Source organism: Bombina bombina, chromosome 4 (assembly GCF_027579735.1).
Source record: "Bombina bombina isolate aBomBom1 chromosome 4, aBomBom1.pri, whole genome shotgun sequence".
In the NCBI taxonomy this organism is placed as follows: Eukaryota; Metazoa; Chordata; class Amphibia; order Anura; family Bombinatoridae; genus Bombina; species Bombina bombina.
The window spans coordinates 79,440,382-79,567,382 of record NC_069502.1 but is presented as its reverse complement, the minus strand read 5'-3'; the positions used below and the strand labels follow the sequence as shown (position 1 = coordinate 79,567,382).

The 127,001-nt window shown below is 40.2% G+C and overlaps 1 protein-coding gene across 1 annotated transcript; it reads right to left on the bottom strand.

Annotated features, from left to right (window-relative positions):
• Positions 1–5,579: 5,579 nt before the first annotated feature.
• ZNF395 (zinc finger protein 395) lies at positions 5,580–69,091 on the bottom strand. The gene is given in 13 exon segments (XM_053709527.1): positions 5,580–7,689; positions 16,204–16,307; positions 23,111–23,203; positions 23,645–23,903; positions 24,447–24,547; positions 24,949–25,074; positions 25,076–25,185; positions 25,465–25,506; positions 25,509–25,570; positions 27,027–27,037; positions 27,039–27,278; positions 68,851–69,036; positions 69,038–69,091. Coding segments are annotated over 13 exon segments (1,500 nt in total). The 3' UTR covers positions 5,580–7,577.
• Between the last annotated feature and the right edge of the window lie 57,910 nt (positions 69,092–127,001).

Below are 127,001 nucleotides of genomic sequence, written 5' to 3'. Positions count from 1 at the left end.
ATCATTGCTAGGGAGCTTCTTGTCCCTCCCTGATGGTTGATGTAAGCTACAGTCGTGATGTTGTCCGACTGAAACCTGATGAACCCCCGAGTTATTAACTGGGGCCAAGCCAGAAGGGCATTGAGAACTGCTCTCAATTCCAGAATGTTTATTGGAAGGAGACTCTCCTCCTGATTCCATAGTCCCTGAGCCTTCAGAGAATTCCAGACAGCGCCCCAACCTAGTAGGCTGGCGTCTGTTGTTACAATTGTCCAGTCTGGCCTGCTGAATGGCATCCCCCTGGACAGGTGTGGCCGATAAAGCCACCATAGAAGAGAATTTCTGGTCTCTTGATTCAGATTCAGAGTAGGGGACAAATCTGAGTAATCCCCATTCCACTGACTTAGCATGCATAATTGCAGCGGTCTGAGGTGTAGGCGTGCAAAAGGTACTATGTCCATTGCCGCTACCATTAAGCCGATCACCTCCATGCATTGAGCTACTGACGGGTGTTGAATGGAATGAAGGACGCGGCATGCATTTTGAAGTTTTGTTAACCTGTCTTCTGTCAGGTAAATCTTCATTTCTACAGAATCTATAAGAGTCCCCAAGAATGGAACTCTTGTGAGAGGAAAGAGAGAACTCTTCTTTTCGTTCACTTTCCATCCATGCGACCTTAGAAATGCCAGAACTAACTCTGTATGAGACTTGGCAGTTTGAAAGCTTGAAGCTTGTATTAGAATGTCGTCTAGGTACGGAGCTACCGAAATCCCTCGCGGTCTTAGTACCGCTAGAAGGGCACCCAGAACCTTTGTGAAGATTCTTGGAGCCGTAGCCAATCCGAATGGAAGAGCTACAAACTGGTAGTGCCTGTCTAAGAAGGCAAACCTTAGATACCGGTGATGATCTTTGTGGATCGGTATGTGAAGGTAAGCATCCTTTAAATCCACTGTGGTCATGTACTGACCCTCTTGGATCATGGGTAAGATTGTCCGAATAGTTTCCATTTTGAACGATGGAACTCTTAGGAATTTGTTTAGAGTCTTTAAATCTAAGATTGGCCTGAAAGTTCCCTCTTTTTTGGGAACCACAAACAGGTTTGAGTAGAACCCTTGTCCTTGTTCCGACCACGGAACCGGATGGATCACTCCCATTGTTAACAGATCTTGTACGCAGCGTAGAAACGCTTCTTTCTTTATCTGGTTTGTTGACAACCTTGACAGATGAAATCTCCCTCTTGGGGGAGATAATTTGAAGTCTAGAAGGTATCCCTGAGATATGATCTCTAGTGCCCAGGGATCCTGAACATCTCTTGCCCAGGCCTGGGCGAAGAGAGAGAGTCTGCCCCCTACTAGATCCGGTCCCGGATCGGGGGCTCTCGGTTCATGCTGTCTTTGGGGCAGCAGCAGGTTTCCTGGCCTGCTTGCTTTTGTTCCAGGACTGGTTAGGCTTCCAGCCTTGCCTGTAACGAGCAACAGCTCCTTCCTGTTTTGGTGCAGTGGAGGTTGATGCTGCTCCTGTTTTGAAATTCCGAAAGGGACGAAAATTAGACTGTCTGGCCTTAGCTTTGGCCTTGTCTTGAGGTAGGGCGTGGCCCTTACCTCCCGTAATGTCAGCGATAATTTCTTTCAAACCGGGCCCGAATAAGGACTGCCCCTTGAAAGGTATATTAAGTAATTTGGACTTAGAAGTAACATCAGCTGACCAGGATTTTAGCCACAGTGCCCTGCGTGCCTGTATGGCGAATCCTGAGTTCTTAGCCGTAAGTTTGGTTAAATGTACTACGGCCTCCGAAATGAAAGAATTAGCTAGTTTAAGGACTCTAAGCCTGTCCGTAATGTCGTCTAGCGTAGAGGAACTAAGGTTCTCTTCAAGCGACTCAATCCAAAATGCTGCCGCAGCCGTAATCGGCGCGATACATGCAAGGGGTTGTAATATAAAACCTTGTTGAACAAACATTTTCTTAAGGTAACCCTCTAATTTTTTATCCATTGGATCTGAGAAAGCACAGCTATCCTCCACCGGGATAGTGGTACGCTTAGCTAAAGTAGAAACTGCTCCCTCCACCTTGGGGACCGTTTGCCATAAGTCCCGAGTGGTGGCGTCTATTGGAAACATCTTTCTAAATATTGGAGGGGGTGAGAACGGCACACCGGGTCTATCCCACTCCTTAGTAACAATTTCAGTTAGTCTCTTAGGTATAGGAAAAACGTCAGTACTCGCCGGTACCGCAAAGTATTTATCCAACCTACACAGTTTCTCTGGTATTGCAACAGTGTTACAATCGTTGAGAGCTGCTAAGACCTCCCCTAGTAGTACACGGAGGTTCTCCAATTTAAATTTAAAATTTGAAATATCTGAGTCCAATCTGTTTGGATCAGAACCGTCACCCACAGAATGAAGCTCTCCGTCCTCATGCTCTGCGAGCTGTGACGCAGTATCAGACATGGCCCTAGCATTGTCAGCGCACTCTGTTCTCACCCCAGAGTGATCACGCTTGCCTCTTAGTTCAGGTAATTTAGACAAAACTTCAGTCATAACAGTAGCCATATCTTGTAATGTTATCTGTAATGGCCGCCCAGATGTACTAGGCGCCAAAATATCACGCACCTCCCGGGCGGGAGATGCAGGTACTGTCGCGTGAGGCGAGTTAGTCGGCATAACTCTCCCCTCGCTGTTTGGTGAAATTTGTTCACATTGTACAGATTGACTTTTATTTAAAGTAGCATCAATACAGTTAGTACATAAATTTCTATTGGGCTCCACCTTGGCATTGGAACAAATGACACAGATATCTTCCTCTGAGTCAGACATGTTTAACACACTAGCAAAAAAACTTACAACTTGGTTATAATCTTTTTTAGCAAAAAAAGGCACTGTGCCTCAAAGAGGTACTAACGATTAAATGACAGTTGAAATAATGAACTGAAAAACAGTTATTGCATCAAATTTTAAAACAACACAACTTTTAGCAAAGGTTTGTTCCCATTAGTAAAAAACAACACTAATTAAATTTGTACATAAGAAAACAAAACAACGTTTTTTATACACAGTCACTATAAGAATTCTCACAGCTCTGCTGAGAGAATTTACCTTCCTTCAAAGAAGTTTGAAGACCCCTGAGATCTGTCAGAGATGAACCGGATCATGCAGGAAATATAAAAGTAGCTGACTGGAATTTTTTGATGCGTAGCAAAGAGCGCCAAAAACGGCCCCTCCCTCTCCCACACAGCAGTGAAGAGAAACGAAACTGTCACAATTAAAGCAAAAAACTGCCAAGTGGAAAATAATGCCCAAACATTTATTCACACAGTACCTCAGCAATGTAAACGATTCTACATTCCAGCAAAAACGTTTAACATGAGAATAGTTATTAAAAGGATTAGTGACCTTTAACACAGTAGTTCCGGTGAAATACCATCCCCAGAATACTGAAGTGTATACATACATGTCATTTTAACGGTATGGCAGGCTTTTCTCATCAATTCCATTCAGAAAATAAAAACTGCCACATACCTCAATGCAGATTCATCTGCCCGCTGTCCCCTGATCTGAAGCCTTTACCTCCCTCAGATGGTCGAGAACAGCAATATGATCTTAACGACTCCGGTTAAAATCATAGTAAAAAATCTCTGTCAGATTCTTCCTCAAACTCTGCCAGAGAAGTAATAACACGCTCCGGTGCTATTTTAAAATAACAAACTTTTGATTGAAGTCATAAAAATTAAGTATAATCACCATAGTCCTCTCACACATCCTATCTAGTCGTTGGGTGCAAGAGAATGACTGGGACTGACGTAGAGGGGAGGAGCTATATGCAGCTCTGCTGGGTGAATCCTCTTGCATTTCCTGTTGGGGAGGAGTTATATCCCAGAAGTAATGATGACCCGTGGACTGATCACACATAACAGAAGAAAGGTATTTTGTATCGCATATGTTTATTTCTTAAACGTTTTATAGTTTGTTTATGCAGTAACAGTATAGTGTGCAAAAGATATTTACTGAGACTGCTGGAATCAATACTTTATATATTAATATTTGTGGCACTCACTTTGCTAAATAAACGTAACTATGCAATTAAGACAAAACTCTTTATTTCAATAAAGTTACTCAGCAAAACCTTTTTTTTTTATGAAAAAAATTAAGTGCAAGGTTTCTAGTTTGAATTTTTTTTTGCATGTTTTTAAGTGGAACAACACCTTTAAAAATAGCAAGCCTCAATTTATACTTCTATTTCAATACAATTTCATATTTAGGGATGCAGCTTGGAAAATATATTAAAGTAACAGGAGTATTGCAAATTAAATATCAAATTGATGCAGATTAAACTTAAAATGTGATAAAAACAGGCTGATATAATTTTAGCCAAGTTAAAAGGACAGTTTAGACCCAAAACATGAGAAGCGTCCTGCAACTGGTCCCACATCTGTAAGCTTGTAAGAAGTACACAAAACATTTCAATATTTATCGGTTAGGAGACTAAAATGGCTGCAAAGCTCCACCCACCTATTGTGTATATTTTGGTATGTTAAGTTTCTCCAATCACAATAGACTCTTTAATAAGCTTTTCTACTTGCACCTGCTGATTTGTAACTGAAAAACAAACGTGCACTGCAAACTACAAGAAAACAGCTAAGTGGACAACAAGAAAGCTGTGGGCAGAGCCTGGTGGCCATTTTCAGATGCGAACAAACAATGATTATTTAAACGTTTCATCTGCTTCTTACAAGCTTATAGATGTGGAACCCATTGCAAGATACTTGTCTGCTATGTAACAATAAGTAATAAAGAAAAAGTATTGGCTCTAGACGGTCCCCGTAAGAGTTTAATGACCGCCATGTTTAACATGCATTTAAAAAAATAAAATTAGCGTTCAATGAGATTTCACAGGGCAGAAAACAAAGAATTAAGGTTTCTGTGAAGCATCCCAACAGTTATTTTTGCTATATGCCAAAGTGAACATTGTATGCATAAAACAATAAGATTACAGATGACCGGAAGGATGGTACAAAATGTCTCCATGCCAGCATCAGTTCAAAATGACTGTTTACAAGACACCATATTAAAATCCTAGAGCTCCTAAATATATATATATATATATTTTTTTTTAAAGAAATGTACATTTTACAAGCTGTAAAAAAACATTTAATATAGGTTTTGTGAGCGGTTTATTTGAAGTGAAAAAAATGAGCAAATTTGAACTATATTTGTCCGAAATGTGTTATTAATGAAACATCCATCGTCCCTTTAATAGTTGAGGAAACTAAATGAACAAATGTTGGATTCGTTCATCAGTTTGTTTCGCTAAATTAATTTTAAATTAATTTAAATTTAATTAATAATTTTGTACAATTGATTCATAATGCTTTCGCTTATTGTTGTAGGAGTCTTGCTAATAGCGCCTACGGATTATTAGAAAATTTGGAAATACTGTATTTCCCTTCTCACCAGGCGGCACAAAATATGAACTACAGATAAAAGTTCAGGTCGGATTGGATATCAGAAACTAATCAGTATGTGAAACTAGAAGAGATTTTTATTTTCATGCTTAGATTGAAGTCTATAACTGAAAATGAATCAAATTAAAACAAAAATCCATATAAAATGAAACGAACATTCGCTTTTATTAACAGGTAGTAAAAACTTACAATTGCAAATATTTTTTTTTTTATTATTATTTATTTTTAAAAACACCTTTAGGAGTTTTTTTGTACACCACTGAAATCAGCAGATGACAGTAATACTTTTGTAGAGAACGGAAATTTGGATTATTTAAAAGGACATGGATTTCAAAATAAAAAATATCATGATTTAGATACAACTTGCAATTCATTAAAAACAAAGAAAAAAAACAAAAACAAACTTATTTATCAAAATTTACTTACAACTCAATATCCTTTGTGGAAACGCATTTCCATTAGAGAATACTTAAGTAGGCTTTTGGCTGGATTTATCAAGCGACAGCAGCGTACATATGCGCTCGTGTCTGCCGCAGCTCGCCTCTGGCGGGCAGAATTCCATTGGTGGAATTCATCATTGCACAAGAGTGCTATTTTGCCCTCTTGTGCAACACCGCCCCTGCCTGCGCACAGCCAATCACACACGGGCAGGAACTGTCAATCTCCCCGGTCGGACGAGACCGGGGAGATTGAAATTCTCCACCTAAGGAGGTGGAAAATAGGAGAAGAAGCAGCTGCTTGATAAATACTTACTGCAGGTTCTCTTGTAAAAACCTGCAGTTGTAGACAGGCGAAGGGCTTAATAAATCAGCGGCGTTCATGTATCTTGAGCACAATGTGGCAGTAATGTTTGTAATGTTTCATGCACCGCTGTCCTATAGAGCTCAAAACAAATGCACACTAATGAACCTACTAAAGGAGCTACGTTTCAACAAGAGATAACAAGAAATAAGTCAATTTGATATTATAAGCTATTTTTTTTTTATCTGTATGCACCATCTAAATCATTAAAAGTTACGATTTTTACTTCCATATCTCTTTAAAAATATTGTGTAACCTCTGGTCTAACATTGTGATGCAAGAATCAAAACTGTATTTAGCAGATAATTTATGATGCATAAGGTCCAGAAACGCAGAATAATCTGATGAAAAAGAAAAAAAAAAAAAGAACGTTTGTTCTGCCATGTTCTGTGAAATCTCATAAAAGCAGCAACGGCTAACGGGTAAACCCAAAGAGGGAGATACAGTGTACATTTAATAAAATGGGTCCATAATACATTTTGTCATGACCCAGTTTTTCAAAAAGTTGCTAAGTGACAAGAAACAGAAATCCCAAATTACGTACACAGTTTAATTGTGCAATGCAGACCATCTATTAGATGCCTAATAAGTGCAGACTAGGTTTATGATGGAATCCATCACCAAAATAAGCTTCCTACAGGGAAGTTTATTTACCATCGTTAAAAAATCCACTGCATCATGCAATGAACATATTGATTTATGCACAACTCCACCAATCTGTACAACTGTCCCATTGTAATGTGCGGTGTAAGAAATTAACTGGTGTTTTAAAAAGGAAAATGGTAGCAGAATATTGAAAGTCTTATTTTGAGCAAGCAAACAAACTGCTTATATTTACTCTGTACAATTCACTGCTTTTAAATTCCATGTATATAAAAAAATATTATAGCATGTAAGTATTTTCCATTTTAATCCAAATAAATGGAAGGCATGCAAAATGCTATATCACATTAGGACAGGTCTATCTCAGAACTCCTTAATATTTTCAGGAAATGGTTTTAATAAAAGGATTGGAAAAGGAGGTTCAAACACTTTGGTCCCTGCACTTCCATATAGCTAAGAGGTTGTAAAATAACCCCCCCCCCCAAAAAAAAAAACAAACAAAAAAAAAAAAAAAAAACACAACAACTGTCTTATAAACAAAAGGAGAGCTTAAAAAAAAACTGCCAAACATCAGACGTTGTACATGTTTTGGAATTTACATTGGTACAGTCTTTAAAATCACCACCATTTTTTTTGGAAATGCCTCCAATATGACTCTGGGAGTCTTAAAAAAGGTATTGAAGCAAGGGGTTTGTCCACTTTTCACCAGACAGTGGAGGCTGGGCATATTTTGGCTCAGTCCAGGAACCGCTGGCAGGCCTTTTTCCACCGGCATGCAGTGCACCACTGGTCCCGATGTTCAATGCCGTAGACTTTACGGCATTTCTTGGCTTCGCCGCGGACTTTTCTAAAGGATGAAAAGAAAAAGGGAGTTAGAAATATAAGGAGCGTTTTCTTATTGCACTATTGGCAATTAAAGACACTAAAGTCAAAATAAACTTTTATGATTCATATAGAGCATGCAGTTTTAAGACACTTTCCAAATTACTGCCATTCTAAAATTTTGCACAATCTTTTTATATACACACTTTCTGGGGAACAAGATCCAACTGAGCATGTGCACAAGCTCACAGGGTATACATATACTAGTCTGTGATTGGCTTAATTATTAACCCCTAATCTGCTGCCCCCAAAATCGCCACTACTATACTAAAGTTATTAACCCCTAAACCTAACCCTAACCCCCACTAACTTTAACATAATTAAAATAAATCTAAAAAAAATAAAAAATACCTAAATAATTCCTATTTATAACTAAATACTTACCTATAAAATAAAACCTAAGCTAGCTACAATATAACTAATAGTTACATTGTATCTAGCTTAGGTTTTATTTATTTTTTTATATTTTTTTATTGAGGTTTTAAGATAAGACAAAAAAGTTATTACACAAAATGTCAAGCCAAAAACAAAATTGACAGTTACATAGTCACCAAAAAACACCATCCATTAATACAAATGTTACTTGAAAATATTAATAAATATTGAGCATTGAACCTCAGTTTTCTAATAGGAAGTGTCCTCTTGAATAATGGTAATATATGAAATGAAATTAATTCCCCCAGAGAACTAAAGAGACCTCTCTTGGACCTCCTGGACTACATTATGGACATAATGGGGGACTTTAAAGAGGAGATAAAATAACAAAATAGGCCACTCTTGGACCTAAGGATTGAAATTATATGATATTTTGTCATCAATATGTATGATGAGTTAAGCATACAGAGAAGAGATCCTCATGTTCCAAAAACAAAAGTATACGCTAGATCTGTTATGGTAAGCTTCCAGACAAGCTGAGTTTAAGTGGTGGTCTAAATTAAGCGTGTCGCCGTTCTCAGAAACAGACATCCAGATTTAGAAGAGCTGTAGAACTACTTGGTTTGGCTGTATACTGAGGCCACCTATTACTAATCATGTCAATTGTAGGCTAGGGTAGAAGATAGGGTGTATATAAGGTAGACAATAGGGTATATGTATAGGTAGTCAAATATCGAATAAATATTGTAATAGGTTCCATGCTATTTATACTTGGGGGGGGGGGGGGTCTTGAAATCTAGTATATTTACTAAAGAAATATCCTCATGACCTATCAAGGCAAAGGCCTAAATATGATTGGCCCCCCTACCTCGGCCGCTTGCAGCAGGGCCCACCATGGATCACTCCATGAGAAGTAAGCGTTGGATATAATTAGTACCTATAGGTGCTGTCACTATAAATAAGTAAGCTCACTTATGTGAAGGCAATTCAAATATGTCAAGCTAATATAGACCCGCAAAAATTATTTGTAACAGGGATATACTCTAAATTAACCACAAGGTAACCACTACAAACAGGTCTTAAAACATAGGTAGTATACATACGGATTATCGCACCTCAAACCATCCTATCTAGAAGAGTTTATATTCCTAATCTAATAGCCCTATCAAAATAAAAAAGTCCCCCAAAATAATAAAACCCCTAGCCTAAACTAAACTGCCAATAGCCCTTAAAAGGGCCTTTTGCGGGGCATTGCCCCAAAGAAATCAGCTCTTTTACCTGTAAAAAACCCCCCATAATTTATGTAAGAACTTACCTGATAAATTCATTTCTTTCATATTAGCAAGAGTCCATGAGCTAGTGACGTATGGGATATACATTCCTACCAGGAGGGGCAAAGTTTCCCAAACCTCAAAATGCCTATAAATACACCCCTCACCACACCCACAAATCAGTTTAACGAATAGCCAAGAAGTGGGGTGATAAGAAAAAAAGTGTGAAAGCATATAAATAAGGAATTGGAATAATTGTGCTTTATACAAAAAAAATCATAACCACCACAAAAAGGGTGGGCCTCATGGACTCTTGCTGATATGAAAGAAATGATTTTATCAGGTAAGTTCTTACATAAATTATGTTTTCTTTCATGTAATTAGCAAGAGTCCATGAGCTAGTGACATATGGGATAATGACTACCCAAGATGTGGATCTTTCCACACAAGAGTCACTAGAGAGGGAGGGATAAAATAAAGACAGCCAATTCCTGCTGAAAATAATCCACACCCAAAATAAAGTTTAATGAAAACATAAGCAGAAGATTCAAATAGAAACCGCTGCCTGAAGTACTTTTCTACCGAAAACTGCTTCAGAAGAAGAAAACACATCAAAATGGTAGAATTTAGTAAAAGTATGCAAAGAGGACCAAGTTGCTGCTTTGCAAATTTGATCAACCGAAGCCTCATTCCTAAACGCCCAGGAAGTAGAAACTGACCTAGTAGAATGAGCTGTAATCCTTTGAGGCAGAGTTTTACCCGACTCGACATAGGCATGATGAATTAAAGATTTCAACCAAGATGCCAAAGAAATGGCAGAAGCTTTCTGGCCTTTTCTGGAACCGGAAAAGATGACAAATTGACTAGAAGTCTTTGGAAAGATTTAGTAGCTTCAACATAATATTTCAAAGCTCTAACAACATCCAAAGAATGCAACGATTTCTCCTTAGAATTCTTAGGATTAGGACATAATGAAGGAACCACAATTTCTCTACTAATGTTGTTGGAATTCACAACCTTAGGTAAAAATTCAAAATAAGTTCGCAACACCGCCTTATCCTGGTGAAAAATCAGAAAAGGAGATTCACAAGAAAGAGCAGATAATTCAGAGACTCTTCTGGCAGAAGAGATGGCCAAAAGGAACAAAACTTTCCAAGAAAGTAATTTAATGTCCAATGAATGCATGGGTTCAAAAGGAGGAGCTTGAAGAGCCCCCAGAACCAAATTCAAACTCCAAGGAGGAGAAATTGACTTAATGACAGGTTTTATACGAACCAAAGCTTGTACAAAACAATGAATATCAGGAAGATTAGCAATCTTTCTGTGAAAAAGAACAGAAAGAGCAGAGATTTGTCCTTTCAAGGAACTTGCGGACAAACCTTTATCTAAACCATCCTGAAGAAACTGTAAAATTCTCGGAATTGTAAAAGAATGCCAGGAAAAATGATGAGAAAGACACCAAGAAATATAAGTCTTCCAGACTCTATAATATATCTCTCTAGATACAGATTTACGAGCCTGTAACATAGTATTAATCACAGAGTCAGAGAAACCTCTTTGACCAAGAATCAAGCGTTCAATCACCATACCTTTAAATTTAAGGATTTGAGATCCTGATGGAAAAAAGGACCTTGCGACAGAAGGTCTGGTCTTAACGGAAGAGTCCACGGTTGGCAAGAGGCCATCCGGACAAGATCCGCATACCAAAACCTGTGAGGCCATGCTGGAGCTACCAGCAGAACAAACGAGCATTCCTTCAGAATCTTGGAGATTACTTTTGGAAGAAGAACTAGAGGCAGAAAGATATAGGCAGGATGATACTTCCAAGGAAGTGATAATGCATCCACTGCCTCCGCCTGAGGATCCCGGGATCTGGACAGATACCTGGGAAGTTTCTTGTTTAGATGAGAAGCCATCAGATCTATTTCTGGAAGTTCCCACATTTGAACAATCTGAAGAAATACCTCTGGGTGAAGAGACCATTCGCCCGGATGCAACGTTTGGCGACTGAGATAATCCGCTTCCCAATTGTCTATACCTGGGATATGAACCGCAGAGATTAGACAGGAGCTGGATTCCGCCCAAACCAGAATTCGAGATACTTCTTTCATAGCCAAAGGACTGTGAGTCCCCCCCTGATGATCGATGTATGCCACAGTTGTGACATTGTCTGTCTGAAAACAAATGAACGATTCTCTCTTCAGAAGAGGCCAAGACTGAAGAGCTCTGAAAATTGCACGGAGTTCCAAAATATTGATCGGTAATCTCACCTCCTGAGATTCCCAAACCTCTTGTGCCGTCAGAGACCCCCACACAGCTCCCCAACCTGTAAGACTTGCATCTGTTGAAATTACAGTCCAGGTCGGAAGAACAAAAGAAGCCCCCTGAACTAAACGATGGTGATCTGTCCACCACGTCAGAGAGTGTCGTACAATCTGTTTTAAAGATATTAATTGAGATATTTGTGTAATCCCTGCACCATTGGTTCAGCATACAGAGCTGAAGAGGTCGCATGTGAAAACGAGCAAAGGGGATGGCGTCCGATGCAGCAGTCATAAGACCTAGAATTTCCATGCATAAGGCTACCGAAGGGAATGATTGTGACTGAAGGTTTCGACAAGTTGAAATCAATTTTAGACGTCTCTTGTCTGTCAAAGACAGAGTCATGGACACTGAATCTATCTGGAAACCAAAAAGGTTACCCTTGACTGAGGAATCAATGAACTTTTTAGTGAATTGATCCTCCAACCATGATCTTGAAGAAACAACACAAGTCGATTCGTATGAGATTCTGCTAAATGTGAAGACTGAGCAAGTACCAAGATATCGTCCAAATAAGGAAATACCACAATACCCTGTTCTCTGATTACAGACAGAAGGGCACCGAGAACCTTTGTAAAAATTCTTGGAGCTGTAGCTAGGCCAAACGGCAGAGCCACAAACTGGTAATGCTTGTCCAGGAAAGAGAATCTCAGAAACTGATAGTGATCTGGATGAATCGGAATATGCAGATATGCATCCTGTAAATCTATTGTAGACATATAATGCCCTTGCTGAACAAAAGGCAGGATAGTCCTTATAGTTACCATTTTGAATGTTGGTATCCTTACATAACGATTCAATATTTTTAGATCCAGAACTGGTCTGAAGGAATTCTCCTTCTTTGGTACAATGAAGAGATTCGAATAAAACCCCAGCCCCTGTTCCAGAACTGGAACTGGCATAATTACCCCAGCCAACTCTAGATCTGAAACACATTTCAGAAATGCTTGAGCTTTCACTGGGTTTACTGGGACACGGGAAAGAAAAAATCTCTTTGCAGGAGGTCTTATCTTGAAACCAATTCTGTACCCTTCTGAAACAATGTTCTGAATCCAAAGATTGTGAACAGAATTGATCCAAATTTCTTTGAAAAAACGTAATCTGCCCCCTACCAGCTGGGCTGGAATGAGGGCCGCACCTTCATGTGGACTTAGAAGCTGGCTTTGCTTTTCTAGAAGGCTTGGATTTATTCCAGACTGGAGATGGTTTCCAAACTGAAACTGCTCCTGAGGATGAAGGATCAGGCTTTTGTTCTTTGTTGAAACGAAAGGAACGAAAACTATTATTAGCCCTGTTTTTACCCTTAGATTTTTTATCCTGTGGTAAAAAAGTTCCTTTCCCTCCAGTAACAGTTGAGATAATAGAATCCAACTGAGAACCAAATAATTTATTACCCTGGAAATAAAGGGAAAGTAGAGTCGATTTAGAAGACATATCAGCATTCCAAGTTTTAAGCCATAAAGCTCTTCTAGCTAAAATAGCTAGATACATAAACCTGACATCAACTCTGATAATTTTATCTGTGATGCCATTTTTGATATTATTAGCATGTTGAAGAAGAATAATAATATTATGAGAATCATGATCTGTTACTTGTTGCGCTAAAGTTTCCAACCAAAAAGTTGAACTGCAGCAACATCAGCCAATGATATAGCAGGTCTAAGAAGATTACCTGAACACAGATAAGCTTTTCTTAGAAAGGATTCAATTTTCCTGTCTAAAGGATCCTTAAAGGAAGTACCATCTGCCGTAGGAATAGTAGTACGTTTAGCAAGGGTAGAAATAGCCCCATCAACTTTAGGGATTTTGTCCCAAAACTCTAATCTGTCGGACGGTACAGATATAATTGCTTAAAACGTTTAGAAGGAGTAAATGAATTACCCAAATTATTCCATTCTCTGGAAATTACTTCAGAAATAGCACCAGGAAAAACTTCTGGAATAACCACAGGAGATTTAAAGACCTTGTCTAAACGTTTAGATTTAGTATCAAGAGGACCAGAATCCTCAATTTCTAATGCAATTAGGACTTCTTTAAGTAAAGAACGGATAAATTCCATTTTAAATAAATATGACGATTTATCAGCATCAACCTCTGAGACAGAATCCTCTGTATCAGAAGAATCATTTAAAAATTCATCTGTATAAAGAGAAGTTTTAAAAGACTTTTTATGTTTACCAGAAGGAGGAATAACAGACATAGCCTTCTTAATGGATTCAGAAACAAAATCTCTTATGTTATCAGGAACACTCTGAACATTAGATGTTGATGGAACTGCAACAGGTAATGGTACTTTACTAAAGGAAATATTTTCTGCATTAACAAGTTTGTCATGACATTTAATACAAACAACAGCTGGAGGAACAACTACCAAAGTTTACAGCAGATACACTTAGCTTTGGTAGTTCCAGCACCAGGCAGCGATTTTCCAGTAGTATCTTCTGACTCGGTTGCAACGTGTGACATCTTGCAATATGTAATAGAAAAAACAACATATAAAGCAAAATTGATCAAATTCCTTAAATGACAGTTTCAGGAATGGGAAAAAAAGCCAGTGAACAAGCTTCTAGCAACCAGAAGCAAAAAATAACGAGACTTAAATAAAGTGGAGACAAAATTGACGCCCACATTATTTGGCGCCTAAATGCTATTAGCGCCAAAAATGACGCCACATCCGGAACGCCGACATTTTTGGCGCGAAAAACGTCAAAAATGACGCAACTTCCGGCGACACGTATGACGCTGGAAACAGAAAAAAAAATTTCGCGCCAAGAATGACGCAATAAAATGAAGCATTTTCAGCCCCCGCGAGCCTAACAGCCCACAGGGAAGTCAATTTTTAAGGTAAGATAAAAATTATATATTCAAATGCATTATCCCAAATATGAAACTGACTGTCTGAAATAAGGAAATGTTGAACATCCTGAGTCAAGGCAAATAAATGTTTGAATACATATATTTAGAACTTTATAAAACAGTGCCCAACCATAGCTTTAGAGTGTCACAGAAAATAAGACTTACTTACCCCAGGACACTCATCTACATGTTGTAGAAAGCCAAACCAGTACTGAAACGAAAATCAGCAGAGGTAATGGTATATATATATATATATATATATATATATATATATATATATATATATATATATATATATATATATATATATATATATATATATATATATATATATAAATATATAAGAGTATATCGTCGATCTGAAAAGGGAGGTAAGAGATGAATCTCTACGACCGATAACAGAGAACCTATGAAATAGACCCCGTAGAAGGAGATCATTGAATTCAAACAGGCAATACTCTCCTCACATCCCTCTGACATTCACTGCACGCCGAGAGGAAAACCGGGGCTCCAACCTGCTGCGGAGCGCATATCAACGTAGAATCTAGCACAAACTTACTTCACCACCTCCATAGGAGGCAAAGTTTGTAAAACTGATTTGTGGGTGTGGTGAGGGGTGTATTTATAGGCATTTTGAGGTTTGGGAAACTTTGCCCCTCCTGGTAGGAATGTATATCCCATACGTCACTAGCTCATGGACTCTTGCTAATTACATGAAAGAAAATACAAACAACCCCCCCAACAGTAAAACCCACCACCCACACAACCAAACCCCCCAAATAAAATCCTATCTAAAAAACCTAAGCTGCTCAGGGTTATTTCTAACAGTTGGTGGCACAATGTAAAAGTTATGAAGTCTCACTGTATCCCACAGATTTTTAAGCAATGTTAAGGCATTTGGAAGTAGCTTCACGTACAGTTTATGCACTAAAGCTTTTTAAAGGGATACTAAACCCAAATTTGCTCTTTAATGATTCAGATACTTTCTATTTTACTCCTATTATAAATTTTACTTCATTCTCTTGCTATCGTTATTTAAAAAGCAGGAATGTAAATCTTAGGAGCCGGACCATTTTAGGTTCAGCATCCTGGATAGCGCTCGCTTATTGGTTCCTACATTTACCGTAGCCCAGGTTCTGAACCAAAAATGGCCCGTCTCCTAAGCTTTACAGTCCTGCTTTTTAAAATAAAGATAGCAAGAGAACAAATCATGATATCTATATGGCACAAATGAACTAGCACTGTCTAGCTGTGAAAACTGTCAAAATGCACTGAGATAAAAGATGGCCTTCAAGGGCTTAGAAATTAGCAGGTGAACCTACGTGGATTAGCTATCAATAAAGAATATAAAGAGAACAAAGCAAATTTGATAATAAAAGTAGATTGAAAAGTTGAATGCCCTATCTGATCCATGAAAGTTTAATTTTGACTAGACTGTCTCTTTAAACTTTCAGTATAGTTGGAGGTTTAAAACCAGGTAAAAGCAACAGTATCAAATGACAAAATAAAAAGGTAAAGGAGCTATGTGTAAACTAATTAATACACTCTAGCAGGTAAAATGAACTATCGAGAACAAACTAGGGAAGACAATGACAGTACAACGTCCCTTAAACCCTATAATATCACTGTTTTCTTAAAATAGCAACCTGCCATACCTGTTGCCGTTGTTTGCCCTAGGAGGGGAAGCCACAATCAAATGGGACTTTATGGAGGGTGTTGGCTGTGGTTGTTCGCTGAAACTCAATGACCGGCTTCTGATCTGATGAAGACAAACACAGATAAATAAATAGACTAAGTTTGGGTTTCTTTATTCTTATCTGTTTGTCCCTGGTGGCACAATGATATAGTTCCTATTTTTGCTTTAACACCATAATTCACAACCAGAGTATCCCCAGATTCCCATAGACTAACAGTGCTTAGCCGAGAGTGTCAGAGATATGAAAGAAAAGCACTGAAAAACAGAATTTATGTTTACCTGATAAATTACTTTCTCCAACGGTGTGTCCGGTCCACGGCGTCATCCTTACTTGTGGGATATTCTCTTCCCCAACAGGAAATGGCAAAGAGCCCAGCAAAGCTGGTCACATGATCCCTCCTAGGCTCCGCCTACCCCAGTCATTCGACCGACGTTAAGGAGGAATATTTGCATAGGAGAAACCATATGTTACCGTGGTGACTGTAGTTAAAGAAAATAAATTATCAGACCTGATTAAAAAAACCAGGGCGGGCCGTGGACCGGACACACCGTTGGAGAAAGTAATTTATCAGGTAAACATAAATTCTGTTTTCTCCAACATAGGTGTGTCCGGTCCACGGCGTCATCCTTACTTGTGGGAACCAATACCAAAGCTTTAGGACACGGATGAAGGGAGGGAGCAAATCAGGTCACCTAAATGGAAGGCACCACGGCTTGCAAAACCTTTCTCCCAAAAATAGCCTCAGAAGAAGCAAAAGTATCAAATTTGTAAAATTTAGAAAAAATGTGCAGTGAAGACCAAGTCGCTGCCTTACATATCTGATCAACAGAAGCCTCGTTCTTGAAGGCCCATGTGGAAGCCACAGCCCTAGTGGAGTGAGCTGTGATTCTTTCAGGAGGCTGCCGTCCGGCAGTCTCATAAGCCAATCGGATAATGCTTTTAATCCAGAAGGAGAGAGAGGTAGAAGTTGCTTTTTGACCTCTCCTTTTACCAGAATAAACAACAAACAGAGACAAAGTTTGTCTGAAATCCTTAGTAGCTGCTAAGTAAAATTTGAGAGCACGAACTACATCCAAGTTGTGCAACAAACGTTCCTTCTTTGAAACTGGATTAGGACACAAAGAAGGCACAACTATCTCCTGGTTAATGTTTTTGTTAGAAACAACTTTTGGAAGAAAACCAGGTTTAGTACGCAAAACCACCTTATCTGCATGGAACTCCAGATAAGGAGAAGAACACTGCAGAGCAGATAATTCTGAAACTCTTCTAGCAGAAGAAATTGCAACCAAAAACAAAACTTTCCAAGATAATAACTTAATATCAACGGAATGTAAGGGTTCAAACGGAACCCCCTGAAGAACTGAAAGAACTAGGTTGAGACTCCAAGGAGGAGTCAAAATTTTGTAAACAGGCTTGATTCTAACCAGAGCCTGAACAAAGGCTAGAACATCTGGCACAGCTGCCAGCTATTTTGTGAAGTAACACAGACAAGGCAGAAATCTGTCCCATCAAGGAACTTGCAGATAATCCTTTTTCCAATCCTTCTCGAAGGAAGGATAGACTCTTAGGAATCTTAACCTTGTCCCAAGGGAATCCTGCAGATTCACACCAACAGATATACCAAATTATGTGGTAATTTTTCTGGTTACAGGCTTTCAGGCCTGAACAAGAGTATTAATAACAGAATCTGAGAACCCTCGCTTTGATAAGATCAAGCGTTCAATCTCCAAGCAGTTAGCTGGAGTGGGGTCGAACGGACCTAGAACAAGAAGGTCTCGTCTCAAAGGTAGCTTCCATGGTGGAGCCGATGACATATTCACCAGATCTGCATACCAAGTCCTGCGTGGCCACGCAGGAGCTATCAAAATCACCGACGCCCTCTCCTGATTGATCCTGGCTACCAGCCTGGGGATGAGAGGAAACGGCGGGAACACATAAGCTAGTTTGAAGGTCCAAGGTGCTACTAGTGCATCCACTAGAGCCGCCTTGGGATCCCTGGATCTGTACCCGTAGTAAGGAACTCTGAAGTTCTGACGAGAGGCCATCAGATCCATGTCTGGAATGCCCCACGGTTGAGTGACTTGGGCAAAGATTTCCGGATGGAGTTCCACTCCCCCGGATGCAATGTCTGACGACTCAGAAAATCCGCTTCCCAATTTTCCACTCCTGGGATGTGGATAGCAGACAGGTGGCAAGAGTGAAACTCCGCCCATAGAATGATTTTGGTCACTTCTTCCATCGCTAGGGAACTCCTTGTTCCCCCCTGATGGTTGATGTATGAACTTGGCCCTCGCTAGCTGAGGCCAAGCTTTGAGAGCATTGAATATCGCTCTCAGTTCCAGAATATTTATCGGTAGAAGAGATTCTACCCGAGACCAAAAACCCTGAGCTTTCAGGGATCCCCAGACCGCGCCCCAGCCCATCAGACTGGCGTCGGTCGTGACAATGACCCACTCTGGACTGCGGAAGGTCATCCCTTGTGACAGGTTGTCCAGGGACAGTCACCGACGGAATGAGTCTCTGGTCCTCTGATTTACTTGTATCTTTGAATAGACCCCATTCCACTGACTGAGCATGAACAGTTGTAATGGTCTTAGATGAATGCGCACAAAAGGAACTATGTCCATTGCCGCTACCATCAAACCTATCACTTCCATGCACTGCGCTATGGAAGGAAGAGGAACGGAATGAAGTATCCGACAAGAGTCTAGAAGTTTTGTTTTTCTGGCTTCTGTCAGAAAAATCCTCATTTCTAAGGAGTCTATTATAGTTCCCAAGAAGGGAACCCTCGTTGACGGAGATAGAGAACTCTTTTCCACGTTCACTTTCCATCCGTGAGATCTGAGAAAGGCCAGGACAATGTCGTGTGAGCCTTTACTTGAGGAAGGGACGACGCTCGAATCAGAATGTCGTCCAAGTAAGGTACTACAGCAATGCCCCTTGGTCTTAGCACCGCCAGAAGGGACCCTAGTACCTATGAGAAAATCCTAGGAGCAGTGGCTAATCCGAAAGAAAACGCCACGAACTAGAAAATGCTTGTCCAGGAATGCAAACCTTAGGAACCGATGATGTTCCTTGTGGATAGGAATATGTAGATACGCATCCTTGAAATCCACCTTGGTCATGAATTGACCTTCCTGGATGGAAGGAAGAAGTGTTCGAATGGTTTCCATCTTGAACGATGGAACCTTGAGAAACTTGTTCAAGATCTTGAGATCTAAGATTGGTCTGAACGTTCCCTCTTTTTTGGGAACTATGAACAGATTGGAGTAGAACCCCATCCCTTGTTCTCCTAATGGAACAGGATGAATCACTCCCATTTTTAGCAGGTCTTCTACCCAATGTAAGAATGCCTGTCTTCTTTTGTGGTCTGAAGACAACTGAGACCTGTGGAACCTCCCCCTTGGAGGAAGCCCCTTGAACTCCAGAGAATAACCTTGGGAGACTATTTCTAGCGCCCAAGGATCCAGAACATCTCTTGCCCCAGCCTGAGCGAAGAGAGAGAGTCTGCCCCCCACCAGATCCGGTCCCGGATCGGGGGCCCGCATTTCATGCTGTCTTGGTAGCAGTGGCAGGTTTCCTGGCCTGCTTTCCTTTGTTCCAGCCTTGCATAGGTCTCCAGGCTGGATTGGCTTGAGAAGTATTACCTTCCTGCTTAGAGGACGTAGCCCTTGGGGCTGATCCGTTCTGCGAAAGGGACGAAACTTAGGTTTATTTTTGGTCTTGAAAAGACCTATCCTGAGGAAGGGCGTGGCCCTTGCCCCCAGTGATATCAGAGATAATCTCTTTCAAGTCAGGGCCAAAGAGTGTTTTCCCCTTGAAAGGAATGTCAAGCAATTTGTTCTTGGAAGACGCATCCGCTGCCCAAGATTTTAACCAAAGCGCTCTGCGCCACAATAGCAAACCCAGAATTTTTTCGCCGCTAACCTAGCCAATTGCAAGGTGGCGTCTAGGGTGAAAGAATTAGCCAATTTAAGAGCACGAATTCTGTCCATAATCTCCTCATAAGAAGAAGAATTACTAATAATCGCCTTTCCTAGCTCATCAAACTAGAAACACGCGGCTGCAGTGACAGGGACAATGCATGCAATTGGTTGTAGAAGGGAACCTTGCTGAACAAACATCTTTAGCAGACCTTCTAATTTTTTATCCATAGGATCTTGGAAAGCACAACTATCCTCTATGGGTATAGTGGCGCGCTTGTGTAGAGTAGAAACCGCCCCCTCGACCTTGGGGACTGTCTGCCATCAGTCCTTTCTGGGGTCGACTATAGGAAAACAATTTTATAATATGGGGGGAGGTACTAAAGGTATACCGGGCCTGTCCCATTCTTTACTAACAATGTACGCCACCCGCTTGGATATAGGAAAAGCTTCGGGGGGGCCCCGGGGCCTCTAAGAACTTTTCCATTTTACATAGTGGTTCTGGAATGACCAGATAATCACAATCATCCAAATTGGATAACACCTCCTTAAGCAGAGCGCGGAGATGTTCCAACTTAAATTTAAAATTAATCACATCAGGTTCAGCTTGTTGAGAAATGTTTCCTGAATCTGAAATTTCTCCCTCAGACAAAACCTCCCTGGCCCCCTCAGACTGGTGTAGGGGCCCTTCAGAAACCATATCATCAGCGTTCTCATGCTCTACAGAATTTTCTAAAACAGAGCAGTCGCGCTTTCGCTGATAAGTGGGCATATTGGCTAAAATGTTTTTGATAGAATTATCCATTACAGCCGTTAAATGTTGCATAGTAAGGAGTATTGGCGCACTAGATGTACTAGGGGCCTCCTGTATGGGCAAGACTGGTGTAGACGAAGTAGGGGATGATGCAGTACCATGCTTACTCCCCTCACTTGAGGAATCATCTTGGGCATCATTTTTACTAAAAAAATTTTATGACATAAAATACATATAGATAAATGAGAAGGAACCTTGGTTTCCCCACAGTCAGAACACAATCTATCTGGTAGTTCAGACATGTTAAACAGGCATAAACTTGATAACAAAGCACAAAAAACGTTTTAAAATAAAACCGTTACTGTCACTTTAAATTTTAAACTAAACACACTTTATTACTGCAATTGCGAAAAAGTATGAAGGAATTGTTCAAAATTCACCAAAATTTCACCACAGTGTCTTAAAGCCTTAAAAGTATTGCACACCAAATTTGGAAGCTTTAAACCCTTAAAATAACGGAACCGGAGCCGTTTTTATATTTAACCCCTTTACAGTCCCTGGAATCTGCTTTGCTGAGACCCAAACCAAGCCCAAAGGGGAATACGATACCAAATGATGCCTTCAGAAAGACTTTTCTATGTATCAGAGCTCCACACACATGCAGCTGCATGCCATGCTGTCCTCAAAAACAAGTGCGCCATACCGGCGCGAAAATGAGGCTCTGACTATGATTAGGGAAAGCCCCTAAAGAATAAGGTGTCAAAAACAGTGCCTGCCGATATAATCATATCAAAATACCCAGAATAAATGATTCCTCAAGGCTAAATATGTGTTAATAATGAATCGATTTAGCCCAGCAAAAGTCTACAGTCTTAATAAGCCCTTGTGAAGCCCTTATTTACTATCTTAATAAAAATGGCTTACCGGATCCCATAGGGAAAATGACAGCTTCCAGCATTACATCGTCTTGTTAGAATGTGTCATACCTCAAGCAGTAAGAGACTGCACACTGTTCCCCCAACTGAAGTTAGTTGCTCTCAACAGTCCTGTGTGGAACAGCCATGGATTTTAGTTACGGTGCTAAAATCATTTTCCTCATACAAACAGAAATCTTCATCTCTTTTCTGTTTCTGAGTAAATAGTACATACCAGCACTATTTTAAAATAACAAACTCTTGATTGAATAATAAAAACTACAGTTAAACACTAAAAAACTCTAAGCCATCTCCGTGGAGATGTTGCCTGTACAACGGCAAAGAGAATGACTGGGGTAGGCGGAGCCTAGGAGGGATCATGTGACCAGCTTTGCTGGGCTCTTTGCCATTTCCTGTTGGGGAAGAGAATATCCCACAAGTAAGGATGACGCCGTGGACCGGACACACCTATGTTGGAGAAAACTGCTTATGACCTCACATTAAGCATAAACCATCACTGTAAACTGTGTTTTCGTTAAAACCTTACAAAATTGTCTGAACCTAAGCTACAGTATTTGCTTTTTGGCCTTTCTAGATAGCGTGGTACAAGCAGTATTGTTACGAAAAAGGGTGTTTAATATCATTTTATACCACTGCACATTAATGTCTATAAATAGTTAGCTCACAACCTTAGACTGGATTACACGGAGCAGCTGCAATAGGCATAAAAATATATAAAATAAGCGGTCATGTGAAATATGCCAAGGGTATGTCGTGTTCTGATCTCTTCTATAGGGGGTTAAATGTCCCTGAACTAAGCCATTTAGCACATATAGATGGAAAAATATCACTATGGCTTACTAGTCAGGGGTTAAAAGCTACTTGCCCAGAGGGAAAAGTTACTAGTCCACTCAATGTTAAAGATAGGAAAAAGTTACATTTCTAAGTCGTCTGCTGCAATTTCTAATTTATTACAATAAAGTATATATACTATATATAAATAAGTACCCAGTTAAAAGGGCAATAAAACAACTTGTAATTGCAATAAATTCACATACTAGACGATTGTAAATAAATTAAATTGTATTACTACGTTGCTTGCTGCAAAATTTTTTCAACAGAATCTCCACCTAGCACTTTGGATGAGCACTTGTTACTGGGAGTAGACAACTAGCCAGTGACGTTTTGATAGCTAGATCCACTGTTTTGCAGTTTCCTTATAATCTATACAGAAGCCAATTAGGTAGAGCTATGTGACAAGTTATTAAACTCACCGGCGAAAGGGTGGGGATGGTGGGGGGAGCAGCTGCCCAGCTTATGCTGGTGAAGATATGAGGAGAGACTGGAATCTGGATGGAAGGTAGCGCCTAATGGAATATGAATAAAATACTAGTTAGTTTTGCCCTAAAACAGGTCACTGTAAATCTTAAAATATTCATCATACATTTAATTGTTGTTGCATTTGTAGAATTCCATGAGGTTCTATTTACACATTTTATGCATTTTATATACACAGATTTATTGCTTTAAATGTGCATTACCATTAATGGCCAAGAAGACACTTTCAGAAAATTATAAAATACATATACTATAGGTGGTACATTTTGACTACTCCACTTGTCTTATACTAGTAAGAAATTAGGTTTCCCGCAATATATCTCAATCAATGAATAATAAATACATAAATAAAATACACTCTGCATTACATTTTGAATGACCACACTTCGATGAAACGGCAAATTCCTTGTTATCATCAGAGAGGAAGTAATTAAATTATACAAGGGAGAGATGGTGTTAGCAAACACTACCTGGTAAGCATGATCAGCCTGAATGTGCCAGAAAGACCCTGGAGCAGATTGGCTAAGTGCGCTGGGCAATGGAGACTCAACAGATGGCACCTCCAAAGCCTGAGTCTCGGGTTTGGGCGGAACTGGCTGGATGAGAAGTGGTGCAGTGGTAGTGCTTGGGCTTCTTGGTGTGGACTCAGTCTCAGTCTCCTCCTTCATTTGAACCTCAGTGTAGTAGAAGTCCTCCTCTCTTTTACGCTGGTCTGAATCAGCACCGTCTCTGCCGATCACAAACACAAGATATAAGCACCTCTCATGTGCACCACAACATACATTTGCTCATTTTTCAGTTTTGTCCCACTTACAGAAAAACAGGAGCCGGAAAACTCAATGTTTGGTAGTTATATATTGTATTTGTTAAACCAATTAAAGCAGGAAAGCAATATTGTATTGTTGTTTAAACTACATCCTGGTGTACTTTAAGGAAAACAAATCAAATAATTTATCAAAGGATATTACACTCAAGCAGTATCCCTTCATTAGGGATAGTGTCATTTAATTGTGTTAAAAACACAAGTACCAGCAAAACACTTATATACAGATGTGTCCAAATGCACATTCTTAATGCTTTTACAAAAGTATAGGCAGCAGCCCCAGAAAGGATCAAGTGCTAAATCACCTATCATTCGCATGATGTAAATGATCCTAATTTGGAAGTATTTAATGATTTGCATGACATGTAGAATTTTATACACAGGTGCATCACTTTAAAGTAATAAAGCTTTTAAATACAACATCCTTAAAATGTGGCCAACTCACATACCCAAGGTGTTGTGTCTTCACATGACGCTTAATTCCAACAATAGAACGTAGAAGTTTCCCACAATTCGGCCACAAACATTTGTACATAACTTTCACAGAGTTCTGCAAAAAAATGCATAGATTATGAATTAAGATGTGTGTAAAAATCAGAAATTATTTAAAGAAAACACATTTAAGAAGGTAGTCCTGTTTAGGTTTTAGATCATTTTTTTTAATTTTACTAAACACAAACCCTCATAAAAGAACAGAAAGACATATCTTAGTTTTATTTTCTGGGAGGAGGAGATGCTAGGTCAGAATATTAAATATTTTCTGCTTGTTTTCATAAATGTAGCCTTTTAATCTATGTGTACATATCTGGTACTAGTGATGATCACAAAACAAAACAAGAATTACTTTTAAACTTTTTCTGTTGAATAATAGGGATTTTTTGTGAAGGGTTAAAGTTGTTTCCTATTCACAATAAATCATGAACTATTCATGTCCGAATATCTTTGCCATACCTTTCTTTTCCGAGGTGCTGGCTCATCAAGTAAAAAAGGATCTGGGTCAGTCTCAAATCCCTCATCCACATGGGAGGTGGTGAAGACTTCACTTGTATACTTGGGGCTCGCTTCAGTATGAGGTGGGCGATGGCGTAGAGACGCCACTGCTGGCGCTCCAGTGGCCGCTGGTGGTGCTGCTGCCACTGTCTGACACGTCGCCACTTTCCTTCCACAAATCACAAGTCACTTGAGGAGCTGTGGATACAAACAGGTAAAGATCAATGATTGCAGAAGCAGACTTACCCAAACATTAAGACTGGAAGCTTTAGCAATCCTCCCCACCCATCACTTGCAACAAATATATGTTTACAGAGATAATTATTCCCAATCTGTGTATTTTACTTCATACTTGTTCTTCAGAATAAGAATGCATCATCTTAACAGTAATTAAAAGAAATGTACTTAATTTTGCATTAAATGTTTTGACCAAATTTTGTTACAGTAGACAAGAATGCTTATACTAATCACCTTTACCTGGAATACTGTCACAGCAGGGAGGGCTCTGGACGATGGGCTGCAGGACAAGCTGGTAAGTACCATTGCTGCCATCATTTCATCCATCTCTACAGCATCAGATCGCCTGCATTACAGGATGTGTGACTGAGCAATTGTTGTAGTCAGCATAGTCATAATACAATAAGCCTGACTTCTAAAATTTAAAGGCCCGGTATAAGTCTCTAAACAGGAGTAACATTTTAGGCCACTGGCAGTTGTAGGGCCATGTCTGGGTGCAATCTTCAGCCAGACGCAGTAACATAACCCCCCTCACCTTAAAAGGTGCATATTACCTATAATTATATTTAGGGTTGCACCGATACTAGTATCGGTACCGATACCAAGTATTTGCATGAGTACTTGTACTCGTGCAAATGCACCGATACTTAAACCGATACCTCCACTTTCCTACCCATATGCTATCTTGTGGTGTTTTTTCAAACTGCATGTTCCCATTTCCTTTTAAACTGAAGTGGAGACTAAACTACAAATTGTTTTACTACTGTTCTGCCAATACAAATTGCTGTTATTTGTATTATTGTAGGAGAGATCACTGTACCTCGTTCAGACAAACCCCTGAAGTACTGGGCAGTTAATAAACAGATTTCCAGCTCTGTCTAAAATGGGCCAAAAATATCTCTGCCCCATGCAGTATGGTGGAAAGTGGAAAGACTGTTCAACTTAGAGTCGAACCTCCATACAAATGTCAGATTGATGCCTATATAACAGCCCTACAACCCAATTGAATCACCCCTTTAAATTAATATTTTATTGTAATATTTTTTTATTTATAAACTTGTTCAGTGAACTTTGTGACAAATAAAACTGTTTTATTATTTCATAATGTCTTTTGAATTACAATCCTTTATAATTATAAAGAAGGAATCTTAAATAATTAGTCTGTATTATGCTTGAAGTTGCATCCTGTGTGCATTATAATGCTTTGTTAAAGAACAAGAGAATTATTTTGCTATCTTTTCTCTTTAAGAGAGCTGATGCAGTAAGTAGCCAGAACCAAATACACAACCCTCTTTTAAAAATAACTATATATACGTACTGAAATTTCAATATAAACAGTCTTTTGAATTACAGTCCTTTATAATTATAAAGAAGGAATCTTAAATAATTAGTCTGTATTGTGCTTGGTAAACTGTCACATGACATTAAAAAAAAAAAAAAAATAGTATCAGTAAATTGGTAATCGGCGAGTATTTGAAAACAAGTATCGGTACTTGTACTCGGTCATAAAAAAATGGTATCGGTGCAACCCTAATTATATTACTATTGCAGGGGTTGACAAATCCAGGGAGACCACTGGGTCCTTGACTTTTGCCCCTGGCTCCTAACTTTTCGGGTTATTCTCCATATATCTAAAAACACATTCCACTGTATGGCTCCTAAATATTATTACAGGCTCCTAAATTTTAACCAGATTTATCAACCCCTGTACTGTTATTTACTCAACAACTTTGTCATTGAGAAATTTTCAAAATCAATGTGTGTGCATTTTATGTGAATACCTGTGGACATTATACACCTACCTCTTGGGCACGGTCTATGCTGCTAGAGACAGATCTTGGTGCAGTGTTGGAAGCTGTCACAGGGCTTGTCGGAAGTGCTTGCTCCACATAGCCCAAGGTTTTCTGTGTCTCAGCAAGACGAACATCCTCCATTTTTTCTGCATAAATGGAGGTCCAAGCTCGAAAACAAACAGCCTTCACTTCAGCGTCAATGTGGTTGTGCTGTTCCACCACAAACCAATGTATTCTTTACTATTGTGACGTGATGTAAACCTAACCAAAAACAAACAAGTGCAACATAAGCCTATTATATAAATTCCTTAAATTAAATGACAAATATATTACAATCATATTGGTGTCTGTTTAATAAAGAAAGCAATAATAAGGAAATAATAATAAAAATGTTTATATTTACAGAAAACACTTAAAATTATATAGAATTGCATATAATAAATAGTTTAATAATCCATTAGCATACAGAAATCCTTCCAACATTCAAATATTCCTAAATACAACCAAATGTTGATTCCTGTAGACTTAAAAGGACACAATCAAAATTAAACTTTCATTATTCAGATAGAGCATGCCATTTTAAAACAACTTTCCAATTTACTTCCATTAAAAAAACAGAATTTATGCTTACCTGATAAAATTACTTTCTCCAACGGTGTGTCCGGTCCACGGCGTCATCCTTACTTGTGGGAATATCTCTTCCCCAACAGGAAATGGCAAAGAGTCCCAGCAATGCTGGCCATATAGTCCCTCCTAGGCTCCGCCCACCCCAGTCATTCGACCGACGGACAGGAGGAAAAAAATAGGAGAAACCATAGGGTGTCGTGGTGACTGTAGTTAGAGAAAATAATTCATCAGACCTGATTAAAAAACCAGGGCGGGGCCGTGGACCGGACACGACACACCGTTGGAGAAAGTAAACGGCTTGCAAAAACCTTTCTCCCAAAAATAGCCTCCGAAGAAGCAAAAGTATCAAATTTGTAGAATTTGGCAAAAGTGTTGCAGTGAAGACCAAGTCGCTGCCTTACATATCTGATCAACAGAAGCCTCGTTCTTGAAGGCCCATGTGGAAGCTACAGCCCTAGTGGAGTGAGCTGTGATTCTTTCAGGAGGCTGCCGGTCCGGCAGTCCTCATAAGCCAATCGGATGATGCTTTTAAGCAAAAAAGAAAGAGAGGTAGAAGTTGCTTTTTGACCTCTCCTTTTACCAGAATAGACGACAAACAGAGAAGAAGTTTGTCTGAACTCTTTTGTAGCTTCTAAGTAGAATTTTAGAGCACGGACTACATCTAAATTGTGTAGCAAACGTTCCTTCTTTGAAACTGGATTTGGACACAAAGAAGGTACAACTATCTCCTGATTAATATTTTTGTTGGAAACAACCTTTGGTAGAAAACCCAGGCTTAGTACGCAAAACAACCTTATCTGAATGGAACACCAGATAGGGCGGAGTACCACTGTAGAGCAGATAACTCAGAAACTCTTCTAGCAGAAGAAATAGCAACCAAAAACAAAACTTTCCAAGATAACAACTTAATATCTATGGAATGTAAAGATTCAAACGGAACCCCTTGAAGAACTGAAATAACTAGATTTAAACTCCAGGGAGGAGTCAAAGGTCTGTAAACAGGCTTGATTCTAACCAAAGCCTGAACAAATGCTTGAAACATCTGGCACAACTGCCAGTCGTTTGTGTAGTAAGACAGATAAAGCAGAAATCTGTCCCTTTAGAGAACTCGCAGATAATCCCTTATCCAAACCTTCTTGCAGAAAAGAAAGAATCCTAGGAATTTTTAACCTATTCCATGGAAATCCCTTGGATTCACACCAGCAGATATATCTTTTCCATATTTTATGGTAAATCTTTCTAGTTACCGGTTTTCTGGCTTGAACCAGAGTATCTATCACGGAATCTGAAAACCCACGCTTTGATAGGATCAAGCGTTCAATCTCCAAGCCGTCAGCTGGAGGGAGACCAGATTTGGATGTTCGAATGGACCCTGAACAAGAAGGGTCCCGTCTCAAAGGTAGCTTCCATGGTGGAACCGATGACATATTCACCAGGTCTGCATACCAAGTCCTGCGTGGCCACGCAGGAGCTATCAAGATCACCGAGGCCCTCTCCTGTTTGATCCTGGCTACCAGCCTGGGAATGAGAGGAAACGGTGGAAACACATAAGCTAGGTTGAAGGTCCAAGGCGCTACTAGTGCATCCAACTAGAGGTCGCCTTGGGATCCTGGATCTGGGACCCGTAGCAAGGAACCTTGAAGTTCTGACGAGACGCCATCAGATCCATATCTGGAATGCCCCCATAGTTGCGTCAACTGGGCAAAAATCTCCGGGTGGAGTTCCCACTCCCCCGGATGGAATGTCTGATGACTCAAATAATCCGCTTTCCAGTTCTCCACACCTGGAATGTGGATCGCAGATAGGTGGCAGGAGTGATTCTCCGCCCATTGTATTATTTTGGTCACTTCTTTCATCGCCAGGGAACTCCTTGTTCCCCCCTGATGACTGATATACGCAACAGTCGTCATGTTGTCTGATTGGAATCTTATGAATCTGGGAATTTGCTAGCTGAGGCCAAGCCCTGAGAGCATTGAATATCGCTCTTAGTTCCAGAATGTTTATCGGGGAAGAGACTCTTCCCGAGACCATAGTCCCTGAGCTTTCAGGGATTCCCAGATCCGCGCCCCAGCCCACTAGGCTGGCGTCGGTCGTGACGATGACCCACTCTGGACTGCGGAAGCTCATTCCCTGGGGACAGGTGATCCTGGGTTAGCCACCCAACGAAGTGAGTCTCTGGTCTTCTGATCTACTTGAATCACTGGAGACAAGTCTGTATAGTCCCCATTCCACTGTTTCAGCATGCACAGTTGTAATGGTCTTAGATGAATTTGCGCAAAAGGAACTATGTCCATTGCTGCAACCATCAATCCTACTACTTCCATGCACTGAGCTACGGAAGGACGAGGAATAGAATTGAAGAACTTGACAAGCGTTTAGAAGTTTTGACTTTCCTGACTTCTGTCAAGAAAATCCTCATTTCTTAAGGAATCTATTATTGTTCCCAAGAAGGGAACTCTTGTCGACTGAGACAGGGAACTTTTTTCTATGTTCACCTTCCATCCGTGAGATCTGAGAAAGGTCAGAACGATGTCTGAGTGAGCCTTTGCCTTTGAAAGAGACGACGCTTGTATTAGAATGTCGTCCAAGTACGGTACTACTGCAATGCCCCTTGCTCTTAGAATCGCTAGAAGGGATCCGAGTACCTTTGTGAAAATCCTTGGAGCAGTGGCTAACCCGAATGGGAGGGCCACAAAACTGGTAATGTTTGTCCAGAAAGGCGAACCTTAGGAACTGATGATGTTCTTTGTGGATAGGGATATGTAGATACGCATCCTTTAGATCCACGGTAGTCATAAATTGACCTTCCTGGATTGTGGGTAGAATCGTTCGAATGGTTTCTATCTTGAACGATGGTACTCTGAGAAATTTGTTTAGGATCTTTAAATCCAGGATTGGTCTGAAAGTTCTCTCTTTTTTTGGGAACTACAAACAGATATGAGTAAAATCCCATTCCTTGTTCCGCCGTTGGAACTGGGTGTATCACTCCCATCTTTAACAGGTCTTCTACACAATGTAAGAAAGCCTGTCTCTTTATTTGGTTTGAGGATAAGTGAGGACATGTGGAACCTTCCCTTGGGGGTAGTTCCTTGAACTTCCAGAAGATAACCCTGAGAAAACTATTTCTAGCGTCCAGGGATCCTGAACATCTCTTGCCCAAGCCTGAGCAAAGAGAGAGAGTCTGCCCCCCACTAGATCCGGTCCCGGATCGGGGGCTACTCCTTCATGCTGTTTTGTTAGCAGCGGCAGGCTTCTTGGCCCTGCTTACCCTTGTTCCAGCCTTGCATCGGTTTTCCAGGCTGGTTTGGTCTGTGAGGTATTACCCTCTTGCTTAGAGGATGCAAAATTAGAGCCCGGTCCGTTCCTGAAATTACGAAAGGAACGAAAATTAGACTTATTCTTGGCTTTGAAAGGGCCTATCTTGTGGGAGGGCGTGGCCCTTTTCCCCCAGTGATGTCTGAGATAATCTCTTTTCAATTCTGGCCCAAGAACGAGAGTTTTACCCTTGAAGGGGATATTAAGCAAGTTTTGTCTTGGATGATACATCCGCTGACCAAGACTTTTAGCCAAAGCGCTCTGCGCGCCACAATTGCAAACCCTGAATTTTTCGCCGGTAATCTAGGCTATTTGCAAAGCGGCATCTAAAATAAAAGAGTTAGCCAACTTAAGTGCGTTGAACTCTGTCCATAACCTCCTCATATGGAGTCTCTCTACTGAGCGACTTTTCTAGTTCCTCGCTGCTGTAGTGACAGGAACAATGCACAAAATGGGTTGAAGAAGGTAACCTTGCTGTACAAAAATCTTTTTAAGCAAACCCTCCAATTTTTTATCCATAGGATCTTTGAAGGCACAATTATCCTCGATAGGAATAGTAGTGCGCTTGTTTAGAGTAGAAACTGCCACCCTCGACCTTAGGGACTGTCTGCCATAAGTCCTTTCTGGGGTCGACCATAGGAAATAATTTCTTAAATATAGGAGGGGGGAACAAAAGGTATGCCGGGCTTCTCCCATTCCTTATTCACTATGTCCGCCACCCCGCTTGGGTATAGGAAAAGCGTCCTCTAGGAACTTGTCCATCTTGCATAATTTTTCTGGAATGACCAGGTGTCACAATCATCCAGAGTAGATAACACCTCCTTAAGCAGTGCGCGGAGATGTTCTAATTTAAATGTCACAACATCAGGTTCAGCCTGTTGGGAAATTTTTCCTGAATCTGAAATTTCCCCCATCTGACAAAAACCTCCCTCATGGCCCCTTCAGATTGGTGTGTGAGGGTATGACGGAACAATTATCATCAGCGCCCTCCTGCTCTTCAGTGTTTAAAACAGAGCAATCGCGCTTTCTCTGATATGCAGGCATTTTGGATAAAATATTTGCTATGGAGTTATCCATTACAGCCGTCAATTGTTGCATGGTAATAAGCATTGGCGCGCTAGAAGTACTAGGGGCCTCCTGCGTGGGCAAAACTGGCGTAGACACAGAAGGAGATGATGTAGAACCATGTCTACTCCCTTCATCTGATGAATCATCTTGGGCAACTTCATTATCTGTGACAGTACTGTCCTTACTTTGTTTGGACGCTTTTGCACAATTATCACATAATTTAGAAGGGGGAGACACATTGACTTTCATACATATAGAACATAGCTTATCTGAAGGCACAGACATGTTAAACAGGCTTAAACTTGTCAGTAAAACACAAAAAAACGTTTTAAAACAAAACCGTTACTGTCTCTTTAAATTTTAAACTGAGCACACTTTATTACTGAATATGTGAAAAAATATGAAGGAATTATTCACAAAATTACCAAAATTTCCACCACAGTGTCTTAAAGCATTAAAAAGTATTGCACACCAATTTTCAGAGCTTTAACCCTTAAATAATGAAACCGGAGCCGGTTACAGTATTAACCCCTCTACAGTCCCAGCTACAGCCTTTGCTGCAACTCTACCAAGCCCAGAGGGGAATACGATACCAATGACGCCTTCTAGGAACTTCCTCCAACTATCCTCAGGTCCTCACACATGCATCTGCATGTCTTGCTCTCAAAAACAAGCTGCGCAGTAATGGCGCGAAAATGAGGCTCAGCCTACAACTGGGAAGGCCCTTCCTGACTGGAAAAGGTGTCTAACATAGTGCCTGACGTTAAAAAACGTTCCCCAAGTTTATAAGTGTGAAATACCAGAATAAACACGTATAAAATGCCCAAATAAAGCAATCGATTTTGCCCATAAAGTGTCTACCAGTTTTATAGCCCATATAAAGCCCTTTATTCTGCTTGAGACTAAGAAAATGGCTTACCGGTCCCCATGAGGGGAAATGACAGCCTTCCAGCATTACACAGTCTTGTTAGAAATATGGCTAGTCATACCTTAAGCAGAAAAGTCTGCTAAACTGTTTCCCCCCAACTGAAGTTACTTCATCTCAACAGTCCTATGTGGTAACAGCAAAGGATTTTAGTTACTGTCTGCTAAAATCATCTTCCCTCTCACAAACAGAATTCTTCATCCTTTTCTGTTTCAGAGTAAATAGTACATACCAGCACTATTTTAAAATAACAAACTCTTGATAGTAGAATAAAAAACTACAACTAAACACCACATACTCTTAACCATCTCCGTGGAGATGTTGCCTGTGCAACGGCAAAGAGAATGACTGGGGTGGGCGGAGCCTAGGAGGGACTATATGGCCAGCTTTGCTGGGACTCTTTGCCATTTCCTGTTGGGGAAGAGATATTCCCACAAGTAAGGATGACGCCGTGGACCGGACACACCAATGTTGGAGAAAATGTGCACAGTATTTTTATATTAAAACTTTGAGTCACCAGGTCCTACTGAGCATGTGCAAGAATAAGTGTGTATGCATTTGGGGATGGCTGATGACTGTCACATGTATGTGTATGCATTTGTGATTGGCTGGTGGCTGTCACATGGTACAGGGGGACGTGGAAAAAGACATAACTTAAAATTGTCAGAAAAAAAAAATGTACTACTCATTTGAAGTTCAGACTAAGGGCTATTGCATTGTCTTGTTATCTTGCATTTGTTGATTATGCAAATTTACTGTGTTGACTGGTCCTTTAAATAGGACAGTAAGCACCTTCAAAACGGTAATATAAAATGGCTTAATTATACATAGTAAAATAAATTGCAAGAAAAGGAGACAAAATAAACAACGAAAATATAATGTAAAGCCTGTGCATTATATGTAGCAGGGTTAGTCTTTGAAGCCTGCTATGTGCCCTTCCAGTTGTCAAAACTGGAAACTCTTAAAGGAATATGGGGAACACAATTATAAAAAGTTTACTGCAAAGCTGTTTCACCTACACAAAATTAAACATTTTATATGGAATTCTGTTTATATATCTAAAGTAAGCATTAGATCATTCTATAGAAACATTCCATGGCAGAATGTAAAGGAAAAAACATTCCCTGAACCTTTGAATGTTAAGAACCGATTTTCACATTCCTAATTATTCACCTCAGACGCCAGTAAGCAGCATTGGCAGAAGCAGGGTTTCATTACACAACTAGATGGGAAGGTTTACAGCATGTAGAAACAAAATGCATTGCTTACCACATCAAATAATTTCTTTCTGGATAATGAGAGTCCATAAAAATACATTTCCCGCCGCTAGGAGGCCAAAGAACACACACAAGAGCTTTAATCCCTCCCACCTCTCTTCAGTTTATGTATAGCTGAGTAGAGAAAAGGATAGGAAAGACAAAAATCCGGATGAAACAAGGTGCAAATTAGAACTGTTGTCCCAATAAGGGTGGGTCCTATGGACTCTTTATCATCCCGAAAGAATTTATCATCGGGTAGGCAAATATGCGGCTAGATTTAGAGTTTTGTCGGTAACGACCCGCGTAGCTAACGCTGGCTTTTTTCTGGCCGCACCTTTAAAATAACTCTGAGTATTTAGAGTCCACAGAATGGCTGCGTTTAAGTTCCAAAAAAGGAACGTAGAGCATATTTAACGCAACTTCAACTCTCGATACCAGAGTTGCTTACGGACTGCGGCCAGCCTCAAAAACGTGCTCGTGCAGGATTCCCCCATAGGAAACAATGGGGCTGTTTGAGCTGAAAAAAAACCTAACACCTGCAAAAAAGCCCGCGTTCAGCTCCTAACGCAGCCCCATTGTTGACTATGGGGAAAACACTTCCTACGTCTGCACCTAAACACCCCAAACATGTACCCCGAGTCTAAACACCCCTAATCTTACACTTATTAACCCCTATTCTGCCGTCCCCGCTATCGCTGACCCCTGCATATTATTTTTAACCCATAATGTGCCGCTCCGTAAACCGCCGCTTACATTATCCCTATGTACCCCTAATCTGCTGCCCCCTAACACCGCCAATCCCTATATTATATTTATTAAACCCCTAATCTGCCCCCCACAACGTCGCCTCCACCTGCCTACACTTATTAACCCCTAATCTGCCGACCGGACCGCGCCCGCTATTATAATAAAGTTATTAACCCCTAATCCGCCTCACCTAACCCTAATAATAAATAGTATTAACCCCTAATCTGCCCTCCCCTAACATCGCCAACACCTAAACTTCAAGCATTAAACCCCTAATCTGCCGACTGGAGCTCACCGCTATTCTAATAAATGTATTAACCATACCAGGTATCACCGATCCGTCCTGGCTCCCGATATCTTCATCTAAGCCCAAGCGGGGGCTAGACATCCATCATCCAATGGCTGAAGAAGTCCAGAAGAGGCTCCAAAGTCTTCATCCTATCCGGGAAGAAGAGTAGATCCGGACCAGCAACCATCTTCTTCCAAGCGGCATCTATCTTCATCCGATGAGGACCGGCTCCATCTTGAAGACCTCCACCGCGGACCCATCTCTTCCGACGAACGACTTCCCGACGACTTCTATCAGCCAATCGGAATTGAGGTAGGATAATTCTAATTGGCTGATGGAATCAGCCAATCAGAATCAGGTTCAATCGATTGGCTGATCGGAACAGCCAATCAGATTGAGCTTGCATTCTATTGGCTGATCGGAAACAGCCAATAGAATGCGAGCTCAATCTGATTGGCTGATTGAATCAGCCAATCGGATTGAACTTGATTCTGATTGGCTGGTGTCCATCAGCCAATCAGAATTTTCCTACCTTAATTCCGATTGGCTGATAGAATCCTATCAGCCAATCGGAATTCGAGGGACGCCATCTTGGATGACGTCCCTTAAAGGAACCATCATTCGTCGGGAAGTCGTCGTCGGAAGAAGATGGGTCCGCGGTGGAGGTCTTCAAGATGGAGCCGGTCCTCATCGGATGAAGATAGAAGATGCCGCTTGGAAGAAGATGGTTGCTGGTCCGGATCTACACTTCTTCCCGGATAGGATGAAGACTTTGGAGCCTCTTCTGGACTTCTTCAGCCGTCGGATGATGGATGTCCTACCCCCGCTTGGGCTTAGATGAAGATATCGGAGCCAGGACGGATCGGTGATACCTGGGTATGGTGAAGATAAGGTAGGAAGATCTTCAGGGGCTTAGTGTTAGGTTTATTTAAGGGGGGTTTGGGTTAGATTAGGGGTATGTGGGTGGTGGGTTGTAATGTTGGGGGGCTTGGGTATTGTATGTTTTTTTTTACAGGAAAAAGAGCTGAATTTCTTGGGGCATGCCCCGCAAAAGGGCCCTGTTCAGGGCTGGTAAGGTAAAGAGCTTTGAACTTTAGTAATTTAGAATAGGGTAGGGCATTTTATTTATTTTGGGGGTCTTTGTTTTTTTTTATTAGGGGGCTTAGAGTAGGTGTAATTAGTGTAAAATTGTTGTAATATTTTTTCTGATGTTTGTAAATATTTTTTTATTTTTTTTGTACTTTAGTTAGTTTATTTCATTGTAGTTATTTGTAGGTATTGTATTTATTAATTATTGATAGTGTAGTGTTAGGTTTTAATTGTAACTTAGGTTAGGATTTATTTTACAGGTAATTTTGTAATTATTTTAACTATTTTAGCTATTAAATAGTTCTTAACTATTTAATAGCTATTGTACCTGGTTAAAATAAATACAAAGTTACCTGTAAAATAAATATTAATCCTAAAATAGCTATAATATAATTATAATTTATATTGTAGCTATATTAGGATTTATTTTACAGGTAAGTATTTAGCTTTAAATAGGAATAATTTATTTAAAGGGACATTCAATCAAAATTAAACTTCATTATTCAGATAGAGCATGCCCATTTTAAACAACTTTCCAATTTACTTCCCATTAACTAAATGTTCACAGTCTTTTTATATTTAAACTTTGAGTCACTAGCTCCTACTGAGCATGTGCAAGAATAAGTGTGTATGCAATTGTGAATGGCTGATGGATGTCAAATGGTACGTGTATGCATTTGTTATTGGCTGATGGCTGTCACATGGTATAGGGGGAGTGGAAAAGACATAACTTTTAAAATTGTCAGAAATAAAATCTACTACTCATTTGAAGTTCAGACTAAGTGCTATTTCATTTTCTTGTTATCTTGCATTTGTTGATTATGCAAATCTACTGTGTTGACTGGTCCTTTAAGAAGGAGTTAATTAATTTCGTTAGATTAAAATGATATTTAAGTTAGGGGGGGTGTTAGTGTAAGACTTAGCTTTAGGGGTTAATACATTTATTAGAATAGCGGCGAGATTCGGTCGGCAGAATTAGGGGTTAATGTTTGAAGCTAGGTGTCGGCGATGTTAGAGGAGGGCAGATTAGGGGTTAATAAATATAAAAAAAGTAAATAATTTTAATAAAATCAAATAGTGTAAATCCACGTAATAATATTAAAAAAAGTGTTTTGTGGAAAAAATGTGCCATACAAGAATATTAGAAGAGTGGATAAATAAAATATTTTATTGAAAATAAATATATTAAAACACAATAATGATGGTATATAATGTATTCAATATAATAAAGAATGTATTGAAACCCAACAATTACTGGATACGTGACTTAGTGGCTGGATTCTATAATATGAATGTATATTTACTAGATGCTGGTTGAGAATCCAATGAGCGCAATATACTTCAAAAACAGAATTTATGCTTACCTGATAAATTACTTTCTCCAACGGTTGTGTCCGGTCCACGGCGTCATCCTTACTTGTGGGATATTCTCTTCCCCAACAGGAAAATGGCAAAGAGTCCAAGACAAGATGGTCACATGGTCCCTCCTAGGCTCCGCCCACCCCAGTCATTCGACCGACGGACAGGAGGAATATATATAGGAGAAACCATATGGTACCGTGGTGACTGTAGTTAGAGAAAATAAAACATCAGACCTGATTAAAAAACCAGGGGCGGGCCGTGGGACCGGACACACGTTGGAGAAAGTAATTTATCAGGTAGCATAAATTCTGTTTTCTCCAACATTGGTAGTGTCCGGTCCACGGCGTCATCCTTACTTGTGGGAACCAATACCAAAGCTTTAGGACACGGATGAAGGGAGGGAGCAAATCAGGTTACCCTAAACGGAAGGCACCACAGCTTGCAAAACCTTTCTCCCAAAAATAGCCTTCCGAAGAAGCAACAGTATCAAATTTGTTAAAATTTGGCAAAAGTGTGCAGTGAAGACCAAGTCGCTGCCTTACATATCTGGTCAACAGAAAGCCTCGTTCTTGAAGGCCCATGTGAAGCCCACAGCCCTAGTGGAGTGAGCTGTGATTCTTTCAGGAGGCTGCCGTCCGGCACAGTCTCATAAGCCAATCGGATAATGCTTTTAAGCCAAAGGAAAGAGAGGTAGAAGTCGCTTTTTGACCTCTCCTTTTACCAGAATAAACAACAAAACAAGGAAGATGTTTTGTCTGAAATCTTTAGTAGCCTCTAAATAGAACTTTAGAGCACGGACAACGTCCCAAATTGTGTAACAACGTTCCTTCTTTGAAACTGGATTCGGACACAAAGAAGGTACAACTATCTCCTGGTTAATATTTTTGTTAGACACAACTTTAGAAAGAAAACCAGGCTTAGTACGTTAAAACCACCTTATCTGCATGGAACACCAGATAAGGTGGAGAACACTGCAGAGCAGATAACTCTGAAACTCTTCTAGCAGAAGAAATTGCAACCAAAAAACAAAACTTTCCAAGATAGTAACTTAATATCTATGGAATGTAAAGGTTCCAAACGGAACCCCTTGAAGAACTGAAGAACTAGATTTAGACTCCAGGAGGAGTCAAAGGTCTGTAAACAGGCTTGATCCTAACCAGAGCCTGAACAAATGCTTTGAACATCTGGCACAGCTGCCAGTCTTTTGTGTAGTAAGACAGATAAAGCAGAGATCTGTCCCTTTAGAGAACTTGCAGATAATACTTTCTCCAAACCTTCTTGTAGAAAGGAGAGAATCTTAGGAATTTTTATCTTATTCCATGGGAATCCTTTGGATTCACACCAACAGATATATTTTTTCCATATTTTATGGTAAATCTTTCTAGTTACAGGTTTTCTGGGCCTGAACCAGAGTATCTATCACAGAATCTGAAAACCCACGCTTTGATAGAATCAAGCGTTCAATCTCCAAGCCGTCAGTTGGAGGGAAACCAGATTTGGATGTTCGAATGGACCCCTGAACAAGAAGGTCCTGTCTCAAAGGTAAGGCTTCCATGGTGGAGCCGATGACATATTCACCAGGTCTGCATACCAAGTCCTGCATGGCCACGCAGGAGCTATCAAGATCACCGAGGCCCCTCTCCTGATTGATCCTGGCTACCAGCCTGGGAATGAGAGGAAACGGTGGGAATACGTAAGCTAGGTGGGAATACGTAAGCTAGGTTGCTACTAGTGCATCTACTAGAGTCGCCTTGGGATCCCTGGATCTGGACCCGTAGCAAGGAACCTTGAAGTTCTGACGAGACGCCATCAGATCCATGTCTGGAATGCCCCATAATTGAGTTATTTGGGCAAAGATTTCCGGATGGAGTTCCCACTCCCCCGGATGAAATGTCTGACGAGTGATCCTCCGCACATTGAATTATTTTGGTCACTTCTTTCATCGCCAGGGAACTCTTTGTTCCCCCCTGATGATTGATATATGCAACAGTCGTCATGTTGTCCGATTGGAACCTTATGAATTTGGCCTTTGCTAGTTGAGGCCAAGCTCTGAGGCATTGAATATCGCTCTCAGTTCCAGAATGTTTATCGGGAGAAGAGGACTCTTCCCAAGGACCATAGACCCTGAGCTTTCAGGGATTCCCAGACCGTTACCCCAGCCCACTAGACTTGCGTCGGTCGTGACAATAGGCCCACTCTGGCCTGCGGAAGCTCATTCCCTGGGACAGATGGTCCAGGGTCAGCCCACCCAACGGAAGTGAATCTCTGGTCTTTTGATCTACTTGAATCATTGGAGACAAGTCTGTATAATCCCCATTCCCCTGTTTGAGCATGCACAGTTGTAATGGTCTTAGATGAATTCGTGCAAAAGGAACTATGTCCATTGTTGCAAACCATCAATCCTACTACTTCCATGCACTGCGCTATGGAAGGAAGAGGAACAGAATGAAGCACTTGACAAGAGCTTAGAAGTTTTGATTTTCTGACCTCTGTCAGAAAAATCCTCATTTCTAAGGAATCTATTATTGTTCCCAAGAAGGGAACTCTTGTTGACGGGGACAGAGAACTCTTTTTCTTTGTTCACCTTCCATCCGTGAGATGTGAGAAAGGCTAGAACGATGTCCGTATGAGCCTTTGCTTTTGACAGGGACGACGCTTGTATTAGAATGTCGTCCAAGTAAGGTACTACTGCAATGCCCCTTGGTCTTAGAACCGCTAGAAGGGACCCTAGCACCTTTGTGAAAATCCTAGGAGCAGTGGCTAATCCGAATGGGAGAGCCACAAACTGGTAATGTTTGTCCAGAAAAGCGAACCTTAGGAACTGATGATGTTCTTTGTGGATAGGAATATGTAGGTACGCATCCTTTAGGTCCACGGTAGTCATAAATTGACTTTCCTGGATGGTAGGTAGAATCGTTCGAATAGTTTCCATTTTGAACGATGGTACCCTGAGAAATTTGTTTAGGATCTTCAAATCCAAAATTGGTCTGAACGTTCCCTCTTTTTTGGGAAACTACGAACAGATTGGAATAAATCCCATTCCTTGTTCCTTTATTGGAACTGGGTGTATCACTCCCATCTTTAACAGGTCTTCTACACAATGTAAGAATGCCTGTCTCTTTATTTGGTTTGAGGATAAGTGAGACTTGTGGAACTTCCCCCCTTGGGGGTAGTTCCTTGAATTCAGGAGAAACCTTGAGAAACTATTTCTAGCGCCCAAGGATCCTGAACATCTCTTGCCAAGCCTGAGCAAAGAGAGAGAGTCTGCCCCCCACCAGATCCCGGTCCCGGATCGGGGGCTACTCCTTCATGCTGTTTTGTTAGCAGTGGCAGGCTTCTTGGCCTGCTTACCCCCTTGTGTTCCAGCCTTGCATTGGTTTCCAGGCTGGTTTGGGTTGTGAGGCATTACCCTCTTGCTTAGAGGATGCAGAATTAGAGACTGGTCCATTTCTGCGAAAGGGAACGAAAATTAGGCTTATTTTTAGCCTTAAAAGACCTATCCTGTGGAAGGGCGTGGCCCTTCCCCCAGTGAGGTCTGAAATAATCTCTTTTCAAATCAGGTCCCAAATAAAGTTTTACCTTTGAAAGGGATGATAAGTAATTTTGTCTTGGATGACACATCCGCTGACCAAGACTTTAGCCAAAGCGCTCTGCGCGCCACGATAGCAAACCCTGAATTTTTTGCCGCTAATCTTGCTAATTGCAAAGCGGCATCTAAAATAAAAGAGTTAGCCAATTTAGTGAGTGAACTCTGTCCATAACCTCCTCATATGGAGTTCTCTACTGAGCGACTTTTCTAGTTCCTCGAACCAGAACCACGCTGCTGTAGTGACAGGAACAATGCATGAAATTGGTTGTAGAAGGTAGTCTTGCTGTACAAAAATCTTTTTAAGCAAACCTTCCAATTTTTTATCCATAGGATCTTTGAAAGCACAACTATCTTCAATAGGAATAGTAGTGCGTTTGTTTAGAGTAGAAACTGCCCCCTCGACCTTGGGGACTGTCTGCCATAAGTCCTTTCTGGGGTCGACCATAGGAAATAATTTCTTAAATATAGGGGGAGGAACAAAGGTATGCCGGGTTTTTCCCACTCCTTATTTACTATGTCCGCCACCCCGCTTGGGTATAGGAAAAGCGTCGGGGGGCACTGGAACCTCTAGGAACCTGTCCATCTTGCATAATTTCTCTGAATGACCAAATTGTCACAATCATCCAGAGTAGATAACCACCTCCTTAAAGGGACACTGTTACCCAAAAAAATTTATTTCGTGATTCAGATAGAGCATGCAATTTTAAGCAACTTTCTAATTTACTCCTATTATCAAATGTTCTTTATTCTCTTGGTATCTTTATTTGAAATGCAAGAATGTAAGTTTAGATGCCGGCCCAATTTTTGGTGAACAACCTAGGTTGTCCTTGTGATTGGTGGATAAATTCATCCAACAATCAAAAACTGCTGTCCAGAGTACTGAACCAAGAAAAAAGCTAAGATGCCTTCTTTTTCATATAAAGATAGCAAGAGAAGGAAGAAAAATTGATAAAATGAGTAAATTAGAAAGTTGCTTAAAATTGCATGCTCTATTGAATCACAAAAGAAATTTTTGGGTACAGTGTCCGTTTAAGCAGTGTGCGGAGATGTTCTAATTTAAATTTAAATGTCACAACATCAGGTTCAGCTTGATGAGAAATTTTTCCTGAATCTGAAATTTCTCCATCAGACAAAACCTCCCTCATGGCCCCTTCAGATTGGTGTGAGGGTATGACAGAACAATTATCATCAGCGTCCTCTTGCTCTTCAGTGTTTAAAACAGAGCAATCGCGCTTTCTCTGATAAGTAGGCATTTTGGATAAAAGATTTGCTATGGAGTTATCCATTTCAGCCGTTAATGTTTGCATGGTAATAAGTATTGGCGCACTAGATGTACTAGGGGCCTCCTGCATGGGCAAAACTGGTGTAGACACAGTAGGAGATAATGTGCGTATCATGTTTACTCCCCTCATTTGAGGAATCATCTTGGGCAATATCATTATCTGTGGCAGTGTACTGTCATTTACTTTGTTTGGACGCTATGGCACAATTATCACAAATTTAAATGGGGAGACACATTGGCTTTTCATACATATAGTACATAGCTTATCTGAAGGTACAGACATGTTAAACAGGCTTAAACTTGTCAACAAAGCAACAAAAAAACGTTTTAAAATAAAACTGTTACTGTCACTTTAAATTTCAAACAGAAAACACTTTATTACTGAATGTGTGAAAAAGTATGAAGGAATTGTTCAAAAAATTACCAACATTTCACCACATTGTCTTAAGCCTTAAAAATATTGCCCACCAAATTTCAGAGCTTTAACCCTTAAAATAACGGAAACCGAGCCGTTTTTCAATTTAACCCCTATACAGTCCCAGCTATAGTCTTTGCTAAGACCCAACCAAGCCCTGAGGGGAATACGATACCAAATGAACGCCTTCTAAAAGCTTTTTCAGAGATTCTTAGATCCTCACAACATGCATCTGCATGCCCTTGCTTCTTAAAAAACCACTGTGCATAATGGCGCGAAAATGAGGCTCAGTCTATAACTAGAAAGGCCCCCTGACTGAAAAAGGTGTCCAATACAGTGCCTGCCGTTTTATAAGCGTTCCCAAGATTATAAATGTCAAATGTTAGCCTAAATCTAAATAATATGCACAAATAAAGCAATCGATTTAGCCCATAAAAAATGTCTACCAGTTTTTTAGCCCATAATAAGCCCTTTATTCTGTTTGTCTTTGACTAAGAAAATGGCTTACCGGTCCCCATGAGGGGAAATGACAGCCTTCCAGCATTACACAGTCTTGTTAGAAATATGGCTAGTCATACCTTAAGCAGAAAAGTCTGCTAACTGTTTCCCCCAACTGAAGTTACTTCATCTCAACAGTCCTATGTGGAAGCAGCAATCGATTTAGTTACTGTCTGCTAAAAATCATCTTCCTTTACAAACAGAAATCTTCATCCTTTTCTGTTTCAGAGTAAATAGTACATACCAGCACTATTTTAAAAATAACAAACACTTGATAGAAGAATAAAAACTACATTTAAACACCAAAAAAACTCCTTAACCATCTCCGTGGAGATGTTGCCTGTGCAACGGGCAAAGAGAATGACTGGGGTGGGCGGAGCCTAGGAGGGACATGTGACCAGTGAAAAATTTTCACTTTCAGGTGGACGGACAATACTTGATAAAGGCTTGTGTCCTAAAAGCCGAAACGCGTAGAAGATAACCAGCTCCCAGCATTTACTCTTCGAATAACTGGCCAGTTATAGTTTTCTTTTGCTCCAAAACCGTCCACCTGAAAGTGAAATTTTTCAACTCACTGGACGATAGGAGCTTCTTGGCAGATCGCCGAAAAGATTTCTTTCACCTATTTACCGATACTAAGGAAGGTGTGTGAGGATCGGATCCTTCGTTACATAGCTACTTCCGGTCCAGAGAAAAAACGCCCACTACACACTATCACTGGCGTCGCTGCAAACAGAACTATTGTAGGATCGGGTAAGAGATTCTTTTCATTTGTATGCCTATGAAGAAAATATAACATACACAAGATTGTAGAAAGAATTCTTGCCCCACATGAAAAGATTTCACGTAACACATAAAAATATATGTCAAGAGATTTACCTTAAAACTGCAAGTGAGCCCCCTTTGAAACAACATTGGTTGCTCCGCTTTTAAAGGAATTGCACTTAGCAAGAATTTGCAACATTGTTATAGAAGAAGACTCATATATACCTTACTTTCAATACTAACATTGAAATTGATACACACTATCAGAATTTTAGGATTACAAGTCTCTATGGCTACAGTGCAACAATAGAAACATTATAGACTTTTATTAACCCTTCAGGAGATATATAACTTATAGGATTGTTGTGAAGATTAAAAGATCCACGTGGGAACCTAGAGACTTTTCATATATATCCAGGAATACAGTCCTTTCCAAAGAAGTTGTTTGCACACAAAGTCTCAAGTGTCAGCTTTTATTACCCCTTTTCTTGCTGCAGCATTTTTAAATGTAAATAGAAACATTGTTTTTTTATATATATATTTTTTATTCTCTCATCTATATTTTTTTAATTTTTTTCATTTCATTTTTTTCAATTATATTTTTTCTTATTTTTTTCTCTTTGTTCACTTTTTCTGAACTTTTTAAAAAAAAAATCTTTTTTTGAGCCTTTTTAAGTGTCTATTGATACAATTATTATATCTTTTTTTTAAAGTATATTGCGCTCATTGGATTCTCAACCAGCATCTAGTAAATATACATTCATATTATAGAATCCAGCCACTAGTCACGTATCCAGTAATTGTTGGGTTTTCAATACATTATTATATTGAATACATTATATACCATCATTATTGTGTTTTAATATATTTATTTTCAATAAAATATTTTATTTATTCACTCTTCTAATATTCTTGTATGGCACATTTTTTCCACCAAAAACACTTTTTTAATATTATTACGTGGATTTACACTGTTTGATTTTATAAAATGATTTACTTTTTTATTTTCAAGACAGCTAGCCGTAGGCGCCACCTCTAATCTTTCTGTTGTCCTGTCTAGCATCCATGTTTGCAAATTTGTGAGATTTTTTGCAAACCTAGAGGTAGGCCAGTCTGTCTCACAAACAGTTTGAAACACACCCCTTGTTTCTGGTTAATAAATATAACATAGGGGTCGGCGGGTGTTAGGGGCAGCAAATTAGGGGTACATAGCTATAATGTAGGTGGCGGCGGCGTCTTACGCGGACGGCAGATTAGGGGTTAATTATTGTAGGTAGCTGGCTGCGACGTTGTGGGGGGGACAGGTTAGGGGTGAATAAATATAATATAGGGGTCGGCGGTGTTAGGGGCAGCAGATTAGGGTACATAAGTATAAGTAGTGGCGGTCGGCAGATTAGGGGTTAAAAAAAATGTAATCGAGTGTCGGCGATGTGGGGGGGCCTCAGTTTAGGGGGTACATATGTAGTTTATGGGTGTTAGTTGTACTTTAGAGCACAGTAATTAAGAGCTTTATAAACCGGCGTTAGCCCAGAAAGCTCTTAACTACTGACTTTTTTTCTGCGGCTGGAGTTTTGTCGTTAGAATTCTAACGCTCACTTCAGACACGACTCTAAATACCGGAGTTAGAAAGATCCAATTTGAAAAGATACGGATACGCAATTTACGTAAGGGGATCTGCGGTATGGAAAAGTCGCTGCTGAAAAGTGAGCGTTAGACCCTTTTTTTGACTGACTCCAAATACCGTTAGGAGCCTCTAACGCTGGTTATCACGGCTACCGCCAAACTCTAAATCTAGGCCTTAGTTTTCTTTTGCAAGATGAGAGTCCATAGGTAGTTTATTACATGTGGGATACAGTACAATATCCATTTAAAGAAAGGGTTGGGACATTTTTAAGGCAGCTCCTATTTGACCGGACACTGCAGCCTGAAGTACTTTACTGCCAAAAAGCTGCTTCTGAAGAAGCAAAAACATCAAACCGATAACATTTGGAGAATGTTGTGAAGACCAGGTTGCAGCTTTGCAAATCTGTTCCAAAGATGCATATTTTTTGAAAGCCCAGGATAGTCGCAACTGTGGAGTGAGCTGTGATACAACTTAGGGGGAGACCTTTCCCTGCACCAAGTAAGCTTTGTGAACTTATTTGTTTGAGGCAAGAAGCTAAGGCTACAGCAGTAGCTTTCTGCCATCTATGGAGCATTTGAATTGTGAATAAAACAAACTAGAACGCTGTCTAAAAACTTTAGTAGCCAGAAGATGAAACTCTAAATCCAAATCTAGATTATGACAAAGCTGTTCGTTAGGATTAGAAGCGTACGGACACAAAGAATACGAACAATAGTTTCCTGTTTGAGGAAACAACCTTAGCAAGAAAAACCATACTGTGTTCAGAGTACAGCTTTATCTTTATGAAAAAGGGAGATACACATAATAATGCAGAGAGTTCAGATACTTACTAGCTGATGAAATGGCTAGAAGAAAATGCACTTTCCAAAACTACAATTTAATATCTATGCTGAGCATAGGTTCAAAAGGAGGGCCTCGAGGTACTGAAAGGACTAAATTCAAATTCCAAGGTGAAGAAATCCTCACTAACGCCTAGACGAAAGTCTAAACATCAGGAAGCTTGGCTATTTTTTTGTGTGAAAAGGGACTAATAAAGCCAAAAAAACATAATTTATGCTTACCTGATAAATTTATTTCTCTTGTAGTGTATCCAGTCCACGGATCATCCATTACTTATGGGATACATTCTCCTTCCCAACAGGAAGCTGCAAGAGTCCACCCACAGCAAAGCCTGCTATATAGCTCCTCCCCTAACTGCCATTACCAGTCATTCGACCGAAAACTTGCAGAGAAAGGAAAAACCATAGGGTGCAGTGGTGACTGTAGTTTAATGGAAAAATTACCTGCCTTAAAGTGACAGGGCGGGCCGTGGACTGGATACACTACAAGAGAAATAAATTTATCAGGTAAGCATAAATTATGTTTTCTCTTGTTAAGTGTATCCAGTCACGGATCATCCATTACTTATGGGATACCAATACCAAAGCTAAAGTACACAGATGATGGAGGGACAAGGCAGGGTACTTAAATGGAAGTTACCACTGCCTGTAAAAAACCCTTTCTACCAAAAATAGCCTCCGAAAGAAGCAAGGTATCAAATTTGTTAAATTTGAAAAAGTAATGTAACGCAGACCAAGACTCCGTCTTGTAATCTGTTCAAACAGAAGCCACATTTAAAAAAGGCCCCAAGTGAAAAACCACAGCTCTAGTAGATGAGCTGTAATCCCCTTCAGGAGGCTGCTGTCCAGCAGTCTCATAAGCTAAATGAATTATGCTTTTTAACCAAAAAGACTGAGAGGTTGCTGAAGTCCTTTGACCTCTCCTCTGTCCAGAATAGACAACAAACAAGGTGAATGTTTGATGAAAATCTGTAGTAGCTTGTAAGTAAAACTTTTAAAAACACGAACCACGTCCAAATTGTGTAATAGACGTTCCTTCTTTGAAGAAGGATTAGGATACAAGAATGGAACAACAATCTCTTGAGTGATATTCTTGTTAGATACCACCTTAGGTAAAAACCCAGGTTGGTACACAGGACTACCTTATCCGTACCGGAGAACCAGATAAGGAGAATCACATTGAACGCAGATAACTCGGAGGACCTCTATGAGCCGAGGAAATAGCTACCAAAAAGGAACTTTCCAAGATAGAAGTTTGATATCTATGGAATGAAAAGGTTCAAATGGAACTCCTTGAAGAACCTTAAGAACCAGCTTTAAGCTCCATTGCGGAGCAACATTTTTAACCACAGGCTTGGTTCTAACCCAAGCCTGACCAAATGCCTCGAAACGTCTAGAATACCTGCCAGACGCTTGTGCAAAAGAATAGACAGAGTAGAAATCTGTCCTTTTTAAAGAACTAGCTGACAACCCTTTTCTCAAATCATCTTGGAGAAAAGATAATATCTGGGAATCCAGACTTTACTCCCATGAGTACCCCTTGGATTCATAACAATAGATATTTACACCCATATCTTATGTTAAATTTTCCTAGAGACAGGCTTTTATGCCTGTATTAAGGTATCAATTACTGACTCGGGAGAAGCCATGCTTTGATAACATCAAGCGTTCTGTTCCAGGCAGTCCATCTCAGATTAGTTATATTTAGATGGTTGAAAAGACCCTGAGGTAGAGGGTCCTGTCTCAGAAGCAGAGACTGTGGTGGAAAGGATGACATGTCCCACCAGATCTGCATACCAGGTCCTGCGTGGCCCCACGCAGGCGCTGTCAAAAGCACCCCTAAGCACTCTCCCTGGCTTGATCTTGTGCAAACCCCTCCGGAGGGAATTCCCCACTCCCCCGGATGAAAAGTCTGACGACTTAGAAAATCTGCCCTCCCCAGTTCCTCAAACACCTGGATAGGGATAGCTTTTAGACAAGAGTGAGTCTCTGTCCAGTGAATTATTTAAGACTTCTAAACATTGCTAGGGAAACTTCTGTTCCCCTTGATGGTTGATGTAAGCCACAGTCGTGATATTGTCCCGACTGAAATATGATGTACTCAGAGTTGCTAACTGAGGCCAAGTCTGAAGAGCATGGAATATCGCTCCCAGTTCCAGAATATTCATTAGAAGGAGGGTCTCCTCCTGAGTCCACTATCCCTGAGCCTTCAGGGAGTTCCAGACTGTATCCCAACCTAAAAGGCTGGCATCTGTTGTAACAATTGTCCCATCACTGACCTGCGGAAGGTCATACCCTTGGACAGATGGACCCGAGATAGTCACAGAGAAGAGAATCTCTGGTTTCTTGGTCCGGATTTAACAGGAGAACAATCTTGTGTAATCCCCGTTCCTCTGGCTGAGCATGCATAGTTGCAGTGGTCTGAAATGTAGGCGTGCAACGGATACTATGTCCCTTGCCGTACCATTAAGCGATTTCATTCATGTACTGAGCCACCAAAGGGCGCGGATGAATGAAGAACACGGCAGAAATTAGAAACTTTGACAACCTGGACTCGTCAGGTAAATTTTAATTTTCTACAAAATCTATCAGAATCCCTAGGAGGGAAACCCTTGATATTAGGGATATAGAGAACTCTTTCCTTGTTCACCTTTCCACCCCATGCGATCTCAGAAATGCCAGTGCTACGTCCGTTATGAGACTTGGCAAACTTGGATGTTTGACGCCCTGTATCAGGATGTCGTCTAAATAAGGGGCCCACCTTCTCTTGCCCCGCGGCCTAAGGACCGCCAAAGTTGACCCCCAGAACCTCCATAAAGATTCTAGGGGCTGTAGTTAACCCAAAGGAAAGAGCTACAAACTGGTAATGCCTGTCTAGAAATGCAAACCTGAAAAACCGATGGTGATCTTTATGCATCGTAATGTGAGGATAAGCATCCTTCAAATCCATTGTAGTCCTCTATTGACTCTCCTGGATCATAGTTAAGATGGTACGAATAGTTTCCATCTTAAATGATAGAATTCTAAAGAATTTGTTTAAGATCTTTTAGATCCAAAATAGGTCTGAAGGTTTCCTTTCCTTGGGAACCACAAACCGATTTGAGGAAAACTGGTGTCCCTGTTCCTCTATTGGAACTGAATGGGTCACGTACACAATGCAAGAATGACTCTTTCTTTATCTGGTTTGCAGATAAAAGTGAAAGGCAAAAACTCCCCTTTTTTGGGGGGGAAAGTTTGAAATCCAGAAGATATCTCTGGGGTATAATTTCAATGCCCAGGGATCCTGGGCATCTCTTGCCCACGCCCTGGGCGAAGAAATGAAGTCTGCCCCCTATAGGATCCGTTTACCAGATAGGGGTCCCGTTCCCTCATGCTGTTTTAGAGAGCAGCAGCAGGCTCCTTGACCTGCTTAATCTTTGTTCCAGGTCCGGTTTTTCTCCAGACCGCCTCTGGACTGAGCAAAAGTTCCCTCTTATTTTGCCCTTAGAGGAAGTTGATGCCACAACCTGCCTTGAATTTTCGAAAAGGCACGAAAATTAGGCCTTTTTTGTCCCCTTGATTTGGACCTGTCCTGAGGAAGGGCATGATCTTTTCCTCCCAGTGATATAAGTAATAATCTCCTTCAAACTAGGCCTGAATAGGGTCTGCCCCTTGAAGGGAAGTTAAGTAGCTTATTTATTAAAGTCACGACAGCTGACCATGATATAAGCCATAGCGCTCTGCGCGCCAGTATAGTAAAAAACAAAATTCTTAGCCGTTAGTCTAGTCAAAGGAACAAAGGCATCAGAAAACAAAGGAATTGGCTAGCTTAAGTGCTCTAAGCTTGTCAAATATATTCATCCAATGGAGCCTGTAAAGCCTCATCAAGAGACTCAAACCAGAACGCCGCAGCAGCAGTGACAGGAGCAATGCGTGCAAGGGGCTGCAGGATAAAACCTTGTTGAATAAACATTTTTTATCCATTGGATCTAAAAAAGCACAACAGTCCTCGCCAGAGGTAGTGGTACGCTTAGCTAGAGTAGAAACTCTTCTCTCCACCTTAGGAACTGTCTGCCATAAGTCCCGTGTGGTGGCAACTATTAGAAAACATTCTTCTAAAAAATAGGAGGGGAAGAGAACGGCACACCTGGTCTATCCCATTCCTTATGAAAAATTTTAGTAAACCTCTTTAGGTATTGGAAAAAATACATAAGTACACAACCGGCACTGCATATTATTTATCCAGTCTACACAATTTCTCTGGCACTGCGATTGTACACATTCATTCAGAGCAGCTAAAGCCTCCCTGAGAACCAAGTGGAGGTTCTCAGCATAAAATTTTAAATGTTAGAAATATCAGAATCAGGTTAAATCATCTTCCCTGAGTCACAAATATCACCCCACAGACTAAGCATATTGTGAGGTAGTATCAGACATGGTTCTTAAAGCGTCTGTATGCTCCTGTATCTACCCCCAGAGCTGTTTTGCTTTCCTTTTAATTTCAGGTAGTCTGACTAATACTGCTGCCAGTGTATTATACACAAACCTTTGCCATGTCTTGTAAAATAAACGCTATGGGCGCCATTGATATACTTGGCGCCATTTGAGCGTGAGGTCCCTGGAGCAGGAGTCAAAGGGTCTGACACGTGGGGAGAGTTAGTCGGCATAACTTCCCCCTCGACAGAATCCTCTGGTAAAATAAACGCTATGGGTGCCCTTGATGTACTTGGCGCCATTTGAGCGCGAGTCCCTAAAGCGGGAGTCAAAGGGTCTGACACGTGGGGAGAGTTAGTCGGCATAACTTCCCCCTCAACAGAATCCTCTGGTGATAATGTTTTTAAATACAAAAAATGATCTTTATTGTTTAACATGAAATCAGTACATCTGGTACACATTCTAAAATGGGGTTCCACCATGGCTTTAAACATAATAAACACAGAGCCTCCTCTATGTTAGACATGTTAGAACTAATAAAGAGACTAGTAAGCTTGGAAAACACTTTAAATCAAGTTAACAAGCAAATATAACAAACGTTACTGTGCCTTTAAGAGAAACAAATTTTGTCAAAATTTGAAAAACAGTGAAAAAAGGCAGTAAATCAAACGAAATTTTTACAGTACATGTAATAAGTTAACAGAGCATTGCACCCACTTGCAAATGGATGATTAACCCCTTAATGCAAAAAAACAGATAAAAAAAACAAAAAAAAAACGACATTTTTTTAAACAGACACAACAAAACTGCACAGCTGAGCTGTGGATTACCTTCCTATAACTGTTTCTATGCAAAATTTAAGCCAGCCATGTGGAAAAATTAGCCCCAATAAGTTTTATCACCCAAACATATGTTAAAAAACGAATTAAACATGCCAGCAAACGTTTTAAAACATTCTTATAAGAGTATGTATGTCTATTAATAAGCTGATCCAGTCGCTATCACTGCATTAAGGCTTTACTTACATTACTTCGGTATCAGCAGTATTTTCTTAGTCAATTCCATCCATAGAAAAATATATTACTGCACATACCTTAGCTATATCTCTATCAATCAGCCTTGGTTCAGTCGCTTTCACTGCATTTAAAAGGCTTGTACTTACATTTACTTCGAGTATCAGCAGTATTTTCTTAGTCAATTCCATTCCTTTAGGAAAAATAATTTACTGCACATCCCTTACTTTGCAGGAAAACCTGCACGCCATTCCCCCTCTGAAGTACCTTACTCCTCAGAATGTGTGAGAACAGCAACTGGATCTTAGTTACGTCTGCTAAGATCATAGAAAAAACGCAGGCAGATTCTTCTTCCAAATACTGCCTGAGATAAACAGCACACTCCGGTGCCATTTAAAAATAACAAACTTTTGATTGAAGAAATAAACTAAGTATAAAAAACCACAGACTCTCACGACCTCCTATCAATGTTGAGACTTGCAAGAGAATGACTGGTAATGGCAGTTAGGGGAGGAGCTATATAGCAGCTTTGCTGTGGGTGGACTCTTGCAGCTTCCTGTTGGGAAGGAGAATGTATCCCATAAGTAATGGATGATCCGTGGACTGGATACACTTAACAAGAGAAATTAGCCTTTCAATGAGCTAGCAGACAATCCCTTGTCAAGGCCACCATGAAGAAACTGAAGAATTCTCAGAATCCTAAAGGAATGCCAAAAACCCACTGAAAGAACATTTGAAGTATACCTTCCAGATTTTGTGATAGATCTTTTAAAATTACAGGCTTCCCTACGTGTAAGAGTGTCAATAACAGAGTTCTGAGAAACCCTTTATGTCTCAGAATGAGACGTTTAACCTCCATGCCGGTTAAACTCCAGATCTGGATGGAAAGATAGTACCTGGGGACAAAAGGTCTTGTTGAAGAAGGCGGCATGGGGGAGGGGGCATCTGAAACAAATCTGCATACCATATTCTGCAGGGCCAAGCTGGAGCTATCAGAATTACTGGAGAAAACTCCCTGTTCGATCCTAGCAATAATTCTTTGGAATAAGAACAAAATGGAGGGGACGCTTTAGTGTGTACATAGACTTTTGCCCTCGCCCATTATTGAGCCTCCGGATCCCTGGATCTGTCCCAATAACTGGGAAGTTTTTTTATTCAGATATTAGAAGCCATCAGATCCCACCTCCAATAGAACAAAAAGACAACAGAAGGCGCTTTCTAATGTAGCATAAAAAAGGACACCAATATGATAAAGTAGATACACTACAACGTGTCTATAGACATATTTGCTGGGAACTTTCAGTGTCCCAGCTCACTGGCCTCTGTTCAGGTTATGAAACCCACTGCTCCTCCAGATTATGAGATAAGAATCAATCATGCAGCATTCAAAATGAATAACATTTATTAAAGCCAACAACATAATAAAATCAAGGATACATGTAGTAACCTTAAGAAGAAGAACAACAATGCATTTCTCAGCTGTTATAAGCTATTTCCTCAGGCGCATACTGCTCATTACAAACACATGCTAAACAAAGCTTACAGTAGCTGCACCTTGAGTAATATAAATTGGAACAGGGCGATGAGCATCTAGATGGCATAACGGGACACCAGCTAAGTAAACAGAGATTGAATTGAGGTAGGCATTAGTTTATCTATTTTCTACTGGGTCTGACATACTGTCAAGGGGGACAGAATTGTTAAGACTCCATTGTACTAGAAACAGTTCAACCCTCAAAATCTGTTACACATCTACAACACCAAAAAAACACCCAAAATAGTTTCTAACTTTTTTCCTGAGTTTAGAAATACCAATGTTTACATGTTCTTGCAAGTTATAGGGCAATAAATACATGTAGCACTTTGCTATATTCCAAACCATTTGTTTTCAAAATTAGTGATAGTTACATTGGATCACTGATATATGTCAGGAATCCCTGAATATCCCTTGACTGTATATATTTTTTTTAGTAGACAACCCAAAGTATTGAATTAGGGCCCATTCTTGGTATATTTCATGCCACCATTTCACCTCCAAATGCGATCACATAATAAAAAAATGTTCACCTTTTTCACAAAACTTTAGGTTTTCTCATTGAAATTATTTACAAACAGCTTGTGCAATTATGGCACAAATGGTTGTAAATGGCTTCTCTGAGATCCCCTTTGTTCAGAAATAGCAGACATGTTTTTGGCGTTGCTTTTTTGGTTATTTTAGAAGGCCGCTAAGCACCATATTTGTATTAGGCCCAGCAGTTAAGGGTTAATTAGGTAGCTCTGTAGGGTTAATTTTTGTTTTAGGATTGTGTATTAGACAACCCAAAGTATTGATCTAGGACCATTTTGATATATTTCATGCCACCATTTCACGCCAAATGCGATCAAATAAAAAACAAACAAAAAAAAAAAAAACATTTTTTTTCACCTAACTTTCGGTTTCTCACTGAAATTATTTACAAAACAGCTTGTGAAATTATGGCACAAATGGTTGTAAATGCTTCTCTGGGATCCCCTTCATTCAGAAATAGCAGACATATATGACTTTGGCATTGCTTTTTGGTAATTAGAAGGCCTCTCTAAATGCCACTGCGCACAAAACTTGTATTATGCCAGCAGTGACAGGGTTGGTTAATTTTAGCTTTAGTGTACTCCCACCCCCTGATCCCCTCCCAAACAGCTCTCTTTCCTCCCCCACCCCAATATTGTCCCTGACATCTTAAGTACTGGCAGGAAGTCTGCCAGTACTAAAATAACAGGTTTTTCTCTTTTATTATTTAAAAAAAAAAAAATCAATTATATTCTGCTGTGTAGGATCCCCCCTTAGCCCCCAACCTCCCTGATCCCCCCCCAAAGAGCTCTCTATCCCTTCCCCCACTATTAGCCACCATTTTGGGTACTGGCAGATGTCTGCCAGTACCCACTATTAAAAAAAAAAAAAAAAAAAGTTATTTTATTGCAAAACTAACTTTTTCTGTAGTGTAGCTGCCCCCCCCTCCATACCCTACCCCCTCCCAGATACAGATCACTGTTTTAATTAAAAGGGACACTCAAGTCAAAATTAAACTTTCATGATTCAGATAGAGCAGCAATTTTAAACAACTTTCCAATTTACTTCCATTAACAAAATTGTGAACAGTCTTTTTATATTTAAACTTTTTGAGTCCCCAGCTCCTACTGAGCATGTGCAAGAATTCACAGAATAAATGTGTATGCATTTGTGATTGGCTGATGGCTGGTCACATGGTACGTGTATGCATTTGTGATTGGCTGATGGCTGTCACATGGTACAGGGGGAGTGGAAATAGACATAACAAAATTGACAGAAAAAAAAATCTACTACTCATTTGAAGTTCAGACTAAGTGCTATTTCATTGTCTTGTTATCTTGCATTTGTTGATTATGCAAATCTACTGTGTTGACTGGGCATTTTAACATTTAAAGGAGATATTACCATATACTATATAGCTGTTCCCAGGAACTGCCATTATATTCAAAACTTCATATAAATATTGGTATCCTAGTATTATTGAAAGAATCACAAACACAGTCTCATAATAGGGAAAAAAGGGAGGGGAGGGGGGATATATGCTGCAGCCTTATATAACCACACACTAGTGTTATCTGATTTTTTCACTTAACCCCTTAGGACCCAGCGATGTACCCTGTATGTCACTGGCCTTTTTTGGGACTTGATTGTTTTATAGCGCGGTCTTGCCACCAGCGTTGAGACTGATCTATTCCACAAAGCTGCTGGAGGGAGTGCATTAATAGCTGTTCTTGCTAGACTTGTGCTATTATGTCCTGAAAAAACCCTTAAGGACCAGTGACATACAGGGTACATTGTGGTCATTAAGGGGTTAATAATGTAGTATTTCACTAAGTAGATTAACATCTAACCTATTGTAAAGGACCCTAAACATATAAACTTATCATTTTAATAAAAACAGATTAACATCCATAATGGAATTTAATCCACCTGGATGTTTAGATTGCAGTCTGAAGATCCAAAACACTTCTTTTTTATCTAATGCTCTCTCCCCTGTCACCTCCTCTTCTATGTCTGGGAATGTGGTCAATACCTTGTATTTGTATAAGTGTATCATCCGATTGATGTTCATAATCTGAAATGTGTAGCTATAGGTGTATTGCTATCTGGATTACTAATGTCATGAGATGTTGAAGAGCTCTGTCCCTCAGGGCACGTTTGGTGCGGCCCAATATATTGTTTTTACAGCCCTTACATGTCAGTAGATAAATTACATGTGTTGTATTACAGGTATATTATACATAATGTCATATGTTGCTTTGGTAACTGTTGATTCAAATTTAGTACCACTTTTAATATATTGGCAGGTTTTACATATGTTGCCAATACATTTATGGCAACCTAGACGGGTTAGAAGCCATATGTTATGTTGTTGTTTAGGCAACATAGAAGGTGAGAATAGTTCTGAGTGTTTTTGCCTTTTCTGGTTGAAAGTAACAGCCCTCAGATGATAATGACAGAGTTTTTTAGGTTTTTTTTCTCTCTACATATCAATTTAAGAAATAGAAGACAAAATAAATAATGAAAGCACATAGGGATTAAAAAAACTTGCTACCAGTCTTTCCCACAGCTAAAATGGTAGCACCCTTTGCTTATACTGATTTTCAGATAACAAATAAGTAAATATTTTCACTTTCTTTGTCAAGAGCTGATTAAATTGTTAACTTTACCAGGCCGTTTTCAATGTCTAGTCCAGCATACTAAGTGCTGAGCATATACATTCATTAACGATCACCTTTTTTTGTTCTGTCCTATTTTTTTTTCTTCATTAAATAACATAATTTTACTATTAACTAAATATTAACTTTTTTTTTTTGGTATTTCTTTTAATTTACCATTTGGAAAATGTAATACATAAACAAAATTTATGCTTACCTGATAATTTATTTATTTCCAGATATGGAGAGTCCACAACGTCAATTACTAGTGGGAATATCACTCCTGGGCCAGCAGGAGGCAAAGAGCACCACTGCAAAGCTGTTAAGTGTCACTCCCCTACCCATAATCCCCAGTCATTCGACCGAAGGGAAATGGAAAAGGAATAACACAAAGGTTGTAGAGGTGCCAGAGGTATAGTCAAAAAATAACCGTCTTAATAAAGGGTGGGGTCATGGACTCTCCATATCCAAAAATAAATACATTTATCAGGTAAGCAAACATTTTGTTTTCTTTCCTAAGATATGGAAAATCCACATCATAACCCATTACTAGTAGGAACCAATACCCAAGCTAGAGGACACAGATGATTAGGAGGGAGAAAAAAAAAAAACAAAAAAAAAAAAACAAGCAGACCTAAAACAAAAAGGCACCATCGCTTGAAGAACCTTTCAAAAGAAGCCTCAGCCGAGGCAAAGGTATCAATATGTAAAATGTGGAAAAAAACAGAATTTATGCTTACCTGATAAATTACTTTCTCCAACGGTGTTGTCCGGTCCACGGCGTCATCCATTACTTGTGGGAAATATTCTCCCCCATGGGAAAGGCAAGGAGAGCACACAGCAAGAGCTGTCCATATAGCCCCCCCCCTCTGGCTCCGCCCCCCCAGTCATTCGACCGACGGTTAGGAGAAAAAGGAGAAACTATAGGGTGCCGTGGTGACTGTAGTGTATAAAAGAAAATTTTTCAACCCGATTAAAAAACCAGGGCGGGCCATGGACCGGACACACACCGTTGGAGAAAGTAATTTATCAGGTAAGCATAAATTCTGTTTTCTCCAAACATTGGTGTGTCCGGTCACACGGCGTCATCCATTACTTGTGGGAACCAATACCAAAGCTTTAGGACACGGATGAAGGGAGGGAGCAAATCAGGTTACCTAAACGGAAGGCACCACGGCTTGCAAAACCTTTCTCCCAAAAATAGCCTCCGAAGAAGCAAAAGTATCAAATTTGTAGAATTTGGCAAAAGTGTGCAGAGAAGACCAAGTCGCTGCCTTACATATCTGGTCAACAGAAGCCTCGTTCTTGTAGGCCCATGTGGAAGCCACAGCCCTAGTAGAGTGAGCTGTGATACGGTCAGGAGGCTGCCGTCCGGCAGTCTCATAAGCCAAGCGGATAATGCTTTTCAGCCAGAAAGAGAGAGAGAGAGAGGGTTAGCAGTAGCTTTTTGACCTCTCCTCTTACCAGAGTAAGCGACAAACAAAGATGAGGTTTGTCTAAAATCTTTTGTTGCTTCTAAATAGAACTTTAAAGCACGAACAACATCTAAATTGTGTAATAAACGTTCCTTCTTTGAAACTGGATTCGGACACAAAGAAGGAACAACTATTTCCTGGTTGATGTTCTTGTTGGAAACAACTTTTGAAGAAAACCAGGCTTAGTACGCAAAACAAACCTTATCTGAATGAAAAACCAGATATGGTGGATTACACTGCAAAGCAGATAATTCAGAAACTCTTCTAGCAGAAGAAATAGCAACCAAAAACAGAACTTTCCAAGATAATAACTTAATATCTATGGAATGTAAAGGTTCAAACGGAACCCCTTGAAGAACTGAAAGAAACTAAATTTTAGACTCAAGGAGGAGTCATGGGTCTGTAAACAGGCTTGATTCTAACCCAAAGCCTGAACAAAAAGTTTGTACATCTGGCAAAGCTGCCAGTCGTTTGTGCAACAAGACGGATAATGCAGAAATCTGTCCCTTTTAGAGAACTAGCTGACAACCTTTATCCGCAAACCTTCCTTGGAGAAAGGAGAGAATCTTTGGAATTTTAATCTTACTCCAGGAGAATCCTTTGGATTCACACCAACAGATATATCTTTTCCATATTTTATGGTAAATCTTTCTAGTCACAGGTTTTCTGGCTTGGGACCAGAGTATCTATCACAGAATTTGAAAACCCACGCTTGGATAAAATCAAGCGTTCAATTTCAAGCAGTCAGCTGCAGAGAAACTAGATTTGGATGTTCGAATGGACCTTGTACTAGAAGATCCTGTCTCAAAGGTAGCTTCCATGGTGGAGCCGATGACATATTCACCAGGTCTGCATACCAAGTCCTGCGTGGCCACGCAGGAGCTATCAGAATCACCGAGGGCCTTCTCCTGTTTGATCCTGGCTATGAGCCTGGGAGAGGAGAGGAAACGGTGGTGGAAACACATATGCTAGGTTGAACGACCAAGGCGCCACTAATGCATCCACTAGTCGCCTTGGGATCCCTGGATCTGGACCCGTAGCAAGGGTATCTTGAAGTTCTGACGGGACGCCATTAGATCCATGTCTGGAATGCCCCATAATTGGGTTAACTGAGCAAAGACCTCCGGATGGAGTTCCCACTCCCCCGGATGGAAAGTCTGACGACTCAAATAGTCCGCCTCCCAGTTGTCTACTCCTGGGATGTGAAATAGCAGATAGATGGCAGGAGTGATTTTCTGCCCATTGGATTATCTTGGTTACTTCCTTCATCGCTAGGGAACTCTTTGTTCCCCCCTGATGAGTGATGTACGCAACAGTCGTTATGTTGTCAGACTGAAATGTTATGAACCTGGCTTCCGCTAGCTGAGGCCAAGCCAGGAGCGCATTGAATATAGCTCTTAGTTCCAAAATGTTTATCGGGAGAAGCGACTCTTCCCCGCGACCATAGGCCCTGAGCTTTTCAGGGAGTCCCAGACCGCGCCCCACCCCAAGAGGCTGGCGTCGGTCGTGACGATGACCCACTCCGGTCTGCGGAAACTCATTCCCTGAGACACGTGATCCTGGGTCAACCACCAGAGAAGTGAGTACCTGGTTACCTCATCTACTTGAATTTGGGGAGACAAGTCTGTATAGTCCCCATTCCACTGATTGAGCATGCATAGCTGTAATGGTCTTAGATGAATTCGAGCAGAAGGAACCACATCCATTGCTGCAACCATTAGTCCTATTACTTCCATGCATTGAGCTATGGAGGGTTGAGGAATAGAATGAAGAACTCGACAAGCTTTTAGAAGCTTTGCCCTTTCTGACTTCTGTGAGAAAGATCTTCATTTCCACAGAATCTATTATTGTTCCAGAAAAGGAACCCTTGTGGACGGTGACAGTGAACTTTTTTCTATGTTCACCTTCCACCCGTGAGATCTGAGAAAGGCCAACACAATGTCTGTATGAGCCCTCCGCTTTGGAAAGGGACGACGCTTGGATTAGGATGTCGTCTAGATAAGGTGCTACAGCGATGCCCCTCGGCCTTAGGACCGCTAGAAGGGACCTAGCACCTTTGTGAAAATTCTGGGAGCGGTGGCTTAAACCGAATGGAAGAGCCACAACTGGTAATGTTTGTCCAGAAAGGCGAACCTCAGGAACTGATGATGAGATTTGTGGATTGGGATATGCAGATACGCATCCTTCAGATCCACGGTAGTCAAAAATTGACCCTGCTGGATTGTCGGTAAGATTGTCCGAATGGTTTCCAATCTTGAAGGATGGAACTCTGAGGAACTTGGTTAATATCTTTAAATCCAGAATTGGCCTGAAAGTTCCCTCTTTTTTGAGAACCACAAACAGGTTTGAGTAAAAACCTAGACCTTGTTCCCCGGAGGGGACTGGGTTTATCACTCCCATCTTTGATAGGTCTCTTACACAATGTAAGAATGCCTGTTTCTTTATCTGGTCTGAAGATAAGCGAGACAGGTGGAACCTTCCCTTTGGAGGAAGTCCCTTGAATTCTAACAGGTATCCCTTGGAAACTATCTCTAGTGCCCAGGGATCCAGAACAATCTCTTGCCCAAGCCTGAGCTAAGAGAGATAGTCTGCCCCCTACCAGATCCGGTCCCGGATCGGGGGCTATCCCTTCATGCTGTCTTGGTAGCAGCAGCAGGTTTCTTGGTTTGTTTATCCTTGTTCCAGCCCTTGCATGGGCTTCCAAGCGGGTTTGGGCTGGGGCCGCGTTACCTTCTTGTCTAGCGGCAGTGGAGTTATTAGCCGGTCCGTTCCTGAAATTGCAAAAGGAACGAAAATTAGACTTGTTCTTAGCCTTAAAAGGCCTATCCTGTGGGAGGGCATGGCCCTTACCCACCAGTGATGTCTGAAATAATTTCCTTCAATTCCGGCCCAAAAAGGGTCTTACCCTTGAAAGGAATATTCAGTAACTTAGTCTTGGACGACACATCTGCCGACCAGGATTTTAGCCAAAGCGCCCTCGCGCTACTATAGCAAAACCTGAGTTTTTCGCCGCCAATTTCGTTATTTCGAAAGGCGGCATCCAATATAAAGGAATTAGCTAACTTTAATGCGTGAATTCTGTCCATGACGTCTTCATAGGAAGTCTCTTTCTGGAGCGACCTTTCTAGTTCTTCGAACCAAAAGGACGCCGCTGAAGTGACAGTAATAACACACGTAGCTGGTTGAAGGATGAACCCTTGCTGAACAAAAATCTTTTTAAGCAATCCTTCCAATTTTTTATCCATAGGATCTTTGAAAGCGCAGCTGTTCTCTATAGGAATAGTTGTGCGCTTCGCTAGTGTTGAACAGCTCCCTCAACCTTCGGGACCGTTTGCCATGCGTCCCTTCTAGGGTCTACTATGGGAAACATTTTCTTAAATATAGGAGGTGGGGCAAAGGGTACACCTGGCTTCTCCCACTCCTTTTCCACTATGTTCGCTACCCTCTAAGGTATTGGAAAAGCGTCGTCGTGCACTGGGACCTCTAAAAATGTGTCCAATTTGCACAACTTCTCTCGGTACTACCATGGAATCACAGTCATCCAGAGTAGCTAATACCTCCTTAAGCAAAGCGCTGAGATGTTCTAGTTTAAACTTAAATGCCACTAGATCAGGTTCTGCCTGTTGAGAAATTTTTCCTGAATCTGAAATTTCACCCTCAGACAGCCCTTCCCTTACAGCCAATTCCGATTGATGCGAGGGTAAATAGATAAGGCATCGTCAGCGTCTGATTGTTCATCCTTTTTATCTGTATTTAAAACTGAACAATCACGCTTTCTCTTGAAAAGCTGGCAGTTTGGATAAAAGATTTGCTATAGAATTATCCACTACTACTGATAATTGTTGCATAGAAATAAGCACTGGGCGCTAGGTGTCGCCTGCGCGGGCAAAGCTGGTGTAGACACAGAAGGAGAGGATGCTAGAGCTATCCCCACTACCTTCATTAGATAAATCATCTTGGGCAACATTATGAAAATAACAGAGCTGTCCTGATTTTGTTTGGACGCTTATGGCGCAATTATCACAAACACTCGAAGGGGGAACCACATTTGTCTCTATACACACAGAACATAGGTTATCTGATGGAACAGACATGTTAAACAGATTTAGGCAGGCAAACAATGCAATAAAAACGATTTTAACAAAAACGTTACTGTCTCTTTAAATAATAAAATGACACATTTATTTCTGAATGTTCAAAAAACTATGAAGGCAAATATCCGATTTTTCTGAAATTTGGACCCCAGTGTCTTAATGCTTAGAAAGTATTGCACAGCAAATATGGAGACTCTAGCTCTTAAAACAAGCAAACGGAGATAATTGTTGGATTTAACCGTTTTTATACACTACAATCCCTGCTACAGCCTTGTTGCAGGTTTTTACCTTCCTTAGTGGTCACCATTCACAGAAAAAAGCCTTTTGGAGTCACTTTCTGAGTCACAGGACCCTCTCACATGAAAACTGCATGCACTGCCTTGTAAATCAACTGTGCAGCTGAAGCACCAAAATGAGTCTTCCTCCCTCAGCACACTAGAGTGAAGGGGCCTTCCTGACTAGATTTAGGTGTCTAAAACAAGCCTAGATCAATAAAAAACGTTCCCCAGTGTATGTGAGCTTATAAAATATTTCAAATGGTATCATATTGTAATAAAAACCAATCGATTTTGCCCCCTAACAGTGTCTACCAGCATAAAAAACAAAAAAGGGGAAGCCTGTTATCTTTTTTGCTGAGGTGAAAGAAAAATGGCTTACCTTTTCCCCTGAGGGGAAATATGACTGTCATCTAGCATTAGCCTGTGTTGTTAGAAGGAGGACCAGTCATACCTGAAGCAGATGAGTCTGCAAACTGTTACCCCCACTGAAGTTCTCTTGTTTCAACAGTCCTGCGTGATAACAGTAATGGATTTTAGTTACTGGTGCTAAAATCATAGCCCTGCTTAAACAGAAATCTTCATCACTTTTCTGTTATAGAGTAAATAGTACAAGCCAGCACTATTTTAAAATAACAAACTCTTGATAGAAGAATAAAAAACTACAACTAACACCACAAACTCCTCGCCATCCCCGTGGTAGATGCTACTTGTTCAGAGCGGCAAGGAGAATGACTGGGGGGCGGAGCCAGAGGGAGAGCTATATGGACAGCTCTTGCTGTGTGCTCTCCTTGCCTTTCCCTATGGGGGAGAATATTTCCACAAGTAATGGATGACGCCGTGGACCGGGACACACCAATGTTGGAGAAAGTATGCAGAGAGGACCAAGTTGCAGCCTTGCAAATCTGATCCACAGAAGCTTCATTTTTGAAAGCCCAAGAACAGGAGATAGCCCTAGTGGAATGAGACGTAATTTCTCAGGAGGCTGCTGACCAGCAGTCTCCATAAGCAAAACAAATTATACTTCTCAACCCAGAGAGAAAAACAGCAGCAGTAGCTTTATGACCTTTACGTTTTTCAGAGAAACAAACAGGGCAGAGGACTGGCGAAAATCCTTAGTCGCCTGAAGGTAGAATTGAGAGCATGCACAACATCCAAGTTGTTTAACAAAACATTCCTTATGAGAAGAAAGATTAGGACATAGAAATATTAATCAGAAAATTGTTGTTCCTTCTCTATCTGAAACAACTTTAGGGAGAAATCCCACTTTAGTACGAAGTCAAGAGACGCTCCGAGCAGAATAGCAATAAGGAACAAACCTTCCAAGATAACAACTTACTATCTGTGGAAGGCAATGGCTCAAACGGAGCCAGCTGCAAAACATTAAGAACAAAGTTAAGGCTGCAAGGAGGAGCAAAAGACAAACACAGGCCCGATTCTGACCAGGCCTGACAAAAGGATTTGAACATCTGGCACATCGCCATATGCTTATGCAACAAAATAGATAATGCAGAAATCTGACCCTTCAGAGAACTGTCTGACAATCCTATCTCCAGACATTCCTGGAGAAATGACAAAAATCCTAACCCTACTCCATGAAGAAGCCCTTGAATTTGCACCAAAAAAGGAATTTATGCCATACCTTACTGTAAATATTTCTAGTAACAGGCTTGCGAGCCTGAATCATGGTCTCAATGACCGACTCAGAAAAACCGTCTTAGACAGAACTAAGTGTTCAATCTCCAAGCAATCAGCTTCAGAGAAACGAGATTTGGATGAAGGAATGGACCCTGAGTTAGAAGGTCCTTCCTCAGAGGCAGCCTCCAAGGTGGAAGAGATGACATCTTCACTAGGTCTGCATACCAGATCCTGCGAGAGGCCACGCAGGAGCTATTAGAATTACATATGCTCTCTCCTGATTGATACGAGCAATAACTCGTGGAAGGAGAACAAACGGAGGAAACATATGCCACTATGACTGAAATCCCAAGGAACCACCAGAGCATCTATCAGGGCAGCCTGTGGATATCTCGACCTTGAACCGTACCTTGGAAAACTTGGTGTTCTGCCGAGACACCATCAGATCGAACTCCCAGGTTAACCCTCAAATGGGGGATGCCGGAGAACACCCTCCGGGATGAAATGTCCGTCTGCTCAGGAAGTCCGCTCCCCAGTTATCCGCACCTGGAATGTGGATGGCAGCAAGAAGCAGCAATTGTGAGTTTCCGCCCACTGAACAATCCGAGCCACCTTCTTCATGGCTAAGGAACTCAGAGTTCCTCCCTGGTGGTTGATGTAAGCCACTGAGGTGATATTGTTCGACTGGAAACTTGATAAACCGGGCGAAGGGCAACTGAGGCCAAGCCATTGTAAAATCACTCTTAACTCCAAGGATATTTATGGGGAGAGAAGACTCCTCCCTAGTCTATAGTCCCTGCACCTTTAGCGAGTCCCAGACTGCTTCCCAGCCCAGCAGGCTAGCGTCCATGGTTACAATCACTCTTGAAGGTCTCCAGAAGCATGTGCTACGAGACAGATGCTTCTGAGAAAGCCACCACGGGAGAGAGTCTCTTGTCGACTGATCTAGATCTATTCTCTGAGACAGATCCGAATGATCCCTGTTCCATTGTCTGAGCATGAATAACTGCAGAGCTCTCAAATGGAATCAAACAAAGGGAATGATGTCCATGTAAGCGACCATCAGACGAATTACCCTCCATACATTGAGCCACTGATGGCCGAACAGTAGACTGTAGAAAGAGCCAAGAGGAAAGAATTTTGGATTTTCTGACCTCTGTCAGAAAAAAATGTCATAGACAGGGAATCTATTATGGTCAAATTGTTCAAAAAACGGCGAGGCAAAGGAACAAGTAAAAATTAAAAACAACAATTTATGGATATAGGGTAAATTAAAAGTTGTTTAAAATGACATGCCCCATTTGAATTCTGAAAGTTTTTTTTGGACTTGACTATGCCTTTAAAGGGACAGTCAACCCCAAAAATTACTGTTACTTATTTAGATTAGTTAATTAACAATCTTTACATCAAAACTCTAGCCCAATTTTCATCTAAATAAACTTTGGCAGAAATACACTTACTAGATCTCATCTGGAAGTTTTGAAATGGCCACCCCGACTCCTCCTTCTCTGACGTCTCCCAAATGCTTGAACTCCACCACTAGTACAGGATCCTCTCGTCCCTGCCGCACTCCTTTCATTCAGTTCATTGAGACACACATATGGCACCCCCCCCCTCACTTTCTTTCAACAGAACGTTCTGTCTGCACTAACACATTCACACGCCTTAGCAGCCACAAGATACACTAGAGATATCAATCTGTAAGATGTCACAGTAGTGTCACAGAGCACTAGCTGTGAGAATGTGAAGTTATAGTGATGCTAGTTTGCTGCACTTTCTAAACTACAAGTTCCAGCAGCTTTGCGGCCCTTATAAGTAGAATGTAGCGGGAGGCGGAGGACAGAGTCTGGGTGAGAGTGGGCAGTGAGGAGCAATGTGAGCTCCCGGGGTATGGATCTATACAGAATACAGCACTCAGAGGAACGCAGCGGGAGTGCAGGTACTGTGTGTGACTGTGCGCTCTGTGCTTCCGAAGCTGGAGGAGCTTTTAGGGGAAAAGATAAAAGAACAAGCATCGTTTACCTGGTGCCGTGTTCCTAGTACTTTAGACTTCCCGGACCACATGCTCATCATTCTATATACACTTTTTATATATTCAGCATAGATGGGGGCATCAGGAGTCATAAGAAGCATAAAGGAAATGAAACAGTGTGTCAGCCAGGGAAAGATGGAGCAAAGTATACACTGGTGTGTTAACAGGGAGGGCAGACACTACAGTGGGCTCAACATGGTGCAGTATAGTTTAGAATAACTGGTGGCAGCAAGTTCATGCACTGGGGTCACAAACATGACAGCACAGAGGGAGCAGCTTGGTGACATGAAACTGTGGGTGGCAAATTGAGAACAAGGGTACAGCACAGAATGAGATGTAAGCACAAACTGTTCCCCGATTCATATCCTAAAGTGTGGAGTGGTAGCCAGCAGCAGTATAAATACCTATATGCTATAGAACAGGTAGTACAAGGAGCCTAAAGTACTAGGGACACAGCACCAGGTAAACGATGCTTGTTCTGTTATCTTTTCCCCTAAAAGCTCCTCTAGCTTCGGAAGCACAAAGAGCACAGTCACACACAGTACATGCAACTCCCGCTGCGTTCCTCCGAGTGCCGGTGTTCTGTATAGATCCATACCCCGAGGAGCTCACACTGCTCCTCACTCTGCCCACTCTCACCCAGACTCTGTCCTCCGCCTCCCGCTACATTCTACTTATAAGGGCCACAAAGCTGTTTTGAACTTGTAGTTTAGAAAGTGCAACAAACTAGCATCACTATAACTTCAGATTCTCACAGCTAGTGCTCTGATGACACTACTGTAACATCTTAGAGATTGATATCTGTAGTGCTATCTCGTTGCTGCCAAGCGTGTGGGTGTGTTAGTGCAGACAGAACATTCTGCTGAAAGAAAGTGAGGGGAGATAGTGTGAGGGGGTGTGCCATATGAGTGTCTCAATGAACTGAATGAAAGGAGGCTGCAGGGACGACGAGGATCCTGTACTAGTGCTGCAGTTCAAGCTTTTTGGGAGACATCAGCAGAAGGATGAGTCAGGTGGCCATTTCAAAAACAGCCAGATGAGACCTAGTAAGTGTATTTTCTGCCAAAGTTTATTAGATGAAAATTGGGCTAGAGTTTGATGTAAAGATTGTTAATTAACTAATCTAAATAAGTAACAATAATTTTGGGTTGACTGTCCCCTTTAATGTTTGGCTGTTTAATATAGTTGATAGCGAATGAAATTAGATTTATATCATATTTTTCTTACCGATAGTTAAGGGAATTTAAATCCAAATCTAATTATTGAATATTATTTTGTTATTCGGAACTATTAGACTTGAAAATAATCAGATTGACAGTGTAGTTCTTCATTCCGCTTTGATGCTATTATGTTTACTATATAAAAATAACTCACTATTATAATTTTAGCAGCCCGTTTCTCTAAAGAATGAAGCAAAATAAAGAAGTTTTTGTTAAAATGAACAACATAAAATAAATGAATATATGCACGTAAAGACAAAGAGAAAGAAAGGTAGAAGAAGAAAAAAGTAGTATTTTATTGTTCCGAATTTTATGCATTTCTATTTTGTTCAATATGTTTTTGATTAGTGATCCTGCGAATCGTGAGAAATATAGTATAAAAAGAATTAAAAAAAAAAAAAGGGCGATAAATAATGAAAGTACATTGCATAGTGTTTTACTACAGATAACCCTTAATATAAAACATTGATTTGCTGATTATATTATATTCTGAAGGACAATAGTATTGGTCGACAATGGTCATATGAAACACCGCTGCTTCTTCAATTCACTATCTTGTTTTCGCTAACCGGCAGTAAGCAGTGAATGAAATTGGAAGCCATATAAGCATGGTAGTCTCATTAGCTACAGATAAGCAGTACACAATTTTCAACATAATGCTCCTGATTTCTTCATTTTTTTTCTATATATTCCTTTACACAAAACATATGTAACTATTTCTGGTTGTCTTGTTATATTATATTGTATCAGCCAAGTATATATACATATTAACATCTTGTTTGTTACAAACTGTTTTTCAATAGCTAAACCTCAACTCACCACTGATGTTCAAGTCTGCAGACAACAAGGGTAGAGAAGTAATAAATGTTAGTAGAATGTGCAATTGTTATGCTGCTGGTTGCAATTACGGACAATATGTAGCAGGGTTAGCCTCTAGAAGTCAGCAGGGTGCATTTTAAAGCCTCCGATAAATTAAAATGTTGTTTAATTGTCCAGAGCTAAATTATTGAAAAGGGATAAATAAATAACTAAACTATATTACAAAGTTGGTTTACTGTGCATAACAAACATCAAGGTTGTTTACTGTCCACTTTAAATTTGAAATCTGTCAAAACCACTGCCTTCAAAAACTCTGCCACACTGCTCATCGCTGCCACTAGGGGAAATTCTAACTAAAGGTCATAGTCTCTTGTAGCAAGAACAGTACATAATATAGAGACTGTTGTCCTGGAATTAATCAGTTAAAAGTTATTCTTGAATAAAATCAAAGCCATACCTTCTGGCCTGGATACAGCTTGAAACGACTCATGGGAAAGCTTCCAGAGGTGAAGGTATCCTCTTGGGAGTCCTTAAACAATCCATTCTCATAAGGGCTAATATGGGCACCACCACCAAACTCCACTTGTGCAGACACCTGCCCCTCCACCAGCATTCCATCTGCCGACAGACTTGGGGTGCAAACCCCTAGCACCAAGGAGGGATCTCTTCCCAAGACGTTTAGAAAGCATACTCGCCATATCACCTGTGATAGGAAACAAACCAAGAAGCATATTTACTATTACACAGTGTTTCCATACTTGTTGCACAAATCATCATTAAATCAATTATGCAATTAGTTATAATATTGCAAAAGTTTTACACTGTGCCCACCTGGCTGGTAAAGGTTTCTCGCTGGCAGTTGTCTAATGTACAAATACTTTATTAGGGTGACGTTTTGGGGAACAGAACTTTCCTTCCTCAGACCCTCAAATTATTGTATATAGGACAAAGTCCAACAAGTGTGGATCTTTTGCTACTATATTGATACTTTTAGCATGACACCCCCGGTGATTGCCGATAGCTTCAATCAAGGTGGATTAAAATCAAATTATTGCAAAAAAACAACACATACAATCGATCAGCACTCAAAAAATTTCATTAGAGCCAGTCAACATTCAGAATATTTCCATTAAAGCACTCTGCTCTGATGTCTAGTAATCCATGATGCTTTATTTCCCTAGTAAGAAAAAATAAAGGAAGACTGAAAATGAAGTAATACCTGAAAGAGAAAAGTGTGCAGGGTTCATTTATTTTCCACTAGATGGCAGAAATGTTATGTATCGTGGATGTGGAGTGGTTGTGTTAACCACTAGTGTATAAGTATTGCACTGTGTGAAATGGTTTGAAAAGCTCGACAAAGACCCAATCAGGGACCTAAATGTTGATAATAAATGTATTGAAAGGATAAAGCCATTAATGGGAATTTTATTTATTTTTTACACACACAAATTTTTAAAAAAAAAAAAAACACATTAAATGTTTAATAAAAAAAAATAATAATTTAAGACTACAGAATCTTAAATGTACATGTTTCTGAATGTACCAATACACCCCTGGGAGCATAAAAATACAAAGTGTGTGTATACATACACACATACACACACACGAGAGAGAGAGAATCACACTCGCAGGAACAAACAACTGGCTCAATACTATTGTTAGCCCCGCTTCTATGGCGAACTTTACCACCTAGGTGCAGCTTCTTCTAGCCCAGTAATGCATTTCACAGAGAAGAAACCTTCCTGTAGTATATCAGTCTGATCCTGCTATTACGGTCAGTCCAGCGCCGAAATAACCAGGCAATTCCTCTCTGAGCAAGGAACACAGCAACCTCAGACGATCGTTTCGGCCTTCATTGGGCCTCATCAGTGAGGTTGAAGCATATTCCTCTAAGCACACTGAGCAAGGAGTCCACGTCTGGTTTCCCCTTTTTCCCATAGGGAGACTAAATACACACAGAGAGAAGCACACTCACAGGAACAAACATGGTTTGTTGAACCATGTATTAATCCATTCAAATGTCATAATCATGTAATAAAACTTTTGGGTTTAAAAGTAAATCTGAAAAGTGCATGCTCTATAATCACATTTGCTGTATTCTCTTGGAATCCTTTGTTAAATAGAAGTGCAATGTTCTACTGGGGCAAAGCTTAACACATTGGGTGAGACAGTGACAAGCAGATAGCTTGCAGTAGTGCATTTGCTTCTGAGTCAACCTATGTATGCTTTTGATCAATGGATACCAAGAGAACAATGCAAATTAGATAAGACAAGTTCCCTTTAATGCCACTGCTCCCCTGCAAATTTATGTACAGAAACAACCCATACGTTTCAAGAAGTTCAATGAATTGAGGATTGTTTGGAATGGAATAGATCTGCACAAGGACCAAAGTGTGAGGAGGGAGAGGGCAAGCAGTTAAAAAAAAAGGAAATACAATGTTACGGTTTTAGTTAAATAAAACTATTAAGGTTGTTATTATTAAGATAATAATCTTATTTAACTACTGCTGGAAAAGTTGATCAAATATGAATGAGTTAACCTATTAAACTGTAGATAGATCATTGAAATGAATGAAATTATTGGGAGGTGAATTATCTATTGCATATCTAATGATAATAAAAACATAATTTATGCTTACCCGATAAAGTCCTTTCCTTCCGGAAAAAACGGGCGGGGACCATGGACTCTCCCTATCCGGAAGAAAGGCATTTATCTGGTAAGCATAAATTATGTTTTCCTTCCTAAGATAGGGAGAGTCCACGGTTTCATTCCTTACTGTTGGGAAAACTATACCCAAGCTCCAGAGGACACTCATTGAAAAATGGGAGGGAACAAAAAGGAAGAGGCAGGCCCTATTCTGAGTGCACCACAGCCTGCAAAAAACTTTTCTCCCGAAAGCTGCTTCAAACCGAAGCAAAAACATCAAACTTGTAAAAATTTTGAAAAAGTATGTAAGGAGGACCGGGTAGCCACCTTATCAAATCTGATCCATAGAGGTCTCGTTCTTAAAGGCCCAAGAGGAAGCCACCTTAGGGGGGGGGGGGGAATAATCAGATAAGGGGGCTCACATTGCAAAGCAGAGATTTCAGAAACTCTGCGCACAGAGGCAATAGTCAATAAAAAGAGAACCTTCCAAGATAATTTAATGTCAACGGAATGCAGAGGCTCAAAACCCGAAGAAGATGTAGGCTCTATGGAGGAGCCCCAGATCTAAACACAGGTCTGATCCTAATCAGTGCCTTAACAAAGGACTGCACGTCCTGGAAACTCAGCCAGTCTCTTGTGCAATAAAACAGACAGGGCCAAAATCTGTCCCATCAGGGAACTAGCAGAAAGGCCCTTCTCCAGCCCATCCTGGAGAAAAGATAAGATTCTGGCAACCCTAACTCTGTGCCAGGAAAAACCACGCTCTTCACACCAGAATAAAGTAGGTCCTCCACACCTTGTGGTAGATACGCAGAGTAACTAGTTTACGAGCTTGAATAAGAGTATCAATGACACTCTCAGAGAAACCTCTCTTGGCTAAGACTAAGCGATCAATCTCCACGCAGGTCAGCATCAGAGAATCTATATTTTCATGAACAAATAGACCTTATATCAGCAGGTCTCTGCGACAAGGTAACTTCCACGGAGGAGATGAGGACATCCCCACTAGATCCGGGAACCACGTCCTTCGCGGCCCACAATGGAGCAATAAGGATTACTGATAATCCGCTTCTGATTGATGCAGGCCACCACTTCGAGGAAGAAGCGGTATTGGAGGAAAAAGATATGAGTTTGAACCTCCAGGGCACTGCTAGTGCATCTATTAGATCCACTTTGGGATCCCTCGACCCGTACCTGGGTAGGTTTTGTATTGAGACGGACGCCATGAGATCTCTCTTCGGCATCCCCCACTTGTTGCATATCTCTGCAAACACCTCAGGATGGAGAGACCATTCCCCTGGATGGAAGGATTGCCTGCTGAGAAAATACGCCTACCAGTTGTCCACACCCGAAATGTGGATCGCCGACCAGCAAACAGCTGTGGGCCTCCGCCCATTCCAGAATCTGAGATACTTCATCGCCAAGGAACTTCTCGCTCCCCCCCCAAAGGTTGATGTACACCACCCAGGTTATATTGGTCTGATCTGATAAACTGGGACAAACCCAGAAGTTGCGAAGGCTTCAAGGCCTTGAAGATTGCCCGTACTTTCAAAATATTGATCGGCAGGGAGGATTCCTCCCGAGTCCACAACCCCTGTGCCTTCTTGGCACCCCAAACAGCTCCCCATCCGGATAGGCTTGCGTCCGTAGTCACAATCTTTAGGATGGTCTTAAGAAGCATGTCCCTCGGGACAGATGAGCTGGACAGAGCCACCAAGAGAGTGATTCTCTCAACCAGCTGTCTAACACAATCTGTTAATACAGATCTGAATGATCGCCGTTCCACTGCCTCAGCATGCACAGTTATAAAAGCTCTGAGACAGAACCTGGAAAAAAGGGAATGATGTCCATGCAGGAAACCATGAGGACCAATCACCTCCAAACACTGAGCCACAGAGGGATTCAAGGAAGTCCGGGGGGCAAGACATGCCGAAGTTAGCTTGCAAACGTCTCGTCTGTTAGAAATATCCTCATGAAATACGGAGTCTATTATAGTGCCCAGGAATTCTAACCCTGGTACTGGCATAAGAGAACTCTTTTCCAAGTTTATCTTCCATCCATGTGATCAAAGAAGACTGAGAAGAGACTTTGAAAATTCTTCCACAAAACGAAAGGGATGGTGCTTGCACCACAATATCGTCCAAGTATGGTGGGCTACTGCAATACCCTGAGTTCTGGCCACGGCTAGAAGAGCCCCCACAACCTTCATAAAGATTCTTGGAGCATTAGCTAAGCCAAACGGTAGGGCAATAAACTGGGAGTGCTGGTCCAGGAATGCAAACCTCAGGAACATAAAGTGTTCCCTGTGGATTGGAACATGAAGGTAAGTGTCCTTCAGATCTATATTGGTCATAAACTGGCCTTTCTCTGAATTAAAAGAAGGATGGACCTTATAGTCTCCATCTTGAAGGAAGTGACACTGAGAAATTTGTTTTAAGCACTTTAGGTCCAGAATTGGGTGGAAAGTTCCCACCTTCTTTAGGACCACGAAAAGGCTGTGAATAAATCCCACCAAACCCTCTTTCTTCGATAGGCACGGCGACACACCACCACCTAAGGAGGATAGATTCCGAACACACCCTAGAAATGCATCCCTCTTTTCTAGTCTGATAGACAGATTCAAGAGAAGGAATATTCCCCTTGGCGGATGAGATTTGAAGCCTATCTTGTATCCCTGACGATACCACCCTCCAGGACCCACGGATCCTGTACGTCCTTGAACCTGTCGTCTGAAAAAAAAAGACAGTCTGCCCCCTACACGATCCGCCCCTTCATGCCAATTTGTTTTCGGTGGGCTTCTTGTTCTGCTCTGGATTTATTCCAGGACTGAGCTGGCTTCCAAGTACTCTTGGGTTGCTCGGGCTTGGAGAAGGATTGTTGTCATTGGGATTTTTTCAGAATGAAAATTAGAAGAAGATCGTCATCCTCCCTTAGACTTATTCTTATCTTGCGGTAGAAGGAACCCTTGCCTCCGGTAACCATAGAAATAATGGAGTCCAGGCCTGGACCAAATAAAAGAAGAGGAGAAAGGAGTCTTGACTAGTCATATCTGCAGAACAAGACTTCAACCAGAGCACCCCCGGCGGGCTAGGACCGTAAAGCCAGAGGCCTTGCATTTAGGTGAATAATTTGCATGTTCGCATCACAGATAAAAGAATTAGCAATTATCAGAGCTTTAATTCTGTCTGGAATATTTCTTGAGGGGAGACTCCACCTCAATGAGTTCCGACAAAGAGTCACACTAGTAGGTAGCCGCTCCGGCAACCACCTACCCTCCTAACGTGGCGAAAGGCAAAGGGATATTTAAGCCTTAGGCTGGGGTGTCTTTGCCTCCTCCTGGTGGCCAGGTGTTGTATTTCCCAACAGTAAGGAATGAAGCCAAATCAGTAAATGGTCTGAAATGACTGGAAAAATAATCTGAAAAAGTTAGTTATTCTAAAAATGAAAACCATGATTTAAAATGATTAAAATTGGTCTTACAGAGTAGTGATTTAAATCAAATCCACCCTGGTTTCAATTACATTTTTTTTTCACATTATTTTAACATTACAAGTCATAAATACTGGACAGCATCTTTTGACGTTGTTTTAAAAATTATAGCACATCCAACAAATGAATTTATCAGGTCAGCATACATTTTATTTCATGATGGTGAAAGTCTGTCATGCATGATACACTCATGTGGAGTAGTTGATACCTGAATCAGCTACACAGCAGAGGTGGCATTGTGCTCTCAGCATTGCAAAGTTACTCTGAACTGTTCTTCTCTTTGTGTAAACATCTGTGTTCCGGAATGCTGTGGTCTCAAGACCCCCCCTCCCTCCCCCATTCTCTTGATACTGTGAATTAAAGTAAATTAAAACAAGGGTGGGGCCTTGACAAGACAAAGGAAAGCTGAGTTTTAATTGTATGCAACATAGAACTTAGTCAGAAACTAACCTGGGACACGAAGCAGCTAACATCTAAAGGAGTTCTCCACATATCTACAGGAACTTGTAATAAGCTTAGACTAGTGTTATTCTATGTCCCTTTTTATATTAAAGAATTGTATTTTTGCACATATGTTATTTTGAATGTTTTTATAATTTGGGCACTGTGTAATGTAACCTGTATTGGCAATTTTGTTATTAAACATATAGAAAATCTAATTCTGTCTTTGGGCTCGAATATCTGAATTCGCACCCTGAAGAGACAAGGTTAAAAAAGGCCATGATACCTAATTGTTAATTGGGTTTAAAAAAGACCAAAAAAAAAAAAAAAAAAAACACGAAATGTATGCTTACCTGATAAATTTATTTCTCTTGTGGTGTATCCAGTCCACGGATCATCCATTACTTGTGGGATATTCTCCTTCCCAACAGGAACACAAAACACCTGCCTTAAAAAGACAGGGCGGGCCAATGGACTGGATACTCTAAAAGAGAAATAAATTTATCAGGTAAGCATAAATTTCGTTTTCTCTTGTAAGGTGTATCCAGTCCACGGATCATCCATTACTTGTGGGATACCAATACCAAAGCTTTAGGACAGGATGAAGGGAGGGACAAGGCAGTGTGCTTAAACAGAAGGCACCCACTGCCTGTAAGACCTTTCTCCAAAAATAGCCTCCGAAGAAGCAAAGTATCAAATTTGTAGAATTTAGAAAAAGTATGGAGCGAAGACCAAGTCGCCGCCCTTGCAAATCTGTTCAACAGAAGCATCATTTTTAAAAGCCCCATGTGGAAGCCCACTGCTCTAGTGGAATGAGCTGTAATTCTTACAGGAGGCTGCTGGCCAGCAGTCGCATAAGGTAAGCGCATTATACCTTCTTAACCAAAAAGGAAAGAGAAGTTACTGAAGCCTTTTGGCCTTCTTCTCTGTCCTGAGTAAACAACAAACAATGATGACGTTTGACGAAAATCCTTAGTAGCTTGTAAATAAAACTTTAAAGCACGAACCACGTCAAGATATGTAATAGACGTTCCTTCTTTGAAGAAGGATTAGGAACACAGTGACGGAACAACAATCTCCTGAATGATATTCTTATTAGATACCACCCTTAGGAAAGAAACCCAGGTTTGGTACGCAAAACTACCCTTATCTGCATGGAAGATCAGATAAGGGGAATCACACTGTAAGGCAGATAACTCTGAAACTTTTCGAGCCGAATAGCTACCATAAACAGAACTTTCCAAGATAAAAGAATTGATATCTATGGAATGCAGAGGGTCGTTACTATAGTCCAATCTGGCCTGCGGAAGCTCATCCCTTTGGACAGATGGACCTGAGATAGCCACCAGAGAAGAGAATCCTGGTTTCTTGATCCAGATTTAGTAGAGGGGACAAATCTGTGTAATCCCCATTCCACTGACTGAGATGGTAGGCGGGCAAACGGTACTATGTCCATTGCCGCTACCATTAAACCGATTACTCCATACACTGAGCCAGCTGAAGGGGCGCAGAAGTGGAATAAAGAACACCGCAAGAGTCTAGAAGTTTTGACACTCTGGCCTTCGTTAGGTAAATCTTCATTTTCTACCGAATCTATCAGAGTCCCCTAGGAATGAAATTTTTGTTAGAGGTGATAGAGAGCTCTTTTCTTCGTTCACCTTCCACCCATGGGACCTCAGAAATGCCAGAACAATGTCCGTGTGGGACCTGGCAACTTGAAAAGTCGACGCTTGTATCAGAATGTCGTCTAAGTAAGGGGCTACTGCTATACCCCCGCGGCCGTAGGACCGCTAGAAGGGACCCTAGAACCTTTGTAAAGATTCTTGGTGCCCGTGGCCAACCCGAAGGGAAGAGCCACAAACTGGTAGTGCCTGTCTAGAAGGCAAACCTGAGAAAACGATGATGATCTTTGTGTATCGGGATGTGAAGATAAGCAACCTTTAGGTCTACGGTAGTCATATATTGACCCTCCGGGATCATAGGAAGGATGGTTCGAATAGTCTCCATCTTGAAGGATGGAACTCTGAGAAATTTGTTTAAGATTTTGAGATCTAAGATTGGTCTGAATGTTCCCTCTTTCTAGGGAGCTACAAACAGATTTGAATAGAAGCCCTGACCCTGTTCCTCCTGCGGAACTGGGTGGATCACTCCCATAATTAGAAGGTCTTGAACACAATGTAAGAATGCCTCTTTTTTATCTGGTTTGCAGATAAAAGTGAGAGATGAAATCTCCCTTTTGGGGGAGAGGTTTTGAATTCCAGAAGATAACCCTTGGACCACAATTTCCAATGCCCAGGGATCCTGGACATCTCTTGCCCAAGCCTGGGCGAAGACGAGAGAGTATGCCCCCTACTAGATCCGTTTCCGGATCGGGGGCTGCTCCTTCATGCTGTCTTAGAGGCAGCAGTAGGCTTTTTGGCCTGTTTCCCCTTGGTTCCAAGCCTGGTTAGGTCTCCAAAACGGCTTAGACTGGGCAAAAAAGTTCCCTCTTGTTTTGTGTTAGAGGAAGTTGAAGCTGCGCTACTCTTGAAGTTTCGAAAGGGACGAAAACTAGACTGTTTGGTCCTTAATTTGTTGGACCCGTCTTGAGGAAGGGCGTGACCTTTTCCTCCAGTGATGTCAGAAATGATCTCCTTCAGTCCAGGCCCGAATAGGATCTGTCCTTTGAAGGGAATGTTGAGAAGTTTAGACTTTGAAGTCACGTCAGCTGACCAGGATTTAAGCCATAGCGCCCTGCGCGCCTGAATAGCAAAACCTGAATTTTTAGCCGTTAGCATGGTTAAATGAAAAACGGCATCAGAAACCAAATGAATTGGCTAGCTTAAGGGCCCTAAGCTTGTCAATAATATCTTCCAAACAGGGTTTCAACCTGTAGAGCCTCCTCTATGGACTCAAACCAGAAAGCCGGCAGCAGCAGTGACTGGGGCAATGCATGCAAGAGGCTGGAGAATAAAACCTTGTTTGAATAAAAATTTTCTTAAGGTAACCCTCTAATTTTTTATCCATTGGATCTAGAAAAACATAATTTATGTAAGAACTTACCTGATAAATTCATTTCTTTCATATTAACAAGAGTCCATGAGCTAGTGACGTATGGATATACATTCCTACCAGGAGGGGCAAAGTTTCCCAAACCTTAAAAATGCCTATAAATACACCCCTCACCACACCCACAAATCAGTTTAACGAATAGCCAAGAAGTGGGGTGAATAAGAAAAAAAGTGCGAAGCATATAAAATAAGGATTGGGAATAATTGTTGCTTTATACAAAAAAATCATAACCACCACAAAAAAGGGTGGGCCTCATGGACTCTTGTTAATATGAAAGAAATGAATTTATCAGGTAAGTTCTTACATAAATTATGTTTTCTTTCATGTAATTAACAAGAGTCCATGAGCTAGTGACGTATGGGATAATGACTAACCAAGATGTGGATCTTTCCACACAAGAGTCACTAGAGAGGGAGGGATAAAATAAAGACAGCCAATTCCTGCTGAAAATAATCCACACCCAAAATAAAGTTTAACAAAAAACATAAGCAGAAGATTCAACCTGAAACCGCTGCCTGAAGAACTTTTCTACCAAAAACTGCTTCAGAAGAAGAAAATACATCAAAATGGTAGAAATTTAGTAAAAGTATGCAAAGAGGACCAAGTTGCTGCTTTGCAGATCTGGTCAACTGAAGCTTCATTCCTAAACGCCCAGGAAGTAGATACTGACCTAGTAGAATGAGCTGTAATTCTCTGAGGCGGAATTTTACCCGACTCAACATAGGCAAGATGAATTAAAGATTTCAACCAAGATGCCAAAGAAATGGCAGAAGCTTTCTGGCCTTTCCTAGAACCGGAAAAGATAACAAATAGAACTAGAAGTCTTACGGAAAGATTTCGTAGCTTCAACATAATATTTCAAAGCTCTAACAACATCCAAAGAATGCAACGATTTCTCCTTAGAAATTCTTAGGATTAGGACATAATGAAGGAACCACAATCTTCTCTACTAATGTTGTTGGAATTCACAACTTTAGGTAAAAATTCAAAAGAAGTTCGCAACACCGCCTTATCCTGATGAAAAATCAGAAAAGGAGACTCACAAGAAAGAGCAGATAATTCAGAAACTCTTCTAGCAGAAGAGATGGGCCAAAAGGAACAAAACTTTCCAAGAAAGTAATTTAATGTCCATGAATGCATAGGTTCAAACGGAGGAGCTTGAAGAGCTCCCAAAACCAAATTCAAACTCCATGGAGGAGAAATTGACTTAATAGACAGGTTTTTATACGAACCAAAGCTTGTACAAAACAATGAATATCAGGAAGAATAGCAATCTTTCTGTGAAAAAGAACAGAAAGAGCGGAGATTTGTCCTTTCAAAGAAACTCGCGGACAAACCCTTATCTAAACCATCCTGAAGAAACTGTAAAATTCTCGGTATTCTAAAAGAATGCCAAGAAAAATGATGAGAAAGACACCAAGAAAATATAAGTCTTCCAGACACTATAAATATATCTCTCGAGATACAGATTTACGAGCCTGTAACATAGTATTAATCACGGAGTCAGAGAAACCTCTATGACCAAGAATCAAGCGGTTCAATCTCCATACCTTTAAATTTAAGGATTTCAGATCCGGATGGAAAAAAGGACCTTGAGACAGAAGGTCTGGTCTTAACGGAAGAGTCCATGGTTGGCAAGATGCCATCCGGACAAGATCCGCATACCAAACCTGTGAGGCCATGCCGGAGCTATTAGCAGAACAAACGAGCATTCCCTCAGAATCTTGGAGATTACTCTTGGAAGAAGAACTAGAGGCGGAAAGATATCAGGAGGTGATACATTCCAAGGAAGTGATAATGCATCCACTGCCTCCGCCTGAGGATCCCGGGATCTGGACAGATACCTGGGAAAGTTTCTTGTTTAGATGAGAGGCCATCAGATCTATCTCTGGAGCCCCCACATTTGAACAATCTGAAGAAATACCTCTGGGTGAAGAGACCATTTCGCCCGGATGCAACGTTTGGCGACTGAGATAATCCGCTTCCCAATTGTCTACACCTGGGATATGAACCGGCAGAGATTAGACAGGAGCTGGATTCCGCCCAAACCAAAATTCGAGATACTTCTTTCATAGCCAGAGGACTGTGAGTCCCCTCCTTGATGATTGATGTATGCCACAGTTGTGACATTGTCTGTCTGAAAACAAATGAACGATTCTCTCTTCAGAAGAGGCCAAAACTGAAGAGCTCTGAAAACTGCACGGAGTTCCAAGATATTGATCGGTAATCTCACCTCCTGAGATTCCCAAACTCCTTGTGCCGTCAGAGATCCCCACACAGCTCCCCAACCTGTGAGACTTGCATCTGTTGAAATTACAGTCCAGGTCGGAAGAACAAAAGAAGCCCCCTGAATTAAACGATGGTGATCTGTCCACCACGTTAGAGAGTGGCCGAACAATCGGTTTTAAAGATATTAATTGATATATCTTCGTGTAATCCCTGCACCATTGGTTCAGCATACAGAGCTGAAGAGGTCGCATGTGAAAACGAGCAAAGGGATCGCGTCCGATGCAGCAGTCATAAGACCTAGAATTTCCATGCATAAGGCTACCGAAGGGAATGATTGAGACTGAAGGTTTCGAATGGCCGTAATCAATTTTAGACATCTCTTGTCTGTTAAAGACAAAGTCATGGACACTGAATCTATCTGGAAACCCAGAAAGGTTACCCTTGTTTGAGGAATCAAAGAACTTTTTGGTAAATTGATCCTCCAACCATGATCTTGAAGAAACAACACAAGTCGATTCGTATGAGACTCTGCTAAATGTAAAGACGGAGCAAGTACCAAGATATCGTCCAAATAAGGAAATACCACAATCCCCTGTTCTCTGATTACAGACAGAAGGGCACCGAGAATCTTTGTGAAAATTCTTGGAGCTGTAGCAAGGCCAAACGGTAGAGCCACAAATTGGTAATGCTTGTCTAGAAAAGAGAATCTCAGGAACTGATAATGATCTGGATGAATCGGAATATGCAGATATGCATCCTGTAAATCTATTGTGGACATATAATTCCCTTGCTGAACAAAAGGCACTATAGTCCTTACAGTTACCATCTTGAACGTTGGTATCCCTTACATAACGATTCAATAATTTTAGATCCAGAACTGGTCTGAAGGAATTCTCCTTCTTTGGTACAATGAAGAGATTTGAATAAAACCCCCATCCCCTGTTCCGGAACTGGAACTGGCATAATTACTCCAGCCAACTCTAGATCTGAAACACAATTCAGAAATGCTTGAGCTTTCACTGGATTTACTGGGACATGGGAAAGAAAAAATCTCTTTGCAGGAGGTCTCATCTTGAAACCAATCCTGTACCCTTCTGAAACAATGTTCTGAATCCAAAGATTGTGAACAGAACTGATCCAAATTTCTTTGAAAAAACGTAACCTGCCCCCTACCAGCTGAACTGGAATGAGGGCCGTACCTTCATGTGAACTTAGAAGCAGGCTTTGCCTTTCTAGCAGGCTTGGATTTATTCCAGACTGGAGATGGTTTCCAAACTGAAACTGCTCCTGAGGACGAAGGATCAGGCTTTTGTTCTTTGTTGAAACGAAAGGAACGAAAACGATCTGTTAGCCCTGTTTTTACCTTTAGACTTTTTATCCTGTGGTAAAAAAAGTTCCTTTCCCACCAGTAACAGTTGAAATAATAGAATACCAACTGAGAACCAAATAATTTGTTTCCCTGGAAAGAAATGGAAAGTAGAGTTGATTTTAGAAGCCATATCAGCATTCCAAGTCTTAAGCCATAAAGCTCTTCTGGCTAAGATAGCCAGAGACATAAATCTAACAATCAACTCTAATAATATCAAAAATGGCATCACAGATGAAATTATTAGCATGCTGGAGAAGAATAATAATATCATGAGAATCACGATTTTGTTACTTGTTGCGCTAGAGTTTCCAACCAAAAGTTGAAGCTGCAGCAACATCAGGCCAATGATATAGCAGGTCTAAGAAGATTACCTGAACATAGATAAGCTTTTCTTAGAAAAGATTCAATTTTTCTATCTAAAGGATCCTTAAACGATGGTACCATCTGATGTAGGAATGGTAGTACGATTAGCAAGGGTAGAAATAGCCCCATCAACTTTAGGGATTTGTCCCAAATTCTAATCTGTCAGGCGGAACAGGATATAATTGCTTAAAACGTTTAGAAGGAGTAAATGAATTACCCAATCTATCCCATTCCTTAGCAATTACTGCAGAAATAGCATTAGGAACAGGAAAGACTTCTGGAATAACCGCAGGAGCTTTAAAAACCTTATCCAAACGTATAGAATTAGTATCAAGAGGACTAGAATCCTCTATTTCTAAAGCAATTAGTACTTCTTTAAGTAAAGAGCGAATAAATTCCATCTTAAATAAATATGAAGATTTATCAGCATCAATCTCTGATACAGAATCCTCTGAACCAGAAGAGTCCAAAGAATCAGAATGATGGTGTTCATTTAAAAATTCATCTGTAGAGAGAGAAGATTTAAAAGACTTTTTACGTTTACTAGAAGGAGAAATAACAGACAAAGCCTTCTTTATGGATTCAGAAACAAAATCTCTTATGTTATCAGGAACATTCTGCACCTTAGATGTTGAGGGAACTGCAACAGGCAATGGTACATCACTAAAGGAAATATTATCTGCATTAACAAGTTTGTCATGACATTTAATACAAACAACAGCTGGAGGAATAGCTACCAAAAGTTTACAGCAGATACACTTAGCTTTGGTAGATCCAGCAGGCAGAGGTTTTCCTGTAGTATCTTCTGGCTCAGATGCAACGTGAGACATCTTGCAATATGTAAGAGAAAAAACAAACATATAAAGCAAAATAGATCAAATTCCTTATAAGACAGTTTCAGGAATGGGAAAAAAATGCCAAACATCAAGCTTCTAGCAACCAGAAGCAAATGAAAAATGAGACTGAAATAATGTGGAGACAAAAACGACGCCCATATTTTTTGGCGCCAAATAAGACGCCCACATTATTTGGGCGCCTAAATGCTTTTGGCGCCAAAAATGACGCCACATCCGGGAACGCCGACATTTTTGGCGCAAAATAACGTCAAAAAAATGACGCAACTTCCGGCGACACGTATGACGCCGGGAAACGAAATGAATTTTTGCGCCAAAAAAGTCCGCGCCAAGAATGACGCAATAAAAAGAAGCATTTTCAGCCCCCGCGAGCCTAACAGCCCACAGGGAAAAAGTCAAATTTTTGAGGTAAGAAAAATATGATAATTAAAGCATAATCCCAAATATGAAACTGACTGTCTGGAAATAAGGAAAGTTGAACATTCTGAGTCAAGGCAAATAAATGTTTGAATACATATATTTAGAACTTTATAAATAAAGTGCCCAACCATAGCTTAGAGTGTCACAGAAAATAAGACTTACTTACCCCAGGACACTCATCTACATGTTTGTAGAAAGCCAAACCAGTACTGAAACGAGAATCAGTAGAGGAAATGGTAAATATAAGAGTATATCGTCGATCTGAAAAGGGAGGTAAGAGATGAATCTCTACGACCGATAACAGAGAACCTTATGAAATAGACCCCGTAGAAGGAGATCACTGCATTCAATAGGCAATACTCTCCTCACATCCCTCTGACATTCACTGCACGCTGAGAGGAAAACCGGGCTCCAACTTGCTGCGGAGCGCATATCAACGTAGAATCTAGCACAAACTTACTTCACCACCTCCCTTGGAGGCAAAGTTTGTAAAAACTGATTTGTGGGTGTGGTGAGGGGTGTATTTATAGGCATTTTAAGGTTTGGGAAACTTTGCCCCTCCTGGTAGGAATGTATATCCCATACGTCACTAGCTCATGGACTCTTGTTAATTACATGAAAGAAAGAAAAGCACAACTGTCCTCGACAGGGATAGTGGTACGCTTAGCTAGAGTAGAAACTGCTCCCTCCCCCTTAGGGACCGTCTGCCATAAGTCCCGTGTAGCGGCGTCTATAGGAAACATCTTTTTAAAAACAGGAGGGGGAGAGAACGGTACACCTGGTCTATCCCATTCCTTAGTAATAATTTCAGAAAACCTTTTAGGGATTGGAAAAACATCAGTGTAAGTAGGTACTGCATAGTATTTATCCAAGCTACATAATTTCTCTGGGACTACAATAGTGTCACAGTCGTCCAGAGTTGCTAAAACCTCCCTGAGCAATACGCAGAGGTGTTCAAGCTTAAATTTAAATGTAGACATATCAGAATCAGATTGAAGTATCTTCCCTGAATCAGAAAATTCACCCACAGATTGAAGCTCCCCTGCTTCAGCTTCAGTATAATGTGATGGTGTATCAGACATAGCTACTAAAGCGTCAGAGAGCTCTGTATTTATTCTAGTCCCAGAGCTGTCTCGCTTTCCTTGCAATCCTGGCAGTTTAGATAATACCTCTGTAAGGGTATGATTCATAACTGCCGCCATGTCTTGCAAGGTATACGCAATGGGCGCGCTAGATGTAGTACGCGTCCCCTGAGCGGGATTTATAGGATCTGACACGTGGGGAGAGTTAGACAGCATAACTTCCTTCTTGTCAATTTCTTCTTGTGATAAATTTTTTTAAAGCCAGAATATGGACTTTGTAATCTATAGTAAAATCAGTGCATTTGGTACACATTCTAAGAGGGGGTTCCACAATGGCTTCTAAACATAATGAACAATGAGTTTCCTCTATGTCAGACATGTTTAAACAGACTAGCAATGAGACCAGCAAGCTTGGAAAACACTTTAATAACTGTGAACAAGCAGAAAATAAAAACAGTACTGTGCCTTTAAGAGAAAAAAAAAAAACAATCACAGAAACTTCAAAACAGTGAAAAAAAGCAGTAAATCTTACAAAATTTTTACAGTGTGTATAATAGGCTAAAAGAGCATTGCACCCACTTGCAAATGGAGGATTAACCCCTTAGTTTCAAAACCGGATAAAAAAAAAACCGATAAACGTTTTTTAAACCGTCACAAAAAACTGCCACAGCTCTACTGTGGCCCTACCTGCCCATACAACGACTTTGGAAGGCACAAAAACCCTTTAGAGAGGTCCTAAATGTTCAGGGGAGTCCTTCAGGGAAGCTGGATGTCTCAAACTGCAAAAACTAATGCACAATTTAGGCTCGAAAATAGGCCCCTCCCAGCCTGTACTCAGTGAGAGGGCCTTAAAAAACTATCCCTAGGCAAAATCTAGTCAGCCATGTGGAAAAAACTGGGCCCCAGAATAAAGTTTTATCACCAATATGTAATAAACGTTAATACACCTTCAGCAAACGTTATATATATTCAGTAATGTGAGTAAAAAAAAAAAAAAAACATTACCCTTTACAGCAAGCATGATACCAGTCGTTATTAAATCACTAATCAGGCTTACCTTAAATAAATCCGGTATTGTCAGCATTTTCTAGCATATTTCATTTCTCTAGAAAAATTTAAAACTGCACATACCTCATAGCAGGAGACCCTGCACGCTATTCCCCCAGCTGAAGTTACCTCATCTCTTCAGTTATGTGTGAGAACAGCAATGGATCTTTTGATTGAAGATAAACTACATTAATGCACCACATCTCTCTAGCTACTTCCTATCTTGTCAAGAGCTGCAAGAGAATGACTGGGAGGTGGCAGTTAGGGGAGGAGCTATATAGACGGCTCTGCTGTGGGTGATCCTCTTGCAGCTTCCTGTTGGGAAGGAGAATATCCCACAAGTAATGGATGATCCGTGGACTGGTTACACCTTACAAGAGAAAAAAGTTTTTTTGGAAAGTTCTTGGTGGTGGCAGTGAGTAGTAACTTGGGTTGTGTGAACAAGATTTGGGGGTTAATTTGGTGTCCCTTTGGGTTCTTTTAGAGTTTAAGGGCGCAAGAGGCTTAGTGCTATTAACTTTATGCCCAAAACCCTCCCCATTGTGACCGTTGAGCGGAAAGGCTTAATCGTCAGAGTCAAAGAGCCATCACATGTGGGATTGTCGTGTCTCCTCCGGTAGGACTAGACTTTAGAGCTTTAATCCCTCCTACTTTCCCATGATTCCTTAGTCATACATTTGGCCAACAGAAAGGAGAAAATAAGAAGGTAGGAAAAAAAAAGCAAAGTAATAGAAGTACAAACTAGTACTGAATCCAATTGTTATGGGGAAAAATAATAAAATCATCAGGGTAAGGAGAATCACAAAAACATAATTAATGCTTACCAGATAAATTCCTTTCCGGCAGGGAGAGTCCACAACTTCATTCCTTACTGTTGGTAAATACAACACCTGGCCACTAGGAGGCAAAGACACCCCAGCCAAAGGCTTAAATATCCCTCCCACTTCCCCTATCCCCCAGAAATATATATATATATATATATATATATATATATATATATATACCGCCTATCAAAAAATAAGTTACGGGCGGGGTTGTGGACTTTATCTGGTAAGCATAAAATTAGGTTTTCCTTCCATAAAGGCAGGTAAAGTCCACGACTTCATTCCTTACTGTTGAGAAAACTATACCCAAGCTCCAGAGGACACTGAATGAATAACGGGAGGGAACAAAAAAAAAAATAAGGAAGAAAGAAAAAAGACCCTATTCTGAGGGCACCACAGCCTGCAAAACTTTTCTCCCGAAAGCTGCTTCACGCGTTTTTCAAACATGTAACATTTAGAAAAAAAGTGTAAGGAGGACCAGGTAGCTGCCTTACAAATCTGATCCATAGAGGCTTCGTTCTTAAAAGCCCAGGAGGAAGCCACTGCTCTAGTGGAATGAGCCGTTATCCTCTCAGGAGGCTGTCGCCCCGCTGTCTCATAAGCTAAGCGGATGACACTCCTCAACCAGAAAGATAGGGAAGTCGTAGTAGCCTTCTGCCCCTTACACTTCCAGTATAGATGACAAAGAGGAAGATTGTATCCAAAAGATGAGGCAGCAGTCAATTCCTTGTATGCGTAAAAAACAAATCTTTATTCTTCTGTTTAAAACATCACATCACAGCAAACAGGTAAAAGGAATACAGGTGGTTGACTAGTTTCGGCAGTGCCGTAATCATAAACCTGCAATCACTTAAGAAGTGAACATATTTAAAAGGATAGCTAAACACAGTGATTGGTCAATGTTAATGGGAGGTTACAACCCCTCCCTTACATATTAACCTCTTACTTGTAAATAACTTATTACATTTAACACATTTAAATGCAGCATTTAACATGAAATATTCAAACTGTGGCTATAGAACATCAATTGAATTGCTTGCCAAATACAAAATACAGATTACAAAGTGCAATATTCTAGTATTCTTGAAGGCTAACCTGCTGGTTAGAGCCCTATACAATGAATGGGAAACCCTTATAAATAAATGCAAAACCTTTCATTTATAACTATGATGTATCAAAGTTATGTCAGAATTATATATATGTAGGGAAATAGCAGTAATTAATTATTCAACTCTCAATAAGCTGTTAATGAATATATTTACAAAAATATACATATATGAGGATACTAAACTAGTGAGGGCCATCATAATTATACACCTAGTTTAGAAAACATAAGTGCCATCAATAATAGGACTATTCTCATAATAACCAGATATTGCTATAAACCTTAATGTATCTTAGCAGCTGTATGGTGATCTATAACACCGGCAAATGCATTTTGCCCCGCTGTCTCATAAGCTAAGCGGATGACACTCCTCAACCAGAAAGATAGGGAAGTCGTAGTAGCCTTCTGCCCCTTACACTTCCCGTATAGATGACAAAGAGGAAGATTGTCTGAATTCCTTAGAAGCCTGAAGATAGAACGTCAAGGCGCGAACCACATCCAAATTGTGAAGCGTTCCATCGATGAAGGAGGATTATGACACAAGGAAGGAACCACAATCTCCTGATTGATGTTGCAATCCGACACCACCTTAGGGAGGTACCTTAATTTAGTATGTAAAACCGCCTTATCAGCATGGAAAACAAGATAAGGGGAGTCACATTGTAAAGCAGAAATCTCAGAAACTCTGCGTGCAGAGGCAATAACCAGCAAAAAAAAAAAAAAGGACCTTCCAAAACAACAATTTAATGTCAACCGTATGCATTGGCTCAAATGGAGCCTGCTGCAAAATACTAAGAACAAGATTTAGGCTCCAAGGTGGAGCCCCAGATCTAAACACAGGTCTGATCCTAGTCAGAGCCTAAAAGGACTGCACATCCGGAAGCTCAGTCAATCTCTTGTGCAGTAACACCGACAGGGCCGATATCTGTCCCTTCAGGAAACTAGCAGATAGACCCCATCTCCAGTACATCCTGAAGAAAAGATAAAATGCTGGCAACCTTAACCTTATGCCAGGAAAAGCCACGCTCTTCACACCAGTACAAGGCCTCCACACTTTATGGTAGATACGACGAGTAACTGGCTTACAAGCTTGAACCAGAGTGTTGATAACACTCTGAGAAACCTCTCTTGGCTAAAACTAAGCATTACATTTCCACGCAGTCAGCCTCAGAGTGAAAGTATTGCCTGCTGAGGAAGTCCGCTTCCCAGTTGTCCACACCCAGAATGTGGATTGCTGACAGCGTACATCTGAGTCTCCGCCCACTCTTGTATCTGAGATACTTCTCTCATCGCCAACGAACTTCTCGTTCCCCCCTGATGGTTGATGTAGGCAACCAAGGTTATATTGTCTGACTGGAATAAACCCAGAAGGGGCCAAGTCTTCAAGGCATTTAACATTGCTCGGAGTTCCAATATATTGATCGGAAAGGGAGGACTCCTGAGTCTACAGTCCTTGTGCCTTCTTGGCACCCCAAACTGCTAACTAGCAGGAAAGGCTTGCGTCCGTAGTCACAATCTCCCAGGACGGTCTCAAAAAGCACGTGCCTTGGGACAGATGATCTGGACAGAGCCACCAAGAGAGCGAGTATACACCGAGGGTCTCAAGGAGGCCTGGACGGCAAGACATGCAGTAGTTAGCTTGCAACGTCTCTGATCTGTGAGGAATATTCTCATGGCTATGGAGTTTATTATTGTCCCCAGGAAATTCACCCTTGTACTTTGAGTAAGAGAACTACTTTCCAAGTTTATCTTCCATCCATGTGATAGAAGAAGACTGAGAAGGGACTCCGAATGTTCTTCAGCTAGACTAAAAGATGGTGCCTGCACCAAGACATCGTCCAGGTAAGGCGCTACTGCAATATCTTGTGTTCTGACAACGGCTAGAAGAGCCCCCAGAACCTTCATAAATATCCTTGGAGCAGTAGCTAGGCCAAACGGAAGAGGTATGAACTGGAAGTGCTGGTCTAGAAAGGTAAACCTCAGGAACTGGAAATATTAACTGTGTATCAGAACGTGAAGGCATGCATCCTTCAGGTCTATGGTGGTCATAAACTGTCCTTCCTGAACCAGATGAAGTATTGACCGTATTGCCTCCATCTTGAAAGAGGGAACACTCAAACTTGTTTAGGCACTTTAGGTCCAGAATTGGACAAAAAGTTCCCTCCTTCTTTGGAACCACAAAAAGGTTTGAATAAAACCCCAAACCTCTTTCTGCTGTAGGTACCGGGACAATTACTCCTAGAGAGGAGAGATCCCATATGCAACCTAAGAAGACAGCCCTCTTTTCTGGTCTTGTAGACAGATTGGAGAGTAGGAATCTGCCCCTTGGCGAATAAGACTTGAATCCTATCCTGTATCCTTGAGATACAACCTCCGGGACCCAAGCATCCTGTACATCCTGGAACCAAGCATCTGAAAAAAAGACACACAGTCTGCCCCCTACTCGATCCGATCCCGGATCAGGGGCCGCCCCTTCATGCCGGATTTGTTCTCGGCGGGCTTCTTAGTCTGTTTGGACTTGTTCCAGGACTGAGCTGGCTTCCAAGTACTCTTGGGCTGCTTGCTCGAACTTGGATGACGATTGCTGTCGCAGTTTGTCAGAAAGAAAATTAGACAATGCCGTCCCTTAGGCCTATTTTTCTAATCCTGCGGTAGGAAGGCACCTTTCTCTCCGGTAACCGTAGAAATAATGGAGTCCAGCCCTGGGCCGAATAAAATCTTCCCCTTGAAAAGAAGAGAGGAGTCTGGAAGTCACATCCGCAGACCAAAGACTCCAGGCAGGCTAGGACCACAAAGCCAGAAGCTTTTACATTTAGGCAAATAATCTGCATATTTGTGCCACAGATGAAGGAGTTAACAATTCTCAGAGCCTTAACTCTCCCCTGAATATCCTTGAGGGGAGTCTCCACCTCAATGAGCTCCGACAGTGTCGCACCAGTAGGTAGCTGCTTCAGCAACCGTGGCTATAGCTTCCACCGGTTGAAATAAAGATCATGTATGTTGAAATATCTTCCTCAGAAAGATTTCTATTTTCTTATCTATAGACTCTCTAAAAAGAGTAATTATCCTCCAGAGGGATAGTAGTACGCTTAGCCAGCGTAGAAATATCGCTATCCACCTCTCAATCTAATTGAGAGTAAAGGGCCGGGAATAATTTTTTTAAAGTAGATGAGGGGGGAAAAAGAAGTTCTTATTCGTTACTAATAATGTTCACCATCTTAACTGGCACAGGAAAAAGTCAGAGAGACCTTCCTGTCTTCATAAACCCTGTATAATTTAGGGATCTTATGTTCCTCAGTTTATAATAATGCAAGTCAATGGGAAGTGAGGAAGTTAGGTTACAAGCCCCTCTCAAAATTGTCATAAGTAACACCTAATACATTATTTTTAAAGCTTTGAAATGAAGACTTTAAATGCTAAACAGAATTATAAACCTAATAAAATAATCACACAACACAGAATATATAATTAAACTAAGTTAAATGAACAAAAACATTTGCTAAACAGCATTATAAACCTAATAAAATAGTCACATAACACAGACATTACTTGTATTTTTCTGAAAACAGTTCTTTCTATGCATTCCAATCTGGACTGATTTATAGACAGGAAGATCTTGTTTCTTTGCAAGCTGCTTGATAGCTCAGGTCTGGTTAAACTGATTACTTTCAGCTTGCATAGCTTTGCTGAAACATAAGCGGGCAGCTCCACCTACTGGCTATTTTTAATCAATGCACTGCTTCTCAATAGCCGTCACATGACTGAAAAAAGGTTGTTATTCTGAAACGGTGCAAATTGAACCGTTGTAACCCGAGGGCCACATATTATGTATGTATGTATGTATGTATGTATGTATGTATGTATGTATGGCCTTACCCTCCAGGATCCACGCCGGGGAACAAGCACAGCCTCTCAAGTGTGACAGTCTTGCAGCGACGCTTCTGACATTGACTTGAGTGTGTAAAAGCAACCAGTGAAACTCATCAACACTGATTGCTCAGGAGCTGTTATGCAACAGTCTGGATGGGTTCGCAGAAAAAAAAAAAAAAAAACACCACTTTCCCTGCATGTCCAGACTAACTTTCATCAATACTCTCACTGAGAGGGTGACATGATTACTTAAAACTCCAGTCCTTTCTTGAAGGGAACATACCGATTACAGGACTATCCAAATCTTCTGACACTTCTCTGCCACCTCCTTTAGTGACAAAAGGCAAAGAATGACTGGGGAATAGGGGAAGTGGGAAGGATATTTAAGTCTTTGGCTGGGGTGTCTGGTGGACAGGTGCTGTATTTCCCAACAGTAAGGAATGAAGATGTGGACTCTCCCTGCCCTATGGAAGGAAATCGCTCTTGTTCTTCTAGTATGGAAATGGCTAAGAGAAAAAAAAAAAATCTTTCATACAACAGTTGAATTTTCATACATGCAGGTTTAAAAACCATCTGAGTCTGAAGAAACCCTTAAAATCAAGTTAAAGGGACACTAAACCCAAAATCTTTCTTTCATGATTCAGATAGAACATACAAATCTAAACAGCATTACAATTTACTTCTATTATTTATTTTGCTTCATTTTTGAGATATCCTTATTTGAAGAAAAAGCAATGCACATGGGTGAGCCAATCACATGAAACTTCTATGTGCAGCAACCAATCAGCAGCTACTGAGCATATCTAGATATGCTTTTCAGCAAATAATATCAAGAGAATAAAACAAATTAGATAATAGAAGTAAATTAGAAAGCTGTTTAAAAATGCATTCTCTTTCTAAATCATGAAAGAAAAAAAATGTGGGTATCATGGCCCTTTAAGATTCTGCAGGCCTGATAATTGCTCTTATCCTGACCAAAGGCCTTTAAGGGAACTGCCTGATAAACCCTTATCCAGATCATCCTGCAAATAAAGAATAATTACGGATTTGAGAAATCTGAGTTCGAATTGTAAATCTTACCACTAGTGCATCTAATAGTCACTTGTGGATCCCAATATCTCGCACAGTACTGGGGTAGCTTCTAATTCAAGTGAGAAGCCATAAAGTCTATGTCTGGCCTTTACCAATAATTTAAAATATACCTCTTGATTTAAAGACCATTCATCAGGGTGAAGGTACTGATGCTTCCCAATTTTTCACAACCAGAATGTAAATAGCTGAAATCATGCAATGCGGTCTGTAAAAACAACAGGTGATCTAGGTCAAACATTGAACCCAATATGCCAAATCTTTAGCACTAAGCAAACAATATAAATGTAGTATCTGGCTGCAACAGTCGAGAATATGCTAAGGTCTAAGAAGTATAGCACAATGTACAATTTAATCATTCAGTGTTAAAATGCACAAGTAAAAAAACACATGAAAAAACAAAAAAAAAAAAACACATATATAATACTTGAGAAAGAGCTTGAGAAATACTTTTCAGTCGAAACGAGTTGCTCTTGTGTTTGGTCAGTCTGGGCTTTCGTAGTGAGCAACACTGCAGAACGAGTGGCGGGAGATACGACTCACAGGACTAACGACAAGCCTGAGTTTGTTAGCGGAGGGAAACTGTTGTGCGGAGCCAAAAAAACAGATGCAATATATATGTGCAGAGATGAGACTGCACTGTATATACTCTGACAAGATTCCTTGTCTCAATTTACAGGATACAGCTATCATCAGACATTATACTGAGAATTGTCTTGGATGATCCTGAAAGGCTTTGTTCCTTTTTATTGTACATTTTGAATGTGATTTTGACTTGTGTATTTTAACACAGAATGGTTAAATTGTGCTATACTGTACTTCTTAAACGTAGCATATTTTCGACTGTTGCAGCCAGATACATTTATATTAAACTTGCTTAAAGGGACACTATACCCCAAAAAAATTTCATGATTAAGGTAGAGAATACAATTTTAAACAACATTCCAATTTACTTCTATTACCTAATTTGCTTCATTCTTTAGATATACTTTAATGAAGAGATAGCAATGCACACAGTGAACCAATCACACGAGGCATCTATATGCAGCTACCAATCAGCAGCTACTAAGCATATCTAGATATGCTTTTCAGCAAAGAATATCAAGAGAATTTAGCAAAATAGAAAATAGAAGTAAATTAGAAAGTGGTTTATAATTGTATGCTCTTTCTAAATCATGAAAGAAAAAAATTTGGATTTCATGTCCCTTTAACGCTACAGATTTGGCATATTTGGATCAATTTCACCACTCTCGAGTGGTGAAAAACTGTTAAAAATGCATTTAAATTAGAGGTGGCCTTCAAGGTCTAAGAAATTAGCATATAAGCCTACCTAGGTTTAGCTTTCCGCTAAGAATACCAAGAGAACAAAGCAAAATAGGTGATAAAAATAAATTGGAAAGTAGTTTAAAATTACATCCCCTATTTGAATCATGAAAGTTTATTTTGGACTGGACTGTCCCTTTAAGTGGACAAGGAATAGCATCTACAGCTGCTACCAGCTACTTCCATGCATTGAAGCAGTGTAGGAAGAAGAGTTTGATGAAGAAGAGCATATGACTATTTGAGTTTGCACACTTCTGTGAGAGATAGCCTCATTGGTACAGAGTTTATGATAAAGCCCATAGGCACTTCTGGTATGTGGCAGTAGATAACTTTTCAGGGGGTTGATTTTCCAACCATGGGGATGAAGGAAGAGAAGAAACTGTTTGTATGTTTGAGCCATCTGAAAGAAGCCGAGAAATGTTCAAGAAGATTCTTGGTGCCAGACCAAAAAGGGAGCAGCACACATTGGTAATGCCTGTTAAGAAAGGCAAAGCTGAAATTTGTATTATCCCTGTGAATTGAGCCTCCTGCACTAAAAGGTAATATAGTGCAAAATGTCTCCATTTGTAAGCTAGAACTTTTAGAAATGTTTTCAGAGTTTTGAGATACAAGATTGGTCTGTAAGTTGCTTTCTTCGCAACAATGAAAAAGGCTTGAAAAGAACCAATGAATCTGTTCCTCCAAGGGAACCAGAGCAATCACTCCCATGGCTTCTAGGTCAGTTACACATGCCAAGAAAGCTTCTGGCCTTTAAATGATCTTGTGGAACAAAATTCACAAGTATGTTTCAATTTACGCTCGACACTTACTTGCAGGAGGTATAGCTGCAATAGCTTTAGTAACCACTGACTGTAGTTGTGCTCTGAATTGAGGAGCAAACTCCGTTATACCACCTTCAGTGATATAAACCGGTGGTGGGTCTGCCTTGGGAGACAGACTTGGGTCCTGAGAATGAGACTATAGAACCAATGATAAGCATGTACCATGTAAGCATAAGCAAAAGAATCCCTCTCCTCAGAGAATACCTGTACCCAGTCCCTCTGAGGAAAGTGGGAAAGCTGTCCCCTGAAGGGAAAACGTTCCAAAAATGAAGTGCACTAAAACAACTAACAATAGATTCCTTGAAAAAGCTGATCCATCGAAACATACGTCGGAACTGTAACGATAGACTCTCCAGTGCATCTTTACATTTGCTTGAACACCTGGGGAGGAGCATTCTTTACTGGTATTGTAAGGTGGAGGATTTAGCGGTTAAGTTTCTGTTTCTCCATCCATCACCATCCAGGACTTGGAACTGCTCTTTTGAGTAAGATCATATATATTATTGCTCATCTACCCTATGTCAAAGGTGCTTATGGTGCACTTGTGACGCCTTTTATATATTTTAATAAATATTTGCTTTTAATATATCTGCGTGAGAGTAACTGCTTTCCCACCAGTATAAAATGGGAGTGCGCATTTCCCTGAGCTTGGTTTAAAGCTCCAACAAATGTGAGTAATCACTCGTTAACAAGCAAATCAGTTCTCCTCTAAGTGGTTACAGAGTTACACTATGTTGCATATTTTGTTTCCTTTTCTTTGAGAGCACACGGAGGAACACAGAGGTCTGAAAAAACCCAGAGGGAACATATCCTTACATATGAACTTTCATTTCATGGTTCATCTTTTTATATTGTAGTATTGTATTATCACATTTATTTCACTTCAATACGTTTTTGTGATATTTTGGTATATTTATTGTATAACAATAGAGTGCCAAATATGTAAACAGCATATATAATGTAGATATTTATATATTAAAGTGAAGATAAAGTTTAGGATTGTGCTGCACAGTATATTTAAGTTATTCAAAAAAGTGGAGCTTTCATTCATGAAATTTGGAAATGCTTCTCTGATCAAAATATTTTAATTTTTTTTATTGTAAACACAGAGGGGGAAATACAGGCAGTGAAAAATATCTGAGCCACCTTGGTGCACCACACGATGCAACAGAGCGCCGGAGGTACTAACGCAGGGAGAAATAGCCAGGCTGTGCACAACAGACCAACTTGCACAAGCATACCCTTCACACTATACTGAACTTCATAGGTACACTGAAGTGAGACCCCTATTAATAAAGTGACCAGCACCTTAACATATAGGGAACATGGGCTTGGCCTCCAAATTTCAGAACGTTATGGTCCCCAGCACTGAGTGCATGATAGGGACAGTAGTAAGTCCAACAGGAGGAAGCTGCAGGAGCAGTACCAGCGACACCTGTGGCAGGCGAGAGACAAATTCCTGCGGGAGATTTACTCCCACTGTACTCATTTACATCCCACTGTCCTATTCCCTGCTCTCAGTTTGAGAACCCCTTTCAATGTATGTGTAGCTCAGCACTTCAAGTTTTACCATCCTCCTTGCTGAAGGCAAAAATATAAATAAAAAAAAATGACTAAGTAATCATGGGAAAGAGAAGAGTATTAAAGCTGTGTTGTGTGGGGTGTTTTTGCCTCCTCCTGTAGGACTGGACTTTATTTCCACACATGATAGATAGCCCATGGACTCTCACCATTTTATGAAAGAAAAAAAAATATTCTTGATCAATGGAAATAAAATTCAGCAAGATATTGAAAATAAATAAGTCAAACCGGATAAGTGTTTAAACTAGACATTTGTGAGTTTCTGTTCAAAGATGGATTCATTCTTCTGAAAGTGTAAAACATAAAGATCTGTGAAAATCCAGATCTTTGTGCATTGCACTTTCACAAAAAGAAATCCGCCTTTGAAAAGACCCGACAAATCAGCGAACCACGTCACTTCCTGTGACGTGGCATCAGCTGTATAAATATTTCTCACCTTAAAGGGCCATAATACCAAATGTTTAAACACTTGAAAGTGATGCAGCATAGCTGTAAAAAGCTGACTAGAAAATATCACCTGAACATCTCTATGTAAAAAAGAAAGATATTTTACCTCAAAAGTTCCTCAGTAGCCACCTCCCATTGTAAAGGATTTCTAAGCAGTATATTAGTGTGTCTGTTCTGGGACAACTGAAGGGGTGAGCATCGTGATCTCTCATATTATTTCACCAATCAGGTAAAGGAAGTTTACTATGAAATCTCATGAGATCACAGTAAGAGTTCATGACCTCAGCACTGCTGCTGTTCATTTCTTCATTTTTTTTACCTGCAGCTGGGAGCAGCCGAGTATAACTTTTTACACAGAACTTACTCTGCTGAGCTGAGGAGAATGGGAGGTAAAATATCTTCCTTTTTTACATAGAGATGCTCAGGTGATATTTTCCTGTCAGCTTTTTACAGTTATACTGCATCAGTTTCAAGTGATTTAGCATATGAGTATTATGTCCCTTTAATGCGCATGCATGCCGCATTATTGCATTCCTGGCTGCACACGTAAGTACTTCAGTGTCAAATTCTTCGATCGCGTTTAACGCTTTCCTTACTGCACTCCGCTAACTTAGCCAACGAGATAACATATACAAAACAATCATTTACTGTACACTGAGTTTATAGGTCTCCCACCATTGGTATTTAGATGCCTGAACGGATATATATTGCAGACAACACTAAACTATGCAGTTTTTAAGAAGTACACTTTATTCCAGAAAGGAATAGGGGTGTTAGTTTTTCGACGTTGATTGGCCGGATGTTAGAGGCAAATGAGCCTATCATCTGTCCATACGTCAGACGCTATACAATCAGTGATTATCCCATATTTCACACGATCGTTCCGGCAAGTTGCTTTCAAATGTTTAAAAGTTAAGATTAGCCGAATATCTGTGAAAGGATCCACATTTAAAATCTGGCATGAAATAGAGAAACTAGGTTAAGAATATAGGTAGGAGTATATGAAAATATTAGCTGTACAACTGTGTCTCATAGTAAACACAGCAGACTGACAGGTAGGACTGCCTTATATAAAATAGTAAAGTGTGGTGAGCACTAGATGGAATATGGTTACATTTATTTAGATGTGTACAGTTTGCTTACTGTGTATCCATAATATGAATCTGTGTGTTTATCAATCTCTCCCATTGGGGTATATTCTAAGTTCATCTATCTTACTAATCTTTCCCATTGGGGTATATTATTTCTAATTTATCCAATTGTTATTTTTGTTGCCTAGAGGGGTATACTATGAGAAGTGTTCAGGTGCTTCAATTAATGAGCAATTAAACAAAGGGCTATTGTGATTGGTTCTTAAAGGGACATTAAACACTAAATACATGCTAGATAGAATGATGCATTCAAAGAAATGATTAGTCCATGACTAACATGTAGATGTATTTTTTAAAGTTTCATTAGTTGTTTAAAAAGTGACAAAATAAGTGTAAAGTTTTAGTGTCTATAAAACACTGGGAGCTGCCATGTTGTAACTTGCGTTACCTTCTCTGCTGTGGCCAATTAGGGACAGTTATACATAGGTCATTAGAGTGTGCAGCCAATGGTTGTGCTGGATTTAACAGTGTTCTGCACTTCCATTTCTAACAGGAACTGAAAAGCTCACAATTTCAGAAAGGAATTACAGGCAAAGGGGACAAAATAAATAATGAAAGTATATTGCAGAGTTCTTTTATATATACAATTTATCATTTTATATTACCATCTCAAAGTGTTTAATGTCCCTTTAATGTCTTTTGGGGGTGGGAGTGTACAGGTAGCTCAGGCATATATAAGATGTGTATTTAGAACATATTACATGTCTGATGAAACGGTGTATACCGAGAAACGCGCTGCATGTTTTTTACTCATGATGCATGAGTGATATATGTATTTTATGATTGTTTTTATTACTATTAAATCCTTTTTTTTAAATCGTATATCCTCATTGCTGCTGATTATTCCATATTCTGAGCTACCTGGGGATCCTGTCCGTTGTGGAGTATCCTGCTTCATATCCTATACAGCCAGCTGGTTTGCTGTGAAAACCAGCCTGCCTCTATTGGTACATTTGAGTGTCGCTTTAGAATGTGAGTACCCTGCACAGGTTGTAAATTAACCATTGTAACCTTACAGATTCACAGAGTTGTGTGCTTTTGTTTGCACCTAGCTCCTGTGTCTTATATTGCTGGACCTACCACTTATAGTCTGCCAAGACATTACAGATCTCTATCTTTGGATCCTGGAGTGCCTTGTACAGCTAGCTGGTCTGCTGTAAATACCAGCCTGCACCTACAGGCACATCTGAGTGCCTTTTCATATTGTGAGTACCCTGCACTTGCTCTATCGCTGATACTGGTTGTTACAGATTCACACATACGGCGCCTCTTTCCTTTTGTTTCATTCTAGATATGCTGACCTTTGGAGGGGGAAGATTGAGTGCGGCCTGGAGTTCCATAGAATTGACACACCTTTGAATATACTGGACTATTTTTTGAGTCTGATCTCCATCTTTGATTTGGGACTCTGATATTTAATTGTGTATTGAACTGTTATGTTTTTAATACCCTGTATACAGTGATTTTTTCAGGGGACTGTATATATATATATAACTGTTTGCAATTATGTATAACATTGCTATAAACACGGTTGCACACGCTGCCAGATGGCTAAAGACACGTGCCCGCTCCTAAGCTCACCTATAAATTACTCTTTAACAAAAGGATACCAAAAGAACTAAGAAAATTGGTAATAGAAGTAAATTGGAAAGTTGTTTAAAATGTCATGCTCTATCAAATCCATATAACTTTAATTTTGACTTTACGGACCGGTATTTTAGTGAAAAACGTGCTCAAAGTAACAGAATTTTTAGCAGTTTTGCTATCACTCAAATAGAAATAGAGCCTTTGTTTTTTTAAATTTAGTAGACAACCTAGACAAAATGATCTAGGCCCATTTTCGTCTATTTCATTCCACTGTTATGCCGCCAAATGTGATCATATTAAAAATAAAAATCTTTAAACTTTCTCACAAACTTTGGGTTTCTCACTGAAATTAATTTACACACAACTAATGAAGTCATAAGACAAATGGATGTAAAAGCTTCTCTGGGTCCCCTTTGTTCAGAAACAGCAGACATGCATGTATTTTTGCAATTAGAAGGCCACTAATTGCAGCTGCTCATCACACTTCTGAAATTCTCGGTAGTGAAGGTGTTAATGAGGTTGCTTGTAAGGTTAATTTTAGCTGTCGCGTAGATACTACCCTCCCACTTGACACCACCCCCCAATCCCTACCTGGACCCTCCCAAACAGCTCTCTTCCCTCCCTCACCCACCACTGGTTTCCACCATCTTAGGTATAGGCAGACAGTCTGCCAGTATGCAGTTTGGGAAAGATTTTTTAATTTGTTTTCCTGTAGTGAAAAAACAAACAAACAAAAAAAAAAAAACCCCAAAAAAACAAACAAAAAAAACAAACAAAAACTGTAGTGTAGCAATCCCCCCAAAACCGACTGTTTTAAAGGACCACCTCCCCCCACCATTAACCCTTTCCAAAGTGTAGGTAACCCATCCCACCCCCTCTCTCACTAAACATTTATTTTTCAGTAGCATATGGAATCCCCTTCCTCCCCCCTACACCACCCACAGCAGCACCGGAAAACAATGCAAACATTGGCAAGGAGGATAAGGGGTTAAACGTGGAGAGTCTGGTGGTTTAGGAGATACTGTGAGTGGGTATTAGCACTTCATAATAATAGCATATACATACATACCTGAAAATATTCTCCACAGAAAATGTTGCCAGTTTTAAACAAACATAGTTAAATGATTACATGGAGCCGTAAACTTTAGCTGGCTGGTCAGTAAAATCAGCTGGGTGGTGCATACATTAATAAAGTCCAGGGGAGCACACTGTATTGTAAATAAATACTGTAGAAAGATAAATCCAGATGGGATCGGCTGCTTTCAGGACAGTAGATTTGATTCTCTGATGCCCTTTAAAAATGGACAGTGTACATAGGCAAGCAGCAGAAAAGAGTTAATCTTGTTTAAAGCTGGTGCAGGAATGCCCTTTCCCAGGGACACCTCAGCACTCTTTCCTACTGACACTGGGAGGCTAATTAAATCTGACGCCTCTTGTTTACATAGCATTTCTGCAATCATTACTGCAGTAATTAAATGCCAAGTACAGCGAGGGCTTCATCAGGAAAATAGCAAAATAAAAAAGGAGCTCTCTGTAAACTATGTTATACACTTCAGAAGGGAGCAGCAATGCACTACTGAAAGTTAGCTGGTGATTGGTGGATACACTTATATGCCTTTTGTCTTTGGCTCACCAGACATGTTCACCTAGGTTTAGCATTGCTGCTCTAGAGCTGTAACAGCTTTGCATTAGTGAACAAGTATGAAGTATGCACCGTGCACCCGCATTTTAAACACAGCACTTGCTCAGAGAGCCTAAAAGGTGCTTGGATCATCTGTTAATGACTCAATTTGTTAATTGCTGACAAGGTCCACTGGCGCTCTGAGCAGCTGCAGTATTGAAAATGTGGGTGCAGTGACAATATCTATGCTTCACATGCACAGAAAAATGTTAGCACTAAAACGGTGATAATTTACCCAAAGCAATTTTGCTGATACATGTCGATTGTAAATATGTTTCTATTCAAAGATGTAATCAATCTATGTGCATTTAAATTTTGACTGGAATGTCCCTTTAAAAACCTCATTTTCCAAATGTGACTGCCTAGAACCTCACTGAATCAACACTAGAAAGCAGAAAGGATGCAAAAGACAAGTTCCCAAAACAATTATGGTAGAAATGTAAGCTCTGATTTTAGAATCAAAGCAAATTGCATGTTCAGCAAAAACATAAATGTCAAGTGTATATGTATATGTATGCATGTATGTATGTACAGTTGTATGCAAAAGTTTAGGCACCCCTGACAATTTCCATGATTTTCATTTATAAATAATTGGGTGTATTTATCAGCAATTTCATTTTGATCTATCAAATAACTGAAGGACACAGTAATATTTCAGTAGTGAAATGAGGTTTATTGGATTAACAGAAAATGTGCATAAAATTTGGGTACCCCAACAGAAATATTGCATCAGTATTTTGTAGAGACTCCTTTAGCAGAAATAACAGCCTCTAGACGCTTCCTATAGCCTGTAATGAGTGTCTGGATTCTGGATGAAGGTATTTTGGACCATTCCTCCGTGCAAAACATCTCCAGTTAAGTTAGTTTTGATGGTTATCGAGCATAGACAGCCTGCTTCAAATCACCCCACAGATTTTTCAATGATATTCAGGACTTGGATGTCCATTCGAGAACATTGTACTTGTTCCTCTGCATAAATGTCAGAGTAGACTTTGAGCAGGGTTTTTGGTCGTTGTCTTGTTGAAATATCCAGCCCCTGCGTAACTTCAACTTTGTGACTGATTCCTCAACATTATTCAAGTATCTGCTGATATTGAGTGCAATCCATGCAACCCTCAACTTAAACAAGATTCCCAGTACCGGCACTGGCCACACCGCCCCACAGTATGATGGAACATCCACCAAATTTTACTGTGGGTAGCAAGTGTTTGTCTTGGAAAGCCGTGTTCTTTTGCAGCCATGCATAATGCCCCTTGTTATTACCAAATAACTAAATTTTTGTTTCATCAGTCCACAGCACCTTCTTACAAAATGAAGCTGGCTTGTCCAAATGTGCATTTGCATACCTCAAGCGACTCAGTTTGTGTCGTGTGTGCAGAAAAGGCTTCTTCCGCATCACTCTCCCATACAGCTTCACCTTGTGCAAAGTGCGCTGAATTGTTGAACGATGCAGTGTGAGACCATCTGCAGCAAGATGATGTTGTAGGTCTTTGGAGGTGGGCTGTTTTTGACCATTCTCACCATCCTTTGCCTCTCCGATATTTTACTTGGCCTACCACTTCTGGCCTTAACAAGAACTGTGTCTGTTGTCTTCCATTTCCTCACTATGTTCCTCACAGTGGACACTGACAGCTTAAATCTCTGCAATAGCTTTAAGTAGCCTTCCCCTAAACCATAATTATTATTATCATCATTTATTTGTATAGTGCCGCCAAATTCCATAGCGCTGGGTACAATGATAGGGGTATACAATGACAAAGATTTGTGATAAAATACAAAACATAACAAATCTAGTACAGGAGGAAGAGGGTCCTGCCCCGGAGAGCTCACAGTCTAAAGGTTTAGGGTAGTTTGTTACATCGGTTGTATTTGCAGCAGTGAGTCAGGCAGTTCATGTACATGTATTAGTTTGGTTCAGATGTGGGATGGAGGAGAGATGGTAAGCCTCGCTGAATAGGTGAGTTTTCAAGGAGCGTCTGAAGCTATAAAAGGTTGGAGACAGTCTATTGGAGCGGGGTAGAGAGAGTTCCAGGAGGACAGGAGCAGCACGTGCGAAGTCTTGGAGGCGGGAGTGGGACGTAGAGATAACAGGAGTGTAGAGACGTAGGTCAGAGGTTGAACAATCTTAGTTTTCAGGTCATTTGAGAGTTGTTTTGAGCCCTACCCCCCCATGTTGCCTCTCTTCAAAGGAGAGTAAAAAACAACAACTTGCAATTGGCCACCTTAAATACCTTTTCTCATGATTGGATGCACCTGTCTATGAAGTTCAAGGCTTAAATGGCTCACCAAACCAATTGTGTGTTCTAATTAATCAGTGCTAGGTAGTTACAGGTATTCAAATCAACAAAATGACAAGGGTGCCCACATTTATGCACCTGTTTAATTTCGTTTTGATGCATATTTTCTGTTAATCCAATAAACCTCATTTCACTACTGAAATATTACTGTGTCCTTCAGTTATTTGATAGATCAAAATGAAATTGCTGATCCAAACACCCAATTATTTATAAATCATGGAAATTGGCAGGGGTGCCTAAACTTTTGTGTGCGTGTGTCCACTGCCCCAGAGAGCTTAAATGTACGCTGCAAAAATCAAAACTCTGACACTTCAATATTCTATATAACCGTTTGTTAATCTGAATTGCTTGTTTGAATCAAATAGGCTACAGCAAAATAGGTCACATTTTAAAATTCTCAAGTCTTTCCATCGGTTTCCTTTGTGCTTAAAGCTCAGGATAACTATCCCAAACTAAACAGTTTTAAACCAATTATGTTATACTTAGATATTTTGCCACTCTGAATTAAGTGTGTGATAGATAGATAGATATAATTTCCCAAATGGGATACACTTTCTTTGTAGTGCATGGTAAGGGTTAATATTACAAAGGATAATAAAGAACCCTTATTATTCCAGCAACAGACTATATCACATAGATATTAAACTAAACCATAGGTAGCGCGATAAAGAGACACAATCTCAGTAGTATATTTAAGCAAAATGTATATTTTAGGGGTTAGCAACATAATATCAAAACTCTGCATCAAGATTATCAACCAAGGTTTAACAGAGAAAATGGGTCCAGTCATAAAATAAGTCCATTTATCCGGATAATTCATTCAAAAGAGAAGAGAAACATCTCACATGATGTGTATTTAGAATCCAAATTGGTGAATGAAAAGTTCATGCAGGCACAGCACTATGCCGTATTTACTCACAGACAGGTATCTTACGACACATTTAACTTTTTACTTGCCAGTAGTATTGTTAGCAAAAAACACTCGTTAGCAATTTCTGCCAAATTGATCAGTGTGTGACCGTGGATAGCGGAGGTCTAATATAACATTGCAGCATACCTGTTGGCGAGCGGTCATAGTACAGCTGTGTGTTACCTGCTATTTCATCCTTCCATACACGATTATTTCGATTTCCGGATCGAACTGTATATGTGAACCTTAGGTAAGTTCTTTACCCCTCAGATCCTGGAGAGGCTCTTAAGTGACAAGCACGCCTCAGATAGTGTTGATACAGGGGTGTAAGAGAGCTTGATGCAGATTCACCAATTTGGATTCTAAATACACATCATGTGAGATGTTTCTCTTCTCTTTTGAACGAATTATCCGGATAAATGGACTTATTTTAAGACTGAACCCATTTTCTCTGTTAAACCTTGGTTGATAATCTTGATGCAGAGTTTTGATATTATGTTGCTAACCCCTAAAAACAGAATTTATGCTTACCTGATAAATTACTTTCTCCAACTGTGTGTCCGGTCCACGGCGTCATCCTTACTTGTGGGAATATCTCTTCCCCAACAGGAAATGGCAAAGAGTCCCAGCAAAGCTGGCCATATACTCCCTCCTAGGCTCTGCCCACCCCAGTCATTCGACCGACGGACAGGAGGAAAAATATAGGAGAAACCCTATGGTACCGTGGTGACTGTAGAGAAAATAATTCATCAGACCTGATTAAAAAACCAGGGCGGGCCGTGGACCGGACACACCGTTGGAGAAAGTAATTTATCAGGTAAGCATATATTCTGTTTTCTCCAACATTGGTGTGTCCGGTCCACGGCGTCATCCTTACTTGTGGGAACCAATACCAAAGCTTTAGGACACGGATGAAGGGAGGGAGCAAATCAGGTTACCTAAACGGAAGGCACCACGGCTTGCAAAACCTCTCTCCCAAAAATAGCCTCCGAAGAAGCAAAAGTATCAAATTTGTAAAATTTGGCAAAAGTGTGCAGTGAAGACCAAGTCGCTGCCTTACATATCTGGTCAACAGAAGCCTCGTTCTTGAAGGCCCATGTGGAAGCCACAGCCCTAGTGGAGTGAGCTGTGATTCTTTCAGGAGGCTGCCGTCCGGCAGTCTCGTAAGCCAATCGGATGATGCTTTTAAGCCAAAAGGAAAGAGAGGTAGAAGTCGCTTTTTGACCTCTCCTTTTACCAGAATAGACGACAAACAAAGAAGATGTTTGTCTGAAATCTTTTGTAGCCTCTAAATAGAATTTTAGGGCACGGACTACGTCCAAATTGTGTAACAACCGTTCCTTCTTTGAAACTGGATTCGGGCATAAAGAAGGTACAACTATCTCCTGGTTAATATTCTTGTTAGAAACAACCTTTGGAAGAAAACCAGGCTTAGTACGCAAAACCACCTTATCTGCATGGAACACCAGATAAGGCGGAGAACACTGCAAAGCAGATAACTCTGAAACTCTTCTAGCAGAAGAAATAGCAACCAAAAACAAAACTTTCCAAGATAGTAACTTAATATCTATGGAATGTAAAGGTTCAAACGGAACCCCTTGAAGAACTGAAAGAACTAGATTTAGACTCCAGGGAGGAGTCAAAGGTCTGTAAACAGGCTTGATCCTAACCAGAGCCTGAACAAATGCTTGAACATCTGGCACAGCTGCCAGTCTTTTATGTAGTAAGACAGATAAAGCAGAGATCTGTCCCTTTAGAGAACTTGCAGATAATCCTTTCTCCAAACCTTCTTGTAGAAAGGAGAGAATCTTAGGAATTTTTATCTTATTCCATGGGAACCCTTTGGATTCACACCAACAGATATATCTTTTCCATATTTTATGGTAAATCTTTCTAGTTACTGGTTTTCTGGCCTGAACTAGAGTATCTATCACAGAATCTGAAAACCCACGCTTTGATAGAATCAAGCGTTCAATCTCCAAGCCGTCAGCTGGAGGGAGACCAGATTTAGATGTTCGAATGGACCCTGAACAAGAAGGTCCTGTCTCAAAGGTAGCTTCCATGGTGGAACCGATGACATATTCACCAGGTCTGCATACCAAGTCCTGCGTGGCCATGCAGGAGCTATCAAGATCACCGAGGCCCTCTCCTGTTTGATCCTGGCTACCAGCCTGGGAATGAGAGGAAACGGTGGAAATACATAAGCTAGGTTGAAGGTCCAAGGTGCTACTAGTGCATCTACTAGAGTCGCCTTGGGATCCCTGGATCTGGACCCGTAGCAAGGAACCTTGAAGTTCTGACGAGACGCCATCAGATCCATGTCTGGAATGCCCCATAATTGAATCAACTGGGCAAAGATCTCCTGGTGGAGTTCCCACTCCCCCGGATGGAATGTCTGACGACTCAGATAATCCGCCTCCCAGTTTTCCACTCCTGGGATGTGGATCGCAGATAGGTGGCAGGAGTGATCCTCCGCCCATTTTATGATTTTGGTCACTTCTCTCATCGCCAGGAAACTCCTTGTTCCCCCCTGATGGTTGATGTAAGCAACCGTCGTCATGTTGTCTGATTGGAATCTTATGAATCTGGCCTTTGCTAGTTGAGGCCAAGCCCTGAGAGTATTGAATATCGCTCTCAGTTCCAGAATGTTTATCGGGAGAAGAGACTCTTCCCGAGACCATAGCCCCTGAGCTTTCAGGGAGTCCCAGACCGCGCCCCAGCCCACTAGACTGGCGTCGGTCGTGACGATGACCCACTCTGGTCTGCGGAAGCTCATTCCCTGGGTCAGGTGATCCTGGGTTAGCCACCAACGGAGTGAGTCTCTGGTCTTCTGATCTACTTGAATCACTGGAGACAAGTCTGTATAGTCCCCATTCCACTGTTTGAGCATGCACAGTTGTAATGGTCAGATGAATTCGTGCAAAAGGAACTATGTCCATTGCTGCAACCATCAACCCTACTACTTCTATGCACTGCGCTATGGAAGGACGGGGAACAGAATGAAGAACTTGACAAGTGCTTAGAAGTTTTGATTTTCTGACCTCTGTCAGAAAAATCCTCATTTCTAAGGAACCTATTATTGTTCCCAAGAAGGGAACTCTTGTTGACGGAGACAGAGAACTTTTTTCTATGTTCACCTTCCATCCGTGTGATCTGAGAAAGGCTAGAACGATGTCTGTATGAGCCTTTGCTTTTGACAGGGACGACGCTTGTATTAGAATGTCGTCCAAGTATGGTACTACTGCAATGCCCCTCGGTCTTAGAACCGCTAGAAGGGACCCGAGTACCTTTGTGAAAATCCTTGGAGCAGTGGCTCACCCGAATGGGAGGGCCACAAACTGGTAATGTTTGTCCAGAAAGGCAAACCTTAGGAACTGATGATGTTCTTTGTGGATAGGAATATGTAGGTACGCATCCTTTAGATCCACGGTAGTTATAAATTGACCTTCCTGGATAGTGGGTAGAATCGTTCAAATGGTTTCCATCTTGAACGATGGTACCCTGAGAAATTTGTTTAGGATCTTCAAATCCAAAATCGGTCTGAAGGTTCCCTCTTTTTTGGGAACTACGAACAGATTTGAATAAAATCCCATTCCTTGTTCTTTCATTGGAACTGGGTGTATCACTCCCATCTTTAACAGGTCTTCTACACAATGTAAGAACGCCTGTCTCTTTATTTGGTTTAAGGATAAGTGAGACATGTGGAACCTTCCCCTTGGGGGTAGTTCCCTGAATTCCAGAAGATAACCCTGAGAAACTATTTCTAGTGCCCAGGGATCCTGAACATCTCTTGCCCAAGCCTGAGCAAAGAGAGAGAGAGTCTGCCCCCTACTAGATCCGGTCCCGGATCGGGGGCTACTCCTTCATGCTGTTTTGTTAGCAGCAGCAGGCTTCTTGGCCTGCTTACCCTTGTTCCAGCCTTGCATCGGTTTCCAGGCTGGTTTGGGTTGTGAGGCATTACCCTCTTGCTTAGAGGATGCAGAATTAGAGGCCGGTCCGTTCCTGAAATTGCGAAAGGAACGAAAATTAGACTTATTCTTGGCCTTGAAAGGCCTATCTTGTGGAAGGGCGTGGCCCTTTCCCCCAGTGATGTCTGAGATAATCTCTTTCAATTCTGGTCCAAATAGAGTTTTACCTTTGAAAGGGATGTTAAGCAATTTTGTCTTGGATGATACATCCGCTGACCAAGACTTTAGCCAAAGCGCTCTGCGCGCCACAATTGCAAACCCTGAATTTTTCGCAGCTAATCTAGCTAATTGCAAAGCGGCATCTAAAATAAAAGAGTTAGCCAATTTAAGTGCGTGAACTCTGTCCATAACCTCCTCATATGGAGTCTCTCTACTGAGCGACTTTTCTAGTTCCTCGAACCAGAACCACGCTGCTGTAGTGACAGGAACAATGCACGAAATGGGTTGTAGAAGGTAACCTTGCTGTACAAAAATCTTTTTAAGCAAACCTTCCAATTTTTTTTATCCATAGGATCTTTGAAAGCACAACTATCCTCGATAGGAATAGTAGTGCGCTTGTTTAGAGTAGAAACTGCCCCCTCGACCTTAGGGACTGTCTGCCATAAGTCCTTTCTGGGGTCGACCATAGGAAATAATTTCTTAAATATAGGGGGGGGGGACAAAAAGGTATGCCGGGCTTTTCCCACTCATTCACTATGTCCACCACCCGCTTGGGTATAGGAAAAGCGTTGGGGTGCACCGGAACCTCTAGGAACTTGTCCATCTTGCATAATTTCTCTGGAATGACCAAGTTGTCACAATCATCCAGAGTAGATAACACCTCCTTAAGCAGTGCGCGGAGATGTTCTAATTTAAATTTAAATGTCACAACATCAGGTTCAGCTTGTTGAGAAATTTTTCCTGAATCTGAAATTTCCCCATCTGACAAAACCTCCCTCATGGCCACTTCAGATTGGTGTGAGGGTATGACAGAACAATTATCATCAGCGCCCTCCTGCTCTTCAGTGTTTAAAACAGAGAAATCGCGCTCTCTCTGATATGTAGGCATTTTGGATAAAATATTTGCTATGGAGTTATCTATTACAGCCGTCAATTGTTGCATGGTAATAAGCATTGGCGCGCTGGATGTACTAGGGGCCTCCTGCGTGGGCAAAACTGGTGTAGACACAATAGGAGATGATGTAGTATCATGTCTACTCCCCTCATCTGAGGAATCATCTTGGGCAATTTCATTATCTGTGGCAGTACTGTCCTTACTTTGTTTGGACGCTATGGCACAATTATCACACAAATTTAAATGGGGAGACACATTGGCTTTCATACATATAGAACATAGCTTATCCGAAGGCACAGAGATGTTAAACAGGCATAAACTTGTCAATAAAGCACAAAAACCGTTTTAAAACAAAACCGTTACCGTCTCTTTAAATTTTAAACAGAAACCCTTTATTACTGAATATGTGAAAAAGTATGAAGGAATAGTTCAAAAATTACCAAAATTTCACCACAGTGTCTTAAAGCATTAAGAGTATTGCACACCAATTTTCTGAGATTTAACCCCTTAATGACAGAGGACGTACCAGGTACGTCATAGGAAAATCTCCCCTTAATGACAATTGACGTACCTGGTACGTCCTCTGTTGTTTGAAGTGCTGGAAGCGATCTTGATCGGCAGTGCACTAGTGGATTTATCCTACAATGTGACATGATGGTGTCGAGGTAAACATAAGGGGGTTGAATGATAGCTCCACAAAATGACTTTTATGCACACCGTGCAAATTTACTTAACCAGTGCTCTATTGGATGATGAATTATTAACCAGCTATCCAGATCCTCCCATTTATTCGGCTGTTAGCGTCAGCTTTATTCAGCACATGTACATTGCAATCAGTTTGGTCACACTTACAAGAACACAATTTAATAAGGCAATCAATCAACATGTTAACAACCAGGGACTGGATGTATGGAGGAGAATTTGGCTGGATGTTAACTTGTCCCCTAGGTTTTAAAGATGCAGTTGTAGGAAGGGATCTCCATTGTCACGTAAGGGATCTGGGAGGGGGAGGGATGTAGATTATTGAGGGGGGCCAGCTACACTACAGAAAACTAATGTTTTAAATAAAAAACAAAAAAAAAAACCTATTTTTGGGGGCAAATTGGGTACTGGCAGACAGCTGCCAGTACCCAAGATGGCGGCAAATAGGTAGGGGGGAGGGTTAGAGAGATGTATGGGGGGGATCAGGGAGGTTGTAAGGTAAGGGGGATCCATCACTGCAGACTGTATGAAGAAAATAAAAAAATTAAAAAAATGCTTTTTATTTCAGTACTGGCAGACTTTCTGCCAGTACTTAAGATGGCGGGGACAATTAAGGGGTGGGGGAGGGAAGAGAGCTGTGTGAGGGGGGTCAGGGGGGGATCAGGGGGTGGGATGTGTCAGATGGGAGGCTGATCTCTACACTAAAGCTAAAAATTAACCCTACAAGCTACCTAATTAACCCCTTAACTGCTGGGCATATTACAAGTGTGGTGCGCAGCAGCATTTAACGGCCTTATTATTACCAAAAAGCAACGCCAAAGCCATATATGTCTGCTATTTCTGAACAAAGGGAATCCTAGAGAAGCATTTGAAACCATTTGTGCCATAATTTGTAAATAATTTCAGTGAGAAACCTAAAATTGTGAAAAATTTAACAGTTTTTTTTTATTTGATCGTATTTGGCGGGGAAATGGTGGCATGAAATATACTAAAATGGGCCTAGATCAATAATTTGGGTTGTCTACTACACTACAATAAAGCTAAAATTAAACCTAAAAGCTCCCTAGATCAATAATTTGGGTTGTCTACTACACTACAATAAAGCTAAAATTAAACCTAAAAGCTCCCTACAAGCTCCCTAATTAACCCCTTCACTGCTGGGCATAATACACGCGTGGTGTGCAGTGGCATTTAGCAGCCTTCTAATTACAAAAAAGCAACGCCAAAGCCATATATGTCTGCTATTTCTGAACAAAGGGGATCCCAGAGAAGTATTTAACACCATTTATACCATAATTGCACAAGATGTTTGTAAATAAATTCAGCGAGAAACCTAAAGTTTGTGGAAAAATTTGTGAACAAGTCAACAATTTTTTTTTATTTGATCGCTTTTGGCGGTGAAATGGTGGCATGAAATATACCAAAATGGGCCTAGATCAATACTTTGGGATGTCTACTAAAAAAAAAATATATACATGTCAAGGGATATTCAGGGATTCTTGACAGATATCAGTGTTCCAATGCAACTAGCACTAATTTTGAAAAAAGGTGGTTTGGAAATAGCAAAGTGCTACTTGTACTTATTGCCCTATAACTTGCAAAAAAAACAAAAAACATGTAAACATTGGGTATTTCTAAACTCGGGACAAAATTTAGAAACTATTTAGAATGGGTGTTTTTTGGTGGTTGTAGATGTGTAACAGATTTTAGGGGTCAAAGTTAGAAAAAGTGTGTTTTTTTCAATTTTTTCCTCATATTTTATATTTTTTTTATAGTAAATTATAAGATATGATGAAAATAATGGTATCTTTAGAAAGTCCATTTAATGGCGAGAAAAACGGTATATAATATGTGTAGGTACAGTAAATGAGTAAGAGGAAAATTACAGCTAAACACAAACACTGCAGAAATGTAAAAATAGCCATTGTCATTAAGGGTAAGAAAATTGAAAAATGGTCCGGTCATTAAGGGGTTAAAATAACGGAACCGGAGCCGTTTACAAATTTAACCCCTATACAGTCCCAGCTATAGCCTTTGCTGCGACCTAACCAAGCCCAGAGGGGAATACGATACCAAATGACGCCTTCTAGAAACTTTTCCAGCTATTTTCAGATCCTCACACATGCATCTGCATGTCTTGCTCTCAAAAAACAACTGCGCAGTAATGGCGCGAAAATGAGGCTCAGCCTACAACTGGGAAGGCCCTCCCTGACTGGAAAAGGTGTCTAACATAGTGCCTGCCGTTAAAAAACGTTCCCCAAGTTTATAAATGTGAATTATCAGCATAAACATGTATAAAATGTCCAAATAAAGCAATCGATTTAGCCCATAAAAGTGTCAACCAGTTTTATAGCCCATATTAAGCCCTTTATTCTGTTTGCTTGACTAAGAAAATGGCTTACCAGTCCCCATGAGGGGAAATGACAGCCTTCCAGCATTACATGGGTCTTGTTAGAAATATGGCTAGTCATACCTTAAGCAGAAAAGTCTGCTAACTGTTTCCCCCAACTGAAGTTACTTCATCTCAACAGTCCTATATGGAAACAGCAATCGATTTTAGTTACTGTCTGCTAAAATCATCTTCCTCACACAAACAGAAATCTTCATCCTTTTCTGTTTCAGAGTAAATAGTACATACCAGTTAAAATAACAAACACTTGATAGAAGAATAAAAAACTACATTTAAACACCAAAAAACTCTTAACCATCTCCGTGGAGATGTTGCCTGTGCAACGGCAAAGAGAATGACTGGGGTGGGCGGAGCCTAGGAGGGACTATATGGCCAGCTTTGCTGGGACTCTTTGCCATTTCCTGTTGGAGAAGAGATATTCCCACAAGTAAGGATGACGCCGTGGACCGGACACACCAATGTTGGAGAAATATACATTTTGCTTAAATATACTACTGAGATTGTGTCTCTTTATCGCGCTACCTATGGTTTAGTTTAATATTTATGTGATATAGTCTGTTGCTGGAATAATAAGGGTTCTTTATTATCCTTTGTAATATTAACCCTTACCATGCACTACAAAGAAAGTGTATCCCATTTGGGAACCCCATATATATTATATATATATATATATAAAATATCTTTGTATTAGACTAATACAATAGTACTAGTAGTTCTGGCACATTGTTTACTACATACATACAAGTTTACATACCATGGCAGAATTTATGATTTCTCGGCCATTTTTCAGAGAATATGAATGATAACACAAAAACTTTTCTTTCACTCATGGTTAGTGTTTGGCTCAAGCCATTTATTATCAACTGGGTTTACTCTTTTTAAATCATAATGACAACAGAAACTACCCAAATGACCCTGATCAAAAGTTTACATACCCTGGTGATTTTGGCCTGATAACATGCACACAAGTTGACACAAAGGGTTTTGAATGGCTATTAAAGGTAACCATCCTCACCTGTGATCTGTTTGCTTGTAATTTGTGTGTGTGTGTGTATAAAAGGTCAATGAGTTTCTGGACTCCTGACAGACCCTTGCATCTTTCATCCAGTGCTGCACTGACGTTTCTGGATTCTGAGTCATGGGGAAAGAAAAATAATTGTCAAAAGGATCTGCGGAAAAAAGGTAGTTGAACTGTATAAAACAGGAAAGGGATATAAAAAGATATTCAAAGGAATTGTGATGCAAATCAGCAGTGTTCAAACTCTAATCAAGAAGTGGAAAATTAGGGTTTCTGTTGAAACCAAACCACGTTCAGGTAGACCAACTAAAATTTCAGCCGCAACTGCTAGGAAAATTGGGATGCAAAGACAAACCCACAAAAAACTTCAGGTGAAATACAGGACTCTCTGAAAACATGTGGTGTGGCTGTTTCAATATGCACAATAAGGAGGCACTTGAAGAAAGATGGGCTGCATGGTCGAGTCGCCAGGAGAAAGCCATTACTACGCAAATGCCATAAAGTATCCCGCTTACAATACGCTAAACAGCACAGAGACAAGGCTCAAACCTTCTGGCACAAAGTCATTTGGAGTGATGAGACCAAAATTGAGCTTTTTGGTCACAACCATAAACGCAAAATTTGGAGAGGAGTCAACAAGGCCTATGATGAAAGGTACGCCATTCCTACTGTGAAACACAGAGGTGGATCTCTGATGTTTTGGGGGATGTGTGAGCTACAAAGGCACAGGAAATTTGGTCAGAATTGATGGCAACATGAAGGCAGTATGTTATCAAACAGAACCCCTCATTTTCCACTTCTTGATTAAAGTTTGAACACTGCTGATTTGCATTCTCAATTCCTTGGATATCTTATTATATCCCTTTCCTGTTTTATACAGTTCAACTACCTTTTCCTGCAGATCCTTTGACAATTCTTCTGCTTTCCCCATGACTCAGAATCCAGAAACGTCAGTGCAGCACTGGATGAAAGATGCAAGGGTCTGTCAGGAGTCCAGAAACTCATTGACCTTTTATACACACACACACACACTAATTACAAGCAAACAGATCACAGGTGAGGACGGTTACCTTTAATAGCCATTCAAACCCCTCTGTGTCAACTTGTGTGCATGTTATCAGGCCAAAATCACCAGGGTATGTAAACCTTTGATCAGGGTCATTTGGGTAGTTTCTGTTGTCATTACGATTTAAAAAAAAAAAACAAAAAAAAAAACACCTGAAGAAATTACACTTTGCTACAATGTAAAGTAGTGAGTGTACAGCCTGTATAACAGTGTAAATTTGCCGCCCCCCTCAAAATAACTCACACAGCCATTAATGTCTAAACCATTGGCAACAAAATTGGGTGTCCAAATTGGCCCAAAAGTGTTAATATTGTGTGGCCACTATTATTTTCCAGCACTGCCTTAACCCTCTTGGGCATGGAGTTCACCAGAGCTTCACAGGTTGCCACTGGAGTCCTCTTCCACTCCACCATGACAACATCATGGAGCTGGTGGATGTTAGAGACCTTGCGCTCCCTCACCTTCCGTTTGAGGATGCCCCATAGATGCTCAATAGTGTTTAGGTCTGGAGACTATGCTTGGCCAGTCCATCACCTTTACCTTCAGCTTCTTTAGCAAGGAAGTGGTCGTCTTGGAGTTGTGTTTGGGGTTGTTATGTTGGAATACTGCCCTGCGGCCCAGTCTCCAAAGGGAGGGGGGGGAATCATGCTCTTCTTCAGTATGTCACAGTACATGTTGGCATTCATGGTTCCCTTCAATGAACTGTAGCTTCCCAGTGCCGGCAGCACTCATGCAGGCCCAGACCATGATACTCCCACCACCATGCTTGACTAAAGGCAAGATACACTTCTTTGTACTCCTCACCTCGTTGCCGCCACACACGCTTAACACCATCTAAACCAAATAAGTTTACCTAGGTCTCATCGGACCATAGGACATGGTTCCAGTAATCCACGTCCTTAGTCTGCTTGTCTTCAGCAAACTGCGGGCTTTCTTGTGCATCATCTTTAGAAGAGGCTTCCTTCAGGGACGACAGCCATGCAGACCAATTTGATGCAGTGTGCGGCATATGGTCTGAGCACTGACAGGCTGACCCCCCCCCCACCCCTTCAACCTTTGCAGCAATGCTGGCAGCACTCGTCTATAGGTCTATTTCCCAAATACAACCTCTAGATATGACGCTCAGCATGTGCACTCAACTTCTTTGGTCTACCATGGTGAGGCCTGTTCTGAGTGGAACCCGTCCTATGAAACCGCTGTATGGTCTTGCCCACTGTGCTGCAGCTCTGTTTCAGGGTCTTGGCAATCTTCTTATAGCCTTGGCCATCTTTATGTAGAACAACAATTCTTTTTTTTTCAGATCCTCAGAGAGTTCTTTGCCATGAGGTGCCATGTTGAACTTCCAGTGACAAGTAGGAGAGAGTGTGAGAGCGATAACACCAAATTTAACACACCTGCTCCACATTCACACCTGAGACCTTGTAACACTAACCAGTCACATGACACCAGGGAAAAATGGCTAATTGGACCCAATTTGGACATTTCCACTTAGGGTACTCACTATTGTTGCCAACGGTTTAAACATTAATGTCTGTGTGTTGAATTTTAAGCAGACTGCAAATTTACACTGTTATACGGGCTGTACACTGACTACTTTACATTGTAGCAAAGAGTAATTTCTTCAGTGTCGTCACATGAAAAGATAATAAAATATTTACAAAAATGTGAGGGGTGTACTCACTTTTGTGAGATACTGTATATATCTATCTCTATTTAATCTAACACCATCATCATGTGACTAGAAATATTAAATAATATAAGGGCCACTAAACCCAAAATCTTTCTTTCATGATTCAGATAGAGAATAGAAATTTAAACATTACAATTTACTTCCGTTATTTATTTTGCTTCGTTTTAAATATCCTTAGTTGAAGAAAAAGCAATGCACATGGTGAGCCAATCACATGAGGCTTCTATGTGCAGCAACCAATCAGCAGCTAGTGAGCATATCTAGATATGCTTTTCATCAAAGCATATCAAGAGAATAAAACAAATTAGATAATATAAGTAAATTAGAAAGATGTTTAAAATTGCATTCTCTTTCTAAATCATAAAAGAAAAATGTGGGTGGCATGTCCCTTTAAGATCTCTGTCCACAAAATCAAGTCACAACAGCTGAAAAGCTGACAGATTCAGCAGAAAAAAAAAAGTTACATGTGAAATGCATCTTTTTTTAACCTAGTAGTGTGTCACGTTTATCATACTGCTCTAAAGAAATAAAGTAGTAAAACATTAACTTTATAATCAAACTATTGGTTTGTAACTATGAAAAAGCAGTTGGTGGTGCTATAAGTATTGGGTCATGTACAAACAAGCATGGGTGGACGTGCAGAGGAGAGTTAGCCAGGAGGGTAGAGATTTTCAGCTGGGCTGCTGGACAAGCAGACAGACAGGGCAGTGCTGAGGTTAAGTAAACTGTGCTCCGGGCATGCTAGTGTTGAAATTGAGATCCTGTTTCAACACTGAGCCCTGGCTTATGATTATCATGAATACAGTATTAGCACACAATGCTCATATATATATATATATAAAAAAAAAGTACCGGCAGATTTACTGCTAAGTGTAAGTTTGCTCAGCAGAACAGGCACACCACACCCCCTTTGTGCACTGTTGACATTTAAAACATTTGTTAGAAAGTGCAAAAGCCACTAGCAGGACAGGCATGTGACAGCTGAACACAATTTTCTGAGTGTACAGGAAAAGACATTACATCTGTGACCAAGCGTATCAGACTAGAAAAAAAAATCTAACTCTAAAACAAGCCATCGCATATTTGTCACTTGCAACTTTACAAGGCAGTGGAACATAAACTAGAATGTTTCATATAGAGCAATGTACACTTAAAGGGATACTGAACCCAAATTTTTTATTTCATGATTCAGGTAGAGCATGTGATTTTAAGCAACTTTCTAATTTACTCTTAGTATCAATTTTTCCTCATTTCTCTAGGTATCTTTATTTGAAAACCAGAAATGAAAGCTTAGGAGCCGGACCATTTTAGGTTTAGCACTTGGGTAGCACTTGAGGATTGGTGTCTAAATGTAGCCACCAATCAGCAAGCGCTACACAGGGTCTGAACCAAAAATGGTCCGCTCCTAAGTGTATATTTCTGCTTTTTTCAAATAAAGATACAAAGAGAATGAAGAAAAAGTGATGAGTAAACTAGAAAGTTGCTTAAAATCGCATGCTCTATCTGAATCATGAAAAAAAATTGGGTTCAGTATCCCTTTAAATTAAAGGGAACGTTTATTAAAAAAATGTACTCCTCTTTAATTTGTTCCCAATGATCCACTTTACATGATGGAGTGTATTAAATAGTTTACAAATATTTCCTTTATCCTTATATTGGCATTTGCAATAGTTGATTTAGCCTGCGGTATCCCCACATATTCTGAAAGTTTCTAGCCAAGCTATAGATAAGCTGTGTAAATACAACCAGCAGAACAAATTACACTCCCAGAAGAGATAAGGTTATAAAAATGTTAATTTTACATTGTTCTCTCCAAGTATTGATCTTTGGTTTACGGATAGATATAAAGATAAAGAAGCATGTATATGTACATAATGTGCTAAAGTAATGAGATGTGATTATACCTACAAGTTCAAACCATTTTATTAGGTTGGGCTTCAAAACACAAAATCAGCTATTTCATATACACAAATAAACCATAAAAAGCAAATTCTCATACATTGTATACTCTGCAGTTTAGTGGGGGGAAAAAGTAATTGAAAACACATTACGGGAAAAACATTTTACAGTATACTGTCCCTTTAACTTCTATTTTCAAATGTGCTTCATTGCATCCCTTGTTGAAAAAGAATACGCACATATCCTATACTAGTGGGAGCTAGCTGCTGATTGGTGCCTGCACACATTTGTCTCTTGTGATTGGCTAACTAAATGTGTTCAGCTGTCTGTAGTGCAATGCTGTTCCTTCACAAAGGATAACAAGATAATAAAGCAAATTTGATGATAGAAGTAGAATTTAAATGTTTAAAATTGTTCTATCCAAATCATGAAAGAAAATGTTGGGGTTTCCTGTCCCTTTAAGTGCATTAGTGCAGAGAATCAATGACAAACAACGTTGTTTTAAATATAGTCACGCATATTAGCTATTGGCTTTACTTATGCAAGCACAGACTGTAGCCCATCAAATGTGTATGCCAATTTGAACCAAAATAAATATCCTATGTTTTATATGGAGAAAATCACACTGGCATGGTTAAAGGGATATTCCAGCCAAAATTGGAAACCACATGGGTGCATTTCAGCATTGAATAGAAGCAATTTTGCAATATTCATGCATTAGCAAAAATGCTTCTAATAAAAGCTATAACTGTTTCAAAAGTGTATTTAGGTATGCACCGTGCACCAGCATTTTATACACAACACTTGTTCAGAGAGCCTAAGGTGCTTGTACTATCTGTTAATGACTCAATTTGCTAATTGAAGACATGATACAAGCCCCAGTGATAATCTGAGCAGCTACATTATTTAAAATATGGGTGCAGTAACAATATCTAGCTATGCTTCACATGCATGTGCATAGAAAACTTACCACTAAAACGGACCCAGAGACAGAACTTTATTCACTTTCTGCCATGAGATTTTTTTTAGAGAAAAATTTTTTTGCAGGTCATTTTTAAATAAAATTGTAAATTTGTCAGTTACACTAAAGCACTAGATCAATTGCAATGTGTTGGTTAACTGCAGAATAAAGCAATATTTAAAGTTGCATAATCTAGTGCAGTAGTTGAAAATTACATTGCAAATTAGCTGCAGACAAAAAAAGTAATTGTAAAATATCTCTTGAATTAATTTGTTTCCTTTTCTCTTAGTCTCACATAGAAATGTAGTAATAAAAAGGTGCATATCTCAGAGCCAGACAACAATCAATGCACTGCTGCTTTGCAGCACTACTGCATATTTGATTGTTGTCTTCAAACAGCACTTTGCTCTGGATGCACAGTTAAATATACAATGCAGCCAAAGAACAGCCTAATGTGGAGCAGCACTGAAAAGTTAAAGTGCCAACAGTCATTTCTGCAGACATGCTGAATTTTCTGCGAGGACATCTCGGATCACTCTATGTTCTGCCTTGGGGAAAACTGATTACTTTTACTAGATGCATTTTTGCCAATACATGTATATTGCAAATATCCTTTCTATTCAAAGATGCAATCCATCAACGTGCATTTAAATTTTACTGGAATGTCCCTTTAAATGTTTTCTACACAGTTTTAGAACCTTTTCAGCAAGTGTACCACCCGGCTAAAAATATGTGCTTATATTAAAAATGTTTAATTTTTATTGCACACATCATCATTAAATACCTTTATGTTAAATTATGCAATCAATGTGTGCTTTGCATAGGAGAAAATTATCCAATAATAGAAACTATTGCACAGCCCCCCACATGGCTACTTCACAATGCAACCCAGTTAGCAATATATGTTATAGATCTTCAGAAAAGGTGAACTCTCACCAATCAATCCACATCCACCAGGGAACCAACAGGTTAATATAACAAAGGCAAAAGGAGGTGTACTCTGGCCCTTTTAATGATAGTTTAATCCATGTGATGTTTCAGGGATACTCTCCCCTTCCCCGTGGACGCTCCTATGCTTCTAGAAGCCTACCTGGGTTAACTCTTTGATAATAGAAGTAAATTGAAAAGTTGTTTAAAATGACACGTTCTATCTCAAGCATGGCGTTAAATTGTTACTTTATTGTCCCTTTAAAATGCAACAATGGAAAAAAAATCCCAACTATTTACAGAAGTGTGTTCTCCATGGGTATTACACAAGTTGTTTCCCACCAGTATAGAACACAAAAATATTTTTTTTTCTTCTTTCTATTTATATTCCTTAGATTTAAATAATTAAAAAAAAAAAAAAAAAAGTCTGCTTATTAGATAAAAGGGAAAGAAAAAAGTCAAAATTAAACCTTCGGATAGAACATGTAATTTTAAACAACTTTCCAAATCGTATTTTGCAACATTATTTGTAGCTTTGTTATACATTGTTGCAAAACACTGCTGCCAGAGTACTAAAAGACATGTGCACACTCTAATGAGCCTACCTAGTTTTACGCTTCAATAAAAGATACCAAGAGAACAAAGCAATTTAATAACATAAGTAAATTGGAAGGTTGTTTAAAAATTGCATGTGCTATCCGAATCATGAAAGTTTAAAATTTGGACTTTACTGTCCCTTTAAGGATTAACAGGAGTGTACAAATGCTTCACCTGACCAATGATACTGTATGGGCGTACAAATATGTTTAAATACAGCTATATTATTCTTCTGTGAAGGAAGCATACAGACTTGGGTGTGCCGTCTATGCATATACTTGTTCCAGGCTTGTGGATTCTTTATTTGCGACAGTTGAACATAAAGCTGGTCACCCCCAGATGTTTCGGAACTATATTTCCCATGATATACAACAAAAACATATAAATCAGTGCGCCAACAAAGTAGTAAAGATGAAAATGAATTAATCTGGATAACTGAATCACATTCAGACCAAGTGCATAAACTTATAATGCAAGTGAACTGGATAATGAAATGTAAATATTATATAACAACCACAAATGATGTGATACTGGTTGGCAGGAAAGTTCCAAAATGAGTACAAGCTCCAAAAAACATATGGCACTTATCTATAATAGTTTCAAGAGAGTCCAAACTGGATATCCAGCCAACTGCTGATTCTAAATAGGATGGGTAGTGGCAAGCTGCTTCTTCAAATCTCTTGTTGGTGGCCCAAGACGAAGGAATCTACAGATATGAGCTGGAACACACCTGATGTCTGGTGTTAGGCTTGTATACCGCAATGCTGTGTTCAAATGCTCCAGAGAACCACAGTCAATGGTATACCGGGGAATTTAACTTTAACAGCGGGTATCAAAGCAGGTATATATAAAAATATAATAAAAGTTTGTGGAACAAAAGTCTTTTAAAAGGATAAAATGACTTTATTGGTAGCACAACGTTTCTCAGTCTTCCACGACCGTTTCATCAGGTGCATATTTACATATAAAATTTCCACAAACTTATAGCGCCAATATTCAGCATCTTCTACTTAAGACTGCGCATGCGTGCGGGTGTGTCCAGAATATTGAGTTTCTATTAGCGTATGGACAACAAATCAAAGTGTGCTGATCGGACATGCCTCTCAGTAATCTAAACTGAGAGATAAATCGCCGTAAGATTATTGATTAGTTTGTTAAAATTGGGCAACAAACCTCGGGACAACTACTCTTAAGAATATTGATTATTGAATGATCTTGCTGTGGTACAAAACGGTGTATATATTGCAATTAAATAATATGTGCAAAAGGTCTATGACTCCATATTGGCACATCCCCACTCATTACGTGGTCCTATTGATATTAAAAACAGGATGTACAAGGGATGATACTATGGGGTAGCCTATACAAAACTATGTGAATAACCCATATCCTATTCGCACAAAAGATAATTGCCAGGATCAAAAAAGTACACTAATTATATATAAAACGAGTGAAAAATCCAAACAAAATATGCTGATAAAGGCAAATACTATTTAAAGTGGGTAGACATATCTTCATCATGGCTAGATAGATACATAAATGTGGATCGAAACAAAAGGTCAATGAATAAAAATTGTATATAACATACTATTTGTAAAAATACATACATCTATACAAAAAATATAGAAATATTTTGTGTTAAAAATAAGGTTAATGTTACCCCAAATACAAAGGCAAACACTATAAAAAAAAAAGGAATATGAACATGTGTGTCACAAAATCTGCAACACTGAATTGATATGCATAATTAAATCACATCTAAAAGAGGTACAAGTGAGAAGACTATTTGTTTGACCTCATAAGTCAAGGTTTGGTCTGTTGGACCCTCTAATTCATCTGTGATACCCGCTGTTAAGGGTCAATTCCCCGGTATACCATTGACTGTGGTTCTCTGGAGCATCTGAAACACAGCATTGCGGTATACGAGCCTAACACCAGACATCGGGTGTTTTCCAGCTCAAGGGAGCAACAGCTACGCACGGACATCATATCCAGAGACGACTCATAAGAGGTCCAGGAGGCGCTTGTGACACTTCTCAAGTGTCTGGAAATTTGTAAGTACAGTCACACTTGCGCATAAGCCGTGTCATTTTTTACTGATTGTGCACTATAGTGGCGCCTTCTTTGTTTATTTTATTCACATTTCCTATGATGCTTAGACACTCTTTAGTCTGGCTGAGTATAATGGAAAATGTAGTTCCAAAACATCTGGCGGTGCAAGTCTGCTGACCCCTTGCTTAGACCAAGGGTCGACTAATCTGTTTAAAATTTAAACACAGCACTTATACGCGAGCCTAAGGTGCTTTAATTTGTTAATTGCTGACATGCTACTAGCCCCACTGGCAATTTGAGCAGCTGTAGAATTCAAAATGCTGATGCACTGAGAATATCTAGTTATGCTTCACATGCACGTGAAGAGAAAAATGCTAACACTAAAACAGTGATAACTTTTACTAAGCACGTTTGCCAATACCTGTATATTGCAAATATGTTTCTATTCAAAGATGTAATTAATCTGTGCTTTTAAATTTTGACCGGAATTAGTTTTTGTAGTTTGTCAAAAAATGTAATTACTGGTCCGAAAAACATAGTCTTTGCATCCCCACAATTTAAAGGGATAGGAAAGTCATGATTAAACTTTGATTCAGACACTTAAATTCACTTCCATCACCAAATTTACTTTGTTCTTTTGGTATGTTTTGTTAAAAAAGCATATGGAAATACATTTTCCTTGTCGTCCGCTCACCAGATGTGAGCTTGTAAGTCCCAGCTCTGACTTTAATTATGCGTTAAATTCATTTGCAGGGGATTTAAGCACACAGATATATACAAACAACAACAACAACAACAACAACAACAACAACAACGAGCATTTTTGTTTTTTTGCACTTTAAGACATATATAATTTTGAGGGACTTAAAGAGAAACTGAACATAAATGTTTTCTTTTGTAATTCAGATAGAGCATACAATTTTAAGCAACTTTCTATGTTACTCCTATTATCACATTTTCTTCATTCTCTTGGTATCCATTTGAAAAGCAAGAATGTAAGTTTAGGAGCCGGACCATTTTTCGTAAACAATTTGGGTTGTTCTTGCTGATTGGTGGATAAATTCACACATCAAAAAACGTGTGCTGTCCAGTGCACTGAACCAAACATCGGCTGGCTCCTTAGCTTAGATGCCTTCTTTTTCAAATAAAGATAGCAAGAGAAGAAAATTGATAATAGGAGTAAATTATAAAGTTTCTTAAAATTGTTGCTCTAGTTCAGAGCTTTCCAAACTTTTCATGTTGGTGACACACTTTTTAGACCTACATCATTTCACGACACAGTAATTCAGTTGTACTAGCAAACAGGAGGTTAAACTAACTTGTTTTAAGAGATACGGACACATACATAAATGATATAATAACAAAATGTTTTTACAAGTAACAGTATGTATGTATGTGCAAGAATTAAAAAAAAAAAGTTTAATAACACCAAGATGTATGAGGTTGATGGGATGAACACAGTTTCTGAATATTTGATGGAATATTAGACACTCGCATTTTTAAGCTTCCCCTTCCTATCCATATATCAAGAGCAGGAACAGCAATGTACTACTGGGAGCTAGCTGCAAAAAAACCCACTGACTTCTGACTTCAGCTCAGCGTTTAAGCTGCCGCCCTCAGAGCTTGGTGAGTCTGATTGACTACTGCCCACGCTGCAAACACACTGCTGTCCCAGTCACTGACTACACATGCAGCCACAAGCCGATTGAGGAGACTACACGTGCAGTTAGGTGCCAATGTGCCGCCAATGGGAATAGTTTCAGTTCCCACTGAGCTACGCCAATAGATTAAGATGATCTGTGACCCCCTAGGTATCAATCACGTGTCAACCATGTGATATGCATAGCAGACAGGTGTGTAGGTGTGTCCCTGAAGCAGGGACACACCTACACACTGCTGCCGACACACTAGTGTGTCCCGACACACAGTTTGGAAAGCACTGCTCTAGTTGAATCAGAAAAGAAAAAAAAATTGATACTTTATAATACATTTTTGCATGAATAAAGGTTAGCATTCAATTGTTCTTTCATATACAGTATGTCATGTTCCCTATTGCATAAGAGTTGACAAAGTCATACAGTTCAAGTACAGGTGAAATCCAACTAGGGAGCCACAAACATTGCAGCTCCCAAACAAAAAATGAATGTAAATTGGTAGCAGTGTGTGACTGCTGCTGCTGATTGGCTCACCGGTGGGATTCTGCCTGGAAGGAGCCTGCAGCATTCAAAGCAGGACTTTACCCGTGTGTTTAACTCTGTAATGAGTTAAGCACATAGCAAGTGATGGTAGACCAAAAATCATGATTTAACTAATTTAGAACAGGTCGTTGTTCCATTACACTGTTCCTTTAAAAAAGGGAAAGTAAAGTCAAAATGTAACTCATGATTCAGATAGAGCATGCCGTTTTAAACAACTTTCCAAGCTATTTCTGTTATCAAATTGATTCTTTTTCTTGGTATCATTTGTTGGAAGCGTAAACCTAGATAAGCTCAGGAGAAACAGCCAATGCACTACTGGGAACTATCTAAAAATATCTGGGAGCCAATAGCAAGAGGCATATATGAGCAGCCACCAGTAATACACTATCCAACTGTACCCAATAAAATTAGGTTTTAATATCTTTAAGATATATCTATGATTTGATCAACAATCACACACATTATATATACAGACTATAATCAAACTAAGTTTAATGAACAAAAATATTATTTTACTTGCATTTTTCTGCAAACAGTTCTCTGCATTGTTAGCATGTTAGATAATATTGGTTCTGCACCAATTCTATGCATTTCAATCTGGACTGATTAAACTGATTAATAGGCAGTTAGGCAGCCTCACCTCAAGCAGCTGGACAGGCAGATAATAGGTCAGTGGCTTCTAGATCTTGTTACTTTGAAAGCTGCTCCATAGCGAAGGTCTGTTCTGTGTACACAGATTAATTTCAGTCTGCTAAGCTTGCATAAATTTGCTGCTACACAAGCGGACAGCTCCACCTACTGGCTATTTTAATTAGTGCACTGCTTTTCAATAGCAGTCACATGACTTAAAAAAAAAAGGTTGTTACATTGAACCAGTGTAAACCGAGGGATATATATATATATATATATATATATATATATATATATTTTTTTTTTTTTTTTTTTTTTTTATTATTATTTATTGTTTAGCAGCTGGATAGGCTGCATCAGAGGGTCCAGGATTTATATAGGCGAGTTGCCTTCAGTGTGCATGCGCGCGCTGAAGTAAAATTAAAAAAAAATTAACACACTATGTGAAGTCCTAATTATCAAGTATGTCAATCTGTAAATAGTTTATTCCATAAACAGGTCTGATCACTAGACAACCATTACATTTTGTGAGGCCACTTTACATGGAGTTGTTAAAAGGAATACACCCTATACTGTAAATGTTGATAATTAGGGCTTTACATAGTTTGTTTGTTTTTTAATTGTTGATTTTCCAAATTGTACTTCAGCGCGCACATGCGCACTAAAGGCAACTTATCTGTATAAATCCTGGACCCCCTGATGCAGCTTATCCAGCAGACTGTGAAAAGCCGGGCCGTGTGTGCGGTGAGTGTTTTGAAACGCATGCGCAATTAAGTCTAATGCCTATAGAAATCCTCAAACCTTTGCTTCAACTAGAACAGCTGATTGTGGTCCTGCATTCTTATGGGTCCAGGAAAAATTTATAACACCTGCTCCTATGCTTACATTCCTGCTTTTTTCAAATAAAGATACAAAGAGAACAAAGAAAAATTGATAATAGGAGTAAATTAGAAAGTTGCTTAAAATGTTATGCTCTCTGAATCATGACAGAAAAAAATTGGGTTTCATATCCCTTTAACTGATGTTTTCATTTAATCTTGATTTAAACACACTAATACAGCATACATATCATATAATCGTGTTAACAAACACAAGGAAACTATCTGGAAATGGACATTTGATCAACTCTTAGGAAGTCTGCAGGAGTTGTGTTTCTTTCATAAAAGTAGAGCGGAAAGGGAACCCTGTGCCAGAATTTGGCAACCAGCATTATGATAAGAGCTCACATAACAGTAAAGGGAGGGACAGGACACCCCTCCTAACACACCGTGGGTGTGTCCCAACCGGTCCAGACTCAGCCTGCTCTGACAGTCCAACACTAGAAGAAGGGGGTGTGTGCAGAAATGGGAGGACTCATCATTTGCAACATTTTAAAACACCTCATTTAAACAGGCAACAAAATATCTTGCAAAAAAATAAAAAATAAATAAAAACACTGTGCAAGAGATATGCAAAACAAACAAGTCAGGGCTCCCATACACGTTGCAGACGACTAAGGCGCCCACGCCCCCTTCAGCAACTCGGCAGATAAACAAGGGGCTACTCCCCCCTCACCATGTTGCTCACAACATGGGCAGTGCCCGCACCCCCTAAATATCATGAAATACAAATAAACAAGCCCGAATCACTCGAATGCAACTCTGGGCTTTAAAGCATAACGCTTTGCAAGCGCCATCAGGTAAATAAACACATGCACAGTGCACGTTCAGCAAATCCCAGGGCATACGCACCCACTAAACACAACATGCACGTGCTAGC